This window comes from Amblyomma maculatum, chromosome 7 (genome assembly GCF_055883805.1).
Source record: "Amblyomma maculatum isolate TAMU_Amacu chromosome 7, ASM5588380v1, whole genome shotgun sequence".
Taxonomy (NCBI): Eukaryota; Metazoa; Arthropoda; class Arachnida; order Ixodida; family Ixodidae; genus Amblyomma; species Amblyomma maculatum.
In genome coordinates, this window is record NC_139350.1 from 63,906,498 (window position 1) to 64,049,350 (window position 142,853).

Below are 142,853 nucleotides of genomic sequence, written 5' to 3' on the forward strand. Positions count from 1 at the left end.
TGTAGAGAATTAAAACTTGGTCAACGTAAATCACGTGCAATTGGTATATACGGAAGAAACAGCGAGTTCGTAAATAATTTCTTAGGAGAATAAATACCGAGCAGGCTTGAACACGCCGCCACCTCGCTTTGAATAACAAGCCCTTAACTACATACATACATACATACATACATACATACATACATACATACATACATACATACATACATACATACATACATACATACATACATACATACATACATACATACATACATACATACATACATACATACATACATACATACATGCATACATACATGCATGCATACAGACATACATGCATGCGTGCATGCATGCATGCATGCATACATACATACATACATACATACATGCATACATACATACATGCATGCATACATACATACATACATACATACATACATACATACATACATGCATGCATGCATGCATGCATACATACATACATACATACATACATACATACATACATACATACATACATACATACATACATACATGCATGCATGCATGCATGCATGCATACATACATACATACATACATGCATACATGCATACATACATACATACATACATACATACATACATACATACATACATACATACATACATACATACATACATACATACATACATACATACATACATACATACATACATACATACATACAAACAAACGTATACTTCATCACATCCGCCGCTGCAAAAGCGGTGAAAGGAGGAAGAACGCACGCTGGCTGAACGCGGGGAAAAGAGAACAGGAAGCAGCACTTTACGCTGATTTACGCTCACTGCGAGGAACATGCAGGAATACACTTCCCAAATACACCCGGTTGTTCTGTGCCCGCGTCGTTCACCCCCTCCCCCCTTTCTCCTTGCTTTTACGCGCGTCCAGCGTCAACGTGAGCACCGAGCACTAATGGATGGGTGAGCTGTGAGCGTGAAAGCGTTTCAGCGCGCGTAGGGGCTCTGCATGTAACACGGCTTAGCATGCAGTCTTCCTTGGCGCGCGCCTTCTTACCCGCCGCCTCCAGGCCGTGGTGGCGCGGTAATAGAACTGGGGAGTCCCGCCTGCCTTGTGGGTCAGAGATGGGTGGCAGTTGGCCGCACTAGCAGCTTTGAATATATCGATCGAACCCGTAACACGAGACTCTTGGATAACCATGCCGCACTGAGGTGGTCATGGCTTTGCGAAATCTGCTGCGTTGTTGTTGCCGCGAACAACCATGAGGCGGCCCTACCGGTTCCTTCTATCGCTCCATACCTTTTTGGCCTCTGTAATGTGAATAAACTCACGCAAACTGATTCACTAAGCCACTTGGCCTACATCTACCAATTTTCTTCTTGTTTGAAACCGGCTTAGGCCAGTAAGGATAATGTGAACTACATGATTATGTTGCCACCCTCCTGTTCACCATGGTGTAAGAATGCTCTAGAAGCGCAATCGGGTTGCGCGCGTCATGCTGTATGGCATAGGTCGCCCATGCCATTTGTACGGCTGCAAACAGCTTCTGAAACGGAGCGGAGTAAGGGACAGCACCAACACAGAGACATGCATGGTCATTTCTGCGATTCCGACCGGTCTCACTCGGTTCAGCGGAGCAGCACTCATGAAAAAAGAAAAAAAAACATCAAAACCTTTGAATGCGCCTCGTTTCTTTTTCTTGTTCCATGCACTTGACAGAGAATTGTTTGCAATAAGCTTCTGTGTGAAGATATTCACATCTAATGGTACTCTTAAAGTGAATCTTTCATATGCTTGTATTTTTTAACAGCACACCATGTTGGGCAGATTTGCTGACGTTAATTCTAATGTTCAGCGCAAAGCGGACAGCATCAGAGGGACAGGGAGAACGGCACACTTAGCGCTGTCCTTCTGTTTTTCTGGCTCTCATCAGTTTTGCGTTAAATCTTATAATGTATGTCTTTCCACGTGTCAATTAAGTGGCCCTTTAGTCTTGTGCACCTATCCTCTTTAATAGGGTCTAGACGTACTGTGCAACCCTTTCTTTACTGCACACTTTTAAACAAACTGGACAATATATCTCGGAGGGTAATCTAGTCCTGTAATGCCTTTGGGAAATACCTTTGTTCTAGCCAAGCATGAGTTTTATGCTCCTAAACCAAGTCGTTTTACCTCCTTTGCTTCCTCACTAGACGTCCGCCAACCCCGAGGACCAAGAGCTTTGGCGCCGCGTCCAGCAGCACCGCAGCCAGCTGCCATTCAAGCAGGTCTTCCGCCGAGAGACGTATGAGGCTGTCCTGGATGGTCGACAGGTGATCTTATGCGATGAGCCCTCACGTTGGCCTAACCTCAAAATCCGTTAAGGATATGCCATGAAACTCGTTCCTTCCAGTTTTAATCGTGATACAGTTGCCTGCGGCTTGCTTTCGTTTTTGAAGGATTGGGGGGAGGGGAGGAGGGAGCACATGCGTCCAAACTCAGCGGATCTTTTCTTGTTACTCGAAATGAAACTCTACGTATGCGGGGCTTAGGTATGCTCACATCATTTTTTTTTTTGCCTTTGGAAACTGGACGCTGCACAGGTTCTGTAGAAATATCAGCACTGTAACTTGGAGAAGTTTGGCAGGTTAGGCTAATGTGTATACGCATGTCAGAATTTCACTGCGTACTGGAATCTTTAAGCAGGTCTAACTTATGCTCGCAAGACATTTCCTTTTTATTTAGGTATATGTATACATATAATGGCGGACTCCTGTGCTAACTGTGGTAACTTAACTCATTTTTAGGTGCTCTTACGCTAGCTCAGCGTTGTTTTTCTGTCAAGACAAATATGTCACTATTCTCAGTTTCCTCTCAGCATGTGTACCGCGGCGGCTTATTTTATCGTTTACATACATTTACTATGCAAATCATCGGGATATGAGTCGGCGTAGTCTGTGCAAATTAATCTGCAAAGTGGGAATAATTTTTGTCATATGTCACAATTATTGTGATTATTTAAATTTGTTGAAGTGAAATATCCTTATCACTTTTGCAATTTTGGATTTAAATGGCATTATTATATAGGGTTCATGAAGGTAATCAAAACACGAAGGCGATGCTAGTTTTTAAACTTTCTTAATCGACCATGCCGCTCAAGATATCGAATGTCAAAAATATACAGTTCAAAGCTCTTTGTTTTGGCTTCCCAACATTGTGAATTTATAAAACAGCCGCGCTGTGGGTGGACTCCTCTTCCCCATGATGTTGATTCAGTAGCACCATACACGCAAATGGCGTTTATATGTGGCGGCTAAGAACTTCGATGTGACGCCGATATAGAATATAGAACGCGAGAAGGACAAGTCAACGAATTTTTTAAGTGCATGTTTTTGGCGTTCGATATCTCGAACCACATTCGCAATTGAGAAGATTTGTGTACTTTGCTACTTTTTTACGTTGATGGCTTTTATTCGACCTGCAATTGTTCCTTAATATATAAATAAAAAGGCTGATGCCTTACTTTTAATTAATCACGTAATTGCCAAGCTCTATAACGTATACGAAATCCGCCTTTTTGTATACTACCCACCTGCACAGACCGTGCGGACGTAATCTATTTTTGCTGTTAAAACACAAATCAGTGAATGGTAGAAATAAAAAACAAAACGTCCCAGTTAAGCAATCAGCAGGAGCCGGCGGCCTGACGATCTCGCTCAAGCATGATCTTCGTTGGAGACGGCAGTTCACAAGAGCAGGGCTCTTTCTTCGGTGTTATCTTGCGGCAGTATTACTGAAGCTGACTGTACGCAATCCTTGTTTCGGGGTTTTTTCTTTTTTTTTTCATTTATTTCAATTATTTACCTGTTTATTTTGAACGGCCGAGTTGAGATACAGCTCTGAGTTCTGCTTGAGCATCTGACGGCCATCATGCGGTTCACGCGCAAGCACGCGCAATAAGGAACCAAAGAGACGCTGCCGACACACGCACTCCTTCACCTCGTCTCTGAAAGCGCATTCCATATTTTCGATGTAGTATGCCAGAGACACGGATCGAGGTCTCCGGCTTGGAAGGATTACCAGAGCGGACGGCATTTTCCTGTTTCCGGATAGATGTCATAGATGACAGCTAAAGGAAGGACTTGACCGCCAAGGCACACAATGAACGCAGGGTCATAACGTGCAGTGTGCTCCGTGAAACGGCCCACGCCGTAAAAAAAAAAGAAAAAAAAAAGAGTCACCATGTGTATGAAGTATGCGGTGTAATAAAAACATTTGACAACAAATATTTGCGCAGTGCTTCATTGTAGTTTGCCTGGAATCTGCGTTGTTATGCCCCAGCAATCAGCCATAAATCGTCCCAGAGAGTCCATGCATTCGGAGAGCGCCGCTGGAGAGCCGGATGTGGTTTTGCGAGAATGCGGCAGCGGGCCGAGGCCTGTTGACCGGAGACATCAGGACAAAGGAGCACGGATCCTCCTTACCTTCCCGACGTGGAGAGGCGCATGTTGTACAAGTTAATTGAAGGCAAGCGCTTTGGTCGGCAACCGAAACGGGCGTCCTTTGATCTCCGACACCCCTCCTCTGAACAATGGACCAGGGCGGCAGGGCGAACCAGGAGCCGCGGCACGCTGTCGTGTTGTGACCGCTTGTGTCAACACGTGATCATTAAGACATACTGGCTTGAACCAGGGTGTAGTTCTCTCAGGCTCCAGTTTGGCGGCGGGTAGATGGGTGCCCTATCGCCTGGCTGGCGCCGTTGCAGCAAGATTGCGTTTTGTGGCTGGAACTTTCTCAACAATGGCCCGGGTCGGCGGGGTGAAACGGAGCAACTGCACTCGTCGTATTGTGATTTCACTGCGGAAGATTGCTTCCTTAATTGATCTTAGGGAGGCGGCGGTGAATTCAAAGGAGCTGCTGCACGTGCCGCTTGATGGCCATTAAGACCAGGCATTGTGCTGTTGAGGATGCGCGCACCATCGCCTGACCGGCGCCATTTAAAATGTCTGAAACCAGATCGGACGTCGCCGCTTCATAGAGAACAACGTGGACGGCCTGTCTGTTCTGGAGTGGTATACAGTATTTCCTGTGCAAGTGCGAGGAGGTGTGTGTATGTGTGCGCGTTTGTGCGTGAGGTACTGGTAAAACAATTGGGCGGAGCCAAAGGGAGCGGCTCAGCGCCCATTGCACGTTTGGGAAGCTGCGGGTCCCACAGTTGGACTCAAAAGTGATTTAAGCAGCCTACGAGGGCTGCTTCAGTGTGAATCACCTGTGCTCTCAGTTCACTAAGAGCTACCTCGCTCCCTTTCACGTGCTTGCACGTTTGCATTATAAATAGGTAAAATAAATCTTTTACTCTCTCCTAACTCTTCTCCTAACTCTTACTCTTTTACTCTTCTCCTAACAACGCCTGCCGTCGTCTGCCTTCCTCAACGCCTTGCGGTACCCTAGTGGTTTGGGCGTCCGTCTCGGCGGCGAGAGGTGGTTAGTTCGAAACCCGCCGCCGGACACCCACCAGTAAAAATGGGTACAAGCGTTTCCGGCCAAGCGCCCGGCTCTCTCAGGGGTGTGCGCTTGGACGAGGCTCCGAAAACCACGCTGCGCTCCTTCTGGGGCAAAATTGTTTCGAACACTTCAGCCTGCAAAGGTGGTTCGAGTTACCGTGTTTCACGGGGTTCAAAATCGAGGCCTATAGGCCCCGGTCTTCCGATTATATCAGTGTCCATACGGCCAGCGGTGTGATCGCATGTGACATAATCCCAGCTGGTGAAAGCTACGGCGCTTTTTTGGTCTGCGTCCTTACATCTGCCCTTTTATTCCTTGCCTCACGAAGCCATTCATGGGTACATTAGTGCGCCTTTCCTTTTCTCTCAGTTATTCCACCCACTTCATTTTGCACTAGCATTAAGAGCACAGAGCAGCTCCACCGAGCTTAGCGAAGCGCTACAAGTTGTTAGTGAGGGCAAGGAAAATGAGGCGTGACTTGGGCAGCGTTGGATGAAAAAGGCACACGTTTGATGTCTGCGCTGTGATGAGAACATATGACGCCTTTCAGGTACCGTCTGTTGCAGAAGTTTGCAGCCCAACGCGCCGGGCGGAGGAGCAGTATCGCTCCCGAGGGGCGGCGCTGCGCCCGCCGGCGCTGCCTGGTAACGCAGCTATAAAGAGTGAGGAGGCTTGTTCTCTTTCCCTCGTCCCGCTGCTGAGAGCAAAGATGTGCGATATCAACCGCGAGATAAAGGGAAGAGAACAAGCCTCCTCACTCTTTATAGCTGCGTCACCAGGCAGCGCCGGCGGGCGCAGCGCCGCCTCTCGGAAGCGATACTGCTACCCTTACAAAAATGCATGTAGGGTTTCTATAGAAATTCGAAAGCGTTGTGTCAATACACGCTGTTGAAAGTCTGTCGATAATCGGCAACATCTTGGATGATGCAGTGTTGACCTCTTGTTGAGCGCTTATGAAATAGTGGCCCATGTGTTTCTTAAGGGCGCTTTTGGAATTCGCGCAACTGAAATTCTGTTGATTTCAGGCTCAAATGCTTCAGAAACTCTGCAAGTGACGCTTTTTGATTTTCTGCTACCTTTCCACTCCTGAACAACAGAAAATAGTACACGACCATCGGTTTGCCAGGAGCAGACACGGGGTGATTTTCATTAATGCAAAAGTAGTACAGTACATCTCCTAGCTGCGATAAGTCACCACATTCTATGTTCTGCCCGACCAATCAACAATCCTGTCTGATCAGTGCTGGTTAATGATAAGCATAGTGAGGCATAAAAGAACAAAACAGATCTTGATCTTTTAAGCCCCATTATACTTACTCACTCATTAACCTACACTAAACTGACTAAATTGTTGATTGTTCGAGCAGAACATAGAATGTGTTGACTGACCGCAGCAAGGATATGTGCTGTGCTACTTTTGCATTAATGTAAACCACCTCGTGCCTGCTCCTGGCTAACCGTTGATCACGCAGCATTTTCTGTTAATCCGCAGCGGAAAGGGAACACAGAATAAAAAATGCGCGTTAATGAGAAAGAAAAAATATGCATCTTTGGTGAACCCATAACATGAGCTGGGTTGTTTATTTGCTTTATTTCAATTCATGTGCAAGGTATGACGCCAGGCTGCTCTTTGCGTAAAACGCTGATACGTCCGGGAACTCCTCGCATGTGATGCTGAAATAAAAAATATAAATCATAATTAAGCTGCGGTATATACTAACCTAAAAATAGAGCAAAGGCATTTGTGCGCTGCTCCACGTCATAGCTCAAGAAATTTCTTGTCTAAAATGAGTTGTCACTGTCTTTGACTGCTTATAGACGGCATCGACCGCCGCCTCCACAGCTCGGCACCACTACCACATCGTTCATTTCTCCCTGATAAACAATATATGCTGCCGTCAAAGATCCCATTGTGAATATAAATAGCAAAGCGCATGTCACAAGCATTACTACCCAGAAAACTTGAAGCAAAATTACCAACTATAGGCACTAAAATGAGTGGAAACAAAAACAAACACTGCAAAAATGGCGGAGCTGCACAGATTCAATAATCCACAATGTGTGACAGAGGCATATTATGATCTCGATAATGTGTCCGTCTCAGCGCGAGTAGCGTATCGAAAGCGTACAGCACTGTGCCGAACAATCCGTCAAAAACGGTCACCGGTTAAAAAAAAGAAAGAAAATGTCGCCACCCCAACTGGCGTTCCGTCGGCCCCAGCGTCCGCGTAGAGACAAGCCTCGTTCTCTCTCTCTCTCTCCCCATCCTTTTTTTTTTCCGACGAGGCTGGTTTGCCTGCTAGAAATATTTACATGCGTGCTTCACCTTGTAGCACACACTGTACAAGACTGGCACAAACACGAATAGGAAAAAGTAAAACACTCACCAAAGTGCAGACGCTCCATCCGCCCGCGCCGGCTTTTCGCCTAGAATCCAAAACGCCTGCGAGTGTTGAACTTCTTAAACATGTCCTCCTTGCGCAGAAGCTGCCGCCCAAGAGCGGATTCCTCCGAAGACTTAAATGCGTACGTTCGCGCTCCAATTTGAACAAAACGATCTTCGTGATAATCACCAGCGAAAAACCTACATACGGTGCTTCGCTCACAGTGCAAGATGCGACCACGGTGGCGGGAAAACGCCAACTGAAGTGGCACATCGCCGCACTCAGCGTACCCGCGTCTGCGTGCAAAGAAAACGGGGCGCAGAAGAACAGCTTCGGTGAAAAGGGGGAGCCGCCGCCCCCGCTGCGCGACTCCAGCTATGCTGCAGCCAAGGTCATCTCCGTGTAGACAAACCACGGAGAAGGCAGAGAGCACAGACCTAGCGGGAGCAACCCCTCCCCCCCGCCCTTTTTTTCTCCCCAGCCGACAGGAAGTAAACCTCGACCCCTCCGGACATGCTGGCGCCGTTCGCGGGCACAGGGGGAGCAAGGCAGTGGCCGAATGCTTCTTTGAAAAGAAGAGTCGCCGATAGAAGACGCGTGCAATCCTGTTTTTTTTTTCTTTTTATTTCATACGCGAATGTTTTTGCTATGCGTGTTAACTCTATAGTATGCGTGGGAGCAATCCGTGATTATTAGAACCCCTCAATGTTTAAAGTGACTTCATTTTAGCATGGTGTCCACTTTAAGAAAGGAAGGAGAAGAAAAAAATAACAGCAAAATTCTCCAAAGACATACAGCGGTGGAGGATTCCAATACAGACTGCACCTCATTTTGCGGCAAAAGCTACGGGCAAAAATACCTAGGCTTGGGCAGAATGTCAGATCCTGAAGCATATAGTGAACTTTGCAACTGGTTTAAAAAGCTCTGTCCTGCCCTACATGGTAGGTTCAATCTAGGACACTGTTTGTTAGTATGATGACTCACTGAACTTGTTTTATGATAAATATAAAATATGTCCTACCACTAAAGTTACCTTCTGCGACATACAGAAGCTGATCCATTACGGATTCTGATTGACATTCAACGATGTATTTGTATTATTAGTGGAGGCTTTGCCATCATGAAGTTTTTAGGGCATATTTTCACTCTGTTGCGAAGCTTGAGCTAAGTGTGCACCGTTAATATGTACTTTTATATAAAATGAAATAGCACGCAACTGCATGCTGCTCTTATATTTCCCTTTGCAGAATGGGGCCAATAGTTGATTACAAGTGAGACCAAAAATTCATAACGAAATTGTCACATCATGTTCTTATCATTGGTGCCTAAAACTACTTAAAAGCATGGGTCAGCATGAACAGTACACGCTAATTGTTCGTGAACGTTGAAAACTGACAACAAAAAGCACATAGAAAAATAGCACAAAAAGTCTATTGGGTAGAACACAATGAAAATTCTGTTGGCCCTGTAAAGATTGCACTCAGCTGGGGTTGAATGTTTATCGAAATTCAATAAATTCAAAAGGTGGTCAATAGTCCAACAATAGAGTTTCAAAACTCATTTTTGTAAGGGTACTCCGCCCGGCGCGTTGGGCTGCAAACTTGTGCAACAGACGGTACCTGCGCATACTCCGCAACCTCTAATCGTTGCTTGCAGCTCTTTAAGTCTGTATTGCACCCTGAAGACAGTATTTTCACTCAACACTGGTTATAGAGGGCGCTAGCAAGGCGATGGTTTGCTACCTTGTAGCGACGCGTGCATGTCTTTTATACAGCTTGCATTTGTCTACATTTGAAAGCTGCCTGAGCAACGAAAGAAGCCACCAAATCACGCCCTGCTAATTCACATTTAGACTTCGGTACGTTTTTCTGCCGTATCGCCATATTTTAATGGTGTCGACTCCTTGAAGCGCTGGTGTTCTCAGGACTCAGATCTTCCTACATGTAAGCAATGTAACATCAATTATTATTTATTTTATTTTTTATTTATACAATAGTGGAGACCAAAATGTTCTGCCCAAGCAGGTGAGAAAGTAAACAATACATACAAATTTCATCACATAAGTTCACTGTTAGAGAAATGGAGGATATGTTTCACATGGCAAGAGCAAAATTGACAGAAAGACTCATTAATTGCACGCACGCACACGCACGCACACACACACACACACACACACACACACACAAACGATACGCAGGTTAACGCAAACAATAAAAAAGCAAGAAAAAATTGAAGTCATTTTATGTATTTCAACGATGTCTTTTCAAAGTTGTCACTTTGTAGAACACTCTCTGGTAAGTTGTAATTCATTAGGGTCCCTTTCAAACGCGTAATATTTGCTATATGGATGCGTTATTAGAGACGTACAAACATGGAACTGGCAGGATTGAAATTTAATACATTTGTCAATCAATTTGTTGAAAAAAAATTCTGAGTGAAGTTAAATTCAGAAAAGGCGTGCGTCGATGACGTTGATGACGTGAAGCTCCCAGCTCCTTCGTCCGCTCGTCCGGCGACACGTAGCGAGTTGAAGCAGTGCTCTTGATTATAAGGCGGTTTATTCAGGGTAGACCACAATAAAAGCCAGTTACAGAGGACGCAGTCCAGAGGCTGCCGAGACCCAGCGCGCTCTCCCCCTTTCGCGCCAAAAACGTCCCCTTAAATCAGTTTTCCAGGATATTGGTGCACATCCTACACATCAATCACGGTCCCACTTTTGGTGACCAATCCGATGATTTTAGAGGAACGTAAACGGGCCAACGGGGTGCCGGGGTTAATGAAGGTATTTTTACTCTCCCGCACCACGCGTTTCCTCGAAACCGTCGAGCGTCTAAACACATGGCTACAGCCCAGCGGACCGACACGAAAAAGCACTTAATGAACAATAGCAGCGCGCAGCGGAAGCCACACGTGCGGTCAGAAGGGTAGTAGCGGTCCACATCCCGTCTCCGTTTCTGGAGAACCTGCACGCAGCGCATCTTCGAATGGTCATAAGACATTTCCTTTCTCAGACCCCAAAGGGATCGCGAGGCCGGCTTAAGGGTGCCTCGATGCGCGCACGCTCCGGCTAGCTTGTACGAGTCCGAGTCGCACCTCTCGACACAAAAACTCAGCGCTCCGGCGATGGCCATTCTTTCACCTGACGCACATGACAGATGGGAGCTAAGCCAGCGAGTAAAAGGGGGAGGGGTAACTCAAGCTGTTAGATGCTGGAGGCTCCTAACCTAACAAGTGGTTACACAGAAGAATGGCAAAAAATGATGCTTTTCAGCCTATAAAATCGTACTACAACAAAGAGGTAAGTGAAAGGTAGAACCTATCGCTTCAGCCTGAGGCACCAGAAGAAAGGATTATAAAAAAGAGGTGTGTTGCAGATATATTTTCGCAGGTAATTTTACTCGTTATCTTTTAAACTTCCTGTTATGACTTTTGTGGTTGACTGAGACGTGAAGTTCACAATAAATAAAAAAGCTTAGTTTCAAACTAATCATCATTCTACCCCCGCATCCTCGGCCATGACCAAAGCTTTTAAACCCTTGTTATTCCTGTGTCGAGTACGCAGCATACAAAACAAAAAGCCGAGATGCTTGCTCGAAATGTGGAACATTCGCCCAACCCTCTGCATTCTGCAGTCAAATGCCGCAGACAGAGGACGTTTTATGCATGAGTTTTGGCACAATACCGCAGGTGGTGTTCATGGAGCAGTCTCTCTACCACTACGGCATCCGACGCCACTACTCTCAAGAGCCTCCTAGGGGCCAGTTCTACTTCGGGAGGATCAACGTTCTCACCGCGCCGTGTGCCATTTTCGTCAGCTACAACGCTACCACCTTCGTGAAGAAAACGCTGCATCGCACGTGGGTGCTATCAAGTTTGCATTAGAGTAGCGATCTTTTATACAGGCAGCAGTCTTCTTTGCAAACGCTCTGCTACGTGATGAAGACAGTCGTTTTCGTATCTGCAGGGATCACGAACCTTCATTATGTTACTGAGCATTAGTTTTGAAAGTGCTTAGACTCCCGCCATATACCTTACTTCGGTGCCCTCTCACGGTAAGGACGCTGCAGATATCCAATGATCCTAAATGTTCTTCATTTCCTCACCGACGAGAAGCAGACACACACAGCTAATCGCGGCTAGAGCATAAACGGGAAATGAGAGCCAAAAGTACGGGGCTGATTTATGGATCAAGGAAAACGATAACAAATCTGCCTCCGGATTTCAGTTCACGATTTATCAGTTAAGAGGTTTTCTCCAATATTTTCCTTAAATCTGTTTTATGCCCATTTGCTCCGAAAATACTGCGTCGGCATAGTGTTGCCATCGTTGAGAACACCGCCGAAAACGCTTATGAAATATTGCTCTCTCTGCTTCGCGTTCCCGCCCAGTTTTTCCATTCCTGCCTTGAAGGGTAGCGATGTGGTAGCACTCTGTGCGTATTGTGTGATCATTCAGTTTTCGTAACGTTAACCTTCAACTAAACTACTTCGCTTTTGTAACCTCCTTGTGTCGCGCCGTTCAGGAACAAGAGGTACACTTTTTTTTTTTTTTCTCATTTTATCCTCTCAGTCGTTAATGGCGTGCATATACCGAGTGTTTGTTTTTGTTTCTTTGATGGTTGAACCAAAAAGTAACTAACTGATATCAGTGTTAGTATTACGGCTATTAGAAGGCTTCAATTAGCTCACTAATGAACTAAATACGTTAACTTTTTAAATTTTCATTTTGGGGGGTATGTTTTATTTGCGAAATTAGAGCTCGTCCTCCAAATAGTGTAGCCTCGAGAAAATATTTTCTTAAGAACTGTAGCGTGCGTTGCAAGACCCACAAATGTCGCCCTGATAGGCGGCTTAATTCACGCACTAACATAGACGCTATGGAGCCATCCTTGAACATCAAAGAGCCTTAAGGAGGATCTGCCCACCTCCCCATGAAGATCTTAATAGAGAGCAGTCGGTTGCCTGGAGACAGCTACAGACTTGATAACGAATCGCCGCACGCCCGTCTGGATTTCAGATGATGCCAGCAGAGTGACGAAATCTATGGGCGGAGCGATTACTTCACAGGCGCTGTGTTAGTATGTGAAGATGCCTGTAAGGGTGACATTTGTGAACCTTGTGATGGGCGATATAATTTCTCCTTAAGAATTCTTTTTTCCGCGGCTATGCTATTTGAGGAGGAGTTGCAATTATGCAATTAAAAAAATAAAAAAGTTAATTAACCTATTTAGTTAGTTAACAAACTAATTGAAGCACCCGGCCTCCTACTTAGTGCTCACCGTAGCCCTCAATATACCCCCGGGGTTAAAATAAAGCCAGATACCTTTTTCTTAATATTTTGGACCTTCTAAAGAGAAAAAAAAAAAAAGCCGGCACTTCCCTGCCAGTATGAAAGCCGATGTCGTTTGATCAGTTGTAACAGTGACTGTTCAGTGAACAGAGGTCATCCTGCGCGAGACCTCCGTCAAAAGCGGCAAATTGTCACTCGGCGACAATGTGCAGGACACGCTGGGTCTGCGAGTCCGGGCTGCTCGATCGCCACCTGGACCTGGTGCTGCTACAGACGTGGAGACAGATCGAGAGCAACTCCCACACAGTGGAGGCCATTCGGGCCGACGACATATCGGGCCTGTTCGCTGTCTGGATTATGGGCATGGGTATGGCGGCCACAGCAACGCTGGCCGAGCGTCTGGTGGCGTGCCGGGCTCGTGCCTCCCCTGGAAAACACCGAAGCAGTCTCAGGCGCCGTCGAAACAAGCTTAAGCCTGATTTATGCGACTGCCTGCACTCCGTCTTATCATAGAGATATTTACGAGTACTAGGCTGCCTGCAACTATATGCGGCAGCCAAGGAACGAAATTAGTTTTTGCCCGAATAATTGAGCAGCTTGGCGAGTCCGCATCTGTAATAGAACAATATGATCATTTAGCGAGCGATAATTCAGCTCAGACGGCGTTTTTCGACGGCGCCGTTAAAGCCACTAGCTCATGTGAGTGCTCATATTCCTTGCTCGTGACAATACAGTATTAACTCCCGTCTACAGACTCAACTTTCTGAAAAGCACAAGCACCAAAAGCGACACTGCTGCACACTGGATGAATCTATTTGTGACGCATTTTCTGCGACTAAGCTTGCATCATCATCATCATCGTCGTCGTCATCATCATCAGCCTGACTATACCCACCGGGCGAAAGCCTCTCCCATACTCCTCGAATTAACCCGGTCCTGTGCATGCTAGCTGCATTCAGTTGACCCCGGCGAACTTCTTAATCTCATCCGCCCACCTAACCCCTGCCGCCCCCTGCTACGCTTTCCTTCCCTTGGAATCCAGTTTGTTACCCTCAGCGACCATCGGTTATCCTCTCTTCGCACTACGTGTCCTGCCCATGTCCATTTCTTCTTCTTAATTTCCACTAGAATGTCGTTAACTTGAGTTATTTCTCTGACCCACTCTGCACGCTTCCTATCTCTTAATGTTACCCCTACCATTTTTCGTTCCACAGCCCTCTGCGTTGTCCTTAAAGGCCCACTGTCCACCCTCCGGTCGAAAATCATTTCTTCCCCGGTGACTGTGAGACTTCGCCCCTGGAACGCAAGGCCGCAAAATGTTTTTGAAAAGAGTAACTAATAACGCAGTTACAGCCACCGCAATCACCCGATTCTGTCATGCTTCTCTCCTTCCGTTCTCTCGCAAAGGTTGTTCACTCTTCTGCCCGAGGTCGTCTAGCCTCCGCAAGACAAATTCCCCTTCCTCCTCCGCGTTTGGCGGGAGGTGGGGCGTGGCTCTCCGCGAGCGCGAAAAAAAAAAACGGTCGAGGGAGCGCGCGCCGCTGGATTCAGTCTGGCCGTGGCGAGGGAAAAGCGCGCCGCGAGCGGTAGACACCCATCCTTCTCCCGTCAGTCAGCTAGACGGACCAATGGACGTCGTTCCCGATACGTACGTCATTATCGGGGCCCGTCGGGCCAGCGCAGGGAGCGGTGAAGCTGGCTTCTCAAAGGAGAGCATGAGGGAGCTTTGAATTGTATTTTCGATGCTTTGCGGCGCGCGTGTCGCTGTAGAATTTTGCACAGACTATCTCCGGTACCTGATCGAAACACTGGGCTCCTTTTCTTAAAAGGGCCTTCCCTGGACAGTGGCCCTTTAAGTAGAAACCTCTTCGTTAGCCTCGTCACTAAGCTAACAGCCTACTAATCTTGCATGCCGCAGTAAACTGACAGCATTTGAAGCGTTCGATTTTTCTATAAATATCGTTTTGTAAAACATAGCGAGCCGTGTGCATTTTTATAAATAAGTAATAGCGGCGGTTGTTTTTGCATTGCATTCTGTGCATAACTGGTAAGGCGGTCAACACGCCTATCTGTATATGCAGACTTCGTTTTTGCGTGCAAGTTGCAAAGTAGAGTATAAGGTTTAAGGAATGATATAGTACTTACTAATTAACTTTATTACAAAACATCCCAGCAGATAACTTTGTGGTGTCTTGATGAGCTCTTCAGACACTAGCTCGGCCCAGAAACTCCCGTACTATCCTCGTATCTCCCTCGACTCAGTGTCGGCACATCAGTTGATGTCGCCTTTTGTACCGTGAGCGTACTTCCCTTCCTCAAATTTTGTGTCCATTACCTCTACACTTCGGTAGCTGCCAGGTCTGTGATTTACGGACTCCTTGGTGTGCAGCAGACCACAGCACTTGCACAGAGCAGCAGTCGGATGCCGCTATAAAAAAGCGCTGTTTGCACCAGGCTATGAAGAATCGGTATACATCTACCCTGATATGAACACTTTCCTTACCCAGCAATTCGGCAAGAGGGTAATTCTTAAACAATAAATGGTTTATAACCGTCTTTTTCTTTCGCATGTCGTAAGAATGAACCATAAGGATAATTATATCCGGAGATCCACCCTCAGAACACACTTTGGATTTTATAATTATTTTAGAAAAAATCGCACACTTTATTGGTTTGGGACTGTAGTCTTAATTTGATTACAAGCGCTGAGCAAACCTTAAGCGTAAAATTTTGAGCACGTCGGAAGAAAGATTAGACCCCTCCCATCAATACGTTCAAACGGCATTGCACAGCACACCACAATATCCTCGCAATTAAAACGACTGTGCAGAAATGGTGGACTTGTCTAATGGTAAGAGTACCGTGAGTCAGCTCGAAACTGTCGAGAATTGTGGCCATGGTGTCTCCCATATGCTTCACTGGGTGCAAATACTTGAAGAGCGCGCAATAGTATTTTCATGCGAAGATTTTTAATGGGAAGGTCCCGCGAGAATTTTGCGTTCATGCTTTGACACTAGATACGCTGTCCTGGGCTAAATACAAACAAGTTCTTTCTTTCGAAGTTCATTTTGGTGATTCTAAAGTTGAGGATACTTCGTGAGTTTACGTCAAGGATTTCATGCGCACGCGTCCGCTTCACAACCTAACTTAAGAGTATGTTCTTACGGAAGATAAAAACGAAGCTGCTGGCACTGGCGCCGGTCGGAGCGCTCGCGCCGGACCCGTCGCCATGATAGAAACCTCTCACCGCCATCATTTGCCTTCTTTTTTCATTGTTAGCACCCCGTAACATTTGAACCGCAAGGCCGGTCCGAAATCGTACACTTTAGAAAATAAAATTGAAAAGAGTACTCAGGTGTCGGCTGTTCCTGTCCTCAGTAATAAACTTTACTGTGCAGAGCTAACCACTAATAACTTTTCTGCGCTCCGGGTTGAATAAATCGGTTTGGTTTCTTTTTAGAGCGCCGCTCTTGTGCGCCCATATGGCGGGTGGGCCGCGTCGGCGTTGGTGCAGTTGCCGGTGTAACCAAAAGAGAGAGAGAGTATGTCACGAGTCAGAGGGAATTCATCAGAAAAAGAGAAAGCAGAGACACTAGCCCTGCGCAGCTCGATCGTGACTATTCCGAGAAATTTTCTTTGGTTCGTGAGAAAAGCAGAGGGCTTTATTCAACTACACACACACACACACACACACACACACACACACACGCACACACACACACACACACACACACACACACACACACACACACACACACACACACACACACACACACACACACACACACACACACACACACACACACACACACACACACACACACACACACACACAAGCACCTCTAAAATTCATTGTCTCGGTATATCGCAAAAACGCTTATATAGTGTGCGATCAAATTTCGCGTTAGGGAGTATGTTAATCGCTTTTAGAATTTTTTTTCCACTGCCATTCTTATGCATCTTCTTAAGTTGTGGAGTCATTTTCGATCATTTCAATTTTTGCTCACTTGTTCTCAGTCATATTGACTTCTACTAAGTCATTCTTAGCAAATATTCAAAATGGTCAGCCATACTACGCCCACGCTCCATCTATTATAGGCCTCAAATTTTAACCCTGCCTTGTGCCAACTGCGGCTCCGTAATCCGGAAGGTTCCCTATTTTATACGCCCCCTGCTTGCCTAGTCTTCGAATCTCCGGTTGGTATTGGCAACCATCGGTTATCTTGCCTTCGTCTTCATGTCATACCCCCCCCCCCCCCCTTTTTTTCTTTTTCTTTTCTTTGTTTTGACTGGGCTGTAATTCCCCGCGTTTGTTCCCTGATTTACTCTGCTCTCTTCGTGTCTCGTACGTTACACGTAATGTCTATCTTTATCCGTGCTGAGTTTTCAAGGAAGAGAGCAAGGCAGCGGGCTCGGGCCACTGCCGAAACGGATGTTCTTCGTCCGTTGCTGGTATTGCTGGGCGAGCGAAGTGCGGTCACGTTGAACGAAAAGTGTAATAGTTAAGGCACTGCAAACATTGTGAACCGAACTATCGCTTGACACTGTATATATTCAGCCGGGTTGAACCCTAGCCATATTTTGTTAGCGATGTGCTAGCCCTGCACATTTTGACCTTGCGTCGTTGCTCGGGTTGCGGCAGTTTAGTTAAGTTGCAGCAATAGTGCTTTACAGCTTTGTACCTTAATGCTGGACATGCATATGCATGCGCTATGGGACACAGCGTACACTCCCGTACACAGTGTGCGCTCCCATTGCTATACTCGAAGAAAAAAAATACTCATAGGTGCTAGGGTAAACAACGGGCAAGAGTAAAGAAGTGGTCAAGAAAGAAAGTGGTCGTTCTCATGTGGGCAGCAAGCATTTCAGCCACCAAGACTTTTGGAGTGGACGATAAACAGTTAAGTTCGGTGAGTAGCGGCCGTGGGACCGGTGCGTGCGTTTCCCGTTTTTCGTTTATCCCCAGTGAAGCTAACGAAGATTGCTGGCAGGATGGAAAACATGCTGGCTGCTTGATGGATCAGTACGCCCCCAGAGCAAAGATGGTTCATTCGATAGTCAGGAGGTCTCATTTTTTTTCGCTCAATAAAGGCGGTGACGACCGACAACGAAAGTGCCACTAGAACGAATTAAAATACTTTGCCACCATGCGCAAAGCTCTGCATAATGAGCTGTCTTTGGCATCTAAAGCAGTAATGAAGTGGATAGCCTAAGTCGTGCCTTAGAGGTGGCCTGGGGCTTACCAAGACGTTTTTTGGGATTTTTTTCTCCTGGGCCTACTCAAGAGTGCGTTAACAAATTTGTATTCTTCTTTTTAAAGTTACCGTGCGCAAAATAACCGAATTTGAGCCCTCTAGCTCTAGTATTTCGAAGCTTGGAACCAATTTTATGTTATAGACCAGTTGTAAGCAAAGGCCTGGCCATAGGCTGCTAAGAAAATAGCAACCGTGAACGAGTTTCTCCTTTGATAGTTGTGCAAACTTGTGATTTTCCATTCATTATGCAGTTTACGTTATCCTTGTAGGCCAATTGTTTTAAACGTTACCTGTAAATAGCTGCTTGAATCCTCGGCCCCAACAGTCCAGTATACGTATTTTAGGGCTCACATTTGGAAAGAGCTCAAGAGAGGCCAATAAAAGCCTATGTTTTCCGCATCCTCAAAGCATATAATTGTTTGGTTAATTTGCGTTGTATTAGCTGTATTTATGGCTGAACTAATGATATAAACTACCACGCACGTGGTTTTTACATATTGTGCTGCTAGACACCCAAGTCTTATGGAGACGAAACTGGTATTTTGTCACCATTCATCACAGGGGTTTTATTTTTTTCCATCCCATTCATTGACCAGAGGTGTACAGTGCATTATATCACTGTATTCAGAAAGTTATAGAGCATCCAAAATCGTTAATTTCCGTTTTCTATCTGATTTACTCCAAATTATATTCTGATTATTCGGACCCTCAAGGGGCTGAGAAAATGTCCGAAAAAGCGGGCAGTCTGAAAAAACAAATGTGCCCCCAAAAGGTCATTTATTGCTTACTATTGAGGTCGGAAAACGTGGTGAATGTTCTTTTGTACCATGGTCCGCTTTCGTGCTAGAAGATCCGCCTTAAATTCGGCGAGAGTCGTCGTGTCGCCCGACGAAAGAGTTGCTACTGCTTGCACAAGGCGTCGGCTGCGCAGCGGCAGGCGGGTCGTCCTCACACACCGCAAGCACTTGGGAAATGATCTCTTGATCTGTCAGCCCAGCGCACAATTCTAACTCGCTGTCCACGTCTGAGAAATCCGAAAACGAGACGGTCGAAGGAATTTCGAAGCCTGCAGTGCGAAGGTCGACCTTGAGCTGCTATCTGTCAGACTGCTGCTCGACGACGGTATACTCGCCCAAGGCGGCCGACTCGCTATCCAACACGAATCCAGTGTGGCTGGAGCAGTTGTGCAGCGTTTTGAGGCCACCGACTCGGCGAGCATCTGCTCTCCAAGCAAATCGAGAGTCACTTTTCCGCTGTCCAGGCACGCCACTACACGCGACTGCAAACGTGGCCGAAAGTTCACCATTAGGTTGCGTATCACACCCTGGTCAATCGGCTGTAGGACACTTGTGTTCGGTGGCAAGAACTCGACGCGCACAGACTTCAAATATGCCCGTGTGCTGTGCAGTTGTCGACGAACAATAAAACTTTGCGGTCTTCTAGACCGAACTTGCGATATACCTTTCAAAAAACGGTTGTGTTATCCATGCCTTTTTATTGACCTCATGCAAGACCGGCAGGGACTTAACTCCTTTAAAGCATCTCGGAGCTTTCGACTTGCCCCTGACCAGCATCGGCAGTTTTTCCGTACCCAACATACTGCTGCCGACCAAAAGTGTCACCCGATCCTTGCTCTGTTTGTCACCATGGCACGGGTCGCCAGCAAATACAAGAGTCTTCTCTGGCATAAGCTTTAAGAAAGTCCGGTTTCCTCGCAGCTGAAAATGACATTTGGCGAGTAGTCTTGTAAGAGAGACTGAAGCTGTTCATTCTTGGCAAGTTTTTCATAATAGCTAGCGTTTTCAACGATAAACACCACATCTGGGGAGCAATAAAACCGAGCAAAAAGGAATAAAAGTCGCAAAATTTTTGAACAGCAATAACCTCAACCTCTTGAACCATGCTCACACTCTACCAACTTTTGAAACAAATAATGAATAGATCTCACTATCCTCTCTGAATCTCTTACTTCGCATCTCGAGAAATGGGCTGCTTGGGATGCGTTCACCAAAAACGATCATAAGTAAATTTGAATGGAGCTTTTTAATGAAGAAAGATTCAGTGAACATACGTTCGCACAAATAGGAGAATTTAAAGTTCCGGAGACCTTAGCGGAAGACGTAAATGTGGATTAAGGAAAGAGTAAACACCTACATTATTTCTAAATGTTATCTAAATTATGTCATTAAACATATTTAAGATAAAATAAACGCTTCAATACAAAAGCATTTATGAAAATGCAAACAAAACAACAAAAGTAGACTGTGGTGTAGAAGGCTCTATCAGAGAGCAGCGAATGATAAATGCAAGGATGTGTACCGCACTTTACATAAAGAAGCGATGCAGAAATATGAGGGCAACCTCTGGGCTGCTGAAATAAAATAATGGAAAGAATTCTGTGGAATGACAAAACCCCAGAATACTTTGACTTCATCATACAAATTGGCAGTCACAAATAAGATTGAAAACCACTAGTAACCGCAAGATTAAAAACCGTGAAGGGCAAACTTCAAATTCGGAGCAGTAGTCTGTAGAGTATATCCAAAAGAACCTGTATGAAAGAGCACAATTTAATGAAGAAGAAATAGAAAGTGCTGTAATGCAAGTGAATATTTGGAAGATGGTCTAGCATTCACAGAAAATGAAGTCGGTCGAATATTATCTTCAATTAGGAAAACTACAGCGCCGGGGCGAGATGCTCTACGAACGACATTCATTCAGTAATACCGCTATCTAGTACCCTCCTTTGTAGGGCCCTTAGGGATAACTAAATAGGTAAATAAATAAATGCACTATAACAACAAAAAGTTATTTCTCAATATTTTCAACTCTTACCTTCGACTGGGTTGTTTCCCAGAAATTTGGAAGATCTCAAAAGTTATATTAATCGCAAAAGGAGAAATTCAAGCAAGTACTTTTAAGCCCTTAGCGGTCCATTCTAACCTTGGTAAAATACTGGAGAAGCTTTACAGATCGGTAGATTTTTTTCTACTTGAAAACGATCTGCAATAAAAAACCAATGAAAAGCACTAGGCCATCAGAGCACTGGTCGATATCATCTCCCTCCCCTCGGGCCGAACAAAATTTGTTGCGGCCACTATACCCAAATACCCCTTGGATCTGCAGGGTGGATGAATGTGTGTGGTAACCTGCAAGACAGGCATGTTTTTTGCTCCGTAAAATAGCAATATAGCGATAGCAATAGCAAGTCACAACACTTTAAAAAATCTTGTCGCATCTTTGTGGAAATGTAGCTATATTGTCCAAAATAGCATTGCGCAATAAAGTATAACGATTGCGAACCCCTTGCCATACAATTAGAAGAAAGAAACAAGAGAGCATAATTAAATCCTGAGTGTAAAACTTAACCATTGTCTCTCCATTCATTGAGTAATAGTCAATTTACTTACAGATATAGTATTTATATGCTCACATAACTGAATCTATCAAATAATATCTTTCAACAAATTTCCAGGGGCAAATTATGATGGAATAGTAGAACAAACAAATGGGAAGGTAAGCTAGATATCAAATACCAGAGAGGGTAAAGGTGTATTGGGCGCGAGCGCCACCACTGGAGAGAACGGCGCTAGCGTCGACATAGAGGAGCATGTGGGACAACGTGACACCTTTTGCCGCTGCTGGAACTAGCACTGGATTGAATTTGTGCGTTTTAAAAGCTAATTTCGCGTTTGTTTCTGTAGTTTTGCTTTATAATGAGTGACTAGCATTGCACTTGTTGATCTTGCATTGTTGCTGAGGTTGCTGAAGCTTATTTAAGCTGTTGCCACGGTCTTATTTAAGCTGTTGCCAGCTGTTGCCCCCCCCCCCCCCCCCCCCCTACTGTGACAGTTTTTGCTTTTGGGCCTCCTAGTGTAACCATGTAACAAACATTATTGCAAGCATCATGAATAAAAAACCTGAAACATGAAGGCCGTTGTGTTTTTGGCGGTGCGGACTGGGCAACATTATTTCATATTAATGCAGTAATGAAGCAGTAATTTGAAATGATGGAGAAAGCAAATAAATACTAGCAAGAATATTACAGGGCGCGATCTTGAGGTAATGTTCAACAGAACTTCTCTGAGCGGGGAAAAGAAAGCATCAGTCCAAAGCACGGGGGGCAATTATCGCCGTCATGTGGGCGAGAATTCGCTGCTTGAAAATAACCCCTGCGCGGTGGCAGTAGAATATTTCTCCAAGTTGTCCTCATGCATCGTCCAACATGCCTACTCTAGAATGTAAAAAAAAAAAAAATATCACACTATTAAAAGTACAGTTCGTATCTATAACTCACAACCTTCAGAAAGGGCGAAAAAGGGCGCGTCAATACGTCAGGGTACCGTTTTTGGAACTTTCTGGATAGTGTGAGTTCAGCAGTCGAACGGTGCCGCTTTCTCCGTACTGTCCGAAGGCGCATTTACCAAGCACCTGAGAGCTGTGCTTCTCTCGCAGAGCTTCAATGACCGCCTACGTGGGACTCGTTGTGTGCCAGCTTGTTCTTTCACCAACAGCCACAACAACACTGCGGACAGTGAGCGTCATCGTCACAGTTAACGCTCAATACGCTACGCTTCGACCGCTCGCTGAGTTGGTGCAGTGCATTCTCGCCGAATGAGTGGGCTTAATACCTCAAATTAAGCTTAAACAAGCCCAGACCAAAGTATTTATTAAATAAATAAATTATTTCAGAGCAACATGCTACCAAAATGCCCAGGAACCAGAGCAGCAGCATTTTTTAGTGATTAAAGAATTCTGCAGAACACGCCTAATTCTAAAAGGCATGTGGCATGTTTTACTTTTTGCATGGAACATACTACAGCATGTACTTAAGAGTGGTATGATGCACTTTCATATGAACTCTCACTCGAAAAACAGCGCCTATTGTGCATTCTCTTTTATTCCTCATTTGTTCGCGCCCCGCTGTGCTGTTTCATCACAAAAGGTCCCCTTCAATCTGTGGCAGTAGGGGTGATTCACCTGGTATGAACACGACATTGGCTTGATAATCTCTCACGTAATTTCATCATTCCAAGATGCGCAACGTGCCGGGAGAACTGTCTGCCAGGGAAAATTTCTCTCTTCGCATTTTTCCTTACAATCAGTTTGCAGCTCTAGCAGGATGGAGACGCCTACCGCCTTCGCCACGTTAGCTGTGTGCGTGGAGGAGAGGGCGTGATCAGCTTTTGTCTGTCTAGGTGGCGTAGGGACCACACATTGCGACACGGTTTGAAGCAAAGGGGAAAGCGTATACAAAAAGAGAGACGCTGGATGAACGCTGTTCCTGCGTCTCCCTTACCTTTGTCCTGAGTATTTTGCGCTAAAAAAATATGCATTCTACTTACCAAGGCCAGGTGGCCTGTCTTTCTAAGCTAACAAGTAAGTAGCAAGCGGTGCCGCGACGCGAACAGAAGACAGAGAGAAGGACGTGTGCGGCGTGCTTCGAGTATCCCTCCCGCAAAATCCCGCCACTGTTTTTTGAAGAAGGCTTTTTTAAGGGACACATGTAGTCATGTAGTTTTGGCGGACTTCATAAAATCTACGAATAATTTTGGCTGCTAACAAGAATAAATAATTTCTGGTAATTATTTTCTAACCATTACAGTTGGGGTTGCCACTAGAGAATTGTAGCCCGGCCATTAAGTAGCTATACAAGGTTTTTATTATTTCGAAAACGGTGATTACCCCTGGGCAAATTTCGGCAGTCTAAAAGACATGGCTTGACCAAAACACGCCCTGCTCTGTCCCGCGTGGCATGGAGGAGCGAACCGCGGCGACTATCGCAGCCAGCGCATGCAGGGAGGTGTAAGATGACGCCGTACTTGCGCTGTGGAGTGACGGCGCTGGAGGTTTTGCTTGATCGTGGGAGGCCGGGTTCGATACCGGCCGCGACGGTCACGATCCGTTGGAAGCCAAACGCAAGAGGCGCCCGTGTACTGTGCGATGTTCCCAGCTGGTCGAAACTGGCCGTAGCCTACATGTCACAAGCTGCCTCACATATACAGCGGAAGTTACGGAATCTCTCCGCTCCTCCGAGCATGCTTCGACATGATTCGTTGGTAGCGATCGGCCAGCGCGCGTCCTTGACAATGCGCCGCAGCGCAACCCGCCGAAGGTATTAAAAAGCAGACCGCAGCACGCCCGCGCCAATGCGCTCTGGGGAGATGGCCGCTCGCTCTGGGAAAGTGTCTGTTTTTCACCGAGCCCGCGAACAACTCATCGTTTCTCCTCATCTTGTACGGCCACCGCTAGCGATAAACTCTGCGATTACGACGCCTCATCGAACAAGAAAGCCGTGAGAATTGCTTTTTGCCACAGACTGTCGGTTAATTGAATATTGCTTTTGCCTTTGTTTGAACCTTGACCTGGCTTAGTATTTTTGTGCTGTATTTTCTTTGTAACTCTTGCCCCTACTTACTATATCTGGAATACTTGCATTCTTATCTTTATTGTGTTCTTTTATCGCAATGTTTGTTCATTGTAATTTTTTCCCTCTTGTCATTTACTCAGTCGTCTTGTATCACTATCTTGTCGTGTCTTTCTTGTTTTTCATTCTATTATTATGCAGTAAACTTTGGACTACTAGGTATAAATATTAAATTGACTGTTAAAGAAGAAGTGACTTTCTTGAACTTATTCCTCAGTCACACACCGATACACGTACTCCACGGGTCGACCGGCCTAGCTTTTAACTGTGTTCTCAAACCACACAGAGGGACGACGGGTAACCGTAAAGGGGATCCCGCGCCTCAGTTCACCGTAAAGGCGGGGGTTTGTGACACATACAAACCGGATGGCATGAACCCTGCACATAGCAACAAAAGCAGATAAGCAGTTTGATCTTAAATTATTTTTTTTTTTAGGGAAACGCGTCAGGTCGGTAAAAAGAGGGAAAAAGACGATGAGGGCAATTTCAGAAGCCCTTAAAATTCATAACTACCAAGACAAGGACGTAATCATCGCCTTGAAAGCGCTATCCAAAAAGGAGCCTAGTTTCTTGAGAAAATGGGTAAAAACGTAAATCTCTCAATGTGTTCCCTTCACCACGTGCAGGGTTCATGCTATCTTCTCGTTGTTGTCGTTTTTTCTTTTTTTTCAGTTTGAGACTGCTTACCACACCATGCATGTATAGAAGCTGTAGCAATACCGCAATAAAAGAAGTTAGTTTATCGCCTCTTTTGCATGCCTCCTTTTCTACTCCCTCGTCTTAGCGCTGTTACGATAATAGTAGGTTAGCGTGAAAGGATATCAAACATTCGATTTTTACTGAAAATGAGGATGCGATGCAATGGGGATGTGGCTGGCTGACTGGTTTATTTAGGGAATGTAGTCTTGACGCTGCAAAGCTATAGAGATAGACGCCGGCTTTTTCGCATTGTGACCTTGGCACTGCTTTCGGAATAGAGTAAAAACAGAGGCAAGAGTAAGAGTCTTATTCCTCTCCAAAATATGATGGACCCGACAATTTTATAAAGACCAGCGTGTTGGCGCCGCTTGAACCAAGAGGCAGCGAGGCTACGAATGCGACACTCTTAGATTTAATTACGAAATTCACTGCTCCATGAGAGGGGCTAAGAAACAATTTTTGTTTCTGCGATTTGCTCTTACCTTTTCTGATCTCATTTACTCCTTTAACATGATACATACTGCAAAGAGCGATAGATCAAGGCTTTTGCGTTCAGTTGCAAGCATAAGCATTTATAGTTATGTATTTAATCGAACGCTCCATGCACTGAGAACAAAACGGAACACAGAAAGAAATAAACTGGAGAGAAAAAAACGCACATTATTCATGGATGATAGAAAGCATTACATATACATACGATCATGACTACACTTCGTCACGCGCGTTTCAGCGCTTCTTTCTTTTCTATATTTTCGCTGTTAGTCGGCTTCGCATTCCGGTACTGAGATTACCCGCTACTTATGAGATTTGCCGTAAATCGCAAGAAACGTCTATACTAACCACGGCCAAATATTTTAAAAGGGAGGTTTGTATTTCTAGCAATCGATTAAATAAATCTCCCACCACCATCCTCATCATCATCAGATGGTGCTCCAAGCGCATGCAATCCGCTGCGCGCGCACTGAGTCCGAGCGCACAGCTTCCTCGTAGCTGAGCTCTACTGCTTCCACGACTTCGCCCGGCGCTCAAGCCCCACCGTCGACAACGGGAGCCTGAGTTGGGCCTTCTCACTATTCACACGAGGACCTGAGTTGGGCCTTTTCTGGTGGTCTAATGGGAGACGCTAGGACTTCAAGGCAGCCCCCACCACTCGCTGGCCCCGGACCTACTAGGAACACCTCCGAGGGCCGGCCACAACATGACCGAGGTTAGTGACAAGGAATTTGGTTGGCACTTGTTTCGTTCCGCGCGTTCTACGCTGGGGGGGGGGGGGGGGGGGGGGGGGGGGGTCATATGCCATTCACGTTCTACAGCGTGAATGGCATATGACTCCGAAACAGGTGGTGTCCAATGTTTGGTGGACAATTACGTCATGGTTAGGCTCTGTCGTGTGAATTTTGACTTCCGGGTCGTTTTTGTGGTTTTGTTTTTGCTGGCATTGCAGGCGTGCGGTATCGACCTTTATTCTCCCGATATTTGCGCTTAATTTGCTGTAAATGAGGGGTTGTGCTCGGCTCCAAACTACGGCTACCCACCTAGACCGCGATACGAGGTGTTCCGAGGGCCGTCGAGTTGTGAACGGCGAAAACAGTTGGCCGTTGCGATCCGCTGGCTGACCGTCAACAGCGCGTTGCAAGTGGAACACGAGGCTTTATTTCGAGCATTTTGTCAATGGGCAAGTGTTCGAGCGCTGTGAAAAAGTAGGAAATTTTGTAAAGTAGGTTATTTGCTCGTTCAGGAGCACCATGTTATCGCTCGGACGACTTTGGCTGTGCGCTACAGCTATTAGAGAGATTTAGCTTACCGTGATTCGCGATCCGCCACGGTGACCTTCTACCGTGCGTGGGCGGGGCGAACAAGCTCATTGGTCCCGACGCGGCAGGTCCATGTGCGGACATCCAGTATGTGGTGCCATCTATCCGCGTCGAGGGGGTTTGGCCATGCGCAGTGGAACGCGCGGTGGCGGTTCACGGTAGCGGGTCGCGGATCACGGTAAGCTAAAACTCTCTATTTTCGGTAGATGACGGTAGCAGCATGCGGTCGTTCCGCGTTTGCAAAATGGTGTTGTTTGGCCTCCATCAGTGCAGCGTGATATGGTATTATAACTACTGAAAAAAGTTTTTCGTCTGACATTTCTGCTACATGCACGTTTCTAAAATCAAGGCCAATGCTTACCAATCAGCTGTCTGTGGTTGATCTCGTTGCCTAGACTAGACCAGCGCGTCAACGTGAGCAGTGTCGTATAGACAATTATTTGCTGATTTAACTACCGATAACGAAACATGCTTTCACCAGTGGAGCAATCAGCATGAACACGCAGAAATTGCGGAGAATACACGCAAGATGGATAACGTTTCCTGCGTGTGAACACCTAGCTACTGCACGGAGCAGTGGTGTTTATTCTAGTCCTCTGCAGAAAACAGTTACAGACGGTCATTTTTCTATACTCTGAGTGAGTCATATGAAAATCTTCACTTCAAGACAGCACTGACATTAATTCGGCTATTTTTCATCTTTCATTGTATGGCACATAAGAAAGCTGACAGCAGAGATACACGGTATATAAAACCAAATTTGCCTGTTCAGCAAAGCAGCTTTATAATGGCCTAGGTGCTGCTAAATGTGCATGCGAAAGTTAAATAAATATCTACATATAAGCTACTTGTGATGCAATGCAAGGTGCTGCATACGTGAAATTTATGCGTTAATTTCATTTCCTTGTGGCCTTAAGATGGAAAACAAGGCACTGGTGGGCTATCTCAAGAACTGCAAAAGGCGGGCACTGGTCTAGCCAGCAGCTATTACGTCCGTAAGGAAAAGAAATGTGAATCTTGCCGAAACAATGTTGCCGTGCTCAGGAGTCAGTACCATTCATTATCTCATAATTTGCTATTGCTCGCCCACAGCTCATTTCTGTAGAGTATTCTATTCCTCACTCGCAGCCTTGCTTGGAGGTCGATTAATCACATGCTGTAAAAAATGTGCCGCAAACGTTTTGCTGGAGAAAGTAATATGAGGTGTAATTACAGTACGAGAACGGTTTCCCATTCTCAAGAATATTTGCTCTTTTGTGGTATCATAAAGACTAGTTAGTCACTTTCACTTTTGGCTATTTTCTTGTGCCTCACTGTTTCTCTTGGTGCTCGTCGCAAAGCTGTGCTAAACGTTGATACCTTGCTTTCAACTGATGCTTTTATCCACAGGACAAGTTAACTTTATGCCTAGCTTTTCTTACTTGACTCCTTTACCTTGCACACATTGGATAAAGTGCAGAAGTTATACATTCCCTATTTTCACTATGTATGAATTACGGGCTCATGTGCCTATTGGAAACGTCTGAATGTACACAATCTAGTTTTTCGGTCTAGCAAGACCCCAAGCGCATTGTACACAATAGCAAAATAGTTACAGGCTCTTCCAGGCCTTGATTGGACGAAACAATGGTTTCACATTCAGAAGCTTCTGGAGGTTTCAAGAGATGCGAATAAAACAAAGGTTTTGTACTTCCCTATTTTGGCCGACATGATGCAGCAATCAGTATTGGGGAATCAAGCACAGTTGTATGTGAGTGGCGTAAAATGTCCCACACACTATTCGCGCTTAATTTTGTTTATGAGTGGAGTTTTCTCGCATGCACTGCAGCCTCGGCTAGTGGACATGTCTCTCTGACTGCCGGAGTATCTACAGCACTACCAGATCCAGGCCCTCAACACATGCATTAGTAGAGGTTTTTGGGTGTGTAGTTTTGGCTGCCCACATTTTGGGGTATAATGCGTGCAAAATGACTACAGCAGTGCTAAGAATGCAACTCGTATATCATATGCAGTTGAATTTTCGTAATGCAACTCAAGTAAAAATCAAATGCTTGAGAAAGATTTTTATTCATTTCATGATCCTCTTAACTTTTTTACTGGTTCACAGTATGATGTTAATACGATACAGTTCTTTGGCATTCTATCTCCTCCTACAGTATTGTCCTAAGAACAAAAAACTAGCACGTATGTGAACAAAATCAGTTGACCTCGGTCAAGAGCGTGCACACTTGTAAGGTTTCGAAGCACTGGTAAGTAAATCTAGATCTTCTGGAAGAATAGTGCAACACACTGTGAGAATTGCATGTCGCAATGCTAGCTGAGCACGTAAAACGCGGTGTACCAGCCGTGCTTGCAGATGGCTGCAGTACACCGCAATACAAGAAACCCTAGCTGCTCTGACTATCTCGGGCAGTGCAGCATAAACCGATGAAGCTTTGTAAAGGCTGCAAAAATAGTGCACAATGTCCTCCTGGTATTTGCATGCCTTCAGCTCTAGCCGTCGCAGCTACAACTTGCGCGACAGTCAGCTCCAAGGTATCGCTAAACTGCGGCTGCCGGCAGTCTACTTAACCGGCTTCTGCTAGCGAAATACCTCTAAACGATGCTTACTTTAGTATATTTCAGAGACATATGTAGCGACTGCATGATAGCATCGACTACAAACAAACTTTGCCCGAATTTTTTTCACCCGTTTTATTTATTTATTATTTTTTTTTCAAATACGAAACGTAAAATGTATCGTAATATGTGCGCAGATCATTATGACCTTTTCTACGACTTCACTCGCGCTTATAAAAAACGTTGATGCCGAGTTACAAGTACAGCGCTTCAGACGCGCATCTCGACGATAGACTAGGAAGTCGGAGTACCCAGCGTGCTTTGCGGCTCGTTCAGATTGAACACCACCTACTGAGACTTTCTGTGAAATCACTGAAATAGTACTAGTACTGGGGGCGATTACCTAAAGTTTCAGTATTTCACGTATCCTTGCGCCGATGGCTTTGCTTTGTAGGCTTTGTACGCTCGCCCCGGACGTCGCGCGTGCGACTTATGCGTGACGTCATACGTCTCGTCTCGCCTGGGCCTTCGCACCGTCGTGGCATCCGGTCGGCTGTCGCCCTCTGGATTCCGAGTGTGAGCATAAAGACGTGCGATAAATCGACAGTTAAGAATGCATACACCCATAGAGAATACATGCGCGCTTGCAAGAGCTCTAGCATGCCCAAATCTGGTCGCATTTTCACCTAATATATGGCACCATTATATATTCGAATCAAGAGGGGAAATGTTGCGAGCAGATTTTAACCTAAAAGATTACTTTTTTTTTTTTTTTTTTTTTTACAAAGCAAATGTAGATATCAAGGAAAATGAAGGTGTAAAAATGTTGCCCGCACTCCTTCCTTTTCTTTCTTAAATTTTAGGACACAATTTTTATCTATATCGAGCTAATGGCTTGCGTTTTACAGGCTCTGAAAGTGCGTTGTGTATTTTCTGCGTCATTTTAAAATTAGTGCCAAGTTGAGCTCGTACGGCGTCACTCCATCCGATTATCGGCTGTTATGATGATACCGCACTCTATACTATTAATGATGTGTTTGGCTGTGTGCATGCATACAGGATTTCTTGGATATAAATGGGCTTCAATGAACCAGAGGCCTTTAATAGTTCCTTTGGGCTGCATTGCTGCTCCTTTTCTCCTTTCATCGCCTAGCGTGTTCCAAGTGAGCAAGATGAAATGAGACTGATTTGAGTATAATCGTCGCAGGAATTGTTCACTTACTGTAGACGGCATCACCTTCTCTGCATAAACCGGCTCATGCCTTTGTGTTCCCAACTCTCCGATTTCGATGCTCGCGTTTCACGCATACACTGCTGTTTCAAGAGGAAGATTTCAAATAGAAAAGCAGGAAACAGAAAATTTTCTTATCCAACGCTTCTCGTCTACACAAGTAAGAGAAACCGACTGGGAGAGGGAACGGTGGAGAGAAGCATAGAAATCTTTGGGCAGATGAATAAAAAAAAAAGGGGGGGGGGAGGCAGTTTAAAACAGTGCGGCAGCAAGATTCAACAGCAAAATAACTGCCATGTTACCATTTCGAAATGCACTATCAAGAGCACACATGCTGCCTCAGCAGAGCCTTCAGCAGACATGCAGTTTTTGCATGCTCAGCATGGTCTTTTTTTATTAGTCATTTTAATCAAATAATAAACCAGTTGCATTAGAGTCGCACACTTTACAAAATTTATTCCCGTTAAGAATTCATTTCTGCTATGTTTGCACAATGGAAGAAGCGAAAAGTGAACTATCCTGCCGCATTTTAATTACATATTTGCGTTTTCAGTATTGTAGTCCTTTCTTTCCTCATGCTCTTTTTAGGTTATTTGCGAGTCCAGTCTTCTCGTTTTACTAAAATAAAAAATGCCGCCGTCCTTCTGCTTAAATGTGACATGAGGGGAGGGGGGGTGGGGGGTGATGGTTCTGGAGAACGTTTGCACTATGCTAAAATTTCCTCACAGAAAAGACGAAGAGGGAGAAAGAAGCGTTGTGGTCGGTAGGTTCTTGGCAATGTTTTTCGTTCAGGATAAAATTTGCTCGGGCCATCACCCGAATGCAACTGGGCCTCCTTGGTCTTTGCTTAAAAACACGTTTGGGCTTGGAAGAAGTAACGCATTTCTCTGGCAGGTGACAGGACCCAGTACCAGTTGGTCGATGGGGTCTGTGACATAGCGATACGGCAGACAGTTACAAAGATGATAGGAGCTGCCAACTCAAGTTACTACCTCCAGCTGCTGACACAGGAATCAACCTTTAAGTGCTCTTCTAAGCTTAGTCAGGCACACTCCTCGCCTATAGCCATGGCAGAACGTTCGTACGGCTTGATTCAGCCAGGGCGTTATATCTATTAGGAGGGTTTCAGACTTTGGTTGTTTACATAACTGATCTTCGCGCTTTTGCAAAAGTTTAGACAACGATATTTGCACTTTTGAAAAAGCTTTCGGCAACGAACAGGACATGATGTGAAACACAGGTGCGAATTGTGAAACGCAGGTTTGCGCACCCATGTTTCGTGCAAAGTCCCATTCGTCCTTCAAGTTCTTTCAAAAGCGCAAAGATGAAAGATCATGTGAACAACCAACTAGCCCAGTTTCCAACCAACCTAATGTAAATTTATTTCGTGTAACATTCCACCATTGTCTCCGCTAGCCAGCATATGCTTTTTTCATCGAGCTCATCGTCGAAGCAAGATGTCCCCGAGAACCCTCACTTATGCCATGTCGCATAGATTAAAAACCCAAGTGATTTTATAGCTATTTGGTATTAGACGGCTCCGTTTGTGCGCCTGTATTTCGTCTCATTTCCTGCTGGTTCTCCAAGTATTTGTTTTGTTTTGTTTTACCGCGCCGATGAATAATTTTGTATTTACGTCAGTCGGTCAGTTACGATCGGCAACTGGGAAACGTCGTATGCAGCAATACTGACAGATCTAATTCATCATATATGCAGCTTAGGACTGTATGCTATAAGAATGCGAGAGATTTTAGAATGCTAAGTTTAGGCATTGGTAAATAGGTGAGGACAAACTACACGTACGCGAATGAGCAACCGCAATGATAGTCGCCGAGTGGAATAATTAAAGCTGTCCCCTCGTACCCATAACAGCGCAGCTTCTTCTTCTTCTTCATCATCATCATCACTAGTCGGACTATGCCCACTGCAGGGCGAAAGACTCTCCCTTATTCCTCCAATTAACCCGGTCCTGTGCCAGCTGCATCCACTTGACCCCTGCGAACTTCTTAACCTCATCAACCCCACCTAACTTTCTGCCGCCCCCTGCTACGCTTTCCTTCCCTTGGAATCCAGTTTGTTACCCTAAGCGACCATCGGTTATCCTCTCTTCGCACTACATGTCCAGCCCACGCCCATTTCTTCTTATTGATTTCCACTAGAATGTCAGTAACTTGAGTTATTTCTCTGGCCCACTCTGCACACTTCCTATCTCTTAATGTTACCCCTACCATTTTTCGTTCCATAGCCCTCTGCGTTGTCCTCAACTTAAGTAGAACCCTCTTGGTTAGCCTGCACGTTTCAGCTCCCATAGGTGAGTACAGGTAGGATGCAATTGTTATATACTTCTTGAGCGATACCGGTTAGTTACTAGTCATAATCTACGAGTATTTCCAAGTGCACTTCATCCCAATCTTATTCTCCTAGTTATTTCTCTTTCGTGATCCAGATCTGTTGTTACTATCTGTCCTAAGTAGACCTACTCATCGACTTCCAGTGCTTCTCTATCTATTGCAAACTGCTTTCCCTTTCCTATAGGCTGTTGAACATTATCTTAATGTTCTGCATATTAATTTTAGGCCCAACTTTCTGCGTTTCATGCCTAGGTCATCAATCATGCCTTGCAATTCATCCTCTGAGATACTTAGCAAGACAATTTCATCAGCGAAGAATACTTCCTCTTAGCAAGGTGTGAACAGTACTGGGGAGATTGTTGCGAACGTCGTTCGTGAAAGAACGGTTTTCCGAGCGGGGAATGCTTGGACTACCGCCCCCGCTCTTTCGGACACTCGGGCGGTCTAATTTATGACCTCCTGGCCCCTTCGAGGAGGACGCCGCTCGGACCCCCTGGGCCGCTCGACGTTCCTGCCCCACTCAACGCCGCAGCCTTGAGTGGGGAGAAAAAAGGGTGCCTTCGGGGCGAGGACGCGGGGAGCGAGGACAACGAGGAAGGCGGAAGTTGGACTCATTGGCCAGCAGTCGCTAAACGAGCCTTGTGTGAAACAGATGCATTTGAAAGAGCTCCCTTTTTATTAACCAGTAAATGTTCATTCGTTTGCCTTTCTTCCTTAGCGACAACGTATGAACGAAACGATTAGTCATAACAAAAAAGTTGGTGCCGAAACCCGGGGAGAAAGGGAAGAGAAGAAATTTAGATCAATGAACCGCGGATATTCGCCTCACTGAGGCCTTTCATCGCAACGGACAAGAAGTCTACCCACCGCTGCTGCATGAAGTCGTCTCATCCCCTGGTTATCTGAATTTCTGTAATCCTCAGAGACGCTGGTTCAATGATGGAGCGCCTCTTAAAAAAATTATAGCCGATTTCCATAGTCAATCAAATGCGGTGTAAGTGCGCAGCATTGCTTATCCCTGCTTGTGACCACGGTTCTTGCACTGCTTAGCTGCAATACCTGCTTCAGTAGCCTGACGTTCCCGCTGTCTTCGTAGCCGTTGTACTTCGGCACGTAGAGCACGGCGAACCTGCGCCGCAGTGCCAGGCTTCATCAACTGTGATGCGAAGTAAACGCGCGGCAAAGCCTCAGCTTTATTTGAACCTTCTTGAACGCCGACGTTCACCAAGGCGAAACAAAAAAGCGAAATGAAGCCACGGCCGCAGCTTCACCGACTACAAATGCTTTGACAGAAACACAACATTTCGGTTCTTTCTCACGCTTGACTAAAGTGACCGCCTGGATGCTGCGATTTGTCACGAAAGCAAAACGCCAGAAAAGCGAATTCGGCCCTTTGACATCAGAAGAATTGAATAAGGCAGAGGAATACTGGATTCTTCATGAGCAGGGCGCTAGATTTGCCAACGAAGTGGAGTGCGTACGGAACAGCCGGAGAAGCGCATCAGACTCGCCGCTAAAGAATGTGGCCGGTGCCTTGGGTGGATGACCCTTTGGGCCTACCCTGCTCTCCCCGCGTGTGTGTGTATGTGTGTGTGTTGTGCGTGCCCAGCTGGTTCACCTGTATGTGCCCATATTCTGTTTGTATCACCTCTGGCCAACACTATAAGAAGACGAACAGGAACCATGTACCCTAAGTCTTGAGAAAGGCAGGGCTCCTGCCGGAAAGTCGACTCCAAATAAACTTGGAAACAGTATGAAGCAATGTTTCACTTGTGTACATACATACATACATACATACATACATACATACATACATACATACATACATACATACATACATACATACATACATACATACATACATACATACATACATACATACATACATACATACATACATACATACATACATACATACATACATACATACATACATACATACATACATACATACATACATACATACATACATACATACATACATACATACATACATACATACATACATACATACATACATACATACATACATACATACATACATACATACATACATACATACTACTCATTCCAAGTCTGGATATTTAGCATCGGGCCCTTCGCGTTGCACAGGCGTCGTCGATCTCCATTGTGCTTATGACGTCGTTCTTCCTGGCGCAGGCCGACTCCAGCAGCTTGCATGCACTGATCTTCATTTACCTGTTGTGCACGCACCCCGTCTTCCTCGTGGCCCTCATTGCGACCATTGCCGTGCTCTACTTGCAGGACCGCGGCAGTCCGTGCGTGTGTCCTTAAGCAGGCCTATTGATCGCCAGCGCGTCCCAGCGACCATGGGCCGTGGTGCCGCCCCAGCCGGGACCTCCGCGGACAACAGTGAGCGCCGCCGGCCTTTATTCTCTCTCCTGCAGAAAGATGCAGTAAGGGACGGAGAAACTTTAAGGACAGCACGAGATCCCTGCCTGTTAGTCAGCCTGACATGTTACTCACATTGCGAGTGAAAAAGAAGTGAAAGAAAAAAAAACATGGTGAAGCGGAATTAACACGCGCATAATGCTTGCGTACACACAGATGGGTTTCATGGGGTGTGTATCGACCTCGTAAGGGAAGGAAATCTCTGGCTTATGCAACTGAAGGCCAGAGACAGATGGCATGCCCTAGAAGAAGAAATCAGTGCTGCTCCACAGGGCACCAAGCGAGAGACGCTTTCTTCTGCTCTTACAAAATATTCATTGATGTTTCTGTGATGCAGCTCTCATCTCTCCGCGCATCCGCATTGTGTGGGCTGAAATTTTTCGAGTACGCTGGCCGTTTTTTTGTGACTTTTTTATTGTGAGGAAACTGTGGGATATTGTATGATGCTGTTATGCAGATGCTGATGGGAATGACCTAAGCTTCTGACGCGTATAGAAAATTTGCTTCAGAACCTTGTCCTGCGCTCACAACGAGTAGTTAAGTCCGCCGCAGGAAACCAGTGCAGTGCGTTTTTGAAAATGAATAGCAAAATACTACAAGCTTCCAGAGGAAGGATCTTTTAATATGTCGACTTTTATTGCGCAGTTATACAATATGTATAAAAAGCACATTCAAAACTCTTCGCCGAAATTTGTCCAAGCATTTCTGGGTATGACAACCCCTCAATGACATTTACCACCTGAGCATCACTGCTTCTTGAGTTAAGCTGAATATTACATGCATCACCTCAGGAGTATACACCAGTCTGTCATTAAAAAACAACCGGAATCGATCCCTATCACCGGCAGGTCACCGCCCATTTTCCAGTGGGCAAAATATTTGCTTCAGCTTGATGCTTGGCTCTTCTCCGGCGGAATACTCAAATGCCCGGTCACTTTACCCCTGCCTCTATGGCAAATCTATCCGCCAGAGGCCGAAATGCACTTTGTGTGGCATAGACCGCTCTGGCTGTTTTACGACTTAACAAGGTGGATTCGAAGCCTCATTTTTTTTCTCTGCAAGGCTTGTTTTCGAAACGAAAGGTCTCGTTCCCAGACGCCACTCCCACATTATACGAACGAGCAGAGGAAAGTTCTCCTTCCTAATTAAGATAGGGAGTCTCTGCATTGGCTTCAAATGACGCATGTCGGAAGAGCACAATGCTTGAATGCCACCGTGGAGACTGGCCAGAGCGTTGCTCTCGGCCATGACTCGGTTCGCCCCTTTCGTCGCGCTCCCTTCCTGCGATACGTTCGCGACTCGCAACGTCGCGAACTATTATTCGAAACCATTTCAACAATTGGTTTAGTGGCGTTGACCAAGTGCCTAGGTAAGATGGAACATTCGTATCATGACTAGTTTACCGCTGCTAGTTTCGAATTTAGAGGTCAGCATGATGTGGGCATTACCTGCCTGATTGCCGACAGCAAGAAAACAAGTCTGCTTACAAAAGTGAACTATAGAAAAAACCAAGAGGGGTACGTGATCAAGCAACATCGTCTGATTGAAGAGGTTCCTTGGCACACATTGAAGGCTATTGGGGTCCCTTGGGGCAAATAAGTGAGAATCCCTGATATAGGCTAATGTGGCACATTCATGGCCGAAAACCGCCAAGAATATTCCACAAAAGTATTGGTCACGCAGCGGACATCCGCCCTCGGGTCCACGTTATGTGAAACAGAAATGTGCAAACTTTTTACCGGTTTACTAAAATTGAATAGTCGCACTACTGCTTGGCTAATGGCGGTTATTCAGCGACTGCTCAGCAGCTTTTGTCTTCTGATAATTTGAATTTGATAGATACAGAATACAAATGAGCGATCGGGGATATGTTGTTCTGTTAACAATATACCGCATGTAGACATCGCATACTTGAACAAGTGCCACTCCATCGTTACATTATTTCACGCTTACAAGTGCCACTCCAACGTTACATTATTTCACGCTTAATTTCACTATAGTTGAACATGTCGGGCGCGGTGCACAATGACAGTTTGGGTCGGTTCAACGCCTACTTGTATTGATCCTGCATTGCCTGTGTGACGGCGCTTCAAGTTGAAGCACTCAGTGCATGACATGGGGCTTCTTTAACCTTGCAGGGCATCGTGCCAGTATCCGGGGGCACGATGAGAACGCCGATGGCGCCACCACGACCGCCACATTGCGAGGCCATGCCCGACCGTTTGCCAGCCTAGACAACTATGAAAAGTTCAAAAAAAATGCACAACGCGTACTACCAGAAACACAGGCGGATGGTAAGGATTCAAGGAGCGGAAGCTATGGCTTCACAGCTTTGCATACTTTATCGCGCACAAGCTTTACTTCTATTTTGAAATAAGAAATATAAGTATTGTCCGGCTAACAATGAATTCTCAGAGCAGAAAAAGCATACAGAAAACACGGCACGGCGCCATAATAAGCCCCCCCCCCCCCCCTCCCTCCTTCTCCGTCTTTCCGGTGCACTTCAAAGCGGCCGTTAATTATCCGAAATATCATTCCTTATTCATCGATGTATGGAGCCAGTAGATGAATGTTAGAAGCACCCCCTTTGAAATGGGGTGGAGGCAGGTGTAATCATTCTCTGTATTTATTTTCCTTTATCTCCCTAACCAGTCTGTCAAACCTGACAGTGTCACCTATGAGTTAACCTTGTTTATGCATAAAAGTATTTGACTGCTTCGTTGAGCAACTTGTCTTCCTGCGTTGTCGCCAATGAGGTGACTCCCATTGGCAAAATGCGGACCATAATTTCAAGTTGAGAAGAGAATGTTGCTGCACTCACGAGTCACGACATCCGCAATTGTGATGTTATGCTTTTTATGTTATGTGCTTTTTTATCCAGGTTGGCGGGTGCGGGTTATCTGGGGAAGTGGGCGGGAACCAGGAGCTGTGCCACGTGTTTCGCATATTATCATGATCATCATCAGCCGGACTGCACCCACACTGCTCGACAGAGACCCCTCCCGTATCGCTCCAATTAGCCCGGCTCTGTATCAGCTTCATCCACTTTATCCCCACAAACTTCTTAAAATCATCTGCCCACCTAACTTTCTGTCGCCTGTGCTACGCTTGCCTTTCCTTCAGATTCACTCTGTCACCCTTAACGTCCATCGGTTATGCTCTCTTTGCACTACATGCCTCGCTCATTTTTTCGTCCCGTTTTTTACACTGTCACTAACTCGCGTTTTCTACCAGACCCACCCCCGGCACGCTTCCAACGAACGTTCCATAGCTCTTTCAGATTACGTTGAGCTCTTTCCGTTAGCGCCCACCTTTCTCTCCATAAATGAGTACCTGTAAGATACAGGTGTTCTCAGTGTTTCCATCTCTAGGGATACAGGTAAGCTGTCACTCATGGTGTGAGAGTAATTGACAGTTACTCTGCCAGTTTACAGCCATTTCCTGCCCTAAGTAAATGTATTCCCGTACCACTTACAGTGCCTCGCTATACCACTCGTAATTCCTGTTAATTTCCAAAGCTGTTGGCCATTGCGTTATTCTTTTGGATGTTAATTTTTGAGCCCACCTTTATTTGCGTATGTAGGTCATTAATTATCCTATGCAATTTGTCATCTGAGTTCGTCAGCGAGGCAATGACGTCAGCGAATGGCAGATTACCTAAGTATTCTGCATTAACCGTTATCTTTAACTTGTCCCAATCCAGGTCTCTATATGTTTCTGCTAAGGAAACGGTGGTTAACACTGGACAGGTCATGCGTCTTCGTCACTCTTCCTTATGGGATTTGATTGCTTTCTTTGTGGAGGGCTAGGTACGGTGCTGGGCAGCCCCTATACTTACCTTCCAGTACTTTCACATATGACGCATCTACACCTTGATTCCACAACTCCTGCCTAACTGTCAATATTTGAACTGAATAAAATGCGCTTTCTCGTAATCTCTGAAAGCCATGATACGGGTTGGTTACACCCCGATTATTTTTCCATCAACTGTTCGATAGAGTGAATATATGTTCAATTTTCCAGTGTCCATCACTAAACCTGCCTGGTCCTGTGGTTGATTGAAGACCAAGATTGCTCTGATTCAATTAACACTTACATTAGCAAATACCTTCCACGTAAGGGATAATAAGCTGAGTCGCCAAATATTTCGTTCATGACGTCCGCTTGCTTATAGCCTAAGCGTTCGTCCAAGATTCGAGTAATCTCGGGGCATTGCGTGTACAGACAGAGTGGCCGGATTTCTGGAACGATCCTGCCACCGTCCTTCAACAAATCTGCACTTGCCTGGTCCTCCCTAGCTGCTTCCCTCTTTTTATTGCTTCGAAGGCTTGCAATATACGTCCTTCCTCATTACCGGCAGAATATCTGATTGCTCTTCACTACTGCCGCTCTCATTATCGTCCTGATATTACTTCGGCTACTGTATGGGTTAGCGTAAAAATTTTCCGCTACTTTGACTATTTTGTTCATATTGGTAATCACACTGCCCGCCTTGTCTCTAATTAACCCATGCATCTTTTATATCAAATTTATGCGAAAACTGGCAATGTTTGCGCTTCTTTTCGTATCAACGTAATGACATTATTTCACCCGAAGCTTGCCAAGTTTGGTAAGAGGTGAAAGCCTTTTCGCGTTCGAATAGCGGTAAACCAGTAAGACAGATCTTTATTGCGTCTTTGGATAGGCCACCTTCGCCACTGCAGTTCTCTAACACAATGCACGAAATTATCAGCCCTGCGCAAAGAAAAGAATGCAGGCCGGAAAAAAGTCGGAAAGATACGGAGATTTCTTCTGAACCACGGCTTTGATATTTCAGGTCTCAGGAGCACACATTGCTTTGCTTACTTTCGTGCAGTTTGCAAAACATGCGCCAAAGCAGGAGCCTGTGCCGCACCTGGCAACGGCTCCGGCAGAAAAACGGGGCCCAGCTCGCGGCAACAAGAGCGCCGATGCTGCCGATGGGCCGTCGTACGGGTAAGTGAGCATCGCGTGATTTGGGGCCCTCCGTCAAACGCACACAAGTCGTCACCGCAAGCAGTCGTCTGTGAGCGCGAACAGCAGCCGTGTCGGCACGTGCTGCACCGCGAGTTCCCGAGACCGAGCCGGACTACATAGACACGTAGAAATGCTACAAAATGCAAGTCACGTGCATTTGACGTCACCTTCGCGTAACCTATCGTTCTCCTTCAACCGGTGGTCACGTGTGTGATTCGGGCTGTGCCATATATTGTAGAGAAAAGACTTGCCGCATGAAAGCAGACAGAAGGTGGAAAGGGTAAATTACACGTTTGCCTATACCAATGCAAAGTCTATACCGTTTTTCGCCGATGGGCTTGCAATGAAATTCCTCGAGTGCAATGTGTAAGGCAAAGAAAAAAACATCTTGCTAAGCAGAAGGAAAACAAATGGCGCGTTTCTGCTGTTGAAACTGATCGACCAAACAAAAGAATTAAGATGCTGAGCGCTGAGCTTCCCCTTTAAGAGTAGACGGGAGGACGGCTTCAACATCTTATTTTTATTCCGCGAATTTGTGGCACTGGGAGACTGGCACAGAGTTTACCAAAGTGCTAAATGTCGTTAGCTGGTTTGGTTTTTAGGGAAAATGAAAACGCAGTATCTTTCTCACTTCTCTAATACACTTAATGTGAACAGCATACAGGTACATATGCCGTAGTTTTGAATGCCCATCGCAAACTGGCCTCCAACTTCACTAACAGTTTTGACTGCTCAAAATTTGGGTGTTTACGGATAGTGGCGGCGCCTGCGGACATTGCGGAAAACTGCATTCTAAGTTGCACGCTTCCAGACTGTATATAAATGTACAACTACCTGGAAAATAAAACCATCTGAAGAGCTGCAGTAGTAAAAATTATTATATGTAACAGCCGTGTAGCGATGATTAAGGGTTAAAGAAAAGAAGAGACTTTTGAAAGATGACGGCAATAGCGCATAGCCTTTATTGGCCACTACAAGAGAGTGCCACAATTCATAAGCAGCAGAAAAATGCATACTAAAAGCTAGACCTGTGACGCTGCAGGCGGTGCTAAGAATTCCTGGCTCCGCTGGACAGGCCGCCATTGGAAACTGACCCTGGCAATGTTTCACGCTAGAACCCTAGCTAGTGAAGCTAGTTTAGATGCGATGTTAGAGGAACTGGAGGGCATGAAATGGGATGTCATAGGGCTTAGTGAGGTTAGGAGGCCGAATGAGGCATATACTGTACTGAAGGATGGGCATGTACTGTGTTATCGAGCTTTACCAGAGAGGCGACAACTAGCAGTGGGTTTCCTTGTCAATAAGTATATAATATAGATGAATTCTATAGTATTAATGAGAGGGTGGCAGGCATCGTAATTAGGCTTAATAAGCGTTATAAACTGAATGCTGTACAGGTCTATGCACCTACATGTAGTTATGATGACCAGGCAGTTGAAAGCTTCTAGATGTAGAATCGGCAGAGAAAAGTACAGACGCAGTATACTGTACTATTGGGCGACTTCAATGCCAAGGTAGGGAAAAAGCAGGCAGGAGACCAGGCAGTAGGTGACTATGGCATTGGTTCTAGGAATAGCAGGGGGGAGTTACTAGTTGAGTTTGCAGAGCGCAATAACTTAAGAATCATGAATACCTTCTTCATCAAACGGAAGAACCGGAAATGGGCATGGAAAAGTCCTAACGGGGAGACTAAAAATTAAATTTACTTCATAATATTGCCACCTAGCGTGGAAAAGGTGCTACACCAACGTGCCGTGGCTTATGACCGACCTTTTCATACACGCATAACCGCGGAATCATTTGCATCTTCAGAGCGGCATCCCAATGCATTGCGCGAACTGATTCGCAGCGTCGTGCGCGAAGAACTAAGCAAGTTCTGGAGCCCTCTGCAGCAATCGCCATCTTCCGTTTCTGCTATAGTGCGGGAGGAGGTGCGGCAGGCACTCAAGAGCCCTCTTTCGCCTGTAGTTCCGAGCCCGCCATTGCTGTCGGGGACCGACAATCGTCCCACATATGCGGAAGTTCTGCAGAGTCAGGCTCCCCCTTCACCACCGCCCATTCTCGCGTCACCTACAGTTCCGCTGCCCTCGGTGCAGCCAGTGCAGAACTTCGACAATCGCCCGCTGCCCCGACGAAAAGCCGACATTTGGCGCACGCCTGACCGCCGTCCGCTTTGCTTCCACTGCGGTGAACCAGGACATCTCTACCGGGATTGTCCGTATCGACGCCTCGGTCTCCACGGCTTCCGCATCGACTCGCCTCCTCCCCGGTTTGGTCAACGGCCCCGAGTTATTGAGGAGTACCTGGCGGAGCAGGGTTCATCTCGTTCGCAGCGTCAGCCCCGCTCCCCTTCGCCAAGGCGCTCCTCCTCGTTCACCCACGGTTCCTCGCGAGAGGACCAAGGCCGCTCGTCTAGCCCTGGTCGGGAAAACTGAAAACAGCGACCTTCGGGGGCGAGGCCGCTGGTAGTCGCTGTGTTGAAGACCTCCCGTCGTCGCCGCTTCGATCCGACCGCGAGCTGCTGGTACCGTCACCTAGGGAAGCAAAAAGCGTTTCTCTGGACATTCCGGTTATTTTAGACGGTCGCACTACGGTCAATGCTTTAGTGGACACCGGTGCCGATTATTCAATTTTGAGTGGTCGCATGGCGACTGTTTTGAGGAAGGTGCTCACTGCTTGGCCAGGTGTGTACCTTCGAACCGCCGGCGGTCATATAGTTACTCCAAAGGGGATGTGCACGTCTCGCATTCAGATTAACGGACGTACGTTCGTCGTTAGTTGCGTTGTTTTAAGTGACTGCTCCCGTGACCTTATCCTCGGCATTGACTTTCTGCGGGAGTACGGAGCAGTTATCGACCTGCGAAATAGACTCGTCACGTTTTCGATGGGACAATCTACCGAACAAGATAGTAGCAGTCCTTGCAATAACGCACTTCGTGTTTCCGCTGAGAGCGTCTCGCTGCCGCCGCGAAGCAGTGCTCTTGTGGAAGTTACCTGTGACGATTTCCGTACCGGTGATGCTGTAGCGGAGGCGAACCATACACTCCTGCTTGCTCATGGCATTTGCGCTCCCCGAAGTTTATTGTCGTTTCACAATGGCCGGGCTGCACTCCTTGTTACAAATTTTTCTAATGAGTACCGACACTTGTTCCCGGGGACTGCTATCGCTTTTGCTGACCATGTTGCGCACGATCCGGTCTGTTTTGCATCCACGGCAGTAGAAACTAACGAGCCATCTCTTGACAACATCGACATTAACTGTCACTTGTCAAAGGAGAAACGGCGGGCCTTAGAGCAACTGCTGCTAGACTTCAAGCACTGCTTTGCTTCTTCCTCGAAGGTTCGTCAAACGCCCATCACACAACATCGCATCATTACTTATGACGACGCTCGCCCAATACGACAGCAGCCTTATCGTGTGTCTGCCAAAGAACGAGAAGTGATCCAGACGCAAGTTCAGGAGATGCTGGATGATGGTGTTGTGCAGCCTTCACAAAGTCCGTGGTCTTCACCAGTAGTTCTTGTCAAAAAGAAAGACGGCACTCTTCGATTTTGCGTCGACTATCGGAAATTGAATAATGTGACAAAGAAAGATGTATACCCGTTGCCGCGCATCGATGACTCACTGGACAGATTGCGACGTGCGAAGTATTTTTCATCTATTGATTTAAAAAGCGGCTATTGGCAAATCGAAGTAGACGAAAGAGACCGAGAAAAAACCGCATTTGTCACTCCAGATGGCCTATATGAATTCAAAGTACTCCCATTTGGATTGTGCTCTGCCCCAGCTACATTCCAAAGGATGATGGACACCGTCCTCACTGGCCTCAAGTGGCAGATCTGTCTTGTGTACTTGGACGATGTAGTTGTTTTTTCCGAAACATTTGATCAACACCTCGAACGCCTTCGAGCTGTCCTGGAAGCCCTCCGTTCTGCTGATCTCACGCTGAAGCCCCAGAAATGCCACTTCGGGTATACAGAACTCAAGTTCCTCGGCCATGTTGTGAGCGCTGATGGGGTGCGCCCGGATCCCGATAAGACTGCTGCCGTCGCACGATTTCCCGTTCCAGCTAATAAGAAGGCTGTTCAGCGCTTCCTCGGCCTGTGCGCATATTATCGGCGTTTCATTGCGGACTTTTCTCAGATCGCAGAACCTCTGACGCGCCTTACAAGGAAGGACACCTCCTTTGTGTGGAACTCTGAGCAGCAGATGGCCTTCTCTTTGCTTCGTGAGCGCCTTCAAACATCCCCTGTTCTGGCGCACTTCGATGAAGCGGCTGACACTGAGGTACACACTGACGCCAGTAGTATCGGTCTTGGCGCGGTCCTTGTTCAGCATCAAGACGGGTTTGAGCGAGTAATAGCCTATGCCAGCCGCACTCTCTCTCGTGCCGAAATGAACTATTCCACCTCAGAAAAGGAATGCCTGGCGGTCGTATGGGCTACTATGAAGTTTCGTCCCTATCTTTACGGCCGGCCATTTAAAGTCGTCACAGACCATCATTGTTTGTGCTGGCTGGCAAATCTGCGAGACCCATCTGGACGACTTGCACGCTGGAGTTTACGTCTTCAGGAGTTTGACATAACCATTGTTTACAAGTCCGGCCGCAAACACGAAGACGCCGACACGCTGTCACGAGCACCCGTTGACACTGGCGATACTACAGCCGATGACGATAGCGGTTTTCTAGGAGCCCTCAGCGCATCTGAGCTCAGGGATCGACAAAGAGCTGATCCAGACATCCTTCCACTCATCGATTATCTGGAAGGGCGTGATACGATTCTGCCTCGACACCTATCTCGGCACCTTGGTTCCTTCTGCATACGGCAAGGCGTATTGTATAAAAGAAACTCCCAGAGCCAAGACAGAACTTACCTTCTGGTAGTGCCATGCGAGCTCCGTGAGGATATTCTCCTTGCTTGCCATGATGAACCAACGTCTGGTCATTTGGGTTGCTCACGGACTCTTGCTCGAGTGCGCAACATGTATTACTGGCCAGGACTTTCCGCAGCAGTGAAACGCTATGTACGAAGCTGTCGCGAATGCCAGCGCCGTAAAACACCGCCCCAGAAGCCAGCCGGATTTCTCAAGCCCGTTAAAGTACCCCGCATTCCGTTCGACCAAATTGGAATGGATCTCCTTGGCCCTTTCCCTTTGTCGCAGGCCGGAAACAAATGGATAGTAGTCGCTACTGACTACCTGACTCGATACGCTGAGACAAAGGCAATCCCTCATGCCACAGCTTCCGAAGTAGCAGAGTTTTTCATGCACAACATAGTCTTGCGGCATGGCGCCCCTTCCTACGTCATTACCGACAGAGGGACAGCTTTCACATCACAGCTGATCGACCGCATATTTGAGCTGAGTTGCACGACCCATCGCAAAACCACAGCGTACCATCCACAAAGCAATGGCTTTACAGAAAGATTGAATAAGACGATTGCGGACATGTTGGCAATGTACGTCGATGTGCAGCACAAGACCTGGGACGAGGTGCTGCCGTACGTTACATTTGCGTATAATACAGCCTTACAAGAGACAACGTGCTTCACACCATTTCGACTTGTTTACGGACGCGAAGTTCAGAGCATGCTCGATTCCATGCTCCCGTGCCCAGATGATGACCAGCTATCCTCAGATGCCCAGCAATATGCCATCCGCGCTGAGGAAGCCCGCCAGCTCGCCCGTGTGCACATTGGGCAGCAGCAGACCACTGACGCGCACCGTTACAACCTCCGGCACCGCCAGGTTGACAAGCCTGGAGATCAAGTCTGGGTATGGACACCAGTTTGCCGTCCAGGCTTGTCAGAGAAACTCCTTTCCCGCTACTTCGGGCCGTACAAAGTGTTGCGCCGTGTGAGTGACCTTAGTTATGAAGTTATCCCAGACGGTGCCACACAACCAAAACGTCGAAAGCACAGCTCGGACATTGTGCACATTGTGCGACTGAAGCCGTACTACCACCGATAGCGTATGGCCACCCGCTGTGACCACTCTCTTGCTTTTCACACCATTTTTACCGGCCCTTCTCATTTTTTTTCGGAGGGAGGGGGTAATGCCACCTAGCGTTGCCAGGTGGCGCATGACTGAGGTGTGAAAGGAGGACGAAGTTGAAGAGGACGACAAAGTGTCGCTTGCACGTTTGCGTCTGTGCTGCTGTGTTCTTGTGTCTGGGCTACCCCCTGCTATCATTGGTATCCTTAGTCACCGTGTACGTGACAATATGTTCAACCCCCGCCATTATTCAAGATGTAGAGGTAATCGGGAAAGTGCGATGCAGTGACCACAAGATGGTGAGGTCCCGAATTAGGCTAAATCTGAAGAAGGAACGCAACAGATTAGTAAGAAAGAAACGCATCAACGAATTAGCGGTGAGGAGGAGGGCAGAAGAGTTCAGGCTCTCGCTACATAATAGATATTCAGCTCTAACCGAGGACGAGGACATTACCCTAGAAGCAATGAACAATAATTTCACAGATATCATTACTGAGTGCACGGCAGAAGTAGGCGGTAGGATAGTCAGAGAGGATACCGGTAAGCTGTCTAAGGAGACGAAAGATTTGATTAAGAAACGCCAGAGTATGAAAGCTTCCAATTCAACAGACCAGATTGAATTGGCCGACACATTGCCGCGAAACCTTCAAAACTGTATTTGTTGTTTTTTAACAGCCGCCGGCATGCAGGCTTATCACTCTGATTCTGGACCGCGTATCAGTTCCGTAATCTTTGATTGTTAATGCTCGATGTCGCGAGTCACACCTTTATCAATTTCGTTGTAGCGCAAGATGCACCGAGATCTGTATCGAAGGTTCCAGCCACTCGGGTGTCTTTCCACAATGTTCCAGCCCGTGCTGGTAGCTGTTTGCGACGTTATCTATAGATTGTTCTGTGCAGCCTTTAAATTGAGCGTTGACGAGTGTGACGGACATTCTTTGTTCGACGACCGACGAGCGCATTTGTTGCTATCGCCGCCGCCCAGTTGCTTAGTTATTTTAAGGGCGCACGTCAGCCCCAATAAAGAGTTATTTCAGTACCATCACGCCTGTGTCATCTTTTGGCGTGTACGGCCTTGTCACCACTACGTGACATCTGGTGGAGGTGCTGCCTTTGACCCTTCAAGCGAAGACCCAAGCCGTGTTCCTGTCGCCCTGGAAGACCAGCCTACAGGTCACCGAGCCAGCCGCCGACTTCAAGGCCTACAACCCGAAAACTGTCTGCTGCCTGACCCCATTCGATATCGGAAGGCATCGACGCTGACAATGGCCCAGCCTACAGCACCGGTTGTTTTCGTCCAACCCCGTGATCCGCGTCGATGTCTGCGCTACCTACGCTGACTTCGACGCAACACGTCGCTCTAAACGTCCTCGACGAAGAATTGACCGTGCCGCCCCGATCAAGCGTCGCAGTCAGCGTAGGTAGCGCAGACATCGAAACCGCTGAAGGCATCGTCGAAGGAAATATCCAGTTGCTCTTGGAACGAGGTGTCGGCATCGCAAGAGGAATCGCGAAATTCCGGAGAGGACAAGCTCAGGTGCAGGTAACAAACTTCACTGAAGAATGCCGTCATCTCAACAAGGGCACGACCATCGCTTTTCTCGACGATTTAGCGGACCTAAAAGACGTATTCGCCCTCCACGACCAAACGCTGGAAGACGCACCGAACCTATTCCGTCAGCCCACATTTGACATCAACCCGGCATTGACCCACAGCAGGAAAGACCAGATTCTCAGTCTGCTTCGAAGCTACGGGGAGTGATTCTCGTCATCATCGAAGGTACAACAAACACCACTGGCCAAGCACCGCATAATAACGGACGAACACGCCCGACCTCTGCGCCAAAGCCCTTATCGTGTATCGCCGCGAGAACGCCAGGCCATTCGCGATCAAGTTGAGGAAATGCTGCGTGATGACGTAATCCAGACATCGAACAGCCCCTGGGCGGCACCAGTCGTTTTGGTGAAGAAGAAAGACAGCACACTTCGCTTCTGCGTTGATTACCGCCGCTTGAATAGCATAACGAAGAAGGATGTCTACCCGCTTCCCCGCATCGACGACACTCTCGACCGGCTCTGCAATGCAAGGTACTTCTCATCGATGGACCTGAAAAGCGGATATTGGAAAATTGAGGTCGACGAAAGAGATCGCGAGAAGACCGCAATCATCACACCGGACGGTCTTTTTGAGTTCAAGGTGATGCCATTTGGCCTCTGCTCCGCACCAGCCACATTTCAACGAGTAATGGACACAGTCCTGGCAGGCTTGAAGTGGCAAATTTGTTTGGTATATTTGGACGACGTTGTTGTCTTCTCGTCAAACTTTGAAGACCACCTAAAACAACTACAGACAGTGCTGGAAGCCATCAAGTCATCGGGACTAACACTAAAAGCAGAGAAGTGTCACTTCGCCTACGAAGAACTCCGGTTCATAGGTCACATTGTTAGCAAGGACGGTATTCGCCCAGACCCGGAGAAAACAGCTGCAATCGCACAATTCCCACCGCCTGCCGACAAAAAAGCTGTGCGCCGATTCCTTGGGCTGTGCGCTTATTATCGACGATTTGTAAGAAACTTTTCGCGGATCGCCGAACCGTTGACGCAGCTTACAAAGACTGGCCTTTTACCTTTAAAAGGCAGCTTACCTTTTAAATGGGAAGCGCCGCAAGGAGAAGCCTTCGACGAACTTAAGCGCCGCCTGCAATGCCCTCCTGTACTTGGCCACTTTGATGAAAACGTCGAGACCGAAATTCACACCGACGCGAGCAGTGTGGGCCTAGGAGCCATTCTCGTCCAGAAGAGTGCCGGACAGGAGAAAGTAATCGCCTACGCTAGCAGGTCCCTCACAAAAGCCGAAGTCAATTACTCGACGACCGAGATGGAGTGCCTTGCGATTATCTGTTCTACTTCTAAGTTTCGTCCATACCTATACGGCCGACCATTCAAGGTGGTAAGCGATCATCATGCGCTCTGCTGGCTGGCTAATTTGAAAGATCCCTCCGGCCGCCTTGCCAGATGGAGCCTACGACTTCAATAATTTGACTTGACTATAGTCTCTAAGTCGGGCCGCAAGCATTCCGATGCAGACTGCTTATCACGCGCTCCCGTCGACACTCCCCCGAAGGACGATGACTACGTGACAATATCAAAGCTAATCAATAAGCGCAAGGTGGCCGATATAAGGAAGTATAACATGAACAAAATTGAGCATGCTGTAAAGAACGGGGGAAACCTTAAAGTGGTAAAGAAGAAATTGGGCATAGGTAAAAACAGATGTATGCAATAAGGGACAAGGCAGGCAACGTCATCACGAATATGGACAAGGTAGTCAAAGTAGCCGAGGAGTTCTATACAGATCTCTATAGTAGCCAAAGTAGTCAGGACCGTAATGAGATTGGCGGTAGGGAAAAACAGTCAGACGTTCCACCAGTGACGAAGGACGAGGTCAAGAAAGCATTAGAAACTAGGAAAAGGGGGAAATCAGCTGGAGAGGATCAGATAACTATAGGTTTGCTGAAGAACGGGGGGGATATCGTGCTAGAAAAACTGGCCACCCTGTATACGCAGTGCCTGGTGTCATCGACGGTACCGGAACCATAGAAGAATGTAAACATTATTCTCATTCATAAGAAAGGGGACTCTAAGGATCTTAAAAATTACAGACCAATCAGCTTACTACCTGTTACGTATAAGGTATTTATTAAGGTAATCGCTAATAGAATCAGGACAACATTAGACTGCAATCAAGCAAAGGGTCCAGCAGGTTTTCGGAAACGGTACTCTACTATCGATCGTATCTATACCATCACTCAGGTGACTGAAAAATGCTCGGAATATAACCAGCCCTTATACATAGCATTCATTGATTACGAAAAAGCATTTGACTCAGTTGAAACCTCAGCATTGATGCAGGCATTGCGAAATCAGGGGGTAGACGAGCCGTATGTGAATGTGCTGGAAGATATATATAGTGGCTGCACAGCAACCATAGTTCTGCATAAAGAAAGTAACAAAATTTCCATAAAGAAAGGTGTTAGGCAAGGAGGCACAATCTCCCCAGTACTATTCACAGCTTGTTTAGAGGAAGTATTCAGAGACTTAGAATGGGAGCAGTTCGCGAGGCATCTTTGGACCGTAGATGTTAGTTATGACTGGCTGTGATATATTACTTTAGTAACAATGCTGTTAGTCTATTCCTCTTTTGGCATCGATATTTCTTAATGCACGTGTCAACTCCCCCTCCCCTCCCCCCCCCCCCTCCCCCCGGATTTTGCGACTTTTTAATATGGCATATGGAAAAAAGTGCAGCTGTGGCGTAGAGCTAGAACATCCACCTCTCATGAAAGGAGACCATGGTTCGAATCCCGGAGCCGCGTAATTCTCCATCGAATAAAAAAAAACATCGGCGTGTCGATAGAATTGCATACACAGGTTGCGACCATCATCAGATAATGATTGATGACCTAGACAGGAAAAGTAGAAAGGTAGGCTTGAAAATCAATATGCAGACGACTAAGGTAATGTTCAACAGCCTCGGGAAGGAACAGCAGTCTACATTAGGTAGCGAAGTACTGGAAGTAGCAGGCGAATATGTCTGCTTAGGACAGGTAGTAACCGCAGATCCGGACCATAAAAAGGAAATAACAAGAAGAATCCGATTGGAATAGCGCGCATTTGGCAAGCACTCGCAGGTTATGACTAACAGCTTAGCGGTATCGCTCGAGGAAAGTATACAACAGTTGCATCTTACCTGTACTCACCTTTGGGGCTGAAACGTGGAGGCTAACCAAGAGAGTTCTACTTAAGTTGAGGACAACCCAGAGGGCTATGGAACGAAAAATGGTAGGGGTAACATTAAGAGATAGAAAGCGTGCAGAGTGGGTCAGAGAAATAACTCAAGTTACCGACATTCTAGTGGAAATTAAGAAGAAGAAATGGACATGGGCAGGACATGTAGTGCTAAGAGAGGATAACCGATGGTCGCTGAGGGTAACAAACTGGATTCCAAGGGAAGGAAAGCGTAGCAGGGGGCGGCAGAAAGTTAGGTGAGCGGATGAGGTTAAGAAGTTCGCAGGGGTCAAGTGGATGCAGCTAGCACAGAACCGGGTTGAGCGGAAAAATATGGGAGAGGCCTTCGCCCTGCAGTGGGCATAGTCAGGCTGATGATGATGATGATAAGCTAGAAACTTTTTGAAGCGCAGTTTCCCAACTGGTCCCTGCGTTAAGCCTCCAGACTACGGCTGACCTTGCGGACCCTGGTCGCGGGACCTAGAATTCGCGATTCGGTTCATAGCTTATATTTTCATTAATGCTCGCAGTCATTAGCACACAGTTCTAAGCTACCATACATACATCGGAATATAACCAGCCCTTATACATAGCATTCTGTGATTACGAAAAAGCATTTGACTCAGTTGAAACCTCGGCGGTGATACAGGCATTGCGAAATCAGGGGGTAGACAAGCCGTACGTGGAAGTGCTGGAAGATATATATATATAGTGGCTGCACAGGAACCATTGTTCTGCATAAAGTAACAAAATTCCCATAAAGAAAGGTGTTAGGCGCATCCTTTCCGGGACCCTTGGAGCTCGCAAGACACATTAGGCCGTGCAGGGAAGTTTGAACGGCTTGTTTCGAGTGGAGCTTCATGCCAGGTAGTCATTCGCGGATTTTTTCGGCTTGCAAAAATTGCATGCTAATGAGCGTGTGAGAGAATAACAGAAGGAAGTGCGTTCGAACACCCATGGCGACAAGTTTATTTTATCAAATTGTTTATTTTTCTTCCCGGCATTTTGTGGGTTGCGGCTCTAAATTCTGGGGAATAAGAAACATTTCAGCCAAACGATCCTTGTACTGTATCCCGCGAAAACGGTAGTTAAGAATTGAGATTTATTAGTCCGCTGAACAGTATTCGAAGTAAGCTTTCGATATTTGACATATAGCAAACTATCCAGAGTCACCGAAATTGCTTCTCGAGCTTGTAATTTGGCGTAATGGTCAGCTTTCTTTTTTATTTGAGGGGAGGGGGGAGGGTGAGAAGGTCACGGAGGAATGACATGCAACGATTACCGCGGACTTGAGTTGTATCCGACGGTACAGTATACAGACGTATACTTGTTTACCGGACGCTGGCTGCACACGCGTCGTGGCCACATCTTTGCCACACCTTTGCCGGTGTGCGGGAGGCGTCGGATAAGTCTGTATACGCTTCTACGTTAGTATAAGTCTGTGTTATACTAAATCTCTATAGTGTGTGAAAGACGACCCGTAATTGATGTAAAGCTCCGTTTAACTAGCCCGTACGTGCGTGGATTAAAAGAGGCTTGTCTGACTCGGAATCCAAGGGGCTGGATTGCATTGGCACAGGAGCCTGAGTTGGATCTACGGTCCGCTGACGCTCCGGAACTAGCCGTGGCCAGCGGCCATCCGACCTGCCAACTCTTGACAGAGGCGTGTTTCTAATTTCTCGCCTGTAATAATGCCGTCGCCAACCGCGCTGACGCCGTATGTTGTAGAACGGAGCGTTCAGCGCCCACACCGATTATCCGGAGAACGGCCCCTGAAAATCGCGTTAACGTTATCACCATTTTAACGCAATATTGCTACAGGTGCCGTTCTTCGGATAATCGGTGTGGGCGCTGAGAGCGAAAAATAACGAGCCCGCTTCTACCGGAGGGGATGGTTGACAGGTGACATGACCAAGACTCTGACTGGTATGCGGTTGGGTGACATCGCTCAAGCAGATAACTTGGTTGAGCTCGCAGCTTTTTAAGATGAAAGCCTTGCTATAGACTCATTATTTGCGGAATTGTTTGTAGGAAAGTGTCGCCGTCGACTGACAGTTAAGAAAAAAAAGCTGTCTCTAGACTAGGGAATCAAACCTCTATCCCTGCGATCCTCAGCATATATAGCGCGCAAACCACGCCGGGCTCGTGACAAACTGATCGAAATTCTTCGTGTCCGGAGTGAAAATGATAGTAGTGACGATTCAGTTAGGGTCAGTAATAATGATTATAGTAGTGGTACTGATGATGATGATGATGATGGTGATGATGATGATCGTAGGAATGAAAATGATGCGGTCAGAGAAAAGCGTCCTGTAAAGTGGTGTTCGCCATTTACGCTCTTAAACGGGCTTAATCACAGTTCAGTAATTTCATTAGATAGGTGGGTGAGATGGGGATCGGACCCGGGACCCTTGGATCCCGCGCCAGACACGTTACTCTAATCCACACAGACACTAAGGAAAAACACCTGGCGCCCTATTCTGGACAATTCGCCATTTTGTTCAAATTGTGACGTACGCGTGACGTGTGCTGTAGGACAGTGCCAGGTTACGTAAGCACACAATCAGTTTACGCATTCTGAAGAAAAAGAGAAATAAAGTGACAGGAAAAAGCGCGCTGTCGTCTGCTACTATATATTGGCGCCAAGTATGAAAAACGACGATGCTCCTGCATGAACCGATACTCTGCGGTGCATTCCGTGATTCGGAATCCTCCGGTTGCAGTGAGGCGAGGGAAGTATGTTGTGGCGTTGCGGTATCGGTGTGTGTCACGCGCTCAGTAATCACCGGAGGTCATCACCGAGACATGACAAAAGAGGGGGATGGTCGTTCGATGCCCGGAGTAGCCGGTAAGCAAACGTGGAGAATGAGACGAAGACGTGTTGACTTGAAACAACAATAAGAAAAGGTTTATAGGCTCAGAACGAGGAATACACAAAACATTTAGAGGGCAGCAATTAACATTCTACAAGGCAACGGCATGAGTGAAGAAACAATCTAAATAAATACTTCGAATTACGTATACAGAGTCATGCTTTTCCGCGATGGAAGTAACAATTCAAGTAACAGTAAGGGAAAGAAAGTTCAGAGCAGTTTCGAACATACAAATTACCGGGGCGCGCGGCGGCAGTCCATCACTGAGAGGACGCAGACGGGCGGCACTCGAAAGCGAAGGTCCTTCCGGTGCAGCTTGCGGTCTGAGAATGCGGTGCCGGCAGCGGCGCTCGGGTACCCCCCGGGAGCACGCGGCATCTCGGGTTTCCTTCTTCGGGAGCGAACTGGGCGGACTGACTTTGGGGCCTCGGCGGCTCCTTTTTAAACCCTTGTCGACGATGCCTTGTTCGCAGGGTCGGGGTCCGAAACAAAACACACACATAGAGCGCACAAAGTAGTTCACTCACAGAGGAAGGCGCACGTAGATGTACCACACTTCAGCACTGCAAGGCCTCCATCTTAGGTTTGAAAAACATAACGTACGACAAAAACAACAGTCACGTAGGCCCCTAACTTCGGTTCTTCTGGGGGTCGCATTGCCAGGGAAAAAAGAATATACAAAGGAAGCTCTATACTTTGGACGTAGTAGGGGTGACTGAGTGGGGAACGTACGACACAGGCAGCACGTACCCTTCTGCTCGAGCATGGAGAGAGTTGTAGCTAACACAGGGAAAGCTACACTGTTCCGAGGCAACGTGCACGTACGCGTTCTTGCGCGCCCGACCGATGGTCACATATACAGGTCCCGTGAACATATGGGGTTTACAGAACAACAATTCCGCTCGTGTATAAATGCAACATGAGCAAATTAATGGATGCCGCCTATTCTGTGACAGTGTGTCATGACATACTTCCGGTCAAACATTCGTCATCACCTACGCACAAAGTAGCTCCAGCACTGACGAAGAGGCGCCGGCGCTGCCGGCATTGTCCATGTCTGAGGACACGCTCGCAGTCTCAAAGTATCAATTGCTGTTAGGTACTGGCTGTGCTACCCACCTTTTTCGAAAAGCCGCGCTATGACCAGCTGCCGTCCTAACATATTGTGTCGGCGTGAGTTGTTTAGAGCGCGCAAGCAGCGCATAGAGAGAGATGGAGGGAGACAGAGAGAGAGAAAGAGTCTTCAACACACACAAAGTGGCTACGCTGGCGTGCGAAATGCTCTTGCGAAACGCAAACCACGTCCGAGAAAAAGAAACAGAAGAACGAAATAGCAGGAAGGTTAATTAGGCGATGCTCAGGCTACTGTACACGTGCAGAGGAGGATAAAGGCGGTGATATACTCCGACGTAGTGCGCGCGCGCGGCACGGCGACGTCACGTCGGCCAAAACGCGACCTGCTAAGGCGCGCTCACACTAGCGGGAAAACGCGCAACGCTGGACGTTCTCCGCGCGCCGCTTCCCGCAGAAACCGGTTTTTTTCCCGCAGGCTGACTTGTTTGACGTTCCGCGGAGCGATGGGGTCGGGAGCTATTTTTCCCGTCCCGCAGAACGGAGTAGCCAATCGGAGCGGAGCGCAGAACGTGACGTCAGTCCAAGTTCAATAGACAGTTTTAGTTTCACGTGCGTACAGAGTTACGCACGCAAACGTGAGAAGTCGACGTGCGCTACGCGCATTTCGCCAGGACTACTTTTAGTTTCACGTACGTGGTGTACGTGAAGCAAAATGTATGGACATTTGATGCAAGCCTCGAAAACGTACGTGTTATGCCGCGCCATCTAGTACAGATGAACAAAACTAATTTTGTTTAGTCGAGCTGCCTTGAGCCGAGCCACGCTGCGGCCGTAGCCAAGAGTCAGTTGGATTGGAAATTGCTGTTCTCAACGTTGTTGCTCTACGGCTCTGCAGTGAACAATTAGCAGTTCGCGCTATGCCTTCGAGGCTTTGTTTTTTGCCTCCGACAGGCGCATACCTATATGCGTCCACCGCACGGATTGGCTCTGGTTGGCTGCCGGCTTGCATCTGGCACTCTAGTACTAGTTCACTATAACTCTAGCCACTTCTCGCTCAACTCTGGTCTGACGTGATCTCGCGAGATCGTTGCTATGACGACGACAAACACTTCTGCGTCAGGCTTAACAGCTGAAAAATCGTCCTTCTATCTAAAAAAAGGCTGTTTGTCACTTGAAACTTTACGCGAGGGTAAGATTGGGTAAGTTGGAAGCGAATACAACAGCGAACACGATATCGCGCCGATGAATTAGCGGCGAAGCTGTTTTTGCTGTGAAGCGGGCGAGCAGGGCGTCGCCATGTTGTCAACGCTACGTACGCCAGCAATGTGAAGACGCCAACGTGAAAATCCGAATCTCACGTACGTCCGTGAACCTCCCGCGGACTCTTCACGTTCTGCGCATGCGCACTGGTCACACGTAGGCGCTTCACGTACGTGAAGCTCCCACGTACGTGAAATTAAAACTGTCTAATGACTCCCGGCGGCGGCGGCTGCGCGGGCGACGGGAGCATCGCTGGTGTCGCTTGAGTAGCCCGTTCACTTGTGCACGAGAAAAGCGCGTGCTTTCCCTTCTCTCTTGTCACGTGACTACTCTTTCTCGCTCCGCTCGCCTTCGCCTCCTCTACATTCCAAGACAAACGCAGCGGGAAAACGGGCGTAGTGTGAGCGTCCTTCCGAAGAGTTGCGACGCTGCGGCGACATGAGCGTTGCGCCGCTGCGGGAAGTTTCCCGCTAGTGTGAGCCTGGCTCTACACTTCGGCGGCGCTCGACGACGGCGCGTTCGGCGGCTTCCGGCGTGGTCCCACGGCGCCCGGCGTCGAATGCATCCGGGTGCATTTCACGCGGGCCGCACCGGGGTATTGAGAGAGTGTTGTTTGGGGAAGGCCGCACGTGCACCCTCTCCCCTCGTTGCTTCTCGCCTTCTGCGCATGCGCCTGTCCAGCTGCAGGCAACACCACCTAGTCTAGGTGGTGTTGCTGCAGGCGTCTCTCCGCGGTGGAACCACTTTCACTGTAGGGAGCCGGTTTCGTGCCTGGTGCGGCGTCGCCGACTTGACGTATCCGACTTCGACCGGCGCTTGCCTGCGCGCCGAAAACGTCGGAGTATAACGGAAAATAAGGAAAGCGAAAGATGATCGAGGAAATCTTGGTATGAAGCTAGGGCGGCGGCGCGCGCGCGTATTCCTCACTGTCGAAACGGTAAAATGGAAATCAAAAAGGGACATTATTTTCAGACTGTGTTAAAAAAAGCACTCAAACAAAATGTCACTCAACTACATCATATGATGAGAGCGTACCGTCATAACGTGCTCCGAAGTACTTTTTTTTCTGAAATATAAGCAAATGGTGAGCCCGCATGCATATTAAAACAAAACTTAATAAACGTAACATATCACATGTGGCAAGCAAACATGTGCCATGTACATGAAACGTACATTCATGTATTACAATAGAAGCTGTGAGTATTTTTGCTATTTTTTTTCCCATCGTGGAAAGGCTGCTCCATTCATTAACATTGCAGTGAGCGCATAGTGCAAGGCAAAAAAGGCAGTGTTTAGGGCCGACGTTTAAGACAGACTTTGGTGATCCTTCGCTGCCTGTCGCGCGAAATTCCTGCACAGCCATCGAACCATGTGACCCCTCAGGTTGTACTCACGAACCAACCAGACAGATAATTAGAATGCATCGCGGTGCTGTCTGAAATTCATGATGGTTTGGTGGGCGCGGTTTAACACAAATACATAGAGAAGAAAACACGGGACTGGCGCTTTTATTTCTCTTCTCTTCTTTGTCTCGGTGAAAGAGCGCCCACGAAACCATCATGAACAATCTACAACTCGCCCAACTTCCCCTTCTGTTGCTCTCTGAAATGCCTCGTCTCGCGCAGATCAACACTTGAGTTAGCGGGCCGCATTCCTGCGCTTGGTAATGACGACGCGGATCGGTGGTTTCTCTATGAGAGCAAAGCATTTGCAACGGGAGGATAGGTGCGAGTCCGTACGACCCTCGTGCGGCTGTAAACCTGCGTTTTCAATATTAATCCTCTAAAAGATGACGCAGCAGAAAGGTTCCCTTATAAGGTCGTTTCAGTGCTTTATGCAATTAAGACAAGATGTGTCAGCTTACTTTACCACCTACCAAACTGTCTACCAAACTGCGGTGAGCTAACAGCCGCGTGCACTGCACGTCGAATTCGCCATGTGTTTCTCGTGGCCGCCTCAAGTGGTTCGAAATGCAGCGCCCTACTTTGGTCATTTACAGCAATGGCAGAACATCCTTTACGTAATGAAACGTCATTTTGACGTCATCAATAAATGTTTACGCATGACGTATTTCCCGTCATACAACGTTAGCCAATCAGATTTCAGGAGTCGGCTCTTGACAGTGGGCAGTTCATTTCAGCCCATCCGTAATACAAGCGTGTTTCCCTTTCTATCATATATACCTCTGTTTTCTCTACACAATCACTCATAAATACCATCCAGACATCATGAATACCGCTGCTAAAAATCCATTTTCACGCTCACGTCATTTTTACGTCACCGCAAAAAGCCGTTTCGACACACCGAAATTTCGCGCTACAAATTTGAAACACGTGACTGTTCTGAGAACCAATCAGAAAAACAAAATGGCGCCTAACGGCGGCCATGTGGGTCGAGAATAGGGCCCCTGGGCGCTTATCGATTTGCTCACCACACTGCCTTGCTTAAAAAGCGCCCTCGTGCTACTGGGAAGGAGCCATTCGCGTCGGGGATTTACCTCTCTAAATCGTCGCACTCTGTACGGGGCTGAGGTCGCCGAAGCGCGGGGAAAACGTTATCAGCGAAAACTTCGTCGTCGGAATCGAGGGTGGAATCCATGTCGTGGTTGATGCAAACGAAGTGACGGCTGATAAGATGCCTGCTACACCCGGCTGACGGTAGCTTCAATTTAGGTTTTTGCTCCCCCCCCCCCTGACGCGCTCACGCCATTCAACATGATGTCAAGAATCCGCGCTTACGCCGATCCATTTTTCGTCTAAATCGTCTTAACCTAATCAGCAATTTAAATCGGAGTGGCGGAGAAAACTTTCTGCAAACTTCTGATCTCTTGAAAGAAAAACCTGTGACCAATAAGAATGCACTTTTTGTCGTCGGACAACCCGCAACAAAACCGCGAAATGCCGAAAAATCGAATTTTATTACCAAGAAAAATTTGCTAGGGCGCAATCCTTAATGAGTAATTCGTCGTCTTCGATTAGTACTCGCGGCCGCCTATGATCACGTGACCCCTTATGCGCAATGACCCCATCGTGGTATACCTTCGGAGTCATTGCTTGTGTCCCACCAAACGCGCCGAAACATGATTAAAAAACGTCAAGATATTTATCAAATCCTCCCTCGCGAGTCACGACAGTGCATAGCCAATTAAGTTCACTGAGGACTTCAACTTCGATGTCATAAAGCAATTTGATAAAGCGGTCCTCAATATGTATAATTATTCGCCTTCGGGTAGTACTCGCGGCCGCCTGTCATCACGTGACCGCTTATGCGCAATGACCCCAATCTCGCGCATCGTGTTACCTTCGGCGTCATTAGTTGTGTCCCATGAAACGCGCTGAAACATGATACAAAAACGTCCAAACATTTATTGAATCCCCCCTCGCGAGTCTTGACAGCCAATAGCCAATTAAATTCACTGAGGACTTCAACTTCGATGTCATGAAGCGCAAGAAATTATAGTCGTCGACGAGGCTAAAGGGTTTTTGTGTGAAAAGCAATGCAGTCGACGCCGCCACGAAACTTGCATGGATCCAGTGCGTGTTACAACATGCGGTGATGTGCAAAAAACGGTCATGCCCATAAGCACGCCTTCTATTGGCAATTATGCACGCCTAATCAGGATGCAGAAAACGGAAAGGTACACAGACAATAAACGCTTAGTAACGCGCCGTAATACTCGTAAATGCGCTCTCGTATTAAACACTTCACGCAGAAATCCACAATAAAAACCAAATGTTGCCAGTGGCATGCATGCTAGACATCTTGCGAATTCAAGCGCTTGCTCTGCGTGTGTACGTCTTGTATGTTGCAAACGCTCACTTAAATAACACAACTATAGCGTTTGTATTCGCAGTGTTTTAGGATATTCCGGTATGTTTAAGCAATGACTTCCACGCATTCGGCACCAACTAAGTAGCGCAGAACTTAGAAAGCTGTAAGCCGGCTCACCTACCGACTAAAAATAACGATCGTCTTTACACTCGTCAGTACACTTCATAAATTCATCTGATTTACTAACAAAGATGAACCAGCTAACATTTCTGGCATACTTCAACATGAAAGCGTTAGACGTTGAGAAATGTCTACTTCATTTCTTTTTTTATTTAAGTTTAGCGTGGATCTTTTCTTTCGAGCTTAAAATTCAGCCCCTAAGGTTTCGAAATAGTCACCTCAGTACACGCTCCCCGTCACATATACGTCCGCATTAAAGGACGTGTAAAACGTCGATGACCAGCTCACGTGAACAAATGTTTCTTTGCCAAAAACTGACCGTTGCACATCACTACAAGTAATAATTAAGACAGAAACGCCGAAATATGAAATACTCTCTTGAAAGCAGCCCAAAACATAACTCTAATTGTTACCCATCGATTTGGGCTAATCAAATAAGTTATTAGGTCGCAAATTTAACCCGATAAAACCCCAGTTTCGGAGTGTGTCCAGGAAAGCTCTAATTTCTTTCCTATTATCAAGTTGAAAAGTAAACTCGATTGTTACCCCCGAATTTGAAAAAAATATATATATATAAAACCCGAAAACAAATAACCCCACTCATAACATAACATCCTCATGCACCTATCTTCACCCCCTCGCCGCCGCCCCCACGGTCCCTCCTCAAGTCCCTAGTTGGGGAATTTCGTAGTTATTTCAGTAACGTCCATACACTTTAGCTTTGGTAACAACATGCACAGTCTTCTGGAACTGCCCATTGGAGATGTAATCCCAACACACTCTTTCCATTCTTACGGCAAGACCTCACAGGCTGACTGATCCCGCGCACGGTGTGACGGGAAAACGTTTGCCGCAGCGCGCCGGAAATGCAGTCAGGTCTTCGTGGGAAAAACTTGTTCCCGAGAAGAGTGCGGGCGCCTTGAAGGTAATGCACAACGGGAAGATGCCTTTTCATAAGTGCGAACATGCCGCCGCCCGGCGTTCTCTTTCAAACCCAGGCGCGCCCACTCGCCGGAGGAAACGATCCACAACAGTTGCTCCGTCGCCGCCAGCAGGCGCCACCTGGCCGTGGTGCCCTAGCCTGTCGCCCGGGCCGCGAAGTCATCGACGATCGAGCCTGTCAGGTAAGTGGACTTCCATCTCAACACCACCGTATCGATGATCGGAGAGCGAAGCGTAAAAGTTCCTCGTGATATATCTGTGGCACATCCATCACGATAAAGAAAAAAAATGCCGGTGATTACGTTACTTCTATAGTGCCTAGAATATACTAGGCACTGTAGTTACTTCCTATTGAAAAATTTGAGCGCAGCTCAAGCTGGTTCACCTCTTCGATAGAGTGCGGCAAAGATTTCGAGCATGTATGTACAATTACAGACAGCTTTTTTTTTTTAATTTTTCACACATATTCACACAAAAAACACTCCACTGAAAGTCCTTGACTGTCATAAAGGAAGCTTTGTGGTCGGTGAAATGAAGAGAGCAATTAAGTTATCGGAAGGTTGCGGGAGGCAGCGCGTGGGCCCATAAAGCGTGGCCTGCATAGAGCGTTTTGCACGCAAAAACGCGTCGCACGCCCGACGCCCGCGTCGACGATTTCACTTCCGCATGGTCAGTAGCCGAGCGGCGTTTTTTTTTTTTTATTTTTTTTTGCCGCCCAGTTGTGCGATGCACACGCCCCCCACCCGGGCGGGCCGCTTTGGTAACCTTAAAAAAAAAAAAAAAAAAAAAAAAAAAAAAAAAAAAAAAAAAAACACACAGAAAAGAAAAGAAAATGCACGATGCCCGGACCTTTCAATCGTCGCATCATGAGCGGAGCGACTCCGAAAGACTACACGTTGCTCGGCCGTTTCGGCCGAGAAACCCAAGCCTCGGCCCAGTCGGAGCGCCGAACCCCCGTTTTCCGGGAAGCGCGCCGCCGTTTTGTGCGGTTTTGTGGGCCTCTCGAGCTCAAGTCCCCTCTTCTTGCATCCCTTGCGCGGCTGAGATAGCAGCATAGCAGCGACTGACTGATGCCGCTGAAGCCGCTAGCGAGTCGAGACAACGTGGCTCTGCGTTTCGGCTTTGGGATAGGGCACGGTGGAAGTGAGCGAACGGGCACCGCCAGCCGCCGAGCACCAATGATCTGTTTCCATAGCACGCGACAGATGGCGCAACGAAGACACTTTTTCTTTAACTTTTTCTAGTGTTCCTGTATATGCTCATACAGGAACACTAACTTTTTCTAACTTTTTCTTGGCAATGGAGCCAAAGCTACGGAGCCGAAACGCATCATCTTCCTGCGCAGCTGAATATAGTCCCTAGTTATGTGAGAAATTTCTGCAAAAACAAATTGAAATCATAGTGCTAGTTATTTACGGTATATTTTTTATCGCGGAACCAATTTTCCGAAATGAAGTTGTCATGCCCAAAACACTTTTCTTGGTCCCACCAGGTTTTCTCGTCTGATATCTGTCGCGGTTTTTCGAGACTCCCCCACTTTACAAACAAGATGGCAACAGCCGCCTGTTTGGGTAATTCCGGTTGTTCTGGTCGTCTACTCCGCAAGGGTTGGAAGCGTTTTCACCAGACAAGATTCGAGTCAAGTTCAAGAGACGTTGGCTGTCGAAGCAAACGAAGAAAATGATCTGCAACGTCCATGCAGACCTAAAGCCGCGCGGTCGAACTACATTGCGGATTGACACGTTTAAAGACGCCCCGCCTCCCTACCTTTGCGCCCATTGCCAAGAAAAAGTGTCCCCCTTAAATCGCCGATCGGCTGAGGTTCTGCTGTTGCGCCTTCTTTCGCGCTTGATTATATTGTTGAACTTGTCGCCTTCCTGCCGAATTTCACCGATCAACTTCTATCGGCCCTCATTCCGCGCATCAAAAATGTTATCCACGGTATAATGCCCGGCGACTGCTAGAATCTCACTTAGCAAAGAACGCAAACCTGTGAGAGTTATGCTTTTCTCTTGCCGCTCTCACCGATTCAATCTGTTCGTATGAGTTCCGTGGGTGGCTTAGATTTAATTTCTCGCCGCCGTTTTATATAGCTACTAAGATGATGAGTAGCTTTAAATATTATATAATTTTAATTGCTAAGAGAATAACAATAAGAAGCATGCACGGATGACGAGTTGGAGAACAGGACAGGTTTTATCAGCCAGCGCGACGCACCAGAGCGCGATGCGCGCCAGGTGAGCGTGTATATAGTTGCACCTCGGCCCACTCAATGTGGGTACCGCCTACAACAGAGCCCATCCAACTGAGACTCCGTATGTTTTGAGACGAAAGCCTCTAATGTCTCATCGTTCTTCCCCTGTTTAATTAAGTACGCCCACGCAGTTTTTTTCCCTGCCCCGGCCGCCTGGTATGACTCCAGTGATTACATGCACACATGAAGCATAAACAAACTTGGACAAACCATCTCGATGACGGCCCTTTTTTCTGATTCTGCATACAAGTACTGCAAGGTTGTATTTACTTGATTCCAAACCCGCAAGCAACCACTTTTTTTTTTTTTTTTTGCTAAAATAGGCTGTGTTGACAATAGCACTAAAAGTTTAGAAAGCAATCTAATTCATTTATTTTTTGAAACTGCAGAAGCACACGTTCACACAGATTTCAAATATAGGACAAATGCAAAGCAGAGTTGAAAACATCCAGGGTTTAAACAGTGCGCTCGTCCCAGGTCACACAAGCTTCGACATTTTTCGCAAGTCCTGCCTTTTCTTCTCATTCTTATTTTTTTAATTGCCGGCAGTACTGTTGCATGCGCATACAAACATAGTAGTGAATTAACCTGGCCAATATATCCTCTTTGTGCAACTCTCAAAGGAAGGTAAAGCGATAATCCCCCAACACAGTGTCAGTTTTCTTGTCATACGCATCCCCCTGGCTTGCATACTTCATGAACTCTTGCTCACACTGCTTGAAGAGCTGGAAAAGATGAGCGTTTGGATGTGTTAGCCTCCCTCTCGTTTTGCAGTTCACAAGGTCTGCTTCAGGGGCTCTTGATAAGCCTTTTCGTCCCACAAGGGCTTGTTTGCAAATGATGTATGACGTCTGATTCACCAGCTTTCTTGTCACAAATCCAGTGACGTGATAAATAATGCAGTGAACAACGGTAGCACTGCAGTAATCGTGTTCAAATACGTCTTCGCACTCCTAGGTTCCCTCATTTATTAGGCCGTCCAGCTTGTGTTTGAGATCTTCCACTTTTGTCGTGCGCTCCACAGCTGAACACTTTTATATATATGTGTCTAAGGTCAGCCAATGTCACAAAAGCAGACTGGCTGTTTTCGGGGACCATACAGTTCCCAAACTGCGGTGGCTTGAGGAACGGATAAAGGGAAAGCATACGATAAAGTTGCAAAAACGTTGGAAAAGTAGGATGCTCATTTTGTTCCCCTGCTTGCCGTATTATGTCAAAAAAGCATTCCAAGGGGTCTTGGTTCATCTTAGCTGGAAGAACGTATCTTGAACCCGCATTCCGTCAACAGGTAAGCTGACAACTCTCGAACAGACTTTGACGTCACTCGCAGTCCCTCCGAAGTCGACGGAGTAAAACAAATGTCTTTAGGAATGACTCCATCCACAACCTCTTATTCCCACTCGTTGAGCCACCTGGATGCACTGTCAATAATCAGTAACTCCTTGCATCCAAGAGTGAGTCCTTCTGCAGGGAAGCGGTGGTTGAGGGCATCGAATAAGTTGTTACGAAAAAAGGTATATTCAACCTTGTTCCGTGTTTTAGAGCCGAGGCGCACCTCTCTTCGTGTAAAACTGTATCCCTTTAGCTACAGTGCACGTTAAAGAACCCCAGGTGGTCGAAATTTCCGGAGTCCTCCACTACGGCGTCTCTCATAGCCTGAGTTGCTTTGGGACGTTAAACCTGACAAACCAAACCAAACCTTTAGCTACAGGGTTGCTGAAAAGCTGGGTCGCGAGTTTCACCCTCATTTTCAGCATGTTGGAGGGGTTGACGTGGTTATAAGTTAGCTTTAGGCAAACTCTCAGTTCTGCAGCATGTTTTGTGTCTGCCATGTACAGGGCATCATAGTGGGACAATTTCATAAACCGGCCTTGTCTTCTCAGAACCTTCTTTTCATACAGCCGATTGCGAATGCATTTAAAAAGGTGAGGGGCATCTGACAAGACATACTTTTCTAGAGGTATCTATAGGATGCTCAAATGCATTCACAACATGATTCAGTGCACCATTGACTCCAAGTTGTCTCCCCATTGCTCCGTTGGTTGAGGAACCGTCGCACACAACCCCATCAACAAATATACCAGCATTCTCTAAGTGCACAATGCACTGGAGAAGTAACTGAGCTAAAAGTGTGCCTTTCGTTGGTCCTTTTGATGCAAATGCAGGCTGCAAGTAGCTTTCCCCGAAAGTAGAAAATGCAAAGCCAGCTCATCGCTCCGAACACTTTGGTCTCCGTGATCAACAAGACCACTGTATGTCATCGTCTGAGAGTGAACGACCATCTCTTTTCTCACATGTATTTCATCTAAAATTAGCATTCCTCTTCTTTGAAATTCTGCTTTCTTGGAGACTTTCATCTTCAAAGCTTTAAAAAAGTCATCAAGTCCACATTTAAGTACAACCTTGCTGATATATTTCCTAATTGCGGACAAACAAGGAAGGGGCAATATGCTATTGCTTCGCAAAAAGGAATACGTAGCCGGGTTTCGTATGTGGAGCAGCAAGCACCGTAACAGCCAGTCATCTGTATATCTCCTATTGTTTTTTGTTGTGCACTTGGCCGCAGAAATACATTCTTTCAAGAGAAGTAGCTGTGCTGGTGGTACATCAAGAGCCTGCAGTTTCTCTACAACCTTCCTCATCTTTAAATTTCATCATCCCCTTCTTGCTTTCTTCAAATTGTTGTTTCAGCAGCTGCTCGTGAACGCTGCAATGTTGCTCTTGAAGTTCGCAAAAAGTCAAGCCTTTACTTTTGGGTAGGCAATGCAGTTGTGCGCAGCGCTGACAGCCTTATGAATTTCAAGCGTTGCTTCTGCTTTGAATTGAAAGTTTGTCGGTCAGCATGTATTCTTAAAGTGTCTATGAGACTGCTGCACGGCCTACATATGGCACCTCCAGACGTCACCAATAGGCACTTATTGTGCCTCCACTTCCTCTGACAGTCAACAAAGGCACACTCAGGCAACACGAAGGGAAAACTTTTGAGACTTGGTCCTCCACAGCAAACACTCAAGTCGCTGACAGCTGATAACATCGATTCCCCTTCAGAGACAGAATTCGCGAACGAACTAATCCCAACACTCGTGCATTCAACTGGCTTTCCTAAAACATACAACTGGACCGACATGTCGCTTTGTACATGCAGCGACTTTTTCGTAAACACTACACAAGACCCGTCGCAGTATTGGATGCAAGCGTCGTTGAACAAGACGTCCTTAATCCCCTCAGCATCGATTCTGTGAACCGCCCAAGATGGTTCGGGAAGGCACAAGTTAGGTGCGGAGCTGAATAAAAGTTCAAGCGATGTCCTGTTAGGGTCGTTATCTTTCTTGTTGACTGCTTCGCTGTCTTCGTTTCCGTCAATGCGGTCGATCATTGCCTCTCCGTCGGAAGGGTGCAGCTCAACATCACGGGAGCTGCTAGACTGTGACACATTTGAGTAAAGAGCAGCAGAACGAGCCCGCCACTTTACCTGCTTGCGAGGGCTTTTGATTTTCTTTGATAAGTACTTCGGCGCGCCTTCAAACATGGTTGGTACCGCGTCCTTCGCGAGGCCAGGGGTAGGGTGCCCCGAGACACGCCAGCAGAAGGCGCGCGTATCGAGGCACCCTAGCTCGGGATGCAAGCGCCGTGATCCGCTGATAGCGAGCCGGCGCTTCGGCAACCGAACACCGTCGCCTACGATGGCTTCCCCACGCATTTCGAGTGAATCTCGCAGACTACCAGTACACCCCGTCATAAGCAGCGCGATGCTCACCCTGGGTTCGCGTGGAAGATACTGGAGGGCGCTGTTTGTTGCAATTTATATCAGAATGGAAGCTCTAATTCCCCGGGCTGCAATTCCCAAGTGCACCGTGTGTCGGCGAATGACCTTGCGAGCTCTTTACGGGGCCCCGCCCCGTCTTCTCTTTAATTCCCGAGTTCACCAAATGTCGGCTGATAACCTCCAAGACCTCGAAAGGTCAAACTAGGAATTAATTGTTCTGATGGTCATTAGTTAGCCCATGTGTACTGTTTACTCACTAAAAAATAAAAACATCGGAACGGAGCCGATTCGAACCGGTCAGGTCCGAACCCGAGTACTCGGGTTCACTCAGTCAGTTCAGTCGTTCAGTCGTGTCCGACTCTTCGTGACCCTATGGACCATGTCACGCCACGCTTTCCGGTCTCTCAACTCGGGTTCACTAGCCGAGCGTTTAACCATTGAGCCCGCTTTTTTCTTTATTACCGACTTTGGCATGAGACAGGTACCGGTGCGGACAAAAGTAAACGAAGCACGCTTTTTGCTTCTACCATTTTTCACGCTTTGTGTAATTGAAACTGACAGTCGGGGGTATGTGTGAACCGGTACAGACGCCACTGCCCTTTCGCTTGGACAGATATTGTTTTCTTATCTCTAGTGCTAAAGCCGGATTTTAATTTGAATGGAAAAGCATGCTCCGTTTACTTATGTCCGCACCTGTATAAAGCTTAATGCACCGCAGCGGGCAATGAAGTAGGGCTTTACCTCCGTTATATAAAGGCGAAAGCCTTTGATCGCTCATACTAGCTGTCGGCGTTCATACTTTAGGTCACATTATAGCTGTCATCAAATGCCGCCATTACCCGAAATCGAAAGCAACGTTATCAGAAAAATAAAAAATCTGGTCTCCACCGGTAAACGAACCTCCGACCTCGGACCCCCAACCGAGCGCTTTAACCAGGAGCGTGAAATGCACATCATAATTTTCCTTCTCAACAGTGAGGATGATAGCAGCTATGACAATGATGCTGCATTTAGTGATAATGACAATGATAGCATTAGCAATGATAATGACGGGGCATTTAGTTGATAATGACAATGAGAGCAAACGTGATGCACCGTGCGCACCAGCAACACTCGGCCTTTTGCATTTCTGCTGTGCAGATTCCACAGTGCTCTCGAAATTGTTTTTCTTGTCGTGAGTACATCTCTGAATTTGCGTTCAACGGCGCTCGTCCCGTTTCCAGTAATATAGAGCTTTAGTACTGCGTACGTAAGCATACGCATGTACGCAGAACGCTTGCGTACGTAGGGGGCCTGCGTGCTGCTTACTGCGCATGCGTCATACTCAGCATGATTCTTGCGTACTGCGTATGCGTTGCTCGCGTGCGCAGGAAACCCTACCTCTGCATGTGTTCGCTAAACCATGTGCATGTTGCTATCGTTGTGTATGAGAAAGCGCTGGTGTACGTCGTTGGCAGTATCGCTAAAACCTGAAGCAGTAAGTACCAAGTTTCCCGTAGGCCTTACATCATGGAGGAAGGAAACAACTTAGGAGAGGCCCTTGCTATTCCCAATGCATTGGAGAAAGTGTGGCGGAAGTGACGTCAAAATTTAGGGTTAGCAATGTCGGGCCATTAGCAACGGCGACGCTGTTGCTATGAAAACTCGGGCCACTAGCAACAGCGTTGCTAAGGGTCCTAGGTACGTGAGCGTCGCGGAGAAAGAGAATGCGGAGGGTAAAGGAGGAGGAGAGACGTTGCAGCGTCCGGTCGCGGCGCGGCCGCGCCGCTTCAAAAAAATGACGTCAGGGCCTGTCCTAAGTTCTTTCCTTCCTCTATGCCTTACACACCTATAGACCAGCGCCGTGTTTACAAACAAATGGGGCGTTCGCGACGCAGCCACAGACTGGGGGTGAAAAATCGGCTTACCTTTTATGAGAATACGTGGAAGCGAAAGGCTTCAAAGCCGTTTTATGTCTTAACGGGGCAACTATGATGTTTTTTTTTTTTGGTACAGAGCAACCACGAACACCCTAAAACAGACTGAGAATATGAAAAACCATTTAAAAGGCGGAGTACCTGTAAAATACCGAGATAGGGGTTCGAGTTGGTAGGTCGACCCTTAGAAAACATTTGTACACAACTTACCGCAGTGTCTTTCTCGTTTTAGTACAGTACCAGTGGAGGCTACCGATCATTACAAGTTGTCGAGTGGTTTGAATAAAGGTGTGAAAAAGTATGCTACGTCATTTTGGGGGTAGTCTATTTATATATACCGCTACAATATGTGTTGTGATGTCGTTCACACCGCCTACAGGCTCGCAATGCGCTGGGTGCTTCTCCCTATCTCGCAAGCTTCTCGTATAGCCTTAATATGCGGACGTAAGTACTACAGGTTTTAATAATACCGTGGTTACGGCGCTCGACTACTGTTCCCAAGGACGCGGGATCGAATTCCGGCCTCGGCGGCCGCTTTTCAATGGAGGCGAAAAGCAAGGTGCCCGTGTGCTGTGCGATGTCAGTGCACGTTAAAGAACCCCAGGTGGTCGAAATTTCCGGAGCCCTCCACTACGGCGTCTCTCATAGCCTGAGCTGCTTTGGGACGTTAAACCCCGCAAACCAAACCAAACCAAACCGATCATTCAAGGTAAGCAGCCCATAGATAAAGCTACGTTCAAAAAGCACTTTTTAAACTTCAAAACAAGGGAACGGAAAAGAACGGTCCATTGTAGCAGACGACACCGTAGCCGAGGCTCTATTCGATCGCAGACGACGTCGGCGATTGCAAATGACATACCTGTGAGCAGAAGGAATGTTGGTTGTCTGCTGCTGTGCGCGGTTCGTTTATCCTGCCGAATAAAGACTGCCTTCAGCTTAAAAGCTTGTATCATTTGAGCGGCCGTATTTAAGAGGGAGCGTAGGCTGCGCGACAAAATGTGGGAAAACACGAAAAGCTCTCGTGATTGCGAAAAGCACCCAACCGACAGCTAGTTTTCAGGGTAACGAAGATTTATCGAGGCACGTCAAACATTGATTGGCTCCAAAATGGTGGAGCATATTTTGTCATACTTCTTGTTCAAAACGTTCGCTAACTTTTAACAATCTGCCATGTTTACTGATGCTCTCCTAAAGGGAAATTATTTGGTAAGTTTTTTTTGCATGTGTTCCCATGGGCCATGCTCCCGACTTGTAACACTATATGTTTTGCGGTGTTTTAAATATACTCCGCCTATCTAATCAGACTGCATAGTCTCACAATGTGTTCATCAAGGTTTATAGTTATTTTGCACCGAATGATGACATCATAGGCGCACTGTGAACTCAGAAAACTGCTTTCACATCGTTTCTATGGGCGCAACGGTTTGCTTCTCCGAATTTATATTTTGCACGGTGTTGTATTAACAAATTTTACTTTCTACTACGTTTGAAGAGGGTAGTACCCTGATTCCGTCAGAGTTATTCATTATATTGTCACGATGTTGGTGACTGTGGCTAGCTTAACAGAACCGGTACAGGTGAAATTCCACGGTCCGAATTCTAGGTATCTCCTGCAAGTGCGGAGCCGATTCACTTCGTCTTTCGCTCCGAGCGCTACTTCAATGTATTTCGCTCCGAGCGCCCCCTGGCATTCCTCCCTCCTTAAGCGTGACGCACACGGCACACGTGCAGTCGTGCACACAAGTGGACAAGAGGAAACGAAAAAAAAAAGTTTGCAGATGCCGTTTTTCAGTTACCGCGCAAAATACGGCTTCATGCGTAGGACATGAACTGTCTCTGGACGAGGTAGCCGACGGCCTCTCTGCTCTGGGCCATCTGGGAGCACCTCATAGTTAACGTCGCTTAGGCGCCGCAAGATTTTATATGGTCCGAAGTAACGGTAAATCAGCTTTTCTGATGGGCCACGGCGTCAAACAGGAGTCCACACCCACACCTGGTCTCCGGTGTTGTAAAAAGCTTGTTTGTGGCGGAGGTTGTACCGGCGTGAATCCTTGTCCTGTTGCTGGGAGATGTGGACGCGTGCTAGTTGGCGTGCTTGCTCAGCATCTTGAGCAAAGTGCTCGGCGTCGGTAGAAAGCTCGATCGGTATCTGTTTCGCAAGGGAGCATTGCGTCCAGCATCGTCCGAACCTCCCTGCATTAAACGAGGCGAAACGGGGTGAGCGTGTCGTCTCTTGGACTGCCGTATTGTACGTGAATGTCACATATGGTAAGATAGCATCCCAAGTCTTGTGCTGGGCGTCAACGTACACCGCCAGCATGTCCGCGATGGTCTTATTAAGCCTTTCCGTCTGCCCGTTGGTCTGCGGATGGTAAGCAGTAGCTTTTCGATGCGCCGTACCGTTGAGATGAAAAACTTCGGCCATCATTTGTGAAGTAAAGGCAGTCCCTCTGTCAGTAATAATACAGGTCGGAGCACCGTGCCGCAGCATGATCTACAAAGAAATGGGCAACTTCAGCTGCTGTACCACTAGGTAACGCTTTGGTCTCGGAATAGCGAGTCGGATAGTCTGTGGCGAGGATTATCCAACGGTTGCCACCAGAGGATCGAGGGAAAGGACCGAGAAGGTCCATGCCGACTTGATCAAACGGTACGCGTGGTGGTATTATGGGCACGAGGAGGCCTGCAGGCTTTGATTGTGAAACCTTCCGACGCTGAAATGGCCGACAGCTCTTGACATAGCGCTTAACAACAGTGGCAAGGTTGGGCCAGTAGAATGTCTGTCGTATTCTAGCAAGTGTGTGGCCAGAAGTTGGTTCATCGTGGCACACGGAAAGGATTTCCCCTCGCAGAGCTGCGGGTACCACGAGGAGGTAGGTTCTCGACTCGGATCTAGAGTTGTGCTTATATAGAGCACACCACTTCTCAGGCATAAAGTTGAGAGGCTCCGAGAAAAGCACTTAGGTATGGTGGCTGGCTGACCTTTTAAATAATCGATCAGGGCTCGTAACTCTGCATCAGCACGCTGCTGATGAGACATATCTGAAGCAACAACAGCTCCGAGAAAACTGCCAGCGTCACCCGTGTGTGGTGAAGCGAGCTCGACGGGCGCACGAGAGAGCGCGTCAGCATCTTCATGCCTATGTCCGGACTTATAGACTATATAGTGAGGTCGAACTCCTGTAGGCGAATGCTCCATCGCGCCAGGCGGCCGCATGGGTCACGCAGGTTGGCCAGCCAACACAAAGAATGGTGGTCAGTGACCACTTTAAATGGGCGACCATAAAGGTAGGGGCGAAATCTCGCAGCAGCCCAAATAATGGCGAGGCATTTCTTTTCAGTAGTTGAATAGTTCATCTCGGCGCGGGATAAAGTACGGCTGGCATAGGCGACGACTCGTTCAACACCCTCTTGACGTTGCACGAGAACCGCCCCAAGGCCAATGTTACTGGCGTCGGTGTGGATTTCTGTCTCACCGTGCTCATCGAAATGGGCTAGAATAGGCGGCGATTAGAGACGGAGACGCAACTCGGTAAAAGCAGCTTCTTGCTCGTGACTCCAAACAAAACGGGGTGTCTCCCCGGGTGAGCTGAGTCAGCGGTTCAGCGAGATCAGCGAAGTTATCGATAAAACGCCGGTAATAACTGCACAAGCCGAGAAATCTGCGAACAGCTTTCTTGTCACGTGGAATCGGAAATTCCACAACGGTAGCAAGCTTGTCAGGGTCGGGCTTCACGCCGGCAGCGCTTACGACATGACCGAGGAATTTAAGCTCTCGGTAGCCAAAGTGGCATTTTTGTGGCTTAAGTGTCAAGGCGGATCGAAGGGCTTCGAGTACTGACCGCAGGCGCTTAAGATGTTGTGCAAACGATTCTGCGAAGACCGCCACGTCATCTAGGTAGACTAGGCAACACTGCCATTTAAGCCCGGCGAGGACAGTGTCCATCATCCGCTGAAATTTGGCCCATCTACCTCAATCTGCCAGTAGCCACTTTTTAGATCAATGGACGAAAAGTACTTCGCACGCCGAAGGCAGTCGAGAGTGTCGTCAATCCGCGGCAAGGGGTAAACATCCTTCTTGGCTACGGCGTTTAGCTTGCGGTAATTGACGCAAAAATGTAACGTGCCGTCTTTCTTTTTAACTACAACGACCGGGGAGGACCACGGGCTATTTGAAGGCTGGATAACATCATCTTCGAGCATTTGCTTAACTTGTGACTTGATAACTTCACGCTTGGTCGAAGAGACGCGGTAAGGGTGCTGGTGGATTGGGCGCACATCATCGAACGTCACGATCTGGTGCTTGACGATGGGAGTCTGATGCACTTTTGACGACGGTGCAAAACTCTCTGAATTCGAGTAACAATGAAAACAGCTGTTCACGCTGGCTGATCGACCGATAGCTCTGAGCTAATATCGAGGTTGTCGAGGGATGTGGGCGGTGGCACGGTTTCTGTGGACAAGCACTCAGAGACTTCAGATATGCGTTCCGCGAAAGAAGCTTGGAAGTGTTAGGAAAAAGGCGTCGATACTCGTGCGAAAAATTGGTAACAAGTACCTTGGACTGACCACAGTGAAGATGGATCAAACTGCGAGCCACGCAGACTCCCTGCGTCAACAGTAACGAGACGTTAGTTTCGGCTATTGCGTCACCATCGTGAAGTGCATTGGATTTGATGTTAACGAAGGTACTGGTTCGGAGTGGCAGCGTGATACTGTCGGCATAAACTCGAAGCACATTGAGTGGTCGCTTTGTACTGCTGAGGGCCACTGCTTTCTCAGTAGAAAACGAGACCTTAAAATCCCGGAGGTCAATAATTGCGCCATGTTCACGAAGAAAACCTACGCCCAGAATTAGGTCACGTGAGCAGCTCTTCAGAACGAGGCAGCTTACCACAAATGTCGACTCTTGAATTTGAACCCTGGCCGTGCACATGCCTAGAAGAGTAACCAGATGACCACCCGCAGTGCGAACGTGTGTGCCAGCCCACGGAGTCAAAACCTTCTTGAGAATTGCGGCAAACTGGCTGCTCAAAATAGAATAATCAGCCCCTGTATCCAACAAAGCTCGAGCATGGCGACCATCCAGTATTACTGGTATTTCCAACGAAAGCTGCTCACGAATGTCAGGCTTCTGAGTCTGAGTGCTCTGCGTCGGTGTACGCGGTATGCTTCACCTGCAATTCGTCACTGTTGCAGGCGCGTTGTTGCGGCGTCCGTTCCACAGGCAATTCGTCGTTGGGGGGGGGGGGGGGGGGGGGGGGTGCGTTGTTGCGTGGACTGTTTCACCGGCAATTCGTCGTTGTTGCGTTGTTGCGAGTCGCTTTGGGACGTTAAGCAAACCGAACTAAACCAAACTAGTTACTCAAACTTTATGAAATTCACAAATATTGCAGCCGCATACCTGCCGTACGTACGTCACTCTTCCATGTGACTTCGGTCCATCGGTGGGGATTTGCATCCTGAAGCATAGCTAGAAGAAACTTGCAAGTAGGGAGTGTAGCGCAAAGAAAGGCACTAACTTTTATTTTGAGCAACGTTTGCCCATTTTAAACACCATGGTGAATTCCACTCGTTCGGAGACAGTTCTGGGGGCAACAATGGGGATACTAACATGGCCTCACGCAGACGTAAACTTTTCACCGATTGTAGGAGCCCGCAGCTCAGCGCGTCCGCAGTTCGACCGTTGCGAAGAGTGCAGCTTCGTTTCAATGAAATCTATATCTGCATGTTCACTGGAAATCCTCGTTTGGACAAGTTGGTTTTTACCAAGATTGTCCATTAAAGGTCCCCAGAAAGGGGTCACCAAGAAGGGTAAACAACACCATAACACTGATAGTTATTGAACCACCCATCATTCTCCCGCAAAAATTTTCGATCTAGCTTCTGCAACACCAGAGATATCGGCGATTAAAAATGACCCTTCCAATTTTCCCCCTCAACTCGTACGCCGAAGGGAGCCATAAAAAAAATAAAGAATACAAGCAAGTTCAAAGCTCCGCCCAGACATACGTCACTTCGACGAACTTCCGGTTGCCGCGCGCTCGCTCGCTGGCGTACTCGCGCCAACCCGTCCTCGCTCGCACGCGCCTGAGGAGTTCGCCAGTTCGCGCAGCGACGGTTAGTGCAACCGCGAACCCGTGGTTATCCTATGTTACACGGCGGATTAAACCATGGTTGCACCACTAACCGCGGTTACCGCAAACCGAGCTTGACGACCTCAGTTTGCGTCGTTAACCGAGGTTATGACGGCGTCTGTTGACGGAAGCTACTCGTCGGCGCCCGAGTGCGCGAAACGTACGAGCGGGTCTGCTTCACAAAGTTATTCATTTGCCCACTGTATCACGTTTGAAGATCGATGTATAGATTATGGTGCCGCCCGACGTCTTCGATTACGGCCGACAGCGCAGCGACTGCGTACTGAAGCCTTGTCGTGCCTACAGTATCGTTTGAACGGCTTGTTGCTGAGCAGAACGCCAAAAAATACGCGGCCTTAGCTATGAAAGTACACGAGTTTGCAACGCTTGCAGCACGGGATGCCGCGAGCAGGCTGAGGTACGTTACAGAATTACCGCGGGGGTGGAACGTGCGAGCGCGGCGAACGCAGGCGCCGTGCGTGACCGTCCCTAGTCGTCGCTAGGCCTATTGTTTCGCTTCGAAGCCGCGGCGGTCGACGCTTTGGAACATGATCAACGCTGTCGTAAATCGTCTACTTATGAAACTGCCTTATAGTGATTCCTATCCTGCCATAGTAAGATAATTATAGGATTAACTCTGCCGACGCATTAATCGCAGAGCTAGTACGAGCAGATCGGATCAGCCGAAATGCACCAGCGGCAGCTGGCTTGAGCAGAAACTAGCTTGTATCACGGCTATCGCTCTTACCAGCAATTTGCTGCTGGTCAGCGATCCTCACGAGGGCTTCATACTTGATATTCGGCTCAGTATTCCAGACGCCAACAAATTTTAGCACGCTTTATTTCGGACATCGGTGCTAACGATCCGCCGTGTGGTTCGCGAACGGTATGCGGGAGGAGGGGCCACAGCGGCGTTGTTTACGGCGGTCAAGGAGGTGCTGCCATCGTGCGGTGCTTGACCGTGCTGTTGACGCCTCGTCGGACGACACTCCGATACTCCTGAAACCATGTTATATAAATAAGATATTTGTAAATGCAGCTTCGTTCTGCCGATCCCTGCGTCGTTTCGGTTGTTGCACTTAATGGGCAATGGCCACCTAACCGATAAGGGCGGCGAGCTGTAACAGCCCGCACAAAGTTCGAGCAGCGCACAAGCAGACGACTTTCGCAGCTACCGGAAGTGTGTTCGTGACGTCATGGTTGCAGTGACCGCAGCGAATGGCAGCTTCTAGCAAGCCTTGCCAGTCAACCGACCCGTGACGTCACGGGATTAGGAAATAGTTCCATTCGACTCCGCCAAGCGACATTTCCTCTGCCCGCGAATTTCAAAAAACGCTGTTTTTAAAAATTAATAATAAATCGCTGGCTTTGTTCCAAGGAGTTATACTTTGCGTTAATGCTCAAAAGGATGTGTTCTACACACTGAACACGTTTATCAGTGGTTTCTTGGGGGCCGTTTCCGTGGACCTTTAAAGCATCAAGCCGGACGATGGATATAATGATATTGCCGCCTGCCTCTCGGAACCGAGAAAAAGAAAGAGGACGAAGCTGAGTGTGTGACACTGATCCGTTCAGTGGTTGCCGCCTTCTGCTCGTTACATTTTCTGGTGGAGCAGCCGGGTACGATTCCCCTTTTGCTGAGTTCCACCCCTCAAGGGCAACCGAGAGTCACCACGGATTTGACACCAGTCCACCGCAGCACCAGCCGCCGCCTCCGAGATCAGTCGCCAGAGTTCGGACCTTTGTTCTGAACGCATCTGACCACCATGTATAGATCGAACACGAACATTGTGGCTAACGGAGAGAGTTCACTCCAGTTTGTCGTCCTCCAGTCTCAAACACCACCGTCCTTCCATGGCGAGCTTTATGAAGGCGCTGAGGACCGGCTGGACCAATTCGAACGGGCCACCAACTACAACGGCTGAGATGAGCCGTTGTAGTTGCTCTCCAAGATTCGGCGCGGACGTGGTTCGTCAACCACGAAACGACACTACCATCATGGGACCTCTTTCGTCGCCAGCTGCTGGTGACCTACACCGCCAACGACCGAAGGGAGCGTGCGGAGACAGCACTGCGATCTCACTGCCAAGCCCCGAACGAAAGTATTGGAATGTACTCGAGGACATGACCTGCCTTTTTAGGCGTGCTGATCCAAATCTGTCTGAGGAGAAGAAAGTGCGCCACCTAATGCTTGGGGTGAAACATTTGCTGAGCTCGTGTGCAATTCACCCGGCACGACATCCGATTTTCTAGCGGAGGCCACCACGATGGAACAAACACTTCATCACAGGGCACAGTACTATAACCGTGACGTGTCCGCCATGTCACCGGCCGTCTATGCTTCTGGTAATCCATGGTCAGAGAAGAGCTAAGAAGCATTCAGATACAGGGTCTGACGTCGTCATCGAGGCTTCCGTCACTCGCGGAGGTCGTTCGTGAGGAAGTTAGGCACGTCGTCCCGGAGCCATCTGTGCCTGCTGTGCAGCCACCGCCACCGAGTGTGCCTACGTACGGATCCATGCTTCAACAGAATACCCTGTGCGATTCTTCAAGAGCGAACACCGTGCCTCATCCAAACCAGCACCATAGAGTGGGTACGACTCTCCTAGAGCCAGAGTGGACACCCCGACACTTGAACCAAGTCCGCGTCGTCCTCCTCTTCTAGCCGAGGCACGGTTTCTAAAGACTCCCGTCTGGCGTGCCCCTGACCAACGGCCCCTTTGTTACCACTTCGGTGAGGCCGGTCACATGTTGAGGTTCTGTCCGTACCGCCGCACCAGACGTCGTGGCTTTCATCCGCGTGCACGGATCCCCCAAACGGCCCCCAGACGTGCCACATTACGGGTCCCGCGTCATTACCTCTTCCCGTTATCGTTCCCCAAGTCCACGTCCCTCTACATACCGCACTGGCCGCTCGCCGAGCCCCCGCTCCCCGACTCGTCGGGAAAACTAGGAACAGCGACCTGCGGAGGCGAGGCCACTGATGAGCGAATTGCCGAACATCCTCCATCACGTTTATTACAAGATAACGGCTATCAGACGGAGTCATATAATGATGAACCTGAGTGCGCAGCTTCGGACATACCAGTTTCTATCGACGATTTTCTCATTACCGCGTTAGTTGATACGGGGGCTGACTATTCAGTTATGAGCGGTGGGTTAGCCATGAAATTGAAGAAAGTTTTAACCGAGTGGACTGGGCCTCAGATTCGCACGGCAGGGGGACACCTTATTACCCCGGCTGGAAGATGCGTTGCGAGAGTTGCAATTGACGAATTTGTTTATGTTGGCGACTTCGTTGTTCTTACCCATTGTTCGCGAGACGTCATACTGGGCCTGTATCTCTTAAAGGCTAACGGTGCGATAATTAATTTGAAAGAATCACGTGTGACGTTTTCGCTGAGCCAAGCCATCGCGACATCTAGCGCCGACGGTTCATCAACACCCGCCTTACGTATTACAGCTGCTGATGTTATGGTCCCGCAATGGTGCAGCGTTATGGTCTTCGTAGAAAGCGACTCACCATGCGACCGCGACGTACTGGCAGAGAGGAACGAACGTGGGCCTGCTTCTTGAGAAAGGGGTCAGCGCTGCAAGAGGACTTGTTCGCTTGAGGGACGGTTGTGTGAAGCTCTGGATTACGAATTTCGGGACCGAGTTTCCGCACATTGCGAAAGGAATGGCCATCGCGTATGTTGCCAACTTTATTGAGCCAGCGAACATCTGTACTCTGGCACCGCCATCGCCAGCCCGATGCGATGCACCCGACATCCTATAAATTGTGGACATTAATCCCAATCTGTCGGTAATTGAGCGGCGGTGACTCCTAGAGCTCCTTCAGGACTATTATGAATGCTCTGCAACGTCTTCGAAAGTTGGGCGCACCCCAGTAGGCAAACACCGCATTATGGTTGACGCGGAGACCAAGCCGATTTCCAAACACCCATACCGCGTGTCGTCAACCGAATGAGAGGCTGTTCGAAGCCAGGTGCAAGAAATGCTTACCGACGACGTGGTGCAGTCGTCTACCAGCCCCTGGGCTTCGCCTGTAGTGTTGGTGAAGAAAAAAGACAATACCTTGCGTTTCTGCGCCGATTATCGTAAGGTAAATCAGGTAACGAAGCGGGGCGTATACCCGCTCCCGCGTATCGACGAAGCATTGGACCGGTACGCAATGCCAAATATTTCTCGTCGCTTGATCTCAAGAATGGCTACTGGCAGACACAAGTGGACGAAAGGGACAGAAAGAAAACAGCGTTCGTCACCCCCGACGGTCTTTATGAATTTAAAGTGCTTCCTTTCGGTCTCTGTTCTGCGCCAGCAACCTCGTTTTATATTCGTAGAATGTCTGCATAATCAAATTCATCCTGTCGTGCTGTTTCGGCTTCACGGTGTTTTATGGCATGTGAGGCGAGACCTAGTGTAACCGCTGTAACTTCCTTTTGCGTCATTCCAGCCCAAAGCCCAGCAGCGAGTGAAAATTACATAACACGAGATATGTCGCCGCTTTCTTCATGTCTCACGTCTTCTAAGCAGAACTCACACATAGCCATCGTTCGATTGCTGCAACCAAAACTGAAGCACAATCAAGGAGAAAAACAATTATAAATTATTTAGCGCTTTTGGGGATTATTGAAACGAATTCTTTGCCTTGTGCTTTTATGTGACCATTGCCGAACATCACCATATATGGCTTGGCGCATATATGGTGATGTTCTGCATTTAAACCATAAAAACACGAGGGCAAAAACTTCGTTTCAGTAATTCTTTAAGGTAGATATTTCTTTTTCCCATCTTATACAGCGCGCTTCTTTTCATTGCATCAACGCCACTAACACTCAACCCAGCAACACTCTTCCGCTCAAACCACGATTGCCCCATTCAAAACGAAGGCAGCCCATCGCGCCTCCAAATCTTGGAAACGGAACCGAAACTGCATCGCTGAAACCGAAAGCAGAGGTATAGTGCTTAGCAGAGGTGTATTGCAACTGTTCGCCCTGAGGGCGCTCGCATCGAAGCACACTCGGGTTTACTGACCCGTCGCGGCGCCGCGCGCCGCGGCGGCTGGCAGCAGCGGCAGCTGGTTGTCTGCGTTGCTCTGTTTCAGTTGTTTCTGTCGCGTGGCTGGCGTGGCATTCGTGTATTCGCGCAGCGAGTGCACCGGCACTGCCGGTACCACGTGTGTGGCTTTGCGAAGCGAGCGGCCTCCCTGTGCGATTCGCACGTTACGGGCCCAGCCGCAAACCACTGGCCGTGCCCCCTTTCGCCTAGCTGTATAATGGGTTCGGCCAGCTGATAGTCTGATAGCGGGCATTGTTGACCGCGTATTGCAAATCCGCCCCCCAAGCCGCCGCTTTCTTCCGAGCGTCGACGGGTGCAGCTTCGCTCGTCACCTTCCTCCACAGCAGGCGAGCCGTCTTGCATCACCGGCGTCATGAAACGGTGAGAGCGTCGCGGAATTCCTGATGAGTGCAGGCCTCTGAGTCTACCTCATTCTCAACTTTTAGTTAGGTCAGCTTACGTCCGGTAATGGACCTAAACTGACCTCACCTAAGTAACGACAACCAAATGCGTTGGTTCCTCCGGTTAGACTTGTCAGCATTTTTGTTTACTTCTGTCGCATTGCAACGGTATCCCATAATCAGTTTATCTATGAGGGCCTTAGCCATATATTTCGTTCCTTGAAAGGGGTTCTGCAGACTTCAGCGATGCGTACTACTTGAACTGCATTAATTTATTTATTGTCCCTTTTTTCACACCGGTTTAAACATAAACCGGAATTTCACGCAACATGTTGAGACACTGGCTCAGTTGTTTCGCACGGTAGACACAGAACTCTTGTTACACTGTACGACTGGTTGTCGCCTACTCCTCTGTGCACCTACATGGTTCTGGGTCCATTCCTTACATGTAACATTTTCACTAACACATAAGTTGGGAACCTGTAGGCAGCTTGCTGGGGCAGCAAACCCTGGTCACAAAACTGTTTTCACCAAATTTGAACGATTTGCGGCTTTGCGAGAATTAGAGCCACTGATTTATACTGGTTTTGGTTTCAGCAAAAACATTTTGTAATCGAGCATATATATGGTGAGCGATATAATAACCAATTGTTCACTCGCTGTCACTACTACTCGCTTATGCTGGCGTAGACATTACATAGAATAAAACAGCGAATCAGGAGCTATGTATTTGTGATGGGACGAGGACACACTGCCCGAACTGAGGCTCGTAGACAGAACGGATGGTTACCGGGCTAAAAATATCTGTCGCTACCAGTGGTCGCCCTCAACTGAAAGAGGCTGTTTGTTTTGTTTTGTCTTACTCTCAATAAAGTATTTGCTGAGGCATTGTTAATTCTCGCATGTTTAAAAAAAAATGATAAAGCCGCGTGCTAGCAAGGGTTAAAGAATAGTATGGAACATCAATTCACTGTAGTAGTATAGTTTGTTTTTTCTCTCGGGATCATAACCCTATGCTTATGACGTCATAGCTGCCTTCGACTGCTGAAACCTGATGTACTATAGGCTACATGTAATACTCTTGTTTGGGCGAGTTGGTTCATCTTTGAAAGGTTACGCATACTTGCGCGAAGAAGACTGGACACAAAAAGGCACACACAAAAGGTATACATGTCGTATGTGTGCCTTTTTGTGCCCAGTCTTTTTCGCGAAAGTATACGTAAGGTTTCAAATATAGGCTGCATGTAGTTTGCGGGATGCGAGTAAGCGCAATAGAAACTGCCAAGGCGCAGCACCGTTAGTATCTCGTTAGCGCAGTTTACCGCCCATTTCTCTATGGCTGGAACCGCTGAAGCCCCTTAGTGATCGTAATCGGCAGCCCTGAGCAGGCCGCTCGGACTCCCATATGCAGCGAGCGAATAGGAGCTTTGTGTCGGTATCCGCGAGCAATGAGATGTTTTGTGTTGTGGTAGGACTGTGCGACACATTATGTATATTTAGCTATACTGTAAGCCATCTGCAGGCTCGTGCACGAGTGTGTCTAGCTGCGTGTGTGTGTGCGTGCGTGCGTGCAAATAAACATGCCCGTATTAAGGCAGTCTAACGCGTACCTTTCATTTTAGAGGCCTAGGGATTTGAAACGCTTAACTTCGAAAGCAGTTTGCGACGTATGCAGACCGCTTTCGTGCTGGTTACCCTTCCACGGCGGTTGGTTGCTTCCCGAGAAAGCCTTTTTCCAAGAGCCCATGCGCAAGCCTCCGTTGCTCTCTCCGAGACCGTGCAATTCTTATTGCAAAAGCAATACTACTGTAGGTTTCCAGCCTTCAGCGTAGCGCGGCGGTAGCCACGTCTTACCCACGTGACGCTGTGACCTCACACCCCACGTGACACTAGGGTGAGCGCTGGGCTATAGCTGGGCTACCAACTGAAACGGTCGGCGTAGCGCGGCGGTAGGGACGTTTTACCCAGGTGACACAAAAGCGAGAGATGGGCTCTCAACTCAAGCGATCGGCGTGGCGCGGTCGGAGCCGCGGCTCAGTTGGCAGGAGCTGCCAACTTGGGTCTTTCGTTTCACATGGGACGGTTATGTCAGAATCAGCCTGCTAGGACCCTGGCATTCACGTTATACCCCTATAGGCCACTAAGGCACGTTCATACGGCTTGGTTATAGCGGGGCTTTATATGTCGGCTGAGGAAGAAGAAAAAGAGAACGCTCGGTAACCCGGTGCTACTGCTTTCGCTCAATATTTGGTTCAGCAGCGTTGAACTCTTGTAATTTTTTCTCCTGGGCGTTTTTCGCTTGGCGAAGCGCGGGGCGCTCCATTGCGAGCACTTTCTGGGGGGTCATCATCATTAGCCGGACTAGCTATACCCACTGCAAGGCGAAGGTCTCTCCCAAACTCTTCCAATTAACCCTCCAATTAACCCGGTCTTGCTAGCTGCATCCATTTGATCTCTACGAACTTCTTAACCTCATCCGCTCACCTAACTTTCTGCCGCCCCCTGCTACGCTTTCCTTCCATTGGAATCCTATTTGTACCGTAAGAGATCATCGGTTATCCTCTCTTCGCACTACATGTCCTGCCCATGCCCATTTCTTCTTAATTTCCACTAGAATGTCGGTAACTTGAGTTATTTCTCTGACCCACTCTGCACGCTTTCTATCTCCTAATGTTACCCCTACCATTTTTCGTTCCATAGCCCTCTGCGTTGTCCTCAACTTAAGTAAAACTCTCTTGGTTAGCCTCCACGTTTCAGCCCCATAGGTGAGTACAGGCAAGATGCAACTGTTGTATACTTTTCTCTTGAGCGATACCGGTGAGCTGCTAGTCATAATCTGACAATACTTGCTAAATGCGCTCCATCCTAAAATTATTCTCCTCGTTATTTCCCTTTCATGGTCTGGATCAGCGGTTACTACCTGCCCTAAGGAGACATATTCGCTTACCCCTTCCAGTTCTTCGCTACCTATTGTGAACTGCTGTTCCTTCCCGGGGCAGTCGAAGTTTAAAGGTTCTGCTATTCCTGTCTAGGTCATAAATCATTCTTTGCAGCTCATCCCCTGAGTTACTCAGCAAGGCAATGCCATCAGGCATTCGCAGATTACTGGGAATAGGATGGGAATTTTGCTACTTTCCTTATGCAGAGCTATGGTTTCTGTGCAGCCACTACAGGCACCTTCCAGTACTTTCACACACGGCTTGTCTACACCCTGATTTCGCAATGCCTGCATGGTCGCCGAGGTTTCTATTGAGTCAAATGGTTTTTCGTAATCAGTGAATGCTATTTTATGAGGGGTGGTTATATTTCGAGCATTTTTCTATCACCTTATTGATGGTATGGATATAATCAATAGTAGAGGATCCTTTCCGAAAATTTGCTTTATCTTCTTCTTGACTGAAGTAAAATTTTCTTGATGCTGTTAGCGATTGCCTTGGTAAACACCTTATATGTGACAGTAAGCTGATTGGCCTGTACTTTTTCAAGCCCTTAGCGTTCCATTTTTTATGAATTAAGATAATGTTTGCGTTCTTCCATGGTTCCGGTACCGTCGATGACACCAGGCACTGCGTATACAGGGTGGCCAGTTTTTCTAGCACGATATCCCCCCGTCCTTTAACAAATCTGTAGTTAACCGACCCTTCCCAGCTGCCTTTTTCTTTTGCATAGTTCCTAATGCTTTCTTGACCTTCTCCTTCGTCGATGGCGGAACGTCTGAGTGCTTTTCACTACTGCCTACCTCATTATTGCCCTTGCTACTTCGGCTACTATATAGATCAGTATAGAAATCGTCGGCTACTTAGACTATCCATATTCGGGATGACATTGCCCGCCCTGTCCCTTATCGCATATGTCTGGTTTCTGCCTATGCGCAATTTCTTTAGAGCATGCTCAGTTTTCCCCATGGTATACATCCTTATGTCGGCCACTTTGCGCTCATTGATTAGCTTTGATATCTCTGCCAGTTCTGTCCTCTCTGTTGGGTTGGAAGCGTTTCCACTTTTTCGTTTAATTAAATATTTCGTCACCCTGAATAGTTTACCGGTATCCTACCTCTTCTACCGCGCACTCAGTAATGATATCTCTGAAATAATTGCTCATTGCTTCTACGGCGTCATCATCCTCGGTTAAAGCTGGATATTCTGCAGCGAGGTCCTGAATTATTTTGCCCTCCCCATCACTGCTAATTCGTTGGTGGGCTTCTTTTTTACTAACCTGTTTCGTTTCCTCTTGAGGTCTAGACTAATTCGAAACCTTACCATCATGTGGTCATTGCAACGCAACTTTCCGATTATCTCTACATTCTACATAATGACGGGGTTGGAACACAGTATAAAGTCAATTTCATTTTAGTCTCCCCGTTAGGGCTTTTCCATGTCCACTCCTGTTTGCTGAAGAAGGTATTTATGATTAAGTTATTGCGCTCTGCAAACTCCGGTAGTAACTGCCCCCTGCTATTCCTATAATAAATGCCATAGATACCCAGTGCCTAGTATCCAGCCTGCTTTCCCTACCTTGGCAGTGAAGTCGTCCATTAGTACAGTATACTGCGTCTTTACGTTTCGCATTGCCGATTCTACATCTTCGTAGAAGCTTTCCACTGCCTGATCATCATGACTACATGGTAGCGCTTAGACTTGTACAACATTCAGTTTACACTGCGTATCAAGCTTAATTTAAATGCCTGCCACCCTCTCAGTAATGCTATAGAATTTGTCTATATTACCAGCTATATCCTTCGGGCCATGCATGCTCTAAAGCTACTTTCGTGGCGCGGTAGTACTACTCTTGTTCTTGCGTGCGTTTCTGTCCGTCGTATTTCGTGCTTTGTGAGCGCGCAGAACAACGCAGAATGGACAACGTTTATTGGCAAATTTTCAAGAAGGTAGCTTTTATACGCGCACGCGTAAACTGGCCGTTGACTTCGCGTGTAATCTGTGCAGCATCTTGTCGCTGGCTTCAAAAAATAGTTCGCTACACCAGCAACAAGGGCAAAAGACAGCCAACAACGGGAGGGGATTAAAACTATTACGCGCGATACTGCACAGGACAGGCGCACGAAAGCGACCTCGTGGCCGAAACGACATTGCATGCACAGCTGCTCTCCGTCATCCCAGGCCTCAATCGGGTTCACACGGCTGGGGTAAAGCACATTTGACATAAGGCCGCTTCTCATTCAAGCGGAGACGAGCGTCGCAAGGCGGACACGTGCCTGCGGCCAGCTGCGCTGCGCGCGGCCGTGTGGGGGAAAGCACAGCAGCAGTCGAACGCTGGCTGCTAACGCGGGCCTAGGAGCTTCCAACTGTGCGTCGAGCTTATCGGTGCGGTTGTCGAGGGCTCAGTAGCTGTCCGCTCTGTGGCCGGTTTTGTTGCAGATACGAGGTTCGTTTTCCCAGACATGCTGTTCCGATAGGCATATCACCTTGAGAGCCGTTCGATAAAGAGTTCTTTTTACGGCTGTTACTGTGTACGGACACGAAATCCTGAAGTAAGGCTTCCGCAGTGGTTCCGTTTATTCCCATCTCGGAGACAAGAAAGCGGGCGCTTGGCAAGGACGTGGCTAGACTAGACCGCAAGCAGTGACGCAGGCTTGTTTTACAACTCCGGCTCTGCGGAGAGAGACGAGCGTTGCTATTACTGCTCGGCTCGGAACAGTAATACTTGCCACATGACTTAGCTTACGAAACAAGTTTGGACTGCCTGTAAATTACAACCAATCGTGGAGAACTTGTTCGGCTTTCCGAATCCCAAATGTATGCTAAGAGTGCCGCTTTTTCGAAGGAGGAAACGATGTGTACCACTGCTATCACTGTTTACTGTTTTTCAAGCATTTTAATGTCACCATACCTTGCGTTCGAGCTCGCCGCTGCAAATTCCATTACCTTTCGTCAGTCCACTGGATATTATTCCTGGTGTCCAGTCTGTACAACGCTTCCTCGACTTAGCGCGTACCGTTCACACTGTGAGAACTGCAGCGATGTTCAAGGTCAAGCGGTATCGGACTCGGTGTGAGGCGCCACACCACTTAAGGTCGACCGGGCTTTGATCACCTGCACATAAATTTTGCTGACTCCTCTTTACTCGTTTGGGCTTCAAAAAAGAAAAAAAAAACATGGCGGGGAACTTTCAAATCGCATGTATTCCTTCGTTACTGGCACAAATCTCAGGCACTGGCAAATTTAGTGAGAGTATTCGCATTACAAATTTGCATGATATTGATAAATTTGGATAACTGTTAAATGTTCTAAAGCTGTTCTTTGCAGATATAATCAGGCATGTGAGCATAAGTGGGGAAGTTGGAGAAACGCTCAAAATGGCACTGTTCAGTGTAGGACGAGGGTGAGGGCAGGCTCTCAATTCCTGATGCTGGAGGCGTCATCTGGTCGACAGTTTCGACTAGTATGCGCAGCCTCAAGAAGCTGCGAGTTGTTTCATTCGCTGCACATAATGGGGATTATGCCTAAGGGCACATATTTGCGATAAAGAGCCCAGCATGCCCAAGAAATCGCGTGCAGTCGTAACAGATGAAAAACTATAATTAGAGGGCCTTCGGTGCATTAGTTTAGTTTTAAGGGAGCGATTACTCATTAACACCCAACAAAGCAAAGCTATATGGCTGCTGCAGAAACTCTGTAGCTGAACAAGAATTCGTTCTAATGCGGGGTTCGAACTCGGGACCACCGCCTGTCGCCGGGAGTCTCTCTACCAACTGAGTAATCCGTTGTGCAGAAGTTTCAAAACGATTGTGAACGAATTTTCTTTGTCGCTTGTGCTACGTCTAAAACCGTATTCGGCTGCTGTCGTTGTTTATAAACACTGTAGAATTTTAAGGAACGTGATCACGCCATGAAGTGCCGTCAGGGGTCTCATAAACATCTAAGCGTTTCAAACTCCGCCATTTATTTTGTCCATGTGACCTGGATAAAAAATAAAGTAGAAACAACCAAGTATTTGTACAATTTCCCCTGCACAGACCAGTGCGAAGCAGATAATAATGTCTATACGTATTTTCTTAACGGGGGTTTTATATTTTTTATTCGTGATTCGTTGTAACGTTGTGATCATTCTTAGTTGACAACAAAAGTTTGTTGACGATGCACAGCTTTACGAATAGTATTTTTTGTTCAACTATTCACATACGTTGAACATTGCAGCAAAGTGCTTTTCACGAGTTTAGCAATGAAGTCGGCGTATTAAAAACTGATGATAGTCAATGTTTCTTAAATTCTTTCCTGTGCGAGTAGCTGGTTAACTCATTTTTGTATCGCACTTATTTTTTTGTAGTGTAGATAATCGTGGACTGCACACTTGTATAGCATTCCTACCTCACTAGTTAAATTGTTGGAAGTCTGTTTATTGCGCCCAGTGACTGTGACACCTTACAGCCGAAATAGCCTGAGTGGTCATTCCACAAGTGGTGTTGCTCGAAAAAGTTCCGCCAAATTTTTTAGTTGCAAAGCACCAGAGTTGAATTTACAAATCCTAACTTAAAGCTATTGTTCATGGTCTTGCTAGAGCAGTAGTTATTGTGTATAGATGCCACACCAATGAGGTATATCGAAGCGTTCGCGAAAAAGGCCACCTTCCCATGCGGAGTGAAGGCCCAGTGTCAGTCAATGCTTCACGCTTACGTGCATAAAGGCAAAGAACGATGTTTTCACTCGCATGTCGCGCGCCGAGCTGTCGGGCCACAGGAAGACCTATGCAGAACGCGGGCTATTTCGAGTACCTGTTGCGACAAGTGCACGCGTCGCTCTTGTTTAGGTACAGTGCATGCATGGCCGATTTTAGTGCTTGGCGAGTTGCAGTAGCAACTATTGAAACTGCGACATAGCGCTTCCATAGGTTTACTTACAGAGCGTTTCTCTTATGCAAAGAAAAACTAGCGCGCTGCAGCAGTACGAACCAAGGCCATTATGTTGGCCACTGTTGCGTAACCGAGTATTAAATTCCCAAGAATCGCTTAATTACGACTACTTTTGGATCCGAAGGCATTAACAAGGATGATTAGAGTCGTGCTAGGTTCCCGTTAATACTGCTCCAGACCTGGCGTCGAACTCCTCATAATCTCTGACAACAAAACGTTACGAGAAAAACAAATTCAGACGCTGCGCCCCGATGCGCCCGCTTCTCTCGTTCGTATCAGTCTCGACTCGAGTCGTTCGAGCGTTCGCGTAACGGCGTTCATCGGCGGCTTCTGTTCATGCGATCGAGTCCTGCTGGTCGATCGCTCGGGAGTCAAGTGAGTGGGGTGAATGCTCTATTCTGCACAGGCGCGTTGTTCGTGATGCTGAGTGAGAACATGTTAGAGCGGGGTGAATGCGCAGCTCACGCTGTCGTACGTACTGCGCAGGCGCAGATGCTGCGGGTACTCTGCGCGCTAGGCGGAGAAAGACCCTGATGGCAGCTCCTGGCTGTCGCTTCTTTTTAGTTGAGCATGGGTCGTGACATTATTGCTTCGTAGGGCGCAACTGTGGTGCGCACCCCCGATTGAACGTCTTCCTGCGGCCAGATAGAAATCGATGGAAATAATGGGCTTCTTCGGGAGCTCCCGCAACAGTAACTAAGGCAACTGACGCTGTGAACACTGAGCACGCACTGCTCTCGAGCTTAGTGACGTCGCGAGGACGTGGAGGTTACTACGCTGCCTCGATGCCTTCGCCTCCGTGTGAGGAGTCCCCTTTGTACCACTCCGCGCCACCGTTTTCCCCTCCCGGCGGCATGATGGGTCCCACTCCACAGTTGCGTGCAGCGAGCTGCTTCGAGGCCCGTTTTATGCTCAATGGGGTCAACGCGGCTGCAATAAAATCAAGCTATAGCGATCTGTTGTGCTCCGCTGTGGGCTGGCTGCCCTGAAAACTGACCACGCCTTTTTTTTTTTTTCTTGGTATTCATAATGTAGAGCAAAGAGCGGTTCGAACTTCATAGGGTAATGCTACAGTCGTTCTCTGAAAGCGTAGACATTACGGAAGACTATTTCCGCGGGAATATCAGTAGCTGGAAATATTAGCTGCGAGTAATGACCATTTTTGCGAAGTTCTTTTTTTTGCGATTACTTGTGTTTGAATTTCTAGAGTTATTTTAATTATTACAAGCGACTCACTGAAACGTGACCAAATCAACGTTCATTATTACCAACAACTATTAGCTTTCATCGTATCGTGCGCTTTATGACTGGCTAGACGTTTCGATTGAAACCATAGGGACGATAAAATAAGCCGAATTCGCTTTTCACATTTGGTTTTAGACAGGAAAGCTCAGTATTCTCTCCAGGCAAAGGATAGCTCGCTGACTGTTTAGTGCGAGTTCGCCCTCCAGTGAAAGTTTAAAATCAACAAAACAAGTCCCTGTCAACCGGTCGATAATTTTATCAGCGGTGTGTAGGCCACTGACATGAAATCGCGGATGGGCGTCGCGGAGGACACGATTGAGAAGTTTCATAGCTTCCATAAAAAAGGCGACCACGTGATGCTGATTACAGCTTGGAAGCAAACACAACCCATTTCAATGACGACAGCAATTTCTTCTACAAGCACAGCTTCAAGCTCTATCATATGCAGCTTAATTACTGGTATACGAAAAGCTGGCGTTAGAAAACGCCACGATAACTTTTGAGCCACAGAGGATTTCCACATTCATTGGCAGAAAAAGGCAGTCACACATTCACCGAAAGTATTTTTTCGCGGGAAAAAACAACACGAAAAATTAAACCCCCATGCTCAGTCAGTCCACGAAGGTGGAGAACAAATAATTTCCTCCAAACTGGATATATGTAGTGCTATAATAATTTGTCAAGCTTCTGGAATGCCTTTCATCTACATTTCCGTGAAGACATGCATTCGGTTTTCGTGAGAACTATTTTTCATGAGGCCCAGAACCTCCCTGGCAGGCGTATTTAGCTGTCGTTTGATGAAATATACAATTCACTATGCCGCATAAAGAATAAATTACGTTAGATCTGAATTGAACTGCGAAGATCAACACTGAAGCAAACTTGAAAAGCAATTACCCTAACTAAAGAATAAATCGGTGATACCTGCGAAGGGCGTGGTGCCATTCGCAGGCGCGTACGTAGAATATCGCCTTCCTAGCTCTGAACGGAATACGTGCTTCTTCGTCAGATTTGTCCGTGAGTCAATACCCTCTGCCGCCAGTATACACACACACACACACACACACACACACACACACACACACACACACACACACACACACACACACACACACACACACACACACACACACACACACACACACACACACACACACACACACACACACACACACACACACACACACACACACACACACACACACACACACACACACACACACACACACACACACACACACACACACACACACACACACACACACACACACACACACACACACACACACACACACACACACACACACACACACACACACACACACACACACACACACACACACACACACACACACACACACACACACACACACACACACACACACACACACACACACACACACACACACACACACACACACACACACACACACACACACACACACACACACACACACACACACACACACACACACACACACACACACACACACACACACACACACACACACACACACACACACACACACACACACACACACACACACACACACACACACACACACACACACACACACACACACACACACACACACACACACACACACACACACACACACACACACACACACACACACACACACACACACACACACACACACACACACACACACACACACACACACACACACACACACACACACACACACACACAAGAGGAGACTTGCCGGCCCAAACTGAAACATTACCGACGACTTTTACCGACTGTGTGGGCTGGGCATTACTACTCCGTTTCCCCTATTTTCCGCCTTTCCTTGTAAACGGACGGAAAGGTGTGGCTTTATTGCAGATGAAAATAGGTCATCCTCAGTGTGGATAAAGTATTCGTTATCTCGAGTGGAGAAATCAAAGAAACGCGAAAGGATATGTGCTGATTACGTTGCTCAGGACTACTCACGGAGGACCGAATTTCTCAGAAGATGAACTACAAAACATTATACGTTTGGTGGGTTCAGACGGAAGGACCGGAGCGTAGATGGTCCGCGCGCGTCAGCGCTACCCGGGCTCCGCGTGACGCCGACGTCACTGATCTTACCGACGGCGAGAGAGCGGCGTGGCCGTCCGGGGCCCCGGATCACGGAGCGGACAGGAATATGCCAAGCGCCTTTTTCAGTCCGCGCGGACCGAGGTTGTTTTTGCTCTTTTTTGCTGTATCGCTGCAACCTCCGCGTTGCTACGCCCGCGCTTTTCGTCTCGTATTCAGTTCGAACGGGGTGTTGTCTGTTGTGCATGCGCTGCGTCGTTCGCTCTGTGTTCGCTGCAGTGCATCGCTTTTTGTGTGTTTGTGTTTGTGGGTTCGGTTTCTAGTGCTGGGTGAAGTAGCGGAAAGAGCGCTCAGGGATGAAGCGACAGTTGCGTTTTTACCGCTCGTAGAGAGCTGCCCACCGATATGGAATATTAAAGACGCTCGCAATAAATTAACGCTTTTTTCGCGGAAGCTTCCTCGTCGTCCTCGCACACTTCACGTAGAACCGCCAGAGCAGCGAGACGACACTCGGCGTCCATGTTGAAACTCTCGGTAGAAAGGTTTTCGGCAGCACGCGAGCAGCCCTGGGGAGGAGGGCACACGCGGATGGTCCTCTGGCTTCGTGTGAATGCTCGACGGCCGGATGGACACGCGACGCGTGGTCACGTGGCACCAGATCCGTGCTGACGCGCGCAGACCGTCCGCGCTCCGGTCCTTTCGTCTGAACCCACCTGGCCATCGAGGCATCCTAGACGTTAACTGGAAAGGCAAAGGCGCGTATGTGACAGTAGTCGCGGCAGATTTGCGCGGCGGGCAACATGAACGCGTTAAGCAGAGCGGAACGCTCAGGAAAGAAGGGGCGGTGGTTTCGGGACATGTATTCGCCGCGATAATGGCACCGTATGCGTGTGGCGGCGAGATAATGTAAGCGATAAAACCCGCTGCTGGTGCCTCCGCAGAGCTGTGCGCGGCAAGCTTCCGGCGCAGCGGGATCACTCACTGGGTGGTACCGAGACAGAATGATCGCATTGGTCTTAACGAATAGGCTTTCGCTAAGTGTTATATCGGACACATAAATTCGCACAGTCAGCATGCTTTTCTGAGGATGTCAAAAGGCGTTAAGCCAGCCATCTACAGTGCTTTCTTTCGCCAATGGAGCCAGGAATCTCCACAAGATCTTTTTCACTACAGTTTACACTCGGTGATTCCACGAGAGATCAAACTGCCCAATTATTTGATATTTTTGTTTTCCTTGGTTTTTACGTATGCTTCGCGCGTGATATTGAATATATCTAAGGAAATTATTTTTGTCCTCTCTGTAATACATCCGGAGAAAAAAATATGAGCGAGGTCACTGCGCAGGCCGCATTTTCGTGCATCGCGCTATGTCTGGATTTTGCAACGACGTCTTTGTGGATTTATGCAAGCCACTAGGAATATAATTTTGCGAGTTGAATGTACCGGTGGCAAGGAGTAACTTAGGCTTGTTTCAGCCGTTCTGAGTAAGATGGTGTTTTCTGTAAAAAAAAAAAAAAAAATGAAAAACAGCTAAATTACAAAATTAGGCTATATTTTGGAATTTTTTTCCTGCTGGAATTTGATTCTCAGCGCTTTTAAATCTACGCAGTTATTAGGTACGTATGGAATAAACAATTGTACTGATTCTCATTGCTAGCGAGCGAAGGCAAGTATAACAAATACAATGCCGAATATTGAATTTTTAACTATAGGACTTCTTTTCAAAAACAAAATAGAAAAAAAAACCCATCGCCGATTTTTCTCAGTTTTACAAGAAGTTCTCAGAAGATATGCCGGCAAGAGTATAAAAAAATATGTTGCATTATATTGTTTCCAATCAAGGTATGCAAGCTCAAACTTATCAGCTTTCAAGAGTCGGCAAAAGAACCTGATTAACGTTTGGAAAAAAGCTACTAGGCCGTTCGGCATTTTTAATTTTTTCTCGAAATGCCAAGTCAGATAGTTTTCAGCCCTTCCGGGAATAACCAAAATTTTTAAGTTTTCAGCCATGATTAATCCAGAATGTTGGCAGCCAAAACGAAATGACATGAAAGCAAAGAATGAACACAAAACTGAAGAGAACGAAGATCTCGTGTTTGATTTCTCTTTTCAATCAGCTTGTATCGTAATTCTACATAGTTTGAATTGGAGGCTCCTTTCTACATGTGGTATATTATTTCGCCTTGGCAGTAGAGAGTAAGACTACCACTTATGAAGAATAAATGCGAGGTAGCGTATATAAAGACCTTTAGGACAGCGTAAACCGCTATGATAGCACGAATTCATTTCAAAATATTTTTATTTCTTTCATGGGAGTCGCAGCCGTTCGGGCCACGGATAAAACCTTCTTGGAACCTGTATTGCCTTTTGCAGCGAACCACATGTGCCATGCATGAGCGTATATTCCTGTCATATGTAGCAATTAAATTATTCCACTAATCTTTTTTGTGCTCACGAAATTGCTAAAGTTCGTCTGCAGGCGCAAGGATCAGTCGCACGTTCTTCAGACTTCCGGATAAGTTAGACTATTTCAGATGCAGATGTTATCACAGTGGTGCTGTCTGCTCTAAAGCTGTTGAGAGACCCTGGTGTTTCACTAATCCGCCAACGCAGTCGCAGGCATTTTTACCATGTCCTGTGGCAGAGAACAACCATTTCTCGGTATTTCTCGGTCCAAGATTCATTGGCAACAGGGTCAAGAGGCGGAGACGCTCCTGATAAGAAGAGGCAGAATCGTAGGCTTGTTTCAAGTTTTTCAGCCATTCGGTGCAGTTTAAGCACTCGTCTTTTAACGTTTCATAACCATTCTTGTTGGCAGTGGGTGTATTGAACGGAGGGTTCTTTCTGGAAGCAACCTTTTCATCTGTTGTACTGTGCCTTCTCTTTACTGAGAATTTTCTATGCCGCTGATCCATGGGAGACAAGGCATCAGACAAATGTTCATACCGGTAGTGCTCTTTCTCTTCAGATATGCATTCCTCTGCTGTTTCAGCAGCGGACAGCATTTCTCTAAACCGTTTAAAACAGTTCTGACAGAGATGGTCATCCGAGATTAGACCCGTAGCTTGCGGCAAAATCTTCTCCAAGGAACACCTGTCAACATCTTGCACTGAGCGAAAATTCCTCTGGAATAGAATTTTCTCTTTGTGTATCTTAAGATAGTCCGCGCAAAAAACTGTCACCACTGTATTGCGAAGCCATGGGACTTACTTGGCAGCTTAAAAACACAGCGTTCAAGGTGCCTTTGTGCGGTCACCCATAAAGACTCGCAAGAAATTTGTGGCGGTTCTCACACTCGTCTGCGCCGAGATGGAGCGCCTCTAAAATATGGGGCGTCTGCGAGCGAATTTACCGTCTGCAATCAATGCATATGCTCCCTGTATCGTCTGCAAGAGTGAAAATTGTATAGAAATACGACAAGCACTTCACCTTGAAGCACTTTATTTGTATTATACTCCCGAAAACACTGCCCATAATAGTACTTCGTTCCGGATAGTGGTTGTGTAGACCAGTCATCACGCAAAAAAAAAAAAAAAAAGAAGAAACTACTTACAGGTGGCGCTTGCAGTCACAGGAGCTGGCCGAATGCACTGGCGATGTGATCTGATGCGGTGTGTGATTTGCCGATTAAACCGACCGAGAACTACCTTCCACCCCAGCCGTATAGGCAGTCCAGTTTGTGTGACTATGTCAACGAGAAAATGCAGAGGAAGAAGCAGCATGTATGAAATCATGACACACATTTCTGATTTGAAGTAATGCAGAGCTCTATCAGTGCATAGATGTGGCGAAGGGATGGAGCTGGACTTGGCACGCACATCTATAGTGATAATTTAAATGTGTGCCTTTGCAAAGCAGAACATGACACACTTAGTGATCATTTTAAAACCCTCGTCCTTAGGCTGGTCAACGGGGGTGACTGTTGAATGTTGAGTGAGAATAGTGCACCGTCAAAATTGGCTCAATTGTTTTTCTTTGGCCCAGGCTTCTACATGAAGCACGTATACTGGGCGCTTTCGAAATACTTGCTGTTTTAAATTGCGTTACTTATTCCGATGTCCCAGGCTTTTATTCAGAAAAGATTGCCTGAGACGTGCTCCTAAATGTTTTTTTTTTTTTTTTTCTGTGTGCGTTCCTACAACACTTGTGCAAGGCTAATACTCACACTCGGCGATAGCAGCGCCCCCCCCCCCCCCACCCCCTTCCCCATCGTGTTCAACTCAAAGATAAATGTTGGCCTATGATAAAATATTGCCGTATACTGTCTACGGAGGAAAAATGTCTGCCATAGCATTTGAGGCAAAATTTAAAGCAGGCTACGGCGTAGTATCTGCCTAGCGACCGTCATTTGGGTTCTTTTGCCGACTCTTGAAAAGTTTGAGCTAGCATACCTTGATTGGAAACAATATAATGCAACATGTTTTTCTATATTCGTGCCGGCATACCTTCTGAGCACATTCTGTAAAACTTGGAGAAAAATCGGCGATGGGTGTTTTTTCTATTTTATTTTTGAAAAGAAGGTCCTTTAGTTAAAAATTCGATATTTGGCATTGTATTTGTTATGCTTTCCTTCGCTCGCTAGCAATGAAAATCAACACAATTGTGTATTACATACGTACCTAATAACTGGGTAGATTTAAAAGCGCTGCGAATTAGTCGAGTAGGAAAAAAATTCCAAACTAGCCTAATTTTGAATTTTAGCTATTTTCCCATTTTTTTTACAGAAAACACTGACTTACTCAGAATGACAGAAACAAGCCTAAGTTACTCCTTGCCACCTGTACATTTAACTCGCAAAATTATATTCCTAGTGACTAGCATAAATCGACTCGGACGTCGTTACAAAATCGAGAAATCGCGCTATGCACGAAAATGCGGCCTTCCCCGTGACATCTTTCATATTTTTTTATCCGGAAGTATTACTTTAGAACAAAAATAAATTCACTACTGATACATACAATACCACGCGCACAGCGTGCATAAAAACCAAGAAAAACAAAAATGCCAAATAATTGGGCAGTTTGATCTCTCGTGGAATCCACCCCACTACAATTTATTTATTGTGAGTTGCCCCTTATCAGCGATAGGCCTTCACATTGGTGCACTCAGACCACTGAGTGAAATTAAAAAAAAAAATGCAGGTAACAACAAAGAACAAAAAGGAAGGTAACAAGGGCAGCGAAATCAATGCATACGATGTCAATGAGTGGTAAAGACTCTTAACAACCAAAAGATGTGAAATTCCACGTGATCACAGCAAATTCCACTTTAAAGTTAAAAAGCTGTAGCAGGAATACATGGTGTCGTGGCGTTGTCAGTAGCACACTGGGGCTTAGTTATAATTGCGACGCATTGCACACAGGGCGTTGTCACAAGACTGGCCATTTAGCCGAAGCTTGATCAGAGATGATACTCGTATAGACGCATACAGTCAATGTGCCAGTGCAAACACTTGACGAGTCTCGCGAGTGATGTCTAGTCTCCATATTAGTTAGCCCCAAAGCGCCCAGTGAGGCCCTTTAATCGTCTCGGTGAGCTGACAAGCAGACCGTACAGTCTGTAAGCCGTTCTTCAAAAAACGTTTCTGTGCATTTTCGAGGGTTTGAGAAAAGGATCGGCGAGTCCTATTCCATAGAAAGGTAGTATATACTGTACGTGGGTACTGGCTAGCGTGGCATACAGTACAACGGACCTTTCATACACGGGTGAGCTGCCATGCACGCGCAGGCTTCTGCTTTTAACCTCCAGAATGTGTGGCGAAACGCAGCTGAGCATTTACGTGGATACCTACGTCTCGAACAGCGCACCTTTGCAATGACATGATTGTTGAGAGTATTTAAGGGGGGGGGGGGGGGGGTAAATTCTTGAGCGTAAGCGATATAAGCGTCATTTGCATCCAATATCAACTTTTTTGACGAACACCACCTGTGCAGAGGGTTCCCGTCCTCTTAAATTAAGCTTCCATGATGAGGGGACAGATTATACGGAATATATTTAGGCTGTCGCCATATCGTAAATCTGAGTAACGATTTCATTGTCAGTGACTGGCTGAACGCAGACCTCGAGTGAGAACCCCAGTTGTGTACAGTCGTGAGCAAAAGTGGTATACAACAGTCAGGCGGTGACGGAGCTAAGAAAAACTGCATCTAAATGCCATCTAGCGAGTCAGCGACAGGCACAATGGCAGTGGCACATGCATGTGGATAAACCGCGGAACCACCGCTATTGTCTCGATCCCAGATAGCTATTGCTAGATGGCCTTGCAATGCCATTTTCCCGAGTCCGCCACCAGCTGAGTGTTGTATACCACTTTTGCTCAAGACTGTACCTCAAATGAGAGCTTTGCCAACAACGGATAGGACGTTTGCGTGTGCCTTGTAGGTAGCTAGCAAACCTGCTGCTTACAAAGACTAGTTCAGCGGAGCAGCACTACTTAATCGAAACTGTCAAGGTCACTTTCAACAGAACTACCGGTTCTAAAGTCGTGCTGATTTTCATGTAGGTGGTTTTTGAAAATAAATTAGTCGTGAGTGACTGACTGACTCGGACGCCTTAGGCAGACAGGCATATAGTTGTCAGGTGCAGTGGGCGCTCCGGTCCCAAAAAATAACACTGCGCGAGCTTCTTTCCAAGCTGCGGGGAAAGTGAAGAGAATACTGCGACATTACAAGCAGAGGGGATGCCAGGACGTCGCAACAGTCCTCAACGATGAAAGGGGCGATGCCAATCGCACCGCAGCATGTTGTAGATGGTATATGACGGATAGCGTCGGTAAAATCTTCCAGAAAAATTAAAGAGCACTGCAGAATCTGCATTGGAGTATCGCGAAAGCACGGATGCTGCTGTTGGTTGCTTCTGGTTGCTTAGTTCACTTATTGATTACCCATTCTAGTCTTATTATTTTCCGGGCACATTACGTCACCCTCTATCGATTGACACCACTCATTAACATCTACCACTTCTCAATTACTCGCAACTGCTGCGGACACGATTTTGCTGACGCGGTCTGCGGACAGACATCTTTGAACATGGCGAAGTAATGCTCTACATTAATATTGCTTTAATAACTGGGCGGAAATATAGAGCATGAACCGCCGCTTTCCAGAGTAGGGGTGGTAATGCCGTTCCCTGCAGTGAATATTGACCAAACGTACAATGCAAACATTTCACAAATATCAGATGCCGGTGACTTATATCCGGCGTTCAAAATTGCTGTTACCACACTGTTAGTGTAGGCGGATGCACGGCGCTTATAGTTAATTTCCCTTCTTTGTGGATGACTTTTAACACCTGTTCTCGTGATGCACTTCTTCGGAGAAAACGCGCCAATCGCAAATGTACTCTTGAAATTAAGTGTGGATGCTTGCTTACGCACTCAAGCGCCAGTGACACTTGCCGCGCCTCCCATTTGGTACTAATACCATTTGTCACTTGAACTGATTTTTACTTGAGTAATAAATTGTCTGGATAGCTGAAAGTGACTCTACATTACGCGAGACCGTCACGTGTTCATAGCTGGCATAACAAGCGTGCTTTGTAAACCATGCCAAGCTTAGTATAGTTAGGGTCAGGAGGTTGGCACACGGAAACTGCTTCTTCCGGTACCTGACGCTTTCGGAACGTTAGCGTTCGCGTTTTTACCGCTACCCTCGATGCTGTCCTTTGTCATAGCTGTTTACTGTTTTGTCGCATTTTTCATCGTAAAAATGCGCAGACTATTTTTCGCGGTGCGCCCTTCTTGGACTTGTCGGACGTAAAGGTGACCGTCGAAGGATGTCTCGGTGGGTACAATAGTGACTCTGCGAGGTCCCGTGCTTTAATACACAGTGGCGCGCTTTCCTCGACTGCCTGTCATCTGCGGCGACGTCCGAGGGACTCGGCGGGAAACACAAGTCGACAGTGCACCTGCCGCATGCATCGCTAGACATTCTCGAATGTTTAGTTGACTGGCAGTGTAGCGAAACGTGGCGAATAAGTGATTTGATGAGCACGTGCCGTACCTCTATAGCAGTTGTGGATGAGATAGACACGAGTCTCAATTGGACTTCCTTCGCTTATCGCACCGACGCGGTTAGCGGCCGGCGAGCCGACGTCGTTGGTATTGTTACGTTTCGAACTTCCCGAGTAACGAGACGGTGCACGTGTCGAGATGGGCGTCCGTTTTTCTAAGAAGGCTGCATGCGACCACCTCGGAGTTCGTGGACCAGAACCACCCAGGACGCAGCAACGCGGTGTCGCATATCGGCAGCGACGGCAGCAGTTGCCCCAGTTTGTGTCCGGAGGACTGTGCGCAGAGGCGCTAACGAATTCGCCGAAGAGCGGGCGCGCCTGTGTTTGGAAACAGAGAGCCGCGGCGCCTGCGTGTTAGCACCGAGGAGAGAGAGCGGGTCATCTCCCCCCCGTGGAGAAGAACGGTCACCGCATTCCTTTCCCGCGGAGTGCTCCCGCGCGAGGGGTCCGCGTGGGTGGCGCGCGGTTCCGACCTTGGACAGCCAGCAAGCCTCCTTGGGACCCCCATGCCTGACTTCCCCCGGCGGAGTCGCCATCGTGCCGCTAAAGTGGAAAGAGTGCGCTGGGAGGACGTTCTAGTGGGCGGTTCCCGAATGCCAGCAGATCAGGAACTCAAATGTGATTGGACTTTGACAAAATAGAAAATTCCCCAACTAGGTACTTGGGGACAAAAAACGAGAGCACGAGTGCTCTCCAGTGTGTACCTTCTCAGATTCACCATGTAAATAAACCTTCGTTAAGTTCTCTCTAACTCTCGGCCAGTCTCTGCTTGGGTGACCACCGCCCAATATTGAAGTGCATGCAGCCCGACGTCTGACTCGGCTTTTCGCTACCCGTTGGTCCGCTACCGGAGCAGTACTAACGCAACAGCTGGTTGGCAGCGTCGGGATGGACTCCGCTGGAATCATGGTTGCAAGGTTCGGTGAGTGCTTGGCTTTTCTTCACTGAGGTTTTACCAGGCTTTGTAGTAAGTAAGTTTACAAAGGTGGTGGGGAATTGTTTATCGTTAGCACGGGACTTGAAAGTACGTGACGATAAGAGATTTCTGAAAGGAAGAAATTGCAGCACTCGGGATAACCATGAATTTGAAAGGGTTGAAAAAGCCACTTTTACTGGAGTTGGCCAAAAGTCTGGGTTTGGATCTTCAGGACCAAACGAGAAAGCCAGATATCATTGAGGCTATTGAGGCACTTGAGGCAGACGACGATGAGCTCTCGGAATGCCTGGAGCTGATTGCTGAGAGAGAGAAATCAAAGAGGGAAGCAGAAGAAAAAAATGAGAAACGCATGGCTGAAGAGAGTAAGCGCTTAGAGCAGGAACTTGAGCTGAAGCGTCTCGAACTGCAGGTGCTAAAAGCTCGAAATGAAAGTGATGAGAGCGTAGCATCGGGCACAGTAGAACGCAAGTCGTTCCGCATGAAAGACCTTATGCAACCTTATAGGAAAGGAGAGGACATAGGTCTGTTCTTGGTAAACTTTGAGCGCACGTGCGAGAAGGCAGGGTTTAGCAAAGCAACTTGGCCACAGTGCTTGCTGACACTGTTGCCTTGTGAGGCGGCAGATGTGATAGCCCGCTTGACTAAAGAAGAGGCAGATGATTACGATAAGGTTAAATCTAGTCTGCTCAAAAAGTATAGAATGTCAGCGGAAGCTTTCCGGCAAAAATTTCGCAAAGCTAAAAAGGAGAATGATGAGTCGTACCCGGAGTTCGCGTATAAGCTCATGGCTAACTTGGGGGAATGGCTCAAAGAAGCTAAAGCTTATGACGAAAGCCAAAGAATGTTGCAGTGCTTCGGACTCGAGCAGTTCTACTCTTGCTTGCCTGATGAAGTAAGGCATTGGGTGCAAGACAGGCCGGAAGTTGCGACTGTTTCGAAGGCAGCAGAAATGGCAGAAGAGTTCGTCTCGCGCCGTGCGCTGGACAGGACGGAAAGCCCTAAATACCAGAATAGGAAAGCAGCTGGATGGAGAGGGCAGCCTGTAGAAGAGAGACAGCAAGCACGAGGCGTAGACGTCTCAGAAAGAAGCGTGATCGTAAGAGAGGAAGCACTTGAAGCAGAAAACTGTCAGAAGAATGCTTTTGAAAAGAGACGGCCATTGGTATGCTATAATTGCCAAAAGCCCGGACATGTAGCGGCGGTCTGCAAAAGCCCAAAGATTGTTTGCTTGTCAGTGAACAGCAACAATGAAAGTATGCGGCTTCTAGAGCCATACTTACGAGATCTCGTCGTGAACGGAAAACCGTGTCGCGTGCTTCGAGATTCGGCGGCTACAATGGATGTAGTTCATCCCTCGTATGTAGAGCCAGAAAATTTCACTGGAGAGTGCACATGGATTAAACAAGCGGTGGAAGCAAACAGCGTGTGCCTTCCAATCGCCAATGTCAGCATTGAAGGTCCATTTGGCGTACTTCGCACAGAGGCTGCCGTGTCAGCCAGTCTGTCGAAGCAGTACCCCTATCTTTTCTCGAACAGATCTGACCAACTGTTACAGCAGAAGGGACTAGTGTTCGGAGAGGGGGCTGCCCAAGGGTTGACTCGCTCGAAAGCAAGAAACCGGGCTGCTAAAGCCAGCATACTGGAAGCGTCAGGTGGCGTTGATGCGGCAGAACATGAGCCGTTAGACACGACAGAGGCAATCCACGCGTCGACTAACGAGGATGGTATGGAGTTTAAAGAGGCCTGTCGGGAGCTTCTCATAACGCCGCCATCTGACAGCTTGCAAAGATTGCTGGGGGTGGACCGATCGCCCTGATAGTCGAGCAAAGAGCCGATTCCACACTGCAGAATCTTTGGCACATGAAGAGTACAGGTATCGCGAAGAAAAACGTGATATTCTTAGAAAGGTCCGGAATACTTTATCGAAAGTATCGTGATCGCAGAGGAGTGCAGGTCGACCAATTGGTCGTACCAAAACGCTACCGCGGTGATCTTTTGCACTTGGTTCACAAGAGCTCGCAGTCAGGTCATTTAGGGCTCAAGAAAACAAAGAATCGGTTGTTGCAGGAATATTACTGGCCAGGATGTTTTCGGGAGGTGGAAAATTTTGTAAAGACCTGCGACACATGTCAACGGGTGGGCAAGCCAGGAGATAAGGCGAGAGCCCCAATGAAGCTAGTGCCTGTGATCACGGAGCCATTTCGACGACTCGTGATCGACACTGTTGGTCCCTTTCCAAAGACTAAGACTGGTTACAGCCACATTTTGACAGTGATCTGTCCTGCCACCAAGTTTGCTGAGGCAGTGGCCCTGAAGGAGTTAAGCTCAATGGAAATTGTGAACGCACTCATGTCCATTTTCGCACGGGTTGGGTTTCCCGCTGAAATACAGTCAGATCAGCAGACTGTTTTTACCAGCGCACTGAATACAAATTTCCTGGAGAAATGTGGGATTAAATTAATCCGTAGTTCAGTGTACCACCAGCAGTCCAACCCGGTAGAAAAGATGCACTCGGTAATGAAACGCATACTGAGAGCCCTGTGTTTTGATCGCAAAACCGACTGGGATGCCTGTTTGCATGCAACAATGTTTGCGCTGAGAACCGTGCCTCATGAGGCCACGGGGTTCTTGCCAGCCGAAATGGTCAACGGCTGCTCCCTGCGATCGCTATTCCGCTTTCTTCGGGAATCGTGTGTGGGCAGGGAAGAGAACCCTACGGTGGTGGAATACGTGCTCGCGCTGCTTGAAAGGTTGCACAAGGGGCAGGAGCTCGCGGGAGGCGAAATGAGTAAAGCGCAGGTGAGGGCCAAACAGTGCAATGACCGAACAGCGAGATTACGCTGTCTTGAAGCTAGAGACGCGGTAATGGTGCTAAAACCGTCCCAGAAAAATAAATTGGAAGTTCAATGGGAGAGCCCAGCGGAAGTCATTCAGAGACTGTCCGACACGCGCTGTCTAGCTAGCTTGCCCGGAAAGCGAAAGATAGAGCCACGGTAAACCTAACGGCAATGCCGATGACTTAAGTCAATGCTTTTGGTGTTATTGATAGCATCGGTGAGTCTGGCTTGGGTATGTTTTTTTTCCTGGCATACGTTTGCATAATTACCATTTTTCTTTTAATCTTGAACATTGTGTTTGTGTGAATGAATAATGTTCTGGTTGTATCAAGTGCTGAAGTAGTAGTAAAAGGATTAAAGTAATATTGGTATGAGAGCCTGGTGGATCTCGTGGAGAGAGTCCTGGCGCTTGCCGTCTTTGCGGCTGTGATTTTCGTGTTGTTCAAACTGATGCTGTCTTTCCTGTGAATGAGCTGGTCTGCAGAGATCAAGAAGCCCTCCATAGTCTTGACAAGAAGCAACGAGGAGCTGCAGAGTCCGTTGGAGGCAGCAGAACATCAGCAACAGTGAACCGAACCAGAACGACATCGTGTATCCCTCTGGACAATGGTTGCTGACCTTTGTGCATCGGGATCTTCAACCGCCGCCGGAGAAGCTGTTACGTTTCGAACTTCCCGAGTAACGAGACGGTGCACGTGTCGAGATGGGCGTCCGTTTTTCTAAGAAGACTGCATGCGACCACCTCGGAGTTCGTGGACCAGAACCACCCAGGACGCAGCAACGCGGTGTCGCATATCGGCAGCGACGGCAGCAGTTGCCCCAGTTTGTGTCCGGAGGACTGTGCGCAGAGGCGCTAACGAATTCGCCGAAGAGCGGGCGCGCCTGTGTTTGGAAACAGAGAGCCGCGGCGCCTGCGTGTTAGCACCGAGGAGAGAGAGCGGGTCATCTCCCCCCCGTGGAGAAGAACGGTCACCGCATTCCTTTCCCGCGGAGTGCTCCCGCGCGAGGGGTCCGCGTGGGTGGCGCGCGGTTCCGACCTTGGACAGCCAGCAAGCCTCCTTGGGACCCCCATGCCTGACTTCCCCCGGCGGAGTCGCCATCGTGCCGCTAAAGTGGAAAGAGTGCGCTGGGAGGACGTTCTAGTGGGCGGTTCCCGAATGCCAGCAGATCAGGAACTCAAATGTGATTGGACTTTGACAAAATAGAAAATTCCCCAACTAGGTACTTGGGGACAAAAAAGTTGTTAAAAACGAGAGCACGAGTGCTCTCCAGTGTGTACCTTCTCAGATTCACCATGTAAATAAACCTTCGTTAAGTTCTCTCTAACTCTCGGCCAGTCTCTGCTTGGGTGACCACCGCCCAATATTGAAGTGCATGCAGCCCGACGTCTGACTCGGCTTTTCGCTACCCGTTGGTCCGCTACCGGAGCAGTACCAACGCAACAGTATCATCTTTGTCGCGTTTATAGCTCACCTTGTCGCTCGTGTGAAGTCTGTCTCATGTATTCGTCGTAGTCCTCCCGTAGTATGAGCCTCCAGCACGCGTCTGTCATGTGCGTGGCGAAATGCGCTTCTAACTGGATCGGCAGCGGACAGCTCTGCACTTATGGAGACCAGTGTTGCGCTGACTTCGGCCTTTCACGAAGTCAAGGTTAGTTTGAATCGGGTGGGGCTACAAACCGGGATACATCTTATAGACGCGCGCGAATCAAATATTAGCTGTCCAATCCCTGCTACGCCTATATTCCACTGCAGGTATGCATGTGCGTGCTGACCCATGTTCTGTGCATAAACAAAGGCGATCGGCAGCCGTACTCGTGAAAGGTTGTTTCGCCAATGACAATGCCGTTGTGTGAGTCCATAACGAGTGAAATACCCGAGACGAAAACCTTCACTCAAGCACGAGCGCCGGGTTAGCTGAGTACAGACTTTTGACAGGCCAGTGCACGCGAGCTCATTGGTCCCGAAATATCTGAACTGTGGCCACGATGGTGGTAACGTTGGCTTCACCCTTTGTAGCGGGTGGACTCCGGGTGAGTGTCACTGGCCGCAATTCACATTTGGCGCCGGCTTGGCGCATCGGGTTAACAGTCCCAGGCCTCGACCGTGAGAACGCGAGTCCGGCAAAACACCACCTTGGCTGGCAACACAACACGAGTGGAATTCTTCGACCGGACGTCAAGTCTGCGTTCTCACCGCACAACCATACAGCTCGCCTACGCAACCTTCGCTGAGCCGATCACGTCTTACGTGTTCATCATCAGCCTCCGGCCTTGATCCAAGCCGTGAGAACCAAGGCGCCGACGGGCAGTCACGTGGAAGTGGTTGTCTGGAGCGCGCCAAAATACGGAAGTGTTGTCTTCCATCGCCGCGACGGCCGTTCTCGAGGGAGAGCGCGCTTCTCGCTCTCCCTGGAGACCGGCCGTGTACTACGTGCACCGACAAATGGAGCTAACCGTGTACGGAGCCGCCACCGCTGCCGCCGCGTCGTCGCCTCTCCAGTTGAACATCCGGCGCGTGGTAACTGGTAGGGAGCTGAACCTTCGATTTTAACACCGTGCTCGTCGACACGCGGACGCGTGTACACGTGTTTGGGGTGTTTTTCTGTCTTCAAAACATTTTGGCGAGTGTATGTTAGTTTCTGCAGTGTACAAAACCACGCGCACGGCCCAGTCATAACTGGAGAGCCTCCGCTTTGTCGTTGCAGCATCTATGTGCACTATTTCGGCATCGGCCATTCCCAGGGGTGCCATCGTATGTTGTGGACGTGGTCGAAGGGAAGGCCGCGGCGCAACATATGGGGTCCCGAACGTCGATAGTAGAGTGACGCCCTCTATGGGGGCCAGCATGGAGAGTCGATGCCGCTTACTTGTCGCATGAACACCGTCACGCTAAGAAAATTCACGTGCAAAGAGTTCAGCACGGCCATGTTCCAACCTGTGCACTGGTTCTGGTGCCATCGCACTCGATGACACACAGTTCGGCATTCCCATGTTCGTTTATGCCCTAAGCGAACGCTCTGGACCTCGAGTCGGTCATTGCTCCCAGCAGTCAGTCGTTCAGGAGGCGCAACAGTGCATCTGGCATCTGCATTAGTGTGAATTTTACCGATATGGTGCTTGGTTGTCACATTGTAGCCCTCTAGCGCCAGATGAACCCAACCGGTGAGTTTCAGACATTGGACTGCACTCCTCTGCAGGTACGAAAACTGGTTGTGGTCGGGCACGAGTAACTGGACGCCGAATGCCCACGTCTCATACTTCTTTAGGGCCCAAATGATCTCGAACGCTTCTCTTTCAATCTTTACCTATCGCATCTGCGTTAATGTAAAACGATGACTATTCGGAGGCAATCAGTATTGCCGATTTGTCATCAGCAGTTCGCGGTAAGCAACGGCTGCGGCATCAATGTAGAATACGTATGGTTGCTGTGGCCAGCGAAACCGCCGAGCAGAGGGCTCGTTTGAGTGCCTTGGATGCTCTGTTGACTACGGTGGGACAAGCTAATTGGGTCGGTACGTTTTTTTCAATTGAACTATATTAGTGGCCGAGCTATCTCCGCAAACCTTGCTGATAGCAGCAGATACCGAGCGCGTTGCGCGTTCCTGAACTCTGCCTTGGTCTTGAGTATCGTGATATTTTCAATGGCTTCTAACTTCGGGGCATACGGGCCGTGCTTGCCTGAACCACCGATATGTCCTTGATATCGGAATGCGCCACTGAACATTTCTGCACGCAAACCTCTCTTTAGGATAGTGAATACTTTTATGCAGACGCTCAATGCGCTGCTGTAGCGACTATCTACGGACTTGCGAGATTCTCTTTCGGTGGCCGAATGTTCAGATGCGGCCAAAGTGGCATGCGGAGTGCGCTACAATTTTCCCGATCTGCGCGGGCAAAGTATCGGGATGTTGGTTTTTATATCGCAGTCTCCTAGAATACGTACAAAGTACCCACTAGTTTCCGCTATGTAAGCCATCGGAACGATCAACGAAGTGGGCTCCGTGTTATAGCCGCAACTTTACTTTCTTTTTTCCTAGTGCTTCAGACTCTTTTTGGGGAGTTTCGGTCCGCTGCACGAGTTCCAGTGAACACCGGGGTACGCGAGTCTCCTGCGCGTAGAATCGTGTCCAGAACGGCCCTCGATGCGGCAGAACTGAAAAGACGAGGGTGGTAGGCCCTCTGGACAAAGCACAGCTGTCTGCCTTGAAAGGATTGAATGATGTCTGGAGTTTAAAGCCTTGCTACGTTGTCCCTAGCATGTGGCTTTTATTCTTTGCACGCATTCTACGGAACACTGTTTGGCCCAAAAATGCAGCGAGATCGTTCAAATGGTATTTCCTTTCACTTCAACAAAAGGAAAGCCCAACCGGAACATATAATCTAAGAAACAGTACCTCATTCTTGAAGAGAAATTCACTACACGGAGTTTCACACGGATGCTTCAAGCCGTGTTTCTTGCGTTGGATTCGCAAACTGGGCGGCGAATTGAAGACAAATAACACACAGCGCTCATCAGTATTCGCAGCGGAGGGCTACGCTTCTTGGTAGCTGTGGAAATGGTAATAAACGAACACAACGGGAAGGCAATAATTTACAGCGGTTTGCTCAGCGTAGTCACAGCATAACCTAAAAATAGTTACTTCGCGCTATACTGCATAACGCAACAATGATCGCAGCACAAAGGCATAATGTTATGGTCTGCTTGGTCCCAAGCCACGTAGCCATTGAAGCCAAGTGAGAGGGAAGAAGGGGCGGGGGCGAAATGAATTGTTGTGGAAAGACGCGAAAAGGCTCGCTTTGGTGTCGCTTAGACACTGACTGCAAAGTGTGATCTCGTAGACCGAATCATTCTGTTGTGAGGAGTGCTTCAAAACACGTGCCGTAAATTAGGCCAGAGACTCCACACAATTTTGACGTTGGACCGGGCCTGTGAAGGAGTGTGTACCCTGGAAACACCAACATTAACCCGATACCCATCGCAAACACCGGCTCAGGAGTGTGTTAGACGACACCCGTTAGTGGCCGCGCCACCACTCTCCGGCAGTCTTTTTTTGCCTTTTTCATTTATCTCCTGTGCTTTTCTCGCCCCTCGGCCCAGTCACGCATGCCTCGCACTTTCAAAACTCCGGAAGGCACGGGATGCCTGTTGCTCAATTGAATGGCCGTGCCGCTCCTCCCATCCTTTGCCCCTCCCCCCGTCCGTCCGTCTGTCTGTTTGCGGCATTTTATTTTCGTCAAGCAGCGTCCTCAGTGCACTGTAGGATACAGTAACTTATGCATGGCCCAAACACCCGGGCCCCGCCTGCCGGCTCTGCTTGGCCGCAAGAACACCAGGGCCGCCACGATGCAGTTGGCTAACCGCCCTACTTGCAGTTACTGCGTTTCACTGAAAACAGATCCATTCTTTGTAACTGCTCAGGGAAGAGGCTTCCACTAGGCTTTTTTTTTTTTCCTGGAAAAAATGTTACGTCTAAATTTTTTTGAAATGCATGACATGAAAGCTATTGCAATTGTCCAGCAGAGTTCGAATAACAAATTATGCGTTGTCAAACATTTTGTTTTGCGAAAAACATTTAAGCAGATCTTGAGTAAAACTTGTAAAGATCTCTATCTTAAAAAAAAAAAACTTTTTGAAATATGCGAATTGATTTACACCGTATTAAACACTTTCTGTTAAGAAAAAAAAAAAAAACTTCTATTTTCATCTACAATCAGCCGTACTTCTCCAGCGACGCTAATGAACCTCAAGTGTCCTAACTACCTCCAGGATGCTTGAGTCAACACAATATAGTTCACTCTGACACGCTGTTAAAAGGCATCTTCATCTAATACAACACTGCAGTGTGCTCGTGTGTGTATGTAGAGGCTTTTCTCATTTGCATCACATTTAGCACGCGCGCACACACGCGCGCACACACGCGCACACACACACACACGCACACATCGTGCTCTTCCCGGACTAAATAACATTCAACCATTTTATTTTTCTAGTTTTCCCTCTAGCTTTTAACAATATGCAGAGCCTCAGAAGTTTATCACACTAATGCTCAGTTCTCCAAATGCAGGAAGGTTGCAAATTGCACAGAGAAATTTACTAAGTTGTCACCGGGTAAGTAACGTATAGTATGAAATGAAAAGCAACAGAATAAACAGAAAAAAAAAAAAATTCAGATGTATTTTTATGCATCGCCAACTGCACACAGGTCGGTTTGCATGAACAGCATTAGTTAAAAGAAATCGTTTCGCTAGGTTGCTTGTGGAAGCAATCGCTTCATTGCAACCATGGCTTCAATTCAATGTGAAGTTCTGACAAGGACAGCTGCCCAAACAGAGGAGCTTCAATAACTTCGTGCTGGCGTATTCGTTTAAGGGGGCGGATTACGCAATGAGCACACCCCATTGCATCCGACATAGCTGCTGGCTGAAAGTGCCGTTGGTATTTCGTGCATTTTTTTTTTTTACAGATTTCGAACAAGTTCATTACATGCAATACTTTTTAAATCTCGTACTTAACGCATGGTAGGCTTAATTGGTTGCCTGCGATAAAACCCACGCAACCCAGCGAATCTTCCACATCTCTGAGTAACCTTGACCTGTGCCAGCTGCAGCTTCTATACCTATAGTCTCCACAAACTCCCCATTCTCATCTTCCACCTCTACTTGCCTGAGATGAGGCAAGCGTAGCAGGCTAATCCCCTTGAATTAATGCCTGTTCTCTTTGGTTTGGACAAAAATATTAAACCGCAATTCTTGCTGGTCAGCGCTACTGTCGTCCTTTTTTTTTTTTTTTAACGTACCTGCCATTTGCCTTTTCAAGGCTAAAGGTGCGCCCTTTCATCATTTTCGCTCGTTTTCGCCTTTGAAGTGCCCTCAAAGGCGAAAACTGTTCTTGCAGCGTTGACTGCTCTTGCTGGCTCACTCAGTTTGTGGCGAGACATCCGTGCGGTTTGATTTATTTATTCACTAAAGTGAGCTGCGGCGCGGATCGGCGCAGCGAGATTGAATGACGAGGAGAGAGAGCGCCAGCCGAAGGAGCGCGCATGATTTGTCACGTGCACGCGACACTGGAGTAACCGTCGCAAAGTCGACATACGTAATATTGTTCAATACGGCCGCCGGCGAATTGGCGCCTTCAGCCAGTGCTTTGTCTAGCCAATGTTGTCCTCGAGAGGAAGACGGGCAAAGAGAGAAAGCGGCTAGCGTCCTGCGTTGCACACCGTTTGAGGAAAGGGTAGAAGTCGTAGTTTGTTATTTTTGCTGTGTTTGATACGGACAAGAAAAAAAAATGCTCTTCCAATGTTCTCGCGAAGGAGCTCACAGTGAAACTAAGCGTCGTTACTTGTAGCACATGAAACCCAGTACTCCGCACATTGAGGGCAAACGGAGTGTTTCGGAGTGAGACGGCGATTTTGAAAAGCCAATAAATGTAAATAGTTTTGCAGTTCAATTTTGGTAGCCTGAGTTTTAATCAAGCTTTTAAGTATAAAGTCATTCGTGGGGATAGTAGTGAAACTATTGAAATGTTCCGCAAGTGAACGGCACGAAAGTTAACAAAAAAAGCATGGTTTGTTTGACTCGCGATAAGTACATGCAGCTGCCCAATTGTGTAATAATGTCGAGTGAACGTCGACAGTTCTCTCAGTCAGCGCCTTAACATGATTAACCGGCGAAATACGCGTGAGTTCATGCGAAGAATACGTATCAGTCCCTGCCTTTGTGTAGTGCGATGGATGCTTTATTTTTGTGTGTGAACTGTGTGTGCTTTTAAAATATCTTAATTTATTCTAACTCATCGCAAAGTTTTCGAAATGACAAAGGAATGCTCCGACCAGCATTAAAAAGAAAATTTTGTGAAGTTTTTAAAATATCTTAATTTATTCTAACTCATCGCAAAGTTTTCGAAATGACAAAGGAATGTTCCGACCAGCATTAAAAAGAAAAATTGTCAGGCGGTTTAGTACACTCAAGAGCGTATAATATCGTGCAGCAGCACCATTCGGCCTAATTTAGCTATGCAGTGCTGCACTGAACCACGACCTAGGGAATGCAGTCGCTCCTGTCCTAGCAGAAGTGAAGACCCACTGCATTTTCGCGGGAAGCCTTGCCAACATGCATTACGAGAACGGGCTCGGGGTGTTTCAGCGAACACTTTTCAACATTCCTGATCTGTATAGGGAGTTCGAATTGGAGAAAAGCAGTTAATTCAGAAACTTTCAGCCGGGACAGACGTAATTTGCAGTAAGGAATCTCATTTCATCGCTAATCAACTAGCCTCGCTCGTTTTAACTGATCTGAGTGGCTGGTGTCAACAGACTGTTCGAAGCGGAACGCGGGGCAAAGCCATGTTAGTTTTTGATACGCAGAACCCATTTTGTAACGCCCAAGAAAATCTGGGGATATCTTTTTTCCCTACGAAAGCGAAACTGAGCGCAATGGCTCGGTGGAAACGTGACATGGACTGACGTCTGGTTTCCTCGCCCTCCAGAGGTGTTAACAAATCTACTTGATGTAGAATGTGCATAGCGGGTTCGGTATCCTTCTCGGCCTTCCTTGCCTGTCTTTTAGTGCGCTAATGTTCCTTCCAAAAGGGCTTTTAAGGAAGTCTTTTTTTTTTTTGTAATAAGCCGATATATGACATCTTTTGCAAGCCTTAGAACTCCCCGTTGGCTCTGAACATCCGACTTTATTTGGAAGTTCATTTGCGAATATTAATTAACTAATTAATTAGCCTTTTTAAAGTAAATTACGTCTGTCACGGTTGTGAGTTCGTTCCTGAAAATATTTTTCTGTGTCATTCTGCATTTCGTTTTGTTCGCTGAAACACTCGCTGCATCGATAGCTTTTCACCAACGAATTGTGCTTTAGGGACTCTGCACTCATCACTGTGACCTACGCAATGGTTCCCTGTGAAACAACGCGTCTAGCTAGCGAGGAAGTTTAGCTTTTCTTGGCTTCAATGTTCAAAAAGCTTTTCTGGACATCTACAGGTAAATAAATGCCTCCCAATGTTTAAAAAGCAATGAGTGAATAGAGTTCGCAGGCCGTACGCGTGCTGCGTTGTGTCCTGTCACCGTACTATTGAACACTGTATGGAGCAACAGTTGCTCCGTAATGTATCATGTCAAACCGATGTCAACCATGTTTCCCGCATTTTTTTTTTTTTTTTTTTTTTCACGCAACCAGCTCTTCGGCCGCTGACGCAGACCTACCCCCGCCCGGATGGAAGAGAAACCCCATTCTCTTAGCAGCACGGGGCGTTGACGAGGTGCTGTCCTCGCACCTCTCGCTGGCTGCTCGAGAAACAGCGCCCCTTGCAAAGTACCGGCACATATTAGCCTACTTCGAGTTATCCGCCCACTCGGCTATCTGGTTCGGCGGCATAACATTCCTGACGTGGTTCTTCGCGTTCGACGTGGCCGTGCGAACGTTCCTGCTGAACGTATCAGTGGGTGAGTGTATATAGCGAGATGCTGTGCCTGTGCGGCCCTTCGATGCGAGGCATTCTTTCCGCTCGCTGCAAAGCTAAAGCCTGAGCACTTTCATGAGAAGTGTTGCTTAAGCTTACCTAAGATTGAAGGTTGTTGATATGAATTGCTCAAATACGCGACTACGTACAAGCGGCGCATGGCGAATTCGCTGATGCTTTACATGCCTGCCACAAAGGATGCCCAGCGTTCTTTTTTTTTTTCCTTACTCTTTCTTGCACGGTACGCTGTAGTACTACTGAAGATAGATTTCGGAGCATTATGCACTGTGCATCATGGTCCAGATCCTGGCATCGGTTGCATCGCACATACGCCGTGCTTGCAACAGTGCCATATAGACCAGATTTTTAGCTGTTCTCGGGCGCGGCCATTTCTCTCGACTGGCGCGCCGCCGCGCGGCCGTTTCTTGGGGACTGCGGGGCCGCGCCTGCACGGTAGCAACGATTCACTAGCCTTCGGGCACCGTGGGGTAATGCTAAATATATTTTAACCGCACGGTTGTGGTGGAGCAATTTTATTTGCTTTCGTGCAGTTCAAATCGACGTGCTATTTATGCGATTTAGTTTGACGTTCACGTTTTGTTGGTGTTCAGTACGCAACCATCTTTCCTGCCAGCCACAGCAAAACTCTCCAATTAGGCTGTGTTGTCGCCTGCGTGGTAGTGCGCCAGTCACACATCGACAAATTATCGCGTTGTGCCCATCTGAGTTGTAGAGCAATCAGCAGGCAAGTTCTGTAGCGCTTTATTGATCTACTTTGCCTGAAAATATATATATATATATATATATATATATATATATATATATATATATATATATATATATATATATATATATATATATTATATATAATATAGCGTCTATCAAACTGCATGCTGCGCCGGCATGTCGAGCGTGATACATCCTTTAATATCCTCCACGTCAAGTCTTTGCCAAACGTGTAGAGCACAGCGGGTCTGCGCTTCTGAGCTGCTTTGTGCGGCCTGTAATGCATTTCCAGTGTTCCGAATCTCTTTGTGGTAACAAGGTTTTTTGACCTACCCTCTCCATTTGGAAGTACTTTTACGAATGCCAACTCAGCGCCACAACGAGGTTCAGGAGCAGGCTCCATCGGCTGTATACACTTTTGACAAAAGCTGCACCTTGTCCTACATGCCAAAGAAAAAGCAGCAGCACCAAAGGATCGTGTGCTAGGTAGAAAATAAGAACCAAGTTTTCATATGGTGTATGGAGTCTAGCGTTCAAAAGTGGCTAGAGAAAAGAAAAAATCATGAACTTGAAAAATTAAAAAAAAAAAAAACATTTTTTCCGTGGAAGCGTTTCGACGGAGCTTTTTAAACGTGGCGGTCGACTTTCGAAATACCTCGCCTGCCTCGCATTTCAACGCTAGACTATACAGGACAGGGCGTGTTCGTAAAACTGGGCGTGTTCGTGTGTGCTACTGGAACTGCAGCGCTAAATGGCGAGAGAAAGACTGCACGAGCTCTCTTTGCCGAACTCAGCTACACGGCATCTCGTGCAGCCCATTATGCCATTCAGTATAGAGTGCGGGACATTCAGCCACGCACACTATACGCCACACCTCGCGCGCCAAGCGAACGGCAGTGGGCGAACCCGCGGATATGGGCAGGTTATTTTTTTTTTTCATTAACGGTAGCAAGAAAAAAGACTGAATTATGTCGTCTGCATTATGAAACAGCTTCCAGCACTTTACGCTGGCCGCAAGTTGGTAACCGTTGTGGCACATGTTCATCAATGCACGAAAGTACGTCGCAACTATCTCACCTCTCGTCCCCCTTGCTTGCGCTATGAAGTTTTTCACGTCCACAGAAGCGTCAGCGCAGCAACGCATAAAGAAGATATGCTTTGTAAACGGAAGTGACATGCGCCGCAAACCCAAAGGCAAAGTGAAAATAACCAGAAGCCTGAACATTGCACGGAACCGCTGTGCGGAAAACCAGGAATGCGCTGTATACGACTGCAGCATTCTAGCAAAACTTTCACTGCTGTCAAAGGAGATGAATAAGTTCGCATTATCTATGTAGCTAATTGTCGGCGCACTCTGCGCCGGAGACCGCTTGACGAAACCGCCAGTAGTCTCCGCAATGCTTGAGCGAAACTGTGTTTCGTGGCCCGTGCAGCGTTCCTGGTGGATGTAGGCGTCACTGCCTCGCTCAGAGTGTGGCAGCTCGGCTGCGAAGACGAGCCGTCGTCTACCCGTGGCCTACCATCCAACTTCACGTCGAGGACTGTATTGGTCACTCTCGTTCTCGCCAAGCGTGGAGGGTTGCTCTGCGTACTTCAAGTGGCCTTCATCGTGTGGGGCGTCGCGATGGCGGTGACGAAGACTCTGCTTGGCAAGAACTTGATTGGCGACTTCGTGATGGGCGGCGCACTTGGATACCTCGAGTACCAGTTTATCGTACAGACCATGTGGTTATCCGAGGGAGCGGTGTCCGCTTTCTTCAACGTTCTGTTCGCCCTCGAAGAGCCCACACATGACTCGCTGCTCTGGTGATGCGTACATGGCGGGAGCTTGCGGCTGGGGTCCGGCCATGACATTCGGCACAGTGAAGCTACCTGCAAGCGCGCTTTTTTTTTTTTCCTCGCTGGCACAATAAAGGGTTTGTGCAAGTTCTGGCAGTCGCTTATGCTGTGGCATCAAGTGCTGAGTATAACTCTGGACTCGACGTCGCTCGCTGCCACTGAAGCGTTACACTGTCGCCGAAATGTCGCCCGCGGTAAAGCTGCACGGATTCAAACCGGTTCCGCAAAGTTGCGTGGCGCATAGTTTTTCCTGTCCAGGTCTGCGTTTTGTTTGACCATTTACTGAATACAAATTGGACAATCTCACTCGCGCATAAAAATAGAGGGACACCTAAGCTCCTCTTTTGAGGTTATGACGCGGCGGCATTAATGAATCCGTTGCAAACTCTCCTCGTCTTTATTGGCTAGTCTGCGGCTCCCCTTGCTGTACTTCGATCGCGTACTCGTAGTTTCTGTTCTCTTAATTACCAAGCCCCTTATTTCTGCCTCTGTAAACGACCACCAGATATCGACGCAGGGCCTCGCTTTATCTGAGCCGTACGAATGTAGCCGCGGGTGGCTTAGGAGTAGTGTGCCTACCTCGGCATCCAAGAGCGCTGCAAGGTTGTTGATATCTGCCCCCTCCCCCCCCCCCCCCTCCTACACACAAGCACACACCTAAAATTAGTAACAACCAGAGTTGGCGGCTCGTTCCGACTTTGCGATAGCCTGTAGTCTCGTTACGTCCACAGGTCAGTGCTCGGCCAAGTCGGCTGCCAAGCCAAACTATTTCTAGTCTGATGAGTTGCGTCACCAAAGTGTGTCGGCAGAGCCTGCCTCACGGAGTATGTCCTCACAAACTGACACTTCAGAAAAATCATGTTTATGCCGGGCACCGAACCACCATCTCTCCGAGGGGAGTGAGTTTACTTAAGACGAGCCTACCGCCGGTTTATACTGGGGAACAGCGCAATAAAGGCGGGACAAAGACGAAACAAGCGCTGACTATCAACTGAATTTATTGAAGGACGGTAGCGAAATATATACAGAAAAACAAAGCAATGAAGCAAAATGACGGTGTAAAAAGTCCCGCCTTTTTTGCGATGTTCCCCAGTGTGAATGCATATCAACTCGCCCAGATCTCAACTTTACAGACTTCTTTTTTTTTTTTTTTTTTTTTTTTTTTTTTTTTTTTTAGGTGCAAAGCTGCCTTCTCGAACCAAATAAGCCGGCTTCGTACATGCGCTCTAGCAAGAAAGGCTAGATGTGACCCTGGAATCGGCCGATTCAGCTGCTTGAAAATGCAAGTTGAACCAGTTGAACCACTCGATGTCTAACTTCACCACTTGGCTAAGATCACTTTTTTTTTTTTCATGACAAGGCTTATACCATAGTCACACGGCACTTCTCCAAGGTCTTCACTGCAAAGGAGGTTTATTGCATTAAAGGAGCGAAACTAAAAAGAAGCAGCTCAGTTACACTGCAAAGGCAAAGGAGATGACGATGATAATTCAGGTATTATTCGTGAACGCCATCTCTCGAGCGGCAATCACAACGGCTGTCAACCGATGCGCTTGAAAAAAATTGTGAATCAATAAATGAAGTAATGAATGGAATTGTGCTAGTAACAGCTACCAAAATTTATATAGACGATATTTTTCAGTTTAAGTGATAAGTGAACAAGACTGTCCTTGTTTATGTTAGGAAGACTAAAACCAACTCATTAGTAACTGAGGGTTTGAAGCGGGTGGTTAGTAACAAAAGGTTCTTTTTTTCCTTTCCATTCTGACCACTTAAACGGGCACTCGTCTTTTCGCCTGGCTCCGCGTTCCGCGTGCGAGGCGTAATTTGCTAGTGCGGATTTCGAAAAAGTTTTAATAGGTTGTATTCAATCAACGTTCGTGTTTCAACCACAACCATGAGCGACGAGAACCAGGACACGGAAGCAAAGTGCGAAATTGCCTTGAGAATTACCGCTGTGGCACCTTTGCGTGCGGCGGCGGACGCGGTAAAGGCGCACGCTGACGCGCTCGAAGAGCAGCTCATCGCAAACATTTTTTTTTTCATTCATTTTTCCCCTCCCACACTCTGTCACCTTCATCCCTCAACCCTCATCAAGAGTACCATGCTAGGCTCACCGCCAGGCAGACATCTGTTGACGTTAAAGTAGCTCTCTCTCTCTTTGTGACGCCGTCGCGTTCCCTCAGCGAACTCTGCACCGCAGAAGGTGGATCTATCCCCGCAACGAGCGGTAGCTTGAAGACTCACTGTCGAACCTAGGAGACCAGCATTTTCGGCAGGCATTCCGCGTTGCACCTGCCAATGCAGCGTGAATATGCGGCCCTTGTACACGGGCCCGTTCCTTCTGGCACCTCGGAGAGTTGAAAGGTGGTCCTCCCACAAGCGGATAAGGGCCCAGATGTCACGCTCTGGCCAATGCGCACGTGGCCCTCTGGCCGCATTTCTCGACGCGCACTTTTGCGTGCCCGCCTGAGACGCCTGAATTTCGTCAACCGGCTCCATCGACATTTAGCCGAAAATTAAAATGCAATGCGTTTAAAAAATCATATTAAATTTATAAAGGAGTTGAATAAAGCGAGGCAATAGGAAATAGTAAATAGCGAGCAAACACAACAAAGCGACAAATGTTGGCACAGGCAAGAAGCATCGAAGAAAGAACACCAAAGAAAGAACACTCCAGTCTAGCACATTGCAACAAAGAGACACGTGTGTCGATGCGGCTACGGAAAACGTTCGAAGTCTTCTTGCAACACTCGAAATTTTTAAAGTTCAAAAATTATTTAGGCTTAAATATAGATCATTTTACGACCCTCGGAGAAACCGTTTTGACTGGGCTGTTAATGGGAGGGGAGGGGGGGGGGGGTCGTCAATTCTTTCCTTTGGTAAGGAGGCAGCCCAGCGCCCCAATATGGCAGCGCCCTTAACCCTTCCGAAAGGTCGTCTATAATATTAAACATTATATGTGTCAACGTTTTTTCGCCCGCTCGGCGGCGCTCAGGTTCGGACTGCTCCTCTACGCAGCTGAAGGCCGCTGACGACCGCCTTTCCCGCTACCGCAAAGGCCTTGTAGACTTTGCCGTGTAGCTACGCGTCAACCGCCTTTGGAGCAAAGAACGTCAATTCTCCAGGACTTGCAAGTGCCCGGCAGTGCGTACGAAACCAAGCTGCTTACGTACGCGAGCGCGTGATTTCCGGCGTGCAGTGCGGTACCTGCCTCGGTGACGCATCACTGGCCAGGTAAAACATTGTTCGCTCGCTGGTCACTCTGTTCCTGCCTGCTCTGTCCTGAAACGCTCAGAACATCCTCCCCTCAAGCCGCCACTTGTACGCGTTGTCCGTGAGCTGTGGTGTTCACGTCGTTTGGTCGCATTTCTCGCGGACATCTGCATTAGCTGCTTCATGTTGAGCGAAACGTGCTGCTGCTGAAAAATACATCTCGATCGGGCTGCAGTTGTAGCGTGTAGGAAGGCTTGTTGGCTGCCGTCAACGTGTTGCATCGTAATTCTTCGATCGCGCGTGTATTTTTCTATGCTGCTGCTGCTGCTGCTGTTAAATGTCTTGTGCTTTTGTCATTGCTGGCCGCTGCTACTCTTTTTTTTTGTACCCTATGCACCGTGCCTCAAGCGTGGGCTTTGGTTGCTTTTTTCGTTTGGCGCACGAATGTACGGTGCACTGCGAACGCAGTTTCACACACCACACCCTTTGTTACGCAGCGCTGCTCCTCGATGTGGTGCTGGTTGCGGTGCTGAAGGCCATCGCGCGTCGCCGTCGTCCAGGGGTCACCCGTGAGCAGTACGAAAAGGATCCCAGCTCTTCGAACCTGAGTTTCCCGTCTGGCTTCACTTCCCGGGCATTCCTCGTCACCCTGATTGTAGTCAAGCACAGCCATCTCTTTCCACTGTTGAAGCTGCCCTTCCTCGTGTGGTGTATTGCAGTAGCCATATGCAAGCTGCTCATGGGCCGCCAGTTCCTTGGGGATTCGTTGGCCGGCGCTGTCTTGGGATACTTAGAGTACCATTGGATTGTGTCGCCCATGTGGCTGTCCGAGGAAACCGCCTCCTTGATATTCAGCAGCTTTAACGCGCTTGAAGAGCCGACGTACGACGCCATGCTATGAGGCCAACCTCCTACCCGGGTGCTGCGTGCTGCGTGCTCTCCTAACAGTATTTTTTTTTTCAATAAAATTTGCCTTGTGGGTGCGTGCTTTTTTTTTTAAGTGCGTCGACTTCTGAGTGCTATGGTGGGCAGGCAACCTTGCAAATACCGCTAATGGTTTTTCAGGAAGTGTCCTTGTTAATTTTACGTTTTTCTGCAGTGACAGTACCATGGTGTTTCCTTTTACAGCAGGGTGGTATATACGAAACTGCTATTGAATACTGGAATACGTTCTGAACAAAGTGGGCTTATAGGCTGGCGGCTGCTGTTGATCCGGTGGGGGCAGCCCAATGTAGGGTCGACGTGTGTTCTGCGACTGGGGCAAGCATATCATCTCAATGTGTACGAACTACCGCGGTCTCTTATAGGCATTGTTTTCGACCGACGTTGGCTGCCCAATTTGGGTCTGTTTTCAAGTACTGCCTCGACCGCCTGAACGCCTGCAGCCAAGGAGGAAGGAAAGAACTTAGGGGAGGCCCTGGCGTTACTTTTTTGAAGTCTGCGCGCCCGCGCCGCGACCAGACGCTGCAACGTCTCTCCTCATCTTTTACCCTCAGTCTTTTCTTTCTCCGCGCGACGCTCGCGAACCTCGGGCCCCAGCAACGCTGTTGCTAGTGGCCAGAGTTTTCAGAGCAACAGCGATGCCGTTGCTAATGGCAAGACTTGGCTAACCCTAAATGTTAACGTCACTTCCGCCACACTTTTTCCAATGCATTGGGAATGGCGAGGGCCTCTCCTTAGTTGTTTCCTTCCTCCATGCCTGCAGGGCTTCCGATCTGCCTTAGACTTCACATCCCAAATGACTGAAAAGGACCGACGTATCATGAATGCCGGAATGTGGACCTCCTTAGCCCTTTAACTGTCCAATTTGTGACCGCCTGCACGTTTCCCTCTGTAGGCCGATGTATAGCAATGGAGAAATCCTCCACTCCCAGCCTGCAAATTTGAACTCACTCGTACGTGGTAGCTACCAATTACTCAACATGAACGTAAGCTTCATTTAATTTTCTGCAGAACTGTACTTTGTAAAACGCAGGAATAGGCGCTTTCCTTCGTGTGCACATCACTGAAAGCTGGGTTTTTAGTTGAAAACGAATAACGCCGAAAGCTGTGCAGAGATTCGCAACGTTATTTCCGTGGTTAAGGGTGGTGGTAGGGTGTTCGGTACAGGTAAGTGGTTGCAATCCTCAGTCGTGATAGGAACGATGCGACAGGCAAAGTGCCTGGACTGTTAGAAACTCCTTTATTAGTTTAGTAATTAACGTTTGTCGCAGTACCTGCGACGGTGCTGGTTTTAACATTCACTGCGTCGTGGGTATGCAACGAAGACAAGTATATATTGGACCACAGGATGATGTTGGTCTATATTGTCAGGGCCTCAGACTCCTCGAGGAAGCAGTCTCATATTTTGATATGACCCGTGCTCGCAGGCACACATGAACAAATGGTCACCGTAGGTGAACAACGCCGCAGTGGATGCATTGATAGTGCTTGTCCGTCCGTTGCATTCTTCCGCCGGACTTCGTGTCCACCGACCACATATTATCAAGCATTTGATCTTAATGATGACCCGAGACGAGGCTTCCATGTAAGCGGAGGCACCGGACCTCCTTGGTGTAATGTAAGGTGTTTTTTTCTTTTTCCCCTTAAGCGTCGCTTGCGAGCTTTTCGCATGACGCTGCCTTAAAGTGTCGGTGCTACTTCAGTGCAGACGTGGTAAATACCCGGATGGAATGCTTTGAATCGACGGTGGTGGGTGGCGAAGACTTGGGCCATGTCAACAGACGCAATGAGTATTTTTTTACGCGCGTGTAAGCTACTGTGCAGCGGTGGCGTAGCGGTAGAACATCCGCCTCTCATGCAAGAGGACCGGGGCTCAAATCCCGGTGCCGCGCAATTCTCCACCGGATGAAAAAAAGAAACTGCGTGCCGATGGAATTGTATAAACAGGTTTGGGGTGCGACCTGATGCCGGTGAATACCTCCGGCAACGCACTCCCTCACCAGAACAGGAGGTGGCCACCCTGGTGCAGTAATTCGCCGCAACCTCCTATTATAAGCTCCATAAAACCCCGGCCTTCAGTCACCAGCGGCTGCGGAACAACTGACCACGGCGGCGGTCAGACCTGTGACGCAGCAGGGGGTGCTAAGAAAGCCTGGCTCCGCTGGAGAGGCCGCCATTGGAAACTGACCCTGGCAACGTTTAATGCTAGAACCCTAGCTAGTGAAGCTAGTTTAGCAGTGCTGTTAGAGGAACTAGAGGGCATGAAATGGGATGTCATAGGGCTTAGTGAGGTTAGGAGGCCGAATGAGGCATATACTGTACTGAAGGATGGGCATGTACTGTGTTATCGAGGTTTACCAGAGGCGACAACTAGGAGTACGTTTCCTTGTCAATACCTATATAGCGGGTAATATAGATGAATTCTATAGTATTAATGAGAGGGCTGCAGGCATCGTAATTAGGCTTAGTGAGCGGTATAAACTGAAGGTTGTACAGGCCTATGCACCTACATGTAGTTATGATGACCAGGCAGTTGAAAGCTTCTATGAAGACGTAGAATCGGCAATGCGAAAAGTAAAGACTCAGTATACTGTACTAATGGGCGACTTCAATGCCAAGGTAGGGAAAAAGCAGGCAGGAGACAAGGCAGTAGGTGACTATGGCATTGGTTCTAGGAATAGCAGGGGGGAGTTACTAGTTGAGTTTGCAGAGCGCAATAACTTAAGAATCATGAATACCTTCTTCAGCAAACGGAAGAACCGGAAATGGACATGGAAATGTCCTAACGGGGAGACTAAAAATTAAATTGACTTCATAATGTGTTCAACCCCCGCCATTATGCAAGATGTAGAGGTAATTTGCCGGGGATGAACTCGAGGGATGAACTGCAAATGATGATGGTGAGGTCCCGAATTAGAATAAATCTGAAGAAGGAACGCAACAGATTAGTAAGAAAGAAACCAATCAACGAATTAGCGGTGAGGGGGAGGGCAGAAGAGTTCAGGATCTCGCTACAGAATAGGTATTCAGCTCTAACCGAGGCCGATGACACCCTAGAAGCAATAAACAATAATTTCACAGATAGCATTACTCAGTACGCGGTAGAAGTAGGCGGTAGGACAGTTAGAGAGGATACCGGTAAGCTTTCTAAGGAGATGAAAGATTTGATTAAGAAACGCCAGAGTATGAAAGCTTCCAATCCAACAGACCAGATCGAATTGGCCGAGATATCAATGCTAATCAATAACCGCAAGGTGGCCGATATAAGGAAGTATAACATGGAGAAAATTGAGCATACTGTAAAGAACGGGGGAAGCCTTAAAGCGGCAAATAAGAAATTGGGCATAGGCAAAAACCAGATGTATGCGATAAGGGACAAGGCAGGCAACGTCATCACTAATATGGACAAGATAGTCAAAGTAGCCGAGGAGTTCTATACAGATCTCTGCAGCAGCCAAAGTAGTCAGGACCGTAATAAGATTGGCGGTAGGGAAAAAGTCAGACGTTCCACCAGTGACGAAGGACGAGGTCAAGAAAGCACTAGAAACTATGAAAAGGGGGAAATCAGCTGGAGAGGATCAGATAACTACAGATTTGCTGAAGGACGGGGGTGATATCGTGCTAGAAAAACTGGCCACCAGCCAAAGTCATACGCAGTGCCTGGTGTCATCGACGATACCGGAACCGTGGAAGAATGCAAACATTGTCCTCATTCATAAGAAAGGGGACTCTAAGAACCTTAAAAATTACAGACCAATCAGCTTACTGTCTGTTACGTACAAGCTTTTACTAAGGTAATCGCTAATAGAATAAGGACAACCTTAGACTACAATCAAGCAAATGATCAAGCAGGGTTTCGGAAACGGTACTCTACTATCGATCATATCCATGCCATCAATCAGGTGATAGAAAAATGCTCGGAATATAACCAGCCCTTATACATAGCATTCATTGATTACGAAAAAGCATTTGACTCAGTTGAAACCTCGGCGGTGATGCAGGCATTGCGAAATCAGGGAGGGGGTAGACGAGTTGTACGTGAAAGTGCTGGAAGATAAATATAGTGGCTGCACAGCAACCATAGTTCTGCATAAAGAAAGTAACAAAATTCCCATAAATAACGGTGTTAGGCAAGAAGACACAATCTCCCCAGTACTATTCACAGCTTGTTTAGAGGAAGTATGCAGACACTTGGAATGGGAGCAGTTAGGGATAAGGGTAGATGGAGAGTACCTCAGTAATCAGCGATTTGCTGATGACATTGCCTTGCTAAGCAACTCGCGGGATGAACTGCAAATAATGATTGATGACGTAGACAGGAAAAGTAGAAAGGTAGGCTTGAAAATTAATATGCAGAAGACTAAGGTAATGTTGAACAGCTTCGGGAAGGAACAGCAGTTTACATTAGGTAGCGAAATGCTGGAAGTAGTAGGCGAATATGTCTACTTAGGGCATGTAGTAACCGCAGATCCGGACCATGAAAAGGAAATAACAAGAAGAATAAGATTGCGATGGAGCGCATTTGGCAAGCACTCGCAGATTATGACTAGCAGCTTACCGGTATCGATCAAGAGGAAAGTATACAACAGTTGCATCTTGTCTGTACTCACCTATGGGGCTGAAACGTGGAGGCTAACCAAGAGAGTTCTACTTAAGTTGAGGACAACCCAGAGGGCTATGGAACGAAAGATGGTAGGGGTAACATTAAGAGATGGAAAGCATGCAGAGTGGGTCAGAGAAATAACTCAAGTTACCGACATTCTAGTGGAAGTTAAGAAGAAATGGGCATGGGCAGAACATGTAGTGCGAAGAGAGGATAACCGATGGTCGCTGAGGGTCACAAACTGGATTCCAAGGGAAGGAAAGCGTAGCCGGGGGCAGCAGAAAGTTAGGTGCGGATGAGATTAAGAAGTTCGCAGGGGTCAAGTGGATGCAGCTAGCACAGAACCGGGTTAAGTGGAGAAATATGGGAGAGGCCTTCGCCCTGCAGTGGGTATACACAGGCTGAAGATGATGATGATGATTAAGCTACTGTGGCTCCAATTTTGGGGTGCTCTGAGGTGAAAAGGAGACTGACGATGTCCACCGGGAGTAGGGACAGCCAGTGATACTGTAATACGAAGTCTCCTGCCGTCTTCCGGCAAACTGTTGGTGATCCAACATATGTATTGCACCAGAGATATATAGGCGGATAAACACAGCCGTCACGTATCCCCCCTCGGGCATTCCTGGGCGAGCAAAGCCGCTCTTCCTGTCGCTCTTCATAAATTACTGCGGCCACAACTCGTTCCCCATATAGGCATGAGGCGATGACCCGGGCCAGGCTCAATTAAACGTTCTTGTGCACCAGGCTTGTGAGAAAGAATATGCCCACACCGCATTCCGGCCACGAATGCACCACTGAGCCAGTAGGACACTTTTTATTTAGGATTGCTCCCCCACCATGGCTAGACAATAGAAAAGTGAGAGAAAAGGCGTTAGACACGTGGTGCAATTTCCTGCTCTGTGTGTACTAGTCTTCGCCAGGTTTTGGCGAGCCAACGGCTGCCCCCTCCTAGTGACGTCACGCCTGCCTCAAGAAGCAGAATTCGCGCTTAAAGGGGTGGAGACGCGAAATTTGTGGTTTGCGCGTTTTCAGTTTCATGCGTTTCTTGGTGCTCCAGAAAGCATGATACATGCTCTAGGATTCACATATATCCTGCGAATAATTTATGATCGCAGTAGAAATGGGAACAATTTTCAGTTTCTGTTTCTGGTCGCCGAGTTGGACAGCGACGTCACTGCTTAGAAGCATGCCACTCGGCCTGGTCACGTGGGTTAACAAATCTTTGACTCGCGCACTTGCTGCATCGTCTGCTCTCGTACACGTGTTAACTGAGTGGTGGCAAGCAAACAAGACATGTCAGGGTACAAAAGCTCCGGTGCCTACGATGAAACGTCCGCATTGGACTTATATGAGGACATCGACTTTTTTTTTTTTTCTGGCAGCAGCGGAGATAATACAGAATGCAACTCCATACAGAATCCTGATAATCACTTCCGGTTTGACCCCTTAGCCAGCGACGCGGCAACTGTCATGCCGGAGGACATTAACAACGTACAACGAAGAGGAAACAACGACTGGTAAGTGGCGATGAATTATTGAAGTTTTCATAGTGTTATAATTAACGCAGGCATGCGCGTGCTGCTCATGACAGCTAGGGTTTCCATTTGAGAGCAATGCACGACATTTTTATTTTCCTCTTTGGCCCGTTGCGCTGCTACGGTGTGGCATGCGCTCTTCCGACAATTACTCTTGCATTTATCTCGTGCCAGAACTTGTAACCAATATGTATAATTTTGGCCGATTGTCGATCAAACGATGAAATCTTGAGGCGCTGTTTACTTCCGAGCGTGTACATATGCAAGAAGTACCATGCAAATGCCTATTTATTTTGAAAATTTCTGCATAGTTGATTATATAGTAGTTTGAAATACAATGAAGTACATAGTTACTGCAGATGCACCTGGTGGTCGTTTTATACCGTTCTGTCTCGCGTATGAGAGGTGCGCATGTTAGACGCTACCTTGCGGTGACGACGACATCACCTCCGACGCTGGCCAATTCGTGGAACAAGCACGCCAGCTAGCTCGCTTGCGCATCAAGGGGCAACAACCTGTGCGTCGCAGGGGAATGTGTGAAAAGCTCCTGCATCAGTATTTTGGCCGGTACAATGTCATACGCCGCCTAAGCAACGTGAACTACGAAGTTGTGCCTGGAGGAACTATATGACAGTGACTCATCGGCGTCAGCGGCCTGAAGTCGTGAACGTAGTGAGGCTCAAGTCTTACTTTTCGCGGGACTGAGCGTCATCGACGCTGTATACCATCTTGCCCAGGCTGTGTAATGCTTCTTTGTGCTGTGATTGTGTGGTTATTTTTGTTTCGTTTTTTGTACATAACTCTTTTCGCATCAAGGCTATGCGCTTCGTGAACACTCGGAGAACGTTTCTTGTGTTTGCATGCACGTCGCTCTGCGTCCGCTCGTATTAGGTTCTTTGGGTCGTGGCAATATAGGGCCGTCCGACGGCGCTTTTGTACAATCTGCACGTACAGTCCGACTGCGCGGCAGTGTAGTGTATAGGGCGCGGCGCACTACATCGAGGCACCCAATACCGGTGGCCATCACGCAGCATCGTTTATGCTCTTCATTGTCAGGCCCAAGTCTGGCTCTAACCGCACCATAAAGTAGGCGATCACGAGGCTTACATCACCGGATGCCACAAACTTACAGCAATGGCGCCTGTGAACGCGAAGAACCACGGCGCTCTGGCTGTCTGCTTCTCCTTAATCGTCGCTAGACCTAAATTACTTGACATCGAAGCCACAACGGACGGCACTTCATAATAGATCAGCAAGGCGTTTTAGTAAATGGGCCACTCGATCATAAAACTTCTCTACACTCAACCCTACTGTTTCGTAGTTGTGGAGATGAACCACAGACACTCGTTGTCGGGTCTCCACAAATATATTTGGCAGGACCCGCTGAGCCAGGCGAGAACGGGACAGCGTACCGCCGGCATTCAGTCCTGCTGCCACGAAGAACGAATTGCGCGTGCTTGGCAGGCGTGCTGAGGCTGTCGTCTTCTGTTGCGCCGAGACCACGATGACATGCCACAGGGCCCCCCTCTAGCGATGAAGCCATGAGCGAAGGGGAATGGCGAAAAGCGGACACTGGGAGTGTGAATCGTACGCGGCGAGAACTGGCATGATCGGGAGGGGTTGCTGCGGCACAGTTGGCGATGACGTCTTAATAAAGGTGGGCGGGTTTAAGGCGATCAACAGATCGTGTCCTCCCGGCCGTTGATGCGCAGTAGAAAGTACTTAGAAGCACGTTGGAGCACCTGGTACGGACCATCGTATGGTGGCGGCGAACTAAGACGTGTGTGCACCGCTGCAGGTCGGGGGAGGGGGGGAGGGGGGGGGAGGGGGCGTGGATACGACGGGAATACTGGAGCTGACGTGGTGAAATAACATTGCTCATAGCGCTACGTAATCGGCAGGCGTATTCTGTGACGTCAGCAAGCGTGGGTGGCGAGGGCTCGAAGAACTCTCCAGGGACACGGAGAGTGGGGCCAAACGTTACCTCGGCTGCACAAGTAGAAGAGTCACTGCGAAGTATGGTGCGGAGACCAAGCAAGACGAAGGGTAAGCGCTCAATCCATGGTACAGGGAAAGCAGACGCCTAAGTGAAGCTTTCAACTGCCGTTGAAAACGCTCAATGATACCGTTCGAAATCGGGTGTTGAGGTTGTCTTAATGTGGTTGATGCCGAGGAGTCGAGATAGGTTAGCAAATAATGCTGAATCAAACTGACGACCACGATCAGTCGTAATGGTGGAAGGGACACCGTAACAGCTTATCCAGAGTGTGATGAGCGCTTTTGCGATCGACTCCGCTGTTATGTCAGAAGGGGTGTCGTTTCAGGCCACCCCATGAATCTGTCAATGCAGGTTAGCAGGTAGCGGTGGTTCCCGCAGGGAGTGACAGGACCGACAATTTCGACGTGCAGATGGCTGAAGCGGGCATCCGGGGACGGGAAGGATCTAAGAGGAGTCGCAGTGTGTCAGTGCACCTTACATTGCTGGCAGCCGAGGCACGTGCTCGACTAGCGGCGAATGGCGACGTTGATGCGAGGCCAGACATAGCGAGCCGTAACAAGGCGCTGAGTTGCGCGGATGGGCCAAAGAATGGAGGGCATCAAAGACGGTTCGGCGGTGTGAAGGAGGCACATAGGGGCGAGGGCGACCGGTCAACGCATCACAGACGAGAGGAACGGCGAAATCTGGGAGCAAGACGCCCTCCAGTATACCAGAGAGGTGTCGCGCGTGCGAAGCCATTGCAGATCGGCATCGGCTCGTTGAGCAGCAGCCATAGCCGTGAAGTCGATGATTGGCCGCCCATTGCCCGTCGCATTGACTTCAGCGCGAAAAAAGCATCGGCAACTATGTTCGACTTGCCGCTGACGGGACGAATGTCGCAGGTAAACTCGACAATATAGGCGAGCTGCCTGATTTCCCGAGGAGCGTAGGAGGAACTGCTGGATGCCAGAGCAGACGTCAGAGGTTTGTGGTCAGTCAAGATATGAAAAGTGCGTTCTTCGAGAAAATGGCGGAAGTGCTTCACGGCTGAATATATTCAAACAGCTCTCGCCCGAAGGTGGTGTAGCGGCGCTCAGGGGACGTAGGCTTCTTGGAAAAGAATGCGATTGGCTGCCAAACACCAGCCACGAACTGTTGCAAAACCGCGCCAAGAGCGATGCGTTAACCATGACGGATGTGTGCACATCACATTTGGGATGGACGAGGAGCATGGCGTCAGCGATGGCAGCTTTAATGCCGCTGATTGTGCGGTCAGCGGTATCGCTCCAAGCGACAAGAGCTGCCGGCTTGTTGTGGCCCGAGAGAAGGTCGCGAAGAGGCTGCAGTATTGCAGCGCAGCGAGGAATGAAGCGCCGATAATAGTTGGCGAGGCCAAAAAATTCGCGCAGCTGCTGGGTGGTGGTGGGCCAGGGAAACAGTGATGGCGGTGACACGGGCAGGTAACGGGCGGATGCCATGGGCGTTAACGCGATGGCCGAGAAAGTCCAACTCTGCAACGCCAAACTCGCTTTTCGGTCTATTGACCACAAGACCAAAGCGACTGAGCCTGGCGAGGACTTGACGCAGGTGGAGCTTGTGGGCCTCTGACGTAGGGCTGAAGACGTGAATGTCTTCAAGATGGGCAAAGCAGCACGTCAAACCATGTAGGAGTTGGTCAACAAAACGCTGAAAAGTCTGGGCCGCATTGCGAAGACCGAATGGCATCCTCAGATATTCAAACATGCCAAAAGGCATAATAGCCGTCTTCGGGATATCTGAGGGCTCTACAGGAATCTGGTGATATGCCTTCACGAGATCAACCTTGCTGAAGATTGTGCAGCCATGAAGGGCCGATGTAAAATCCTGGATATGTGGAATCGGGTTGCGGTCAGGGACTGTGGCCTTGTTGAGAGCCCGGTAATCGCTGCACGTACGCCAGTCGCCGTTCTTTTTGGGCACCATGTGGAAGGGCGATGCTCAAGGACTGGAAAAGGAATGGATAAAGCCAAGCTCCAGCATATGCTCGAATGTTTTTTGGTGACAGAGAGGCGATCCGGTGCGAGGCGACGAGCGCGAGCAAACACGGGAGGCCCAGTCGGCGCAATATGATGAGTCACGCTGTGCGCGACCGGTGCGTGAAGGGACGGGGGTCAGAAAACGTCCGGAAACTCGGCAAGTACGCTGGACCAAGGGTCGGGAACTGTGCTGTGGGCCTGGAGAAGCCGAAGCGTTAAATCGCGCAAGAGACGCCTTGGACGACCAGGCTCGTTTCTGAATAAAGTATGCGGCTTTACCGCATGTCAACTAGGAGCCTGTAGTGCCATAGGAAGTCGGCGCCGATGATTGGCGAGCGCACGTCAAATGCCTGCAGCGAAAGGTGCGGCGGAGTCCGATGTCGAGAGTCACTGACTTCTGGCCGTATGTCCGTATGGTCGATTCGTTGGCTGCGATCAGAGGTGGAAAATTTGAAGAACGGCGTCGCTTAGCCAGCGTAGGCGGAAGAACACAGACCTCGGCACCAGTGTCGATTAGATAGCGGGCTTTCGTTATGCGGTCAGTAACATGGAAGAGGCGACTGGATCATGGGCCGATAACACCGGTCGCCTTCAGTGCTCCCGCGAAGGAGCAGGGCTGGCGGCATTGGCGTGCGCGAGAGCCATAGCGGCAGTGGTACCAGCAAAAGGTCCTGGAGGGCGGAGAACGTTTGCGAGGAACACTGGGGCTGGTACGACGAGGTGGTGATAAGGAACGCAGCCACCGCTTACTAAGGGCTGCAACTTCAGCTGTAAGGCGCGCATCGGTGAGGCGGGCATAGGGATCGTCAGCAGCTGCGCTCGGCAACTGAGGGGCAAGAGGATGATGAATTGTTTCAACGGAGGGAAAACCGGCATCCATGATTTTATCTGCCAGAGTAGCGAAGGATTCTAGTGTCTGAGATGAAGACACGCTCAGGCTCATACACACCTGTGGTCGTAGACACTGCAGGAAGAGTTGCTGCAGGAGTGCACTGTCGTGAAGCAGCGGAGTCTGCAGCCAGGGCAGTCATGTGACGCAACAGCTCATTAGGCTTGCGATCTCCGAGCTCTTCTGAGGTAAGGAGCTGCTGGAGATGACGCGGCACCGTTTTAGAAGTTCGCTGGATCAGCGTCGCCCGAATATGATCGTAAGGGTGATCGGCAGGCGGAGAGTGCAGGACGTCGTTAACAATCGCCGCAGTAGTAGGCGTGAGCACGCCAATGACGTGCCCGAACATAGTCACCTGCGAAGGGATGCAGTGCCGGCGGAACAAGGCATCGATGGTGAGAAACCAAAGTTCCGAGTCCGATGACCAGAAGTCAAGGAGCTTGATAGCGGAGACCACGCACCCAGGACGTGGCGCCGTGTGAGGCGACGGAGATGGTACATATGAGTGGGGGAATCTGTGACCATGGCTTACACGATCGAAGGTAGGCAGGATCTCAAGCTCCAGGGGCTGGTAGGCCTAGCGAAGCGGCTGGTGCAAGCGCAGGGCAGGAGCAGAGAGCGAAGAGGCAAAGTCCGGAGTCACCAAATTTATGGAGTTGAACCACAGACCGTCGTCGGGTCTCCACAAATGTATTTGGCAGGACCGGCTGGGCCAGGCGGGAACGGGACAGCGAACCACCGGCATTCAGTCTTGCTGCTACAATGAACTAATTTCTTCTTTACCTTTGGTGTGTATGGCACATACCCACAGTGGGGGATTGGCCAAAATACATTGTAGATGACAGAATAGAATTCATGATGTCAATTTAACTGTATGATAGATAACTTTGTAAGACAATTATTCGACTCTGAAATGTTCAGCGCCTGATGTTGAAGAAAGAGGACGACAACCATGTTCAACGCCGGAGGATGCTGTGCCTCAGGGGTCTTCCTGCAGAGGTCATCGCCCGGCTACGCGCCCTCTATACAGACACCAAGGTAGTTGTGGAGTGGCAAGGCCTCCAGTCTCGTCCGTCGAGGTGCAGCGGGGTCTACGACAGGGATGCCCTCTCTCCACGCTGTTGTTCATGCTGCTGCTGAGCGATCTTGAGGGTGAATTAGAAAGGTGTGGCGAGGGTTTTGACTTGACATACCCGGGTAGTGCAACAGGTCCTACCGGGTCTGCTGTACGCAGACGACATTGTGCTTATGGCGGGCTCAGAGGCAGGACTGCAAAAGTTGCTAGATATCTGCACAGCTCACGCGGAGCAGTTGGGTCTACAGTTCAGCACGAGGAAGAGTGCAGTACTGTGTTGGTTTCTTGTCAGGACGGCTGTGGAACCGAGACTACTGCTACAAGGGCGCAAAATCCCGTGTGCTTCAACCTACAGGTACCTCGGGATAGACCTCATGGCACAGCGTGCCTACCTGGTAGACTACGAGACCAGCCTCCGAGCGAAGGTGGTGCGCAGCCAGAATGTCCTCAGAGCCAAGGTGTTGTGGTCGTTCAATAGAATGGAGGTCCTACGAACCATAAGGAAGGCGGTGATGTTGCCAGGTCTGACATATGCAAATGCAGTGTTGTGTACCACGTCCTCGGCGCGGGAATTTATGGAAGGAAGACAGAGAGAGATGGGAAAATGTGCACTGGGAGTCCATCGTTCATCCCCCAACGAGGCGGTGCAGGGTGGTGTTGGCTGATCTTCCTTCGAGGCCCGGGAGGCAGTAGCCAAGATTAGTTTTGAAATGCGTTCGTGGACTCTGGGGGCGGACCGCTGGATTCTTCGAGTACAACGCTGCCTTTTGTACTGCGGAGTATGCACACGCTGGAAGAGGAGGGTACGTGAACTGAGTGCAAAGTATGAGGTACCACTGCCAACTGTGACAAACACTAAAGACATCTGCCGGACTACTTCTAAGGTGCGTGAACACGTGGCAGCGGAGGAGACCAAGCGGTGGCGAAATGGTGCAGCGGCCAGGTCGGCTCTTGGTATGTAATCCACGCACAAGAGGGACATCACTCAGGAGCAGAGGTGAGCATTTGACCTCAAAAAGTGCAACCTCACCTCAACCTCAATAAAAATTTCCTGACTTCACTCAACCTCAACCTCACGCTTTGAGGTTGAGGTTTGACCAGGTGACCTCACCTCAATTTTTCTGATGCCACCACCGACCTCACTCAACCTCACCTCAAACTCAAACTGTGAGTTTGAGGTCGGTCGCTCGACCTCAAAAAAATAAAAATTAAAGGTTTTTCACTTGAGAACACTAACTATAAAACGTCATGGCACAAGTCCTGTGCGGTGACACGCCAGAATGACGACATAAATTTTAAACAACATTGAATATGATGAGGCTTACTTGTAAAGTAAAAAAATTTAAATGAACATTTGCCAGCGCGGCTACTGATTCATAGCAGGCTGACCTAATAACGGCAGTATAATTGATCAGTTTCAACTCTTCAAATTTTATTTTTATTTGTTTTGATATGGTGACTTTTGACCTAATTCCCGCTGTAATGCTTATGTGTCCTTGGTGCTGCTGGATGCGAACTCCCGAAGGTCTGCAGTGAAACGTCGCACATATCTGTGACCGTCAAATAGTGTTTCCTCATGACAATCAAGTCATAATTTCTTGGTGAAGACATTTTCCTGCGATTTGAAATCGAATCGGATGACAAAATCACAAACAATCTAATGTTTCTTCAGTGTAACGTCTCTATTACAAACAAAAAAGTAGGTCGACCACTTGCGTATATATGGAAGTTTAGTACCATAACATTCTTTTATCAAACTGACTTCTGACGTGGGACTTATCACAAGAGGCGGACAGAACAAAATGTTGCCATATGCAGAGACGCTTAGTTACGAAAAGGTAAAGCGTGCTTGACTTTTGACATTGCGCTACTTTCGATAATCCTGACAAGTGGGTTGTGCTGTATAGAACAAACGTCGTGACAAATTGTTGGAAAGATTACCCTCCCTTCTACTTATAATAATTAACGGTGAATTTGCAGCCCTAAAACATTCATTTTATCATTGATGTAAGTTAAAGAAATAATACGTTGGAGTGCGAATTACCTTGAGATGCCGAGAGAAGCTCAAAAGCTGGTTTCCTTGTCCACACAGTTTCCTGTCGCAGTGAATGCATTCCAAGTTTATAGTGATTTTCGTTTCTTTTGCGTGGCTATTGTAACGGAAATGGCCTTCGATGTCTTCGTCAATTCGACAACTGCGCGCGCACACATCATCGTCGGTATATTTAGATTTTTTCGCTATATCTGCCATAACCACACCTGCCATAACCGCAACCATGTCATGCACCCTCGACGCCGAACGCAACAATACGACAGACCTCGAAGAAGAAGGGCAGACCTCAGCTGGAAAGGGCGGAAACTTCCGTCATAAATTACAGCAAGTCGCCTATCACGGCATGGCTGCGTGTCTTCGCTTGAAAAAGACGGCCACGGTAAATGGCGAAGAACACAGCAATGTCGTTTAGATGCTGCTTTTTTTTTTTGCCGATTTCGGGCGGCTCCCCGACGCCGTTTGGGGGCGACTTCCAAGCAGACGTTCCAGGAACGATTGGTGTCGATGAGAACGTGGGGCTAAGACACCAGCTTCTAGTCGCGACGAGAGAACCACGCCCACTGGGAGAAGGAAGCTCGAACACTTAACCCATGCTACGGGAGTTGTTTCGTTTTTCTTCGACTGCCCAATATCCGTCAAGAGAGGAAGACTAGCGGGTGGTGAGCAGGGTGGCAACGCGTCTACAGGGAGGACGAGCAGAGTTTGAACACTGACTAGCGTTTCCCTCCTGCGAAACGATGAGATGCCTGCATGGTCGACAAGCGACAGAAGTCCGCGCAGCCGCCGCGGCGTTCCGAGAAGCGAGAAGGGCCTATTTCTTTAGGCCAACAGGAATACGCCAGTCGGAAGTATAGCGCACAACCAAAAGCTATAGAAGCAAAAAAAAAGAAAAGAATGTTGCGAGAGAAAGAATCTTAGAATTGTCTTTTCTGATTTTTTTGTTTGTTTTTTTTTTCTTGGGAGGGGGGGGGGGAAGGGTGACGACTGGCCGTACCGCAGAAAAGCGGCCGGTTGTGAGTAAACGCGGGTGCACAAACGCGAGAGGGAGCACTGGTAAGTGACCACACAAAACTAAAACAAGTGAGGAAAAATAGGGGCGGTGCAAGTGTACTGAAAAACTAAAGAGAAGAGGAGACGCAGATCTTCACTCGCGCATTCACACGCTCGAGCACCGCCCACACAACTCGCTCTCTCGCCCACACTGCTACTGTCCTTGTAACTCTCGGCCCCGTTGACAGAAACGCACTTAAAAATACCTAAAACTCACAAACTCCCAGAGGCGCGCGTATGTGCAGTGGCTTACTTTCCAAGAAATGCCAAGGGGTTCCCGGGTCCGCGCTTTGTCCGCTAGTTGAGATCGGACACCGGCTGCGGAGCCGAAAGAGCAGAAGCCAGCTTACGAACAAAAGGCGCGCCCGCCACACTTTGGCTGCAAGCTGTAAAACGGAGGGGAGGCCCTCGACAAACAAACATGCAAATGAAAAAGGCGCAAGCTCACGTAGGATATGAGAATGACTGCAAGCAGTCGTCAGTCACCTGTCTGTTCTTCAATGATTCTTCGAGAAGGGCACACTAAATTTATATTTTTATGTAAGGGTTAATTTAATGTCTAATGAATAATAATAATAATAGTAATAAAAGAGTGGATTGCACTGATACAACTACGATCTACCGTCCTATTGCTTTCTTTCATTTTAACTCGTACCATATAAAATAGCAAAAGCAGATTTTACTTACTAAAATACAGTCTTCGTGGAGTGACTTCTCGTCAAGCCATTTATCTCTCGTCTCTTCTGCATCCTTGTTCTTTCCATATGCCTCTCTGAAACCTCCTCTCTCGTGCCATCCTCCCCAAGCAATTCCTTGGTTGCTGGATCTTGCGCTTCCCTCTTTTCTACTATTCTAGCTTTTTTTCCGAGAAGTCAACGTACCCACGTAGGTCTGGAAATCCTTCGAGTTTGCGCAGACTTTCTTCACTTCCCAAACTCGCTCGGAATGGTGGCGGGATCTTGTTTCACCTTCTTTCGAGTCTGCAGCCGTCGTCCAACCTCACTCGTTTGCCGCGCTGCGCTTTACGCCCCCCCCCCCCTCCTTTTTTTCGTGTCGAACGCAAACGCACAGACGCAAACTGTTCGTTACGTGCGCGTTGGTAGCCAAAAGAGTGTACACGACAGGCATTATAAAAGGTGGTTTTCCGGCTATTTTATCGCTGTGGGAAACAATAATTTCGACCTCACAAACCGACCTCACTAAGTTACGACCTCACTCAACCTCAAACTCACGCATGAGGTTGAGGTCTCATTTGCTGACCTCACTCAAAAATATTTCAGGTGTTGCCGACCTCACCTCAACCTCACCTCACTCCGGGAGGTTGAGGTCATTTTGAGGTTGAGGTTGACCTCATGAGGTCGAAATCTCATGAGGTTGCCCACCTCTGCTCAGGAGCTGTTCTATGACAACTTCCTGGGGAGTGCCCTGCTTTTTGAGGCCCGTGCGGGGGTGCTGCGCGCGAAGAAATGGCACGCGCGGATCGAGGGCAAGGACAACTCGGACGTCCTGTGTGCGATGTGCGGGCGGGAGATAGAGACGATAGAACATATTGTGTTGACTTGCCAAGTGCTCATGCCATGTCAGCCTGGCGGGAAGCCTCAGTACCAATCCAATCCAATCGGGCGGTCAGAAATGACAACGACGACAAAGCTCGCTCCTACGCTCACGCGTGTGCTGACAGAAGCTGTACGACTGATCGCCGAACGTTCCCTTGACTGTTCACGGCATAGCGCCCTGTGCAAGGTCTTCTATTACAAGTGGTGGAGGTGCTGGGACTCCGCCAATCCTGCGTCATTTCGACCCTTCTTCTCGCACGGAAATCCACACTGATGCCAGCGGCGTCGGCCTCGGCACAGTACTCGCTCGGCGGAAGTCTGGCTCTGATGAGTACGTCGTCGCTTACGCCAGCCGGACCCTGACAAAAGCTGAAGCAAACTATTCCGTCACCGAGAAAGAGTGTCTGGCTATCATCTGGGCAATAGCCGAATTTCTCTCCTACTTGTATGGCCGTTCTTTTTATGTATAGTCACCGATCATCACTGCATCTGCTGGCTGTCTTCTTTAAAAGATCCTTCCGGTCGACTGGCCCGTTGTGCTATGAGGCTCCAGGAATACAACATTAATGTCGTCTATCGCTCTGACCGTAAACATGCCGATGCTGATGCGCTTTCACGTTCTCCCTTGACGTCTGAAGCCACTCCTGCTATATCCGTTCTACATACCATGCCCATCGACATACCCACCGATATGACATTCGAGCAACGAAAAGACTCATGGATCGCTTCCCTCCTGGATTTTGTATCTGGCCGCTCGTCACGACCTCCTTGCCGCACTCTCCGCCGCCAGTCTCCCCATTTAACCATCAGAGACGAGCTCCTTTACCGTAGGAATTACCTTGCCTGATGGTCGAAAATGGCTTCTTGTCATTCCGAACCATCTGCGCTCTGTGATTTGCTCCCACTACCACGACGAACCCCAGTATGCCTACGCCGGCTTATTGAAAGCATTCACTCGCCTACGACAGCGGTACTACTGGCGTGAGATGTACCGTTATGTTCGCCGGTTCGTCCAATCCTGCCCAGAGTGTCAGCGCCGAAAAAATCCACCTAGCCAGCCCGCCGCTCCTCTGTAGCCGCTGACCTGCCCAGCTCAGCCATTTAAGCGTGTTGGAATTTACCTGTACGGCCCTCTTCCTAGCACATCAACAGGCAATCGCTGTATCATCGTTGTAATTGACCATCTCACACGCCACGCCGAAACGGCGCCTTTGCTATCTGCTGCAGCCCAAGACATTGCCTCATTCATCCTCCATCATATCATTCTTCGCCGCGGGGCTCCCAAAGAATTGCTCAGTGACATAGGTCCCACCTTCCTTTCTGAAGTTGTCGAAACTGTCATTCGAGAATGCAAAATCGTTCACCGTGCCGCCTCTGCGTACCATCCGCAAACAAATGGAATGGTTGAGTGTTTCAACCGCACCATGGGCGACATGCTAGCAATGCATATTGCTTCCGACCACGTCAACTGGGACCGCGTTCTTCCATTTTTCACCTTTGTTTATAACTGTGCCACTCAAGCAACCACCGGATTCTCACCATACTTCCTCCTGTACGGCCGTGAGCCTCCTTGTACCATGCATGGACACCATGCTCCCATACCGGCCGGATTCTTCTGAATTCGCGACTGTTTCACAAGCTGCAACTTATACTGAAGAATGCCGCCAGCTTGCCCGGTCCTTCACTTCTCACGCCCAGCAGCAGCAGAAAACCATCCGAGATCAATCTGCACTTCTTCCTGCTTAACGTACATAATCTGGTTTGGCTATGGGTGCCTTCCTCCAGTCCCGGCCTTTCATCAAAACTTCTCAGCAAGTACCAGGTCCCCTACCGTATTGTCAAGCAAACATCCCCCGTCAACTACCTCATCGAACCCCTTGTGCCATCCACTGACCACCGTCGCCGCAACCGTGAAGTAGTACACAGTATCCGCCTGAAACCTTACTACAATCCTGCAATCGTCACATCGCCATAAGCCACCAGGATGGCGCCTTTTCGCCCGGGGGAAGTTGTAAAACAGGTATTGTGCTCTGATATGTTCAGCGCCTATTGCTGAAGAAAGAGGACGACAACCATGTTCAACGCCGGAAGGTCAGAAAAGACAACAACGTAGATGACAATCGTAATTACGATTGTCATCTACGTTTTCGAAATGTGCGATGTTTACTTAAGTAAACATCGCACATTTCGAAAACAATCAGCACTGGTGCAAGTTTGGCTCCTTCGGAGGGAGTCACTAGTAATTCGAGCTTAGATGGAGAGGGAATAAAGAGGGCAACTGAGAGAGAAAATGGGTGGCGCATAAATCGTTTCAAGGGGAAATATTTAAATGTGGCTTTTTGCTCAGTTCATGACACACTCGATTAAAGGAAGCAGATAAATGAAGGGGGAATGAGGGTGCTCGTTATAATACGTGAAGGAAAGAAGCAGTCGGCGAGGCCAAGGAAAGCATTGGGGATTGTACTTTGTCTTTTTTTTTTTTAAATTATTACTTGATAATCCCATAAATTAGTAATTTAATGTGTTTAAGGGAAAGATAAACGAACACAAAGTTTGTGTTTATCTTTCCCCTAAACGCATTACATTACTAATTTATAGGATTATCAAGTAATAATTAATAAAAAGACAAAGTACAATGCCCAATGCTTTCCTTGGCCTCGCCGACTGCTTCTTTCCTTCATCGATCAAAGGAAGTGATACATACGCTCTGCCAGTGTCCTCGACAGTATGTGACGTAAAACAGCTCACAATAAAGCGAAGCTTTGGCACTTGCAACGTATTTAATACTTTTTGTGAGACCAAATTGTCATATTATTTTGCCATCGATATATATATATATATATATATATATATATATATATATATAATGAGAGAGAGAGTGAATTTCTTTCGTTCATTTGAGCAGCGAAATTAGGGATATTTGGCCCAGTTTATTTAATTCCCCTTCTATTAAAGTGTATTTAAAGTACATTAATTGGCACAAATACAATTTACAAGTATTTACTTTTGTAAGATCTTGATTCCAGCTCGACGGGACTGTTCAGACGCTCCTTGATCGATGGCAAAATAATATGACAATTTGGTTTCACAAAAAATATTAAATACGTTGCAAGTGCCAAAGCTTCGCTTTATTGTGAGCTGTTTTAGGTCACATACTGTCGCGGACACATATATCGTGCGAGCATATCGACAATTCGCTCAGTCGATGCCTTAAAAAATCGGGGAGTCTTGGCGGGAGTGCAGAATAAGTGCCTTTGTGCGGCGAAACCGACATGTGACTTTTCTCCGTCTCGGGATTTCATTGATTCTTTCTAAAACACTGCGAGGTTTTTGAAACGACAGAGAAGGAATGTTAATATTCAGACCACCACTGACAACAAGAAAAAAAATTATTGCCTACTTTATATTCATGCAGTGTTTAAATTCGAGCTCGGAAAGCCTCAGATTCTTGTCAAATACTACTAGGGGGTCTAAGACCTGCGAGCCCTGACTTAGATTTAGCCCTGGCAGACGCAGGTAAACACCCCGGCCGTAATTAACGCATTAAAGGTATAAGTCAGGTGCAGTCGACCTGTGTTTAGCGACTCAGGTTAAATGTACAATGGTATACTTTATCACATAAAATGCATTCTCCCAGTACATATGTGATTCTGAATGATCAGAACACTATCTTGCTTTTTTCTTGTTTTCTATCGCAGGAAGCGCCAACGTGAACTATTAAAAAAGGAAACGCGCCAATTAGCCCAGTATTCCACAGAAATACGCAATGTAAAGCAATCTATATAGTCAGTTTCAGCGACGGGAAAATAGCGCAGGACGAGCAGACATAAGGCCGTCGGTCGCACGTACGAGCTCTGATTTTCAACTCGTTTATTTTCCAGTAGCGGAGTACGAGAAATGGGAAAAGCTATCCTGAGAGTCCTCCTTTGGTGGTCATCTGTAGTTCGTTCTTGAGCTGTATTCGGCCGTAGGAACGAACCAATTAAGGCAAAATAAGAAATGAAAGCGGGTATAAAAAAAAAAAAACGCACTGTTGCACAATTTCACTGCTACCGGTGTTTTTCACCCTTCATACGTTTCAGCGACGCATCCTAACCTTCGGCGATAGCAATGCTTCCGCGCAGTGTCAGTTCAGGCTGCTTGTTCGCGGCTCCCTTTTTGTTGAGTGGTGCCACATGTGTGAGGGAATCCCCCCGTGTTCTTGCTCCCATGCATATTCCTGGCTATTTTTTTCTTTTTGCATCTCAACACCACCACCAGCCTAATTCGTCGCTTTTCTCCAACGGCAGCGCTCGAACTCGTTGTCCTACGCCGCGCAGAGAAACAGACGGCCAACGTTTCTCCGCAGCCTGCTCACCAGGGCCCGGGAGACAGCCCAGGCCAGTGGACTCCTGGACTGAGGAAACCACCCACGCTATTCCGTTAAACAATTAAAGTTTACTCTCTCTCTCTCCTCCAGCATTCGACGGCAGCACCGCGCGCGGCCAACCGCTTTTTTTTTTTTTTTTTTTTGCCTCAGCGCCTCCCAGCGAAACGCGCCCCGCTCTTGCCACTACAAAGCTTTATAGAACACCGTAGTGCGAGTGTGAGTTGAACGCGTGCTTCGTCGCGGAGACGTGAAGCTGAGTAATGGGGCACCATGCCTCGTTAATAAACTTTGTCTCCATTACCTGAGCCCTGTTCAATGCCGGACGCCTCGCCCAACTTTTGCCCAGCCTTTTCTCAGCCTTACCTTGCTCATGCCCTCGCAACAGATGAAGCTGCCATGAATGCTGTAGTGTACATTCGAGGAAAGAAAGTGAAGGAGATAGCAGCTGTCAAGTTAACTTTCGGAAGTAATTATCTCCGGTTAACCCAGAACACCCTGTGAAGGAGAAAAGGATCAAGTCTGGCGGGTGTAAAGAATAAAATGACTTGCAAGTCTCGAGCAGGTTGTCGTATGAAAGCAAGGTGACAAAGTTGGTAAAAGGTCTATATATGTAATGAAAATGAACATCTTTCAAGGACAGAGTTTGAAAGAAGGGTTGGTGGCCTTCCTCTCAAGCAGCAGGTGGCTGTTAAAACATTTTTTGAGGCTGCAAAACGCAATTTAAGGAAAGGGGTGGCATATTCGAGTGGCTACTCGGCTTCCTAAGCACCAAAGAATGCATATCAGCAGTTTGCCTGAAGCGCGATGCAGTTTGCAGGGCTCGGGTTTCTATCTTGCGTGCTTTAATTGTGCATGCATCCGAAAGCTTCCAGTTCTACTTACGTGTTATAACTTAACAAGAAGTTAAAAGATGAAATTATAGTGTGAACGAAAATGCCGGCGACAGCGCTCTGTTTCTCGCACATGTGATCCTCTGAGCCTAAAGTGTGCGTCTAATATAGTCCTTCATGCAAGCGCAATTGTTTATACAAAATCTTCAGAAGATTTTATTACAATACGTCACCGCGGTAGTATTCAGTGAGGTAATAGGGTATAATAGGCGGCTTCGTTTCTCCATCCGCTCCGGGCCATGCGCGCAAAACTTCGGTCACGACAAAAAAAAAAAAAAGAAAAAAAAAATCGTTTCTGTGTTGTGCCGATAACTGGAGCGCAAATTAAATACTACTACGACTAAACTGAAATCAAGAACTAAAGTACGGCATCGCACGTACAAGCTTAAGCACCAGGCAGTGC

General features: G+C 47.9%; 3 protein-coding genes across 4 annotated transcripts in view; all 3 read left to right on the plus strand.

Moving 5' to 3' along the window:
* LOC146183555 (uncharacterized) overlaps positions 1 to 14,209 on the plus strand; it is a 33,178-nt gene extending 18,969 nt beyond the window's left edge. The window contains exons 4-6 of the mRNA XM_084608719.1: positions 2,179 to 2,298; positions 11,542 to 11,711; positions 13,356 to 14,209. Of these exons, the coding sequence (XP_084464845.1) occupies positions 2,179 to 2,298; positions 11,542 to 11,711; positions 13,356 to 13,656 (591 nt within the window). The 3' untranslated portion in view covers positions 13,657 to 14,209. The remainder of the gene's footprint in view (positions 1 to 2,178; positions 2,299 to 11,541; positions 11,712 to 13,355) is intronic.
* A 66,647-nt stretch (positions 14,210 to 80,856) lies between these two features.
* On the plus strand, positions 80,857 to 120,492 carry LOC146183556 (polyisoprenoid diphosphate/phosphate phosphohydrolase PLPP6-like). Of its 2 annotated transcripts, none has more exons than XM_084609143.1 (3): positions 80,857 to 81,284; positions 113,429 to 113,694; positions 115,871 to 116,355. In XM_084609143.1, the coding sequence occupies exons 1-3, from the start codon at positions 81,277 to 81,279 to the stop codon at positions 116,245 to 116,247; spliced, it is 651 nt and encodes a 216-aa protein (XP_084465269.1). In that variant the 5' UTR covers positions 80,857 to 81,276; the 3' UTR covers positions 116,248 to 116,355. The 2 variants fall into 2 exon arrangements, with proteins under 2 accessions (XP_084465269.1, XP_084465268.1); XM_084609142.1 differs by lacking the exon at positions 115,871 to 116,355 and adding an exon at positions 119,990 to 120,492 and having other exon boundaries at positions 80,869 to 81,284.
* Positions 101,375 to 103,223, plus strand: LOC146183557 (uncharacterized). The gene has a single exon (XM_084609543.1). The coding sequence runs from the start codon at positions 101,550 to 101,552 to the stop codon at positions 103,221 to 103,223; it is 1,674 nt and encodes a 557-aa protein (XP_084465669.1). The 5' UTR covers positions 101,375 to 101,549.
* Positions 120,493 to 142,853: the final 22,361 nt, after the last annotated feature.

Excerpts from the sequence above, each read along its gene's own strand:
- LOC146183556 (XM_084609142.1), top strand. Across the intron at positions 113,695-119,989 it reads CCTGCTGAACGTATCAGTGG|CGCTGCTCCTCGATGTGGTG; the intron begins GTGAGTGTATAT and ends TTTGTTACGCAG.
- LOC146183557 (XM_084609543.1), top strand. The coding sequence starts at position 101,550 with ATGAATTTGAAAGGGTTGAAAAAGCCACTTTTACTGGAGTTGGCCAAA.